The sequence below is a fragment of the Somniosus microcephalus genome, chromosome 10 (assembly GCF_052327205.1).
Source record: "Somniosus microcephalus isolate GS21.2 chromosome 10, FLI_Smic_1.0, whole genome shotgun sequence".
Classification (NCBI taxonomy): Eukaryota; Metazoa; Chordata; class Chondrichthyes; order Squaliformes; family Somniosidae; genus Somniosus; species Somniosus microcephalus.
This window is the reverse complement of record NC_140996.1, coordinates 90,312,793-90,456,971: the sequence shown is the minus strand read 5'-3', so window position 1 is coordinate 90,456,971 and position 144,179 is coordinate 90,312,793. Positions and strand designations below refer to the sequence as shown.

Here is a 144,179-nt window from a genome sequence, read left to right as displayed (position 1 = left end):
CGTTAGTGGGAGTGGTATATAGACCTCCAAACAGTAATGTGGAGGTTGGGGATGGCAGTAAAAGGGAAATTAGAGAAGCATTCATCATGGGTGACTTTAATCTACATATAGATTGGGCTAACCAAATTAGTAACAATACTGTGGAGGAGGAATTCCTGGAGTGTTTACGGGATGGTTACCTGGACCAATATGTCGAGGAACCAACCAGAGATCAGGCCATCTTAGACTGGGTATTATGTAACGAGAAAGGATTAATCAGCAATCTTGTTGTACGAGGCCCCTTGGGTCAGAGCGATCATAATATGATTGAATTCTTCATTAAGATGGAGAATGAAGTAGTTGACTCAGAGACTAGGGTCCTGAATTTAAATAAAGGACAATGGTCTGAGGCGCAAATTGGGTAGGATTGACTGGGGAATGTCACTCAAAGGGTTAACGGTGGATAGGCAATGGCAAACATTCAAAGACCGCATGGATGAACTACAGAATTTGTTCATCCCAGTTTGGCATAAAAATAAAACAAAAAAGGTAACTCAGTGAAATACATATTTTGGTTCTGTCTTCACAAAGGAGGACACAAATAACTTCCCAGAAATGTCGGGGAACATAGGGTCTGATGAAAGGGAGGAACTGAAAGAAATCAGTATTTGTAGGGAAATGGTGTTAGGGAAATTGATGGGATTGAAGGCCGATAAATCCCCAGGGCCTGATAATCTACATCCTAGGGTACTTAAGTAAGTGGCCCTAGAAATAGTAGATGCATTGCTGATCATCTTCCAACATTCGATGGAATCTGCAACAGTACCCATGGATTGGAGGGTAGCTAATTTTATCCCACTATTCAAAAAAGGTGGTAGAGAGAAAACGGAGAATTACAGACCGGTAAGCCTGACATCGGTAGTGGGGAAAATGCTAGAGTCCATTATAAAAGATGTAATAGCAGAGCACTTGGAAAACAGTGACAGGATCGGACAAAGTCAACACGGATTTACAAAAGGTAAATCGAGCTTGACCAATCTACTGGAATTTTTTGAGGATGTAACTAGTAAAATAGGTAAGGGAGAACCAGTGTATGTGGTGTATTTGAACTTTCAGAAGGCTTTCGATAAGGTCCCACATAAGAGATTAGCGTGTAAAGTTCAGGCACATGGGATTGGGGGCAAGGTATTGACTTGGATAGAGAACTGGTTGGCAGATAGAAAGCAAAGAGTTGGAATAAACGGGTCTTTTTTCGAGTGGCAGGCAGTGACTAGTGGGGTACCGCAGGGATCGGTCCTTGGACCCCAGCTATTCACAATATATATTAATGATCTAGACAAGGGACCTAGATGTAATATCTCCAAATTTGCAGACGACACAAAGCTGGGTGGGCGTGTGTGCAGTGAGGAGGATGCCGAGAAACTACAGGATGATTTGGACAGGTTGGGTGATTGGGCAGAAGCATGGCAGATGCAATATAACGTGGATAAATGTGAGGTTATCCACTTTGGTGGCAAAAACAGGAAGGCAGATTATTATCTGAATGGCAATAGATTGGGAGAAAGGGAAGTGCAACGAGACCTGGGTGTCCTTGTGCACCAGTCGCTGAAGGTATGCAAGCAGGTGCAGCAGGCGGTTAAAAAGGCAAATGGTATGTTGGCCTTCATAGCGAGAGAGTTTGAGTACAGGAACAAGGATGTCTTGCTGCAGTTGTACAGGGCCTTGGTGAGACCACATTGTAGTGTATGTACCCGTCTACCTTTAAGGGAACTATTGAATGTAACCGTTCACCTTTAAGAGGACTACTTTCGGTGTGGCACTATTTGTTTGGCTTCTGTATACTGTAATACCGATAGTGACCACACCAGTATATAAGTGTTGTGGCAGGATTGCTGGGACAGATTCGCCCGGACCTTCGAATAGTAAAGACCTGTTTGTTGTTACTTCTGAAGTCTGTGTATTTATTAACTGCACAACCCACAGACTTTACACACATCTTGAGTATTGTGTGCAGTTTTGGTCGCCTTATCTGAGGAAGGATATTCTTGCCATGGAAGGAGTTCAGAGAAGATTCACCAGGCTGATACCTGTGATGGCAGGAATGACGTATGAGGAGAGTTTGGGTTGATTGGGCTTGTACTCGCTGGAGTTTAGAAGAATGAGAGGGGATCTCATTGAAACTTATAAAATACTGGCAGGACTGGACAGACTAGATGCAGGGAGGATGTTCACGATGGTCGGGAAATCCAGATCCAGGGGTCACAGTCTATGGATAAGGGGTAGGCCTTTTAGGACAGAAATGAGGAGGAATTTCTTCACCCAGAGAGTGGTGAACCTGTGGAATTCTCTACCACAGAAGGCAGTAGAGGCTAATTCATTAAATATATTCAAGAAGGAGCTGGATATATTTCTTAAGGCTAAAGGGATCAAGGGGTATGGGGAGAAAGCAGGGACCGGGTACTGAACTTGGATGATCAGCCATGATCGCATTGAATGGCGGAGCAGGCTTGAGGGGCCGAATGGTCTACTCTTGCTCCTATCTTCTATGTTTCTATGTTATTGCCCATCCCTAATTGCCCTTGAGAAGGTGGGGGTGAGCTGCCTTCTTGAACCACTGCAGTCTGTGTGGTGAAGGTACTCCCACAGTGCTGTTAGGTAGGGAGTTCCAGGATTTTGACCAAGCGATGATGAAGCATCGGTGATATACTTCCAAGTCAGGATGGTGTGTGACTTGGAGGGGAACTTGGAGGTGGTGGTGTTCCCATGCACCTGCTGCCCTTGTCCTTCTAGGTGGAACAGGTTGCGGGTTTGGGAGGTGCTGCCGAAGAAGTAGATGGTACGCACTGCTGCCACGGTATGCCCTTGGTGGAGGGAGTGAATGTTTAAGGTGGTAGATGGGGTGTCAATCAAGCGAGCTGCTTTGTTCTTTATGGTCTCAAGCTTCTTGTGTCTTGTTGGAGCTGCACTCATCCAGGCAAGTGGAGAGTATTCCATCACACTCCTTGTAGATGGTAGAAAGGATTTGGGGAGTCAGGAGGTGAGACACTAGCCGCAGAATACCTAGCCTCTGATCTGCTCTTGTTGCCACAGTATTTATGTGGCTGGTCCAGTTAAGTTTCTGGTCAATGGTGACCCCAGGATGTTGATGGTGGGGGATTCGGTGATGGTAATGCCATTGAGTGTCAAGGGGCGGTGGTTAGACTCTCGCTTGTTGGAGATAGTCATTGCCTGGCACTTGTGTGGTGCGAATGTTACCTGCCACTTATCAGCCCAAGCCTGAATGTCGTCCAGGTCTTGTTGCATGCGGGCATGGACTGCTTCATTAACTGAGGAGTTGTGAATGGCACTGAATACTATGCATTCATCAGCGAACATCCCCATTTCTGACCTTATGTTGGGGGGTAAGTTCATTGATGAAGCAGCTGAAGATGGTTGGGTCTAGGACACTGCCCTGAGGAACTCCTGCAGCGATGTCCTGGGGCTGTGATGATTGACCTTCAATCACCACAACTATCTTCTTTTGTGCTAGGTATGACTCCAGCCAGTGGACAGTTTTCCCCCCGATTCCCATTGACTTCAGTTTTACTAGGGCTCCTTGATGCCACACTCGGTCAAATGCTGCCTTGATGTCAAGGGCAGTCACTCTCACCTCACCTCTGGAATTCAACTCCTTTGTCCCTGTTTGGACCAAGGCTGTAATGAGGTCGGGAGCCGAGTGGTCTTGGAGGAACCCAAACTGGGCATCAGTGCGCAGGTTATTGGTGAGTAAGTGCCGCTTGATAGCACTGTCGATGACACCTTCCATCACTTTGCTGATTGAGAGTACTGATGGGGCGGTAATTGGCCAGATTGGAGTTGTCCTGCTTCTTGTGGACAGGACATTCCTGGGCTGTTTTCCATATTGTCAGATAGATGACAGTGTTGTAGCTGTACTGGAACAGCTTGGCTAGAGGCACGGCTAGTTCTGGAGCACAAGTCTTCAGCATGATAGCTGGGATGTTGTAAGGGCCCATAGCCTTTGCTGTATCCAGTGCACCGACCTGTTTCTTGATATCAAGTGGAGTGAATCGAATTGGCTGAAGACTGGCTTCTGTGATGGTGGGGTCCTCAGGAGGAGGCCGATATGGATCATCCACTCGGCACTTCTGGCTGAAGATGGTTGCAAACTCTTCAGCCTTGTCTTTTGCACTGACGTGCTGGGCTCCACCATCATTGAGGATGAGGATATTCATGGAGCCTCCTCCTCCCCTTAGTTGTTTAATGGTCCACTACCATTCGCGACTGGATATGGCAGGACTGCAGAGCTTTGATCTGATCTGTTGATTGTGGGATCGCTTAGCCCTGTTTATATCATGCTGCTTCTGCTTTTTAGCATGCATATAGTCCTGTGTTGCAGCTTCCCCAGGTTTGCACCTCATTTTTAGGTATGCCTGGTGTTCTACACTCCTTATTGAACCAGGGTTGGTCCCCTGGCTTGATGGTAATGGTAGAGTGAGGGATATGCCAGGCCATGAGGTTACAGATTGTGGTGGAATACAATTCTGCTGGGGCAGATGGCCCACAGCGCCTTATGGGTGCCCAGTTTTGAGCTGCTAGATCTGTTCTGAATCTATCCCATTTAGCACAGTAGTAGTGCCACACAACACAATGGGGGGTGTCCTCAGTGTGAAGACCGGACTTTGTCTCCACAATGCCTTTGCGGTGGTCACTGCTACCAATACTGTCATGGACAGTTACATCTGCGACAAGTAGATTGGTGAGGATGAGGTCAAGTAGGCTTTTCCCTCGTGTTAGTTCTCTCACCACCTGTCGCAGGCCCAGACTGGCAGTTATGTCCTTTAGGACTTTACCAGCTCAGTCAGTAGTGGTGCTACCGGGCCACCCTTGGTGATGGACATTGAAGTCCCCCACCCAGAGTACATTCTGTGCCCTTGCTACTCTCAGTGCTTCTTCCAAGTGGTTGTTCAACATGGCAGAGTACTGATTCATCAGCTGAAGGAGGGCGGTAGGTGGTAACCAGCAGGAGGTTTCCTTGCCCATGTTTGACCTGAAGCCATGAGTGGGGGGGTCAATAACAAGGGGGCATAGATTCAGGGTAAGGGGCAGGAGATTTAGAGGGGATTTGAGGAGGAGCTTTTTCACCCAGAGGGTGGTTGGAATGTGGAACTCAATGCCTGAAAGGGTGGTAGAGGCAGGAACCCTCACAACATTCAAGAAGCATTTGGATGAGCACTTGAAATGCCATTGCATACAAGGCTATGGACCAAATGCTGGAAAATGGGATTAGACTGGACAGGGATGGATGGGCGGCGCAGACACGATGGGCCGAAGGGCCTCTTTCTGTGCTGTAAAACTCTATGACTCTATGACTCTATGACTTTATGGGGTCCAGAGTCAATTTTGAGGACTCCCAGGGCCACTTCTTCCCAACTGTATACCACGGTGCTGTCACCCCTGGTGGGTCTGTCCTGCCGGTGGGACAGGACATACCCAGGGATGGTGATGGAGGAGTCTGGGACGTTGGCTGAAAGATATGATTCTGTGAGTATGACTATGTCAGGCTTTTGCTTGACTAGTCTGTGGGACAGCTCTCCCAATTTTGGCACAAGTCCCCAGATGTTGGTGATGATGGCTGTGCAGGGTTGACTGGGCTGGGTGTGTCGTTACCGTGTCCAGGTCAATGCTGGGTGGTCTGTCCTGTTTCTTTCTTATTATTGTGTTTCCTAGTGGTTTTTTCAAACTGAGTGACTTGCTAGGCCATTTCCGAGGGCAGTTAAGAGTCAACCACATTGCTGTGGGTCTGGAGTCACATATAGGCCAGACCAGGTAAGGACGGCATATTTCCTTCCCTAAAGGACATTAGTGAACCAGGTGGGTTTTTATGACAATCCGATAGTTTCATGGTTACCATTACTGATACTACCTTTTTATTCCAGATTTATTAATTAACTGAATTTAAATTCCCCAGCTGCCGTGGTGGGATTCTGAACTGATGTCTCCGGATCATTAGTCCAGGCCTCTGGATTACTAGCCCAGTGACATTACCACTACGCTATCATTACCTATTACCACGGAGCACCTAATACGCCACTCACAGGAGCACATGTCTCTATGGAGAATGGATGGCTATCCATGGAGAATAGATGGCAGAGACTCATAGACCTCCTCTCTAGGAGGGATGTTAGCGTAGATGTGGGTCCTCGTGGCCCCACTAATGTGCAGCAAGGTGCTCTCCAGTTCCTTGGCAGCAGGGAGGTGAGCAGGCTGCCTCTACCTCTGCCACAGGGGTAACACCTCATAGAAGCACACCGAAGAGAAAGATGACATGCAAGTAGATTCACAAGGGTAGCCACTTGGGTGTTTTATCCAATGTTTATGTAAAGTTTCTGTTAATGTGCTGTCAAACATAAAAATCTTTATTTTCACCACTTTCCAGTCTTGGACAGATTTATGTGCACCTTTGGAAGTGGCTTAGTGAGTTGCAGTGAATGGTGAGACATAACGGTACCCCCCGCAATGGCAGTGAATGTGAAAGGAATGGCTTGGTCATTGTAAGGATGCTTTATGGTGTTGGTGTGGGGTGGTGCCAATCTGGCGCACCATGTGGCAGCCATATGGGTGTACAGCATAATGTTAACTAAATCTGGCCATGATGAGGCCATCCCTGGTCTCCTGGGAGGCAATGTGCTTGGGTGCTGATGCCCTCTTTCCTATTCAGTATCAGGTGGTTGAGGAGAAGGTTGGTATTGTTGTTCATGCAGCTGGTGTGCCTGGTACTGCTGGTTTTGGGGCCCATCGTGATCCGATTCTGAGGACCAAGGCAAGAGAGTATAAACAGCACCCATGTTGATGGAATACATGGCAGGTGAAGTAGAGATGACAGAAGCAATATGTCAATGGTAAGAGAGGTTCTTCCAGTGAAGTGACACTGGATGGAGACTTTGCTGAAAAGACAGAAAGCTCAATCTATGCTGGGAATGCAGTCAGTAACTGCTTCTGACTGAGGAAAATGATCAGTTGTCAGGTAGGAGCTTATTTTGCTACATTTGATGCTGTCAACTAATCAGTTGGATCAATGGCCAATCAACTCCTGGCTCAGATTGACAGACTTGGTTCCTGAGCAGCATGAGTCCCATGGTCAGCCAGTGAAATTGGAAAGGTAAGGCTAAAAAGACTCTTAAGGGTCTGACAACAAGCCAATAATCCTTTAAATTGGGTCGCCCACCTCTGCCGTTCGGGTCACTGCCGCGCTGGCAAACATGTCCGAGGGAAAGGCGCATGGGGGCGGGTTGACAGTGGATTCCTGACTCGCTCCAAGATATTTCAATTTTTCCACTCAACCCACCTCCATTCACACCCACACAGATCCCAGAAAATTGTGTACAAATCAGGAGGTCATAAGCCCTATACTCAGAGGAGTAGACCTTAATGCAGGTTATGAAAAGTAAGTGTGATGGAAGACAATTAATATCATGTAGAATGTCTCACTGAAAAAGAGTGACCTTGCCATACCACTGCATAGAGCATAACAACATAAGAATGAGCAGCAGGAGTAGGCCTGAGTGCAGCAGCACAGAGTAAACAACTGCGAGTTTGGTAAGTGTGGGAGTTTTAAGGGTTAATCTCTTTTAAAATCTAGTGTTAATTGCTAGTAGCTCTTAAGTAACATCAACTGTTTAAGTTAGAATGTATACTTTAAATTTTTAAGTTTCTTCAGGCTTAAGCAGAGACAAACAAGCATGATCTCCTGCTGGAGAGCTGCTGTAGTTAGTTAATTAGCTAACTGGATTATACTGGTTCCTGAAACAGTAGCAGAACAGTGCTGACTCATCTGAATCACAAACAGTATAAACACAGGGGCCTGTGAGTGCAGCGAGCACAAAGTGAACAACTGGGATTTCGGTAAATGTGGGAGTTTGGTGAAGTGGGGAAGGAGGTGCTTGCTTTTCTTAACTTCTCCTGCAGAGCGCCGGTGGACCTGAGCGGGAGCAGACTGAGGTCCGAGAGTGGGGATAAAAGCAGCAACAGACCTGCATCAACAAGAGAAAATGGCAGTGTGACATTACAGGTAACGCAGGTAAGTGATTAGTAGTGACTGTGGCCTAAGTTTTAAGTTAACATATAACATATAACTAAATTTTTAAAACTAAACTTAATTTAATTAATTTAATAAACTAAACGAGGTAAATAATTTGATTAATACTAAACTAATTAATTAAACAAATAAAATAATGGGAGAACAGGAGATGTGTTGCTGCTGCAATATGTGGGAGCCTGTGAACATTTTTGTTTAGGGTGACTACATCTGCAGTAAGTGTCTGCGGCTTGAGGAACATCAGCTCCGAGTTGAGGAGCTGGAGTCCGAGCTGCAGACATTGCGAGACATCAGGGAGGGAGAAAGTTACCTGGTCCTTTTGCTCCAGGAGGCAGGCATGCCATTAGATTAAATATTTTAGAATTGACACGCGGTCAGGGACAGGAGGGTGTGACTTTGAGCGAGGCAGGTACGGGGATCCAGGAAGTAGTATTGCAGGAGCCTCAGTCCCTGTATTTGTCCAATAGATTCGAGGTTCTTGCAACCCTTGTGGACCAGTGCGGGGACTTCCGGGAGGATGAGCAAACTGACCATGGCACCATGGTACAGGAAGCCGTTCAAGTGGGGGGAGTAAAAAGGAAGGTGGTTGTCGTAAATGACATTATAGTTAGGGGGATAGACAATGTTCTCTGCAGCCAAGAGCATGAGTCCCGAAGGTTATGTTGCCTACCCGGTGCCAGGGTAAAGGACATCTCCTCCGGGCTGGAGAAGAACTTGGAGTGGGAGGGGGAGGATCCAGTTGTTGTGGTCCACTTAGGTACCAATGACATAGGTAGGACAAAGAAAGAGGTTCTGCTGAGAGAGTTTGAGCAGCTAGGGACTAAATTAAAAAGCAGAACCACAAAGGTCATAATCTCTGGATTATTACCGGAGCCACGAGCAAATTGGCAAAGGGTCAATAGGATCAGGGAGATGAATGCGTGGCTCAAAGATTGGTGTGGCAGAAGTGGGTTTCAATTTGTGGGGCACGGGCACCAGTACTGGGGAAAGAGAGAGCTGTTCCATTGGGACGGACTATACCTGAACCAAGCTGGGATCAGATTTCTAGCAAATCAAATAACTAGGGATGGTCCCGGTGGAGAGAAATCTAGAATGCTAAAGAGAAAAGACAAGGAAGCAGTGCAGCAAAGTGATTGGGATAAGGATAACCAGATTGTGTCAGGAAGGGACAGAGCATACAAACAAAGGAGTGCACTAACAAATAGGGTCTGGGTAAGAAAAAATGGTAATAAGACAAATAGCGCCATAGTACAAAAAAATGTTAAGATGCCTAAAAATGTTAAAAAGACAAATCTAAAGGCACTGGGCTGGATTTTCATTCAGAAGTCGGGAAGGAGACGTGACTCCAACTTTCGGGTTGTAGTCCCGCCTCCATCGAGATGCGGCCAATCCACGCGATTTTCATTTGATTGACCTTGTTGAGCCCGCCCAGCGGGCTCAGCAGGCCAATTAAGGGCCACCCGGCAACAGACTGAAATTTCATCTGTCAACACGTGTTGACAGATGAAATATTAGTGTTTCACAGCTGTTTGAAGCTGTCAAACACTGACAGTCTTACTTCTAACCTGAGTCCTTCTACGCAGACTCAGTTAGAAATCTCGCCGGCACTGAAAGCTGCAGGCTGTCACTTTTGACAGTTCGCAGCCGTTCTGCTTTCTATGCTGGCTGAATGACGAACTCCCGACACCCAGAGGAAGGGAGGCTGTAAAGGTAAGTACAGGTAATTTAAACTTCTTTACACACTTTAGACACATCAAACACACTTACCTTTGCACTCATGCACCCATCACTCACCTGAACACCGACATCTCGACCCCTCCAAGTCCTTCAACCCGATGGCCCGACTCCTCTAACCTGGCGTGGTTTGGAGCCGTCGGGAATCCCACACGACAACCTTCAAAATAGGGATTAGGCTAAAAACTACCTGTTAACTATCTGTTAACAGGCAGTTAATTGGCACTAATCCCTTCCCACCTCGGGTCGGCAGGTCCCAGTGCGTGGCCGGTACCTGCCTCCTTTGAAACTTACATGGAGGCGGGTTTTGGGCGGGGTGGTGTCAGGACCCCCGAATTCAGGATTTTAGCCCCCCGCACGCCTAAAAGCCCGCCTCACGGCACACTGAAAATCAACCCCACTGTATCTGAATGCACGAAGCATTCATAATAAGGTAGACGAATTAACAGCACATATAGATGTAAATGGATACGATATAATTGCAATTACGGAGACATGGCTGCAGGGTGACCAAGGCTGGGAGCTGAATATGCAAGGATATTCGATATTTAGGAAGGACAGGTAAAAAGAAAAAGGAGGTGGGGTGGCCTTGTTAGTAAAGGATGAAATCGGAGCAATAGTGAGAAAGGATATTGGCTCAGAAAATAAAGATGTAGAATTAGTCTGGGTGGAGCTAAGAAGCACCAATGGGCAGAAAATATTGGTGGGAGTTGTCTATTGGCCTCCAAACAGTAGTGATAATGGAGGTGATGCCATCAAAGAGGAAATTAGATATGCATGTAACAAGGGTACTACAGTAATCATGGGTGACTTTAATCTACATATAGACTGGCCAAACCAAATTAGCAATAATACTGTGGAGGATGAATTCCTGGAGTGTGTACGAGATAGTTTTTTAGACCAGTACATTGAGGAGGCAACTAGGGAACAGGCAATCCTAGATTGGGTATTGTGCAATGAGAAGGGGTTAATTAATAATCTTGTTGTGAGGGGCCCTTTAGGGAAGAGTGACCATAACATGATAGAATTCTTCATTAAAATGGAAAGTGAAGAAGTCCAATCCGAAACTAGGGTCCTAAATCTAAACAAAGGAAACTACAATGGTATGAGGAGTGAGATGGCTATGATAGATTGGGAGCTTCATTAAAATGCATGATGGTGGATAGGCAATGGCTAACATTTAAGGAACAAATGCATGAATTGCAAGTTATACATTCCTTTCTGGCGCAAAAACACAAGGAAAAGCGGCCCAACCATGGTTAACAAAAGAAATTAAGGAAAGTATTAAATCCAAAGAGGAGTCATATAAAGTTGCCAGAAAAAGTAGCAAGCCTGAGGATTGGGAGCAGTTTGGAGTTCAGCAAAAAAGGGCCAAGAGATTGATTAAGATGGGAAAAATAGAGTATGAGAGTAAATTGCAGGGAACATAAAAGTGGATTGCAAAGGCTTCTACAAGTATGTAAAAAGAAAAAGATTAGTGAAGACAAATGTTGGTCCCTGACAGTCAGAAACGGGAGAATTTATAATGGGGAACAAGGAAATGGCTGAGCAATTAAACAAATACTTTGATTCTGTCTTCACGGAAGAGGACCCACAAATAACCTCCCAGAAATGCTAGGGAACCAAGGATCTAGTGAGAAGGAGGAATTAAAGGGAATTAGTATTTGTAAAAAGTAGTGCTGGAGAAATTAATGGAACTGAAAGCTGATAAATCCCCAGGGCCTGATAATCTGCAAACCCAGAGTACTAAAAGAGGTAGCCATGGAAATATTGGATGCATTGGTTGTCATCTTCCAAAATTCTATAGATTATGGAACAGTTCCTGCAGATTGGAGGGTGGCAAATGTAACCCCACTATTTAAAAAAGGAGGGAGAGAGAAAACGGAACTACAGACTGGTTAGCCTAACATCAGTAGTAGGGAAAATGCTAGAGTCTATTATAAAGGATGTGATAACAGGACACTTAGAAAATATCAATGGGATTAGACAAAGTTAACATTGATTTATGAAAGGGAAATCGTGTTTGACAAACCCACTGGAGTTTTTTGAGGATGTAACTGGTAGGATAAGGGAGAACCAGTGGATGTGGTGTATTTGGATTTTCAGAAGGCCTTTGATAAAGTCCCACATAAGAGGTTAGTGTGCAAAATTAAAGCACATGGGATTGGGGTCATTTACTGGCATGGATTGAAAATTGGTTAACAGACAGGAAACAGCGAGTAGGAATAAATGGGTCTTTTTTGGGGTGGCAGGCGGTGACTACTGGGGTACCGCAGGGATCAGTGCTTGGGCCCCAGTTATTCACAATATATATCAATGATTTGGATGAGGGAACCAAATGTAATATTTCCAAGTTTGCTGACAACATGAAACTAGGTGGGATTGTGAGTTGTGAGGAGGATGCAAAGAGCCTTCAAGGCGATTTAGAGAAGTTGAGTGAGTGGGCAAATACATGGCAGATGCAGTATAATGTGGATAAATGTGAAGTTATCCACTTCAGTAGGAAAAACAGAAAGGTAGAGTATTATTTAAATGGTGATAGATTGGGAAATGCTGATGTACAAAGGGACCTGGGTGTCCTTGTACACCAGTCACTGAAAGCAAACATGCAGGTGCAGCAAGCAGTTAGGAAGGCAAATGGTATGTTGGCCTTCATTGCAAGAGGATTTGAGTACAGGAGCAAGGATGTCCTACTACAGTTGTACAGGGCCTTGGTGAGACCACACCTGGAGTATTGTGTGCAGTTTTGGTCACCTTACCTAAGAAAGGATATACTTGCCATAGTGGGAGTGCAGCGAAGGTTCACCAGACTGATTCCTGGGATGGCAGGACTGTCTTATGAGGAGAGATTGGGTCGACTAGGCCTGTATTCACTAGAGTTTAGAAGAATGAGAGGGGATCTCATTGAAATGTATCAAATTCTGACAGGGCTAGACAGACTGGATGCAGGGAGGATGTTTCCCCTGGCTGGGGGGTCTAGAACGAGGGGTCACAGTCTCAGGATACGGGGTGGGACATTTAGGACTGAGATGAGGAGAAATTTCTTCACTCAGAGGGTGGTGAACCTGTGGAATTCTATACCACAGAAGGCTGTGGAGGCCAAGTCACTGAATATATTTAAGAAGGAGATAGATAGATTTCTAGACACAAAAGGCATCAAGGGGTATGGGGAGAGAGCGGGAATATGGTATTGAGATAGATTAGCCATGATCATATTGAATGGCGGAGCAGGCTCGAAGGGCTGAATGGCCTACTCCTGCTCCTATTTTCTACATTTCTAGGCCATAGGGCCCCTCGAGCCTGCTCTGCCATTCAATAAGATCATGGCTGATCTTCGGCCTCAATTCCACCTTTCTGCCCTATGTCCATAGCCCTTGATTCCGCTAGAGACAAAAATCTATCTCAGCCTTGAATATACTCAACGATTCAGCATCCATAGCACTTTGGGATAGAGAATTCTAAAGATTCACAATCTTCTGACTGAAGAAATTCCTCCTCATCTGTCTTAAATGGCCGACCCCTTATCCTCAGACTATGCCTCCTAGTCCTAGACTCTCCAGCCAGAGGAAACAAACTCTCAGCATCAACCCTGTCAATCCCCGACTGAATCTTATATGTTTCAATGAGATCATCTCTAATTCTTCTAAAATCCAGAGAGTTTAGGCCCAATCTACTCAATCTCTCCTCATAGGATAACCCTCTCATACCAGGGATCAATTTAATAAACCATTGTTGCATGGCCTCTAAGACATGTATATCCCTCCTCAGGTAAGGAGACCAAAACTGTGCACAGTACTCCAGGTGTGGTTGCACCAAAGCCCTGTACAATGGTAGTAAGATGCCCTTACTCTTGTATTCCAACCCCCTTGCAATAAAGGCCAACATGCCATTTGCAATCCTTATTGCTTGCTGTACCTGCATGCTAACTTTCTGTGCTTCCTGTACGAGGACACCTAAATCTCTCAGAACACCAACATTTAATAGTATCTCAAAATTTTAAAAATATTCTATTTTTCTATTCTTCCTACCAAAGTGAATAACCTCACATTGCCCCATATTATACTCCATCTGCCACCTTATTGCCCACTCACTTAACCTGTCTATATCTCTGTCTCTATCCTTAGGTCCTTCCTCAGGTAAGGAGACCAAAACTGTGCACAATACTGCAGGTGTGGTCTCACCAAAGCCCTGTACAATTGTAGTAAGATGTCTTTACTCTTGTACTCCAACCCCCTTGCAATAAAGGCCAAAATGCCATTTGCATTCCTAATTGCTTGCTGTACCTGCATGCTAACTTTCTGTGCTTCCTGTACGAGGTCACCTAAATCTCTCTGAACAACAACATTTGTGTCCTCCCCACAGTTTACTTTCCCACCTAGTTTTGTATCATCAACAAATGTGGATACATTGCACTTGGTCCCTGCATCTATGTCATTAATATAGATTGTAAATAGTTGAGGCCCAAACACTGATCCTTGCGGCACCCCACTAGTTGCAGCCTGCCAACTGAAAAATGACCCATTTATCCCTACTCTGTTTTCTCTCTGTTAACCAATCCTCTATCCATGCTAATATATTAACCCCAACCCCATGAACCCTTATCTTGCATAGCAAATTTTTATGTGGCACCTTATCGAATGCCTTTTGGAAATCCAAATATACTACATCCACTGGTTCCCCTTTATCTAACCTGCTAGTTACATCCTCAAAAAACTCTAATAAATTTGTTAAACACGATTTCCCTTTCATAAAACCATGTTGAATCTGCCTAATCATATTATGATTTTCTAAGTGCCCTGTTACCACTTCCTTAGCAATGGATTCCAGCATTTTGACGACTGATGTCAGACTAACTGGCCTGTAGTTCCCTGTTTTCTCTCTCCCTCCTTTCTTGAATAGAAAGGCTTCCTACATTAATACAGGACTGGTAAACATATTATTGAATAAATGAACATAAGAAACAGGAGCAGGAGTAGGCGATTTGGCCTTTTGCACCTGCTCCGCCATTCAATAAGATCATGGCTGATCTTGTACCTCATCTCCACTTTCCTGCTCCATCCCCATATCCCATGATTCCCTTAATATCCAAAAATCTATTGATCCCTGTCTTGAATAAACTCAACGACTGAGTCTCCACAGCCTTCTGGGGAAGAGAATTCCAAAGATTCACCAGACTCTGAAGAAATTTCTCCTAATCTCAGTCCTAAATGGCCAACCCCTTCTTCTGAGACTGTGACCCCTGGGTCTAGACTCCCCGTCCAGGGGAAACATCCTCCCTGCATCCACCCCATCAAGCCCTGTAAGAATTTTGTATGTTTCAATGAGATCACCTCTCATTCTTCTAAACTCTAGAGAATATAGGCCTAGTCTACTCAATCTCTCCTCATAGGACAATCCCCCCTATCCCAGGAACCAATCTGGTGAACCTTCGTTGCACTCCCTCTATGGCAATTATATCCTTCCTTAGGCAAGGAGACCAAAACTGTACACAATACTCCAGATGTGGTCTCACCAGGGCGCTTTCTAATTGCAGTAAGACGTCTTTACTCTTATACTCAAATCCTCTTGTAATAAAGGCCAACATACCATTTGCTTTCCTAATTGCTTGCTGTACCTGCAAGTTAAATTACAATGATTTGTATACAAGGACACCCAGGTCCCTCCGAACAATAACATTTCCCAATCTCTCACCATTTAAAAAATACTCTGCTTTTCTATTTTTCCTACCAAAGTGGATAACTTCACATTTCTCCACATTATATTCCATTTGCCATGTTCTTGTCCACTCACTTAGCCTGTCTATATCCCCTTGAAGCCTCCTTGCATCTTCCTCACAACTTACATTCCCACCCAGCTTTGTATCATCAGCAAACTTGGATATATTACATTTGGTCCCCTCTTCCAAATCATTGATGTAGATTGTGAATAGCTGAGGCCCAAGCACTGATCCGTGTGGTACCCCACTAGTTACAGCTTGCCAACCTGAAAATGACCTGTTTATTCCTACTCTGTTTTCTGTCCGGTAACCAATCCTCAATCCATGCTAGTATATTGCCCCCAATCCCATGAGCCCTAATTTTGTTTAATAACCTCTTTTGTGCCACCTTATCGAATGGCATCTGAAAATCCAAACACACCACATCCACTGGTTCCCCCTTATCTATTCTGCTAGTTACAACCTCAAAAAACTCTTAACAGGTTTGTCAAACATGATTTCCCTTTCATAAATCCGTGTTGACTCTGCCCAATCCTATTATTATTTTCTAAGTGCCCTGTTACCATGTCCTTAATAATAGATTCTAGCATTTTCCCTACTACTGATGTCAGGCTAACTGGTCTGTAGTTCCCCATTTTCTCTCTCCCTCCTTTCTTAAATAGTGGGGTTACATTTGCTACCTTCCAATCTGTAGGAACCATTCTAGAATCTATGGAATTTTGGAAAATGCCAATCAATGCATCCACTATCTCTATAGCCAACTCTTTCAAAACCCTAGGATGTAGGCCATCAGGTCCAGGGGATTTATTGGCTTTCAGTCCCATTAATTTCTCCAGTACTACTTTTTTACTAATACTAATATCTTTCAGTTGCTCATTCTCACTAAACCCTAGGATGTTCACTATTTCCGGGAAGTTTTTTGCATCTTCTTCTGTGAAGACAGACACTTGGGGCTCAATTTTAATAGCCCGGAGGAGGCGGGTTTGGAGGCGGGTCAGCTGCGAAAACTGGAAAAAATGGTTTCAGACACCCAACCCGCTTCCATCCCGCCCCCATGCGATTTTCGTGAGTGTCGGGTCAGCCGCTCCCAAACTGGCTTAGTAAAGTAATAAAGGATAGTATCCGACTGAAAACAAGGGCATATAAAGTAGCCAAATCTAGTGGGAGGATAGAAGATTGGGAAGCATTTAAAAGCCAGCAAACAATAACTAAAAGATTAATTAAGAAAGGGAAGATCGATTATGAAAGTAAACTAGCAAAAACTATAAAAACAGATAGCAAGAGTTTCTACAGCTATATAAAAAGAAAAAGGGTGGCTAAAGTGAACGTTGGTCCCTTAGAGGATGGGACCGGGAAACTAGTGGTGGGGAACATGGAGATGGCAAAGATGCTGAACAAATATTTTGTATCAGTCTTTACAGTAGAGGACACTAAAAATATCCCAACACTGGACAAACAGGGGGCAATGGGGGGGGGAGGGGGGGGAGCAGCTAAAGACGATTAAAATCACTAAGGAGATGGTACTCAGTAAAATAATGGGACTTAAGGCGGATAAATCCCACGGACCTGATGGCCTACATCCTAGGGTCTTGAGAGAAGTGGCAGTAGGGATTGTGGATGCATTGGTGATTATTTTCCAGAACTCCCTGGACTCAGGAAAGGTCCCGGCAGATTGGAAAACTGCTAATGTAACACCCTTATTTAAGAAGGGAAGTAGACAAAAAGCTGGAAACTATAGGCCAGTTAGCCTAACATCTGTGGTGGCAAAATGTTGGAGTCCATTATTAAGGAAACAGTAACAGAGCATTTGGATAAACATAATTTAATAGGACAGAGTCAGCATGGTTTTATGAAGGGGAAGTCATGTTTGACAAATTTGCTCAAATTCTTTGAGGATGTAACATACAGGGTGGATAAAGGGGAACCAGTGGATGTAGTGTATTTGGACTTACAAACGGCAGTTGACAAGGTTCAACACAAAAGATTACTGATCGAGATAAGAAATCACGGGATTGGGGGTAATATACTGGCATGGGTGGAATATTGGCTATCTAACAGAAAACAAAGAGTTGGGATAAATGGTTCATTCTCGGGCTGGCAATCAGTGACTAGTGGTGTTCTGCAGGGGTCAGTGCTGGGACCACAACTCTTTACAATCTATATTAACGATTTGGAGGAAGGGACAGAGTGCAACATATCCAAGTTTGCCGACGAAACAAAGATGGGAGGGAAAGCAATGAGTGAGGAGGACATAAAAAACCTGCAAAAGGACATAGACAGGCTAAGTGAGTGGGCAGAGATTTGGCAGATGCAATATAATGTTGGAAAGTGTGAGGTTATGCACTTTGGCAGAAAAAATCAAAGTGCAAGTTATTATCTAAATGGAGAGAAACTGCAAAGTGCTACAGTACAATGGGATCTGGGGGTCCTGGTGCATGAAACACAAAAAGTTAGTATGCAGGTGCAGCGGGTGATCAGGAAGGCCAATGGAATCTTGGCTTTTATTGCAAGGGGGATGGAGTATAAAAACAGGGAAGTCTTGCTGCAGTTATACAGGGTATTGGTGAGGCCACACCTGGAATACTGCGTGCAGTTTTGGTTTCCATATTTAAGAAAAGATATACTTGCTCTCGAGGCAGTTCAGAGAAGGTTCACTCGGTTGATTCCGGAGATGAGGGGGTTGACGTATGAGGAAAGGTTGAGTAGGTTGGGACTCTACTCATTGGAGTTCAGAAGAATGAGAGGCGATCTTATCGAAACATATAAGATTGTGAGGGGGCTTGATCGGGTGGATGCGGTGAGGATGTTTCCACTGATGGGTGAGACTAGAACTAGGGGGCATAATCTAAGAATAAGGGGCTGCCCTTTCAAAACTGAGATGAGGAGAAACTTCTTCACTCAGAGGGTAGTAAATCTATGGAATTTGCTACCCCAGAGAGCTGTGGAAGCTGCAACATTAAATACATTTAAAATGGAGATAGACAGTTTCCTAGCAGATAAGGGAATTAGGGGTTACGGGGAGAGGGCAGGGAAGTGGACGTGAGTCTAGATTCGGATCAGCCATGATCCTATTGCATGGCGGAGCAGGCCCGAGGGGCCGTATGGCCTACTCCTGCTCCTACTTCTTATGTTCTTATGTTCTTATGTTCTTGACCTGACTCCAACCGGTGGGACAGGTAGTTAAGGCAGTTAAGAGCCTGTTAACTGCCTTGATAATCCTATTTTGATAGAGGCTTCCCATTTCCATGCCTCTGGCTCCTGTTTCCTGTGTTGTCAGAAACAGTCCAGCTGCAAGGAGATGAGTTGGTGGAGGACATGATCTGTAGTCATTATTGGTGCAGAACTTTAAAAGCACTCCTGTAACATGGCTGGTATTCAAATGCAACAACTTTGTTGTTGGAGGTTTGGGATAAGATTTTGCAAATCTACTGACCTTGTGACTGGTCAAGCTGACACACATCTGCTGTTTGATCCGATTGGAATAATTTCAGGCCACTTTGAGTGTGCGCTTACAAGCTTCTTGCCTCAACTGAAATCTATAATAACGGGATGGGAACCATTTACATCCTCGCATCCTGGTCGTCAGATTCAGAGGAAGAGCAGCGCGGCTTAGTGCTGCCGGATGAACAAGTGGCTCAGCACACAGCCTCCTTGGAGGAAGCGGAAGAGGACGAGGAGGAGGATGAGTAGGAGTGATGCCTTGCGGGGCTGGATGTGGCCAATCCAGCAACAGGTGACCACATTGCTGGCCGTCAGGCAAGGGATGCAGTCAGCCATGCCAGATTCGCGTAATCTAATGCTTCAACCACAGGTGGCTGGCACATAGAGATGAATATAAGTCCGACAGTCTCAAACTCCAGGCATCATCTGTCCAATCAATGGTGGTTTGCACTCAGTGTCACCACCATCATTGTACATGGAAATCACCCTGAGCCCTCACTCTTGAACTTCCATTTCCCAGAACACAGAGGCCACACTTTAGGTGATCTCAGCAGATCATTAAACCTTTTTCGACACTAAACCCATGCGCGTCTGCACACAGATCTCGAGCTCACCTCCTCAGCAATTTGCAGCCTATCTGCCTTGGTTTGCTGAGGAGGCCTCCTCCTTCCATTTCCAGGGAAGAGGAGCTCATGACATCCTCTAACTCCCTCAACAAGAGCATGGAGAGAGCCCTCATTGAACCTGGCTACAGCCTTAGTTTTTGGGGCTACCATTCCTGCAGTTCCCAGCACCTTTAAGAGAAAAAAGCATTAATATTACTAAGCAATTATTTGGAACACATCTGGCATCTTTTTCATTTCATAGTCAGATAATAAAGTCATATATCAAAAAATCATGAATCTCTTTCTGGAATAATATGACCAGCAATATCATTCATTAAATTTTGCTCAGAACAGACACTATCAACTCCCCTTTCAAGATAATAAAGCACCAAGCCATCCTAATGACATTTGTATGCTAAGGGGACATAGCCCCTTTAAATTTTCAAACAAACAAGACGTCATCAGATGTGAGAAACTGACATCCTCCAAGCAATTGCCCGGAGGGACCCGCACATCAGCCGTAACAAGGCCAATGAAGCCAAAATTGGAAGTGCTGGGAAGCAGCAGCCGGGTGGGGGTCCGAAAGCTGCTGAGCAGCAGTCCCGCCCTCAACCCGCCTCCATTATCAAAATCAAGCCCAAAGTATTTGTTTAACTTCTCTGCCATTTCCTTATTCCCCATTATAATTTCTCCTGTCCCAACCTGTAAGGGACCCAAATTTACTTTCACGAATCTTTTCCTTTTTACATACCTATAGAAGCTTTTACAGTTTGTTTTTATGTCTCTCACTAGTTTACTCTCATATTCTATTTTCCCTTTCTTTATCAATTTCTTGATCCTCCTTTGATGAATTCTAAAATCCTCCCAATACTCAGGCTTACTATTCTTTTTGGCAGCATTATAAGCCTCTTCCTTTGATCTAATACTATCTTTAACTTCTCTTGTTAGCCACGGTTGGACCACTTTTCCTGTGGGGTTTTTGTGCCTTAAAAGAATGTATATTTGCTGTATATTATGTATTAATTATTTAAATGCTAGACATTGCTCATCCACTGTCATACCTTTTAATGTAGTTTCCCAATCTACCTTAGCCAACTTGCCCCTCATACCTACATAGTTTGCTTTGTTTAGATTTAAGACCCTAGTTTCGGCTTTAACTAAGTCACTTTCAAACTCAATATAAAATTCTAACATATTATGGTCACTCTTCCCTAAAGGCTCCTTTACTACAAGGTTATTAATTAGCCCTTTCTCGTTGCGCAATACTAGATCTAAAATATGTTAAACACTTTGCATTGCACTGTAATCACATGGTATTACAAATTTATTTTTTATCTTGTTGCCAATTTTCACCCATCCTGACTGAAGGCAGCTCCACAAATGGCAATCACCCTTCGCTTTTGCAACTGGCAACAGAAAAAAATCAAATAATGTAATGTTATTGCATCTCTCAGAGAAAATAGCTCCAAATCATGCTGTTATGTTCAAAGAACAGTTACTGTTCCACCAAGGATAGTGAAAACCACCCTGGTGAAGATCTGTTCTTGGTATAAGGGCGACACTGGTAAAGCTGCCTTTGTTACTCATCCCTAGTTGCCCTGAATAGGTGGTGGTGGGCTTTCATAGAATCATAGAAATTTACAGCACTGAAGGAGGCCATTTGGCTGATCTTGTACGTGCTGGCCGACAAAGAGCTATCCAGCCTAATCCCCCTTTCCAGCTCTTGGTCTGTATCCTTGAAGGTTACGGCACTTGAAGTGCATATCCAAGTACTTTTTAAATGTGATGAGGGTTTCTGCCTCTACCACATTTTCAGGCAGTGAGTTCCAGACCCCCACCACCCTCTGGGAGAAAAATAATTCTACTCAAATCCCCTCTAAACTTGAACTACATACATATGAACATACAAAAAATGACAGACAGGAAAACGCCTACTGGTCCATACAGCCTGGCCCATATAGTTGTGATTCCCTGTGCATCACAATACATACACTCTCCACTCCACCCAGAGTCATGCAATCTCCTGGTGGAGGTGAAAAACCCTCGCCAATCAACTCCCTTAGGCAATCAAAACTAGTCCAGGAGACCACTCTGGCCCTGATTAAAGTTATTAGGTACCTACCTCTTATGTGAGAAGATCTCCACCTCCAGCCAGAAAAACATTCAGCTCTCGCTTGATGGGATTCAGGGAATCAGCGTTCACCACGCGAGCCAGCAAACCTGTTCCACAGGTCCACTATTCTCCGAAAGAAGAACCCCCTAACATCTAACCTATTTCTGCCCTTACATAACTTGAGAGACAATTGCTGCACTCTTTATGCCTGAAATGTGCTCCTGTTGTGTGAAACTCCTGTTGCACGTGGGGATGGTGCTGCCACAATGGTGTTAGGCATTTATGAATTGGAATTTGAAAGACTGGCTTGGAGGCAGTAAAATAGACATAATTGAGAAGGATAAAGAAGTTACTTTGATAACAAAAAAATTGGGGCTAGATTTGGGCCAATTTTCATTAATAGCACAGACAGAGGTAGGTGGAACGATCGCACAGCAAGCCTTAAAGCACCGAACAAATAAGAAGGACCTTGCATTTATGTAGCACTTTTCACTAACTCAGGACATCCCAAAGGGCTTTACAACCAATTAAGTACTTTTTATTTTGACATGTAGTCACTGTTGTAATTTAGGGAACTAGCAAGAGGCCTGCACCATTTCAAGGACCCTTGGTTTGGCCACTCTACATCCAATACTAATGTGCGGCACACACTTCAGTACTTGAAAATTGTGTTGTCATCCTACAACTGGCGAAGGACACCAATTTAAATACTGGGCCACAATTTGCTGTGGTAAGGCATCTAACAGCGTCTGCTGCTAGTTAGACTTGCCCTTGAATGTTGGACTGGACAGACTAGATGCAGGAAGGATGTTCCCGATGGTCAGGGAGTCCAGAACCAGGGGTCGCAGTCTAAGGATAAGGGGTAAGCCATTTAGGACAGAGATGAGGAGGAATTTCTTCACCCAGAGAGTGGTGAACCTGTGGAATTATCTACCAAAGAAGGCAGTAGAGGCCAATTCATTAAATATATTCAAGAAGGAGTTGGATATATTTCTTAAGGCTAAAGGGATCAAGGGATATGGAGAGAAGGCAGGGACAGGGTACTGATTTTGGATGATCGGCCATGGTCTCGTTGAATGGTGGAGCAGGCTCGAGGGGCTGAATGGCCTACTCCTGCTCCTATCTTCTATGTTTAGGTTTTCTTAAATTTTTGCGTGGCAAGTTGCTGAAAGTGTGAGCTGCTAACGTTGCAACGAGGGAAACAAGGCATCTGGGGCCTGAGTGAACAGGGTAAGCAACTGTGTATCTCCTTAACCAATCAGATTGAAGGATTGTGAAATTAACAATGCAAGGACTGAGAAGGAAGTGTAACTTAGAATGGGTGATTCAATGTTAAATCAGCTACAAAAAAAAGAAATAAAGAGAGGGAGAGAAAGACTGGTTTAAGAAAGAGAGAAAAAAGAGACAGAAAGGAAAAGTTTAAAAAAATTACATTTTAAATTTGACATTTTTAAAATCTCCAACAATTAAAATCTGAAGGAATGAGACTCCATATGTAATAGTTAATTTTCAGTGTCAGAGAGGTTAATTGGCAGTAATTAAAACTTATCAGGTTGTGAAAAGGGTACTTAGACTGAAATGGACAAGACTTAACTTTCTGTGACGAGTTTAGTTCGTATCTACCGTGCCAATACAGGAATTTCACGCCATTCTATGCTTTTTCATATTGAGGCAGACAGCGTGATGCCATTTTTGCAAAGCTAACAGTGAGCAATGCATCTCAGACAGCAACTTTTGGATTTCCGCATTTAACTATGCACCTGCCCTTGCCTGAAGTTGCTGTACCATTTGCACATAAATAATGGTGAGAGCTGTTAGCTTCACCATTATTTTGACAGCAAATAAAGGGCCATTATAATAAGACGCCCATCTTTCTTGAGTGGGAGCACTGGCTGCCTATTTCAAAGCCCGCTCGAAAGGCGAGTGGCCAGTTGATGATAGTTTTTAAAAAAAAATTCCGTCTGCTTACCACCGTCTTTTGCAAAGAGAATGGGATGGTAGGGAAACATAAAAACAAATTCAATAGAAGAGTAATAAACAGTTGAGATATTTCTATTAAAATCTAAATTTAACAGATGATAGCTACAAAGTCAATATATTTCAGTGGAATGCCTTCAATAACTTTGTATTTCCATTGAAAACTGCTGTGCAAAAACATGTAAGAGATTAACTGCTAATTACATAGTAATAACCCTATGTCAATATATGAGATACACGTATTTGCTGAAGGCATGAAAACATGGTTTCCTTTCTGCTTTTTAAATGTATGGGAAGCTGGCTTTCACGCTTTGGGAGAATTCATCCAAAACAATACAATCTTTCAGTCTGCCCTCTCGGGTGGACGCAAAAGAGCCCATGGTGCTTTTTGAAGAAGAGCGAGGGAGTTTTCCCGATGTCCTGGCGAACATTAATCCCTCAACCAATATCAATAAAAAAACTGATTATCTGGTCATTAACACATTGCTGTTCGTGGGACCTTGCTGTGTGCAAATTGGCTCCTGTATTTCCCTACATTACAACAGTGACTACACTTCAGAAAGTGCTTAATTGGCTTTAAAGTGCTTTGGGACATCCTGAGGTCATGAAAGGCACTATATAAATGCAAGATCGACCTGTCCATCAGCAGACAATACACAAGATTTGCAAAATTGTTTTACGAGAATAAATAATTGCAGGTTGGAGAAAAATGGCCATCGCTGTCTCCCCGAGGCCAGTCTTTCTCTTTATCATCAGCAGTGTCTAATGTCACATTCACTTCTATTCATTAGAATTGATCAGCATATATTAGCGTACATAAAGTGGCTAGTTGGGACACTACAACAACAACAACTAGTATTTATATAGCGCCTTTAACATTATAAAACGTCCCAAGGCATTCACAGGAGTGTTATAAAACAAAATTTGGCACCGAGCCACATAAGGAGAAATTAGGGCAGGTGACCAAAAGCTTGGTCAAAGAGGTAGGTTTTAAGGAGCGTCTTAAAGGAGGAAAAAGAGGTAGAGAAACAGAAAGGTTTAGGGAGGGAATTCCAGAGCTTAGGGCCTAAGCAGCTGAAGGCATGGCCACCAATGGTTGAGCGATTAAAATCAGGGATGCTCATTACGCCCGAATTAGAGAAGTGCAGATATCTAGGGGGGTTGTGGGGCTGGAGGAGATTACAGAGATAGGGAGGGAGAAGGCCATGGAGGGATTTGAAAACAAGGATGAGAATTTTAAAAGTGAGGTTGTTGAGATACCGCGGCAAACATGGGAGTCGAGACCAGAGTTGATGGAACACAACTGCTTTAATTTACATCATGGCAAAACAAGTGAAGTTAAAAAGCCCGTGCAACCACTTAAATACTCCCCAGACAGGAAGTGCTCCCGGCAGCCTGTCCCTGCGGGAAACAAGTTGCCGGAGGAAAGGGCCCATGGCTGGGGGCGGCTGCTGCCGGCAGTGCACCTGCGTAAACTGTCCGTGCTGCCGTGAGCGGATTATGTCCAATGGTGGCGTGTTGCCACAGAGCTCCCCCCAGAATCCGCTTAGGAGGAGTGGACGAGTTGTGACGGTGGTCTAATGGTTCTGCCGGAGCGGCTCTGAGTGGCCGCCGGTCTAGTTGGTGGGGCCGGGCGGTTCACCGCCGGCTGTGCTGGCTTGCTGGCGGGACGGCCTCTAGTTGGAGGTCGGGCCACGGGGACCTGTTCCCCTGGTTCTGTGTGTGCTGGTTTGAGTCAGTCGATGGAGACCGTTTCGACCCTGTCGCCGAGTCGCAGCTTGAAGACCTTGTCCCCGGTTTGTAGTACCTCGTACGGTCCGCAGGGGTCCGCGGTGTGCGTCGTGTCACACGAAGACAAAGCGTGCCTGCTGTAAGTTTGGCGGGACGTGAGGTGCGTGTTCGCCGTGTCGGTTAACCGGAAGTGGGGCGAACTGTTGAGCGGAAGAGAAAGAGTTGAGCCGCTGCTGTTCGGCCGACCAAGGCATGGTAGCCTCTGGGAGGAATTCGCCTGGTACGCGCAGCGGTTGTCCGTAGACTAACTCCGCTGCTGAGGACTGGAGGTCTTCCTTGACCGCGGTGCGTAGGCCTAGTAGCACCCATGGTAGGCAGTCAGTCCAGGTACTGTCCTGCAGGCTGGCGTGGAGTGAGGGCTTGAGTGACCTGTGGAAGCGTTCACACAGCCCGTTGGCCTGCGGGTGGTACGCCGTGGTTCGGTGGAGCGTCACCCCGAGGTTGCGCGCTGTGGCCGTCCAGAGTTCGGAGGTGAACTGGGCGCCTCTGTCGGGGGTTATGTCGGCCGGTACGCCGAACCTCGCGACCCTGGTGTTAACGAACGCCCTGGCGATGTCGGCTGTGGTGGTGGAGGTCAGCGACACTGCCTCAGGCCAGCGTGTGTAGCGGTCGACCATCGTGAGGAGATAAGTTTGGCCTTGCGATGGCGGCAGAGGACCAACGATGTCGACGTGTACGTGGTCGAAGTGGCGGCTGGGTACCTCGAAGTCTCCCAGGGGTGCTTTTGTGTGCCGCTGCACCTTAGCCCATTGGCAGGCGAGGCAGGAGTTGGCCCAAGTCCGAACATCTTTGCTGAGGCCGCGCCAGACGAAGCGTTGGGAGAGGAGTTTGACGGATGCGCGGGAACCCGGATGGGAGAGCCCGTGGAGCACGTCGAAGATGCGGCGGCGCCAGGTTGCAGGGACAACCGGCCTGGGTTGGCCGAGTGAGACGTCGCAAGTGACTGCCGTGGCTTCGGGCCCATGCGCGACCTTGGCTAGGCATAGCCCTGGCAGGCTGGTAGCCGCTGAGAGGAGGACTGGGTCCGTGAGCTGGGCCACTGCTAGTTGCGCGTAGTCGACCGCTAGGTGATTCGCGCAGATGGCGGGACGGGAAAGGCAGTCGGCGACAACATTGTCTCTACCGGAGACGTGCTGGATGTCCGTAGTAAACTCGGACACGGCCGCGAGCTGGCGTTGCTGCCTAACGGACCAGGGGTCGGTGTTCTTGGCCATCGCATATGTGAGCGGCTTGTGGTCCACGTATGCGGTAAAGGGGCGGCCCTCCAGGAGGAACCTGAAATGGCGGACCGACAGGTGGAGCGCGAGGAGCTCGCGGTCGAAAGTAGAGTATTTGACCTCCGGGGGGCACAGTTGGCGGCTGTAGAAGGCAAGTGGCTGCCACGCGCCATTGACCCACTGCTCGAACACGGCTCCGACCGCATGGTCGGAGGCGTCGGTGGTGAGCGCGACCCGGGCATCGGCCCTCGGGTGCGCGAGCAGGGTGGTGTCGGCGAGTGCGTTTTTGGTGGCGTCGAAGGCGGCTGACGTGTCAGCGGTCCAGGCTACGGCCATCTTGCCAGATTTACCTCAGAGGGAGTCGTATAGGGGCTTCATGAGGGCTGCAGCTCTGGGGATGAACCTGTTGTAGAAGTTCACCATCCCGAGGAACTCCTGGAGGCCCTTGATGGTTTTGGGGCGGGGGAATTGCTGGACGGCCTGCACCTTGTTGGGCAGGGGGACGGCCCCAGCAGGGGTGATGTGGTGGCCGAGAAAGTCGATCTCAGCTAGGCCGAATTGGCACTTCGCCGGGCTGAGGATGAGCCTGTGTTGGGCTAGGCGCCCGAACAGGATGCGAAGGTGTTCGAGGTGTTCCTGTTTGGAGGAGCTGGCCACGAGAATGTCGTCTAAATAGACGAATAGGAAGTTCAAGTCCCGGAGGACTGAGTCCATAAGGCGCTGGAAAGCCTGGGCTGCATTCTTGAGGCCGAATGGCATCCTCAGGAACTCGAACAGGCCGAATGGGGTGATGACGGCCGTTTTGGGGATGTCCGCGGGGTGTACGGGGACTTGGTGGCAACCGCGCACCAGGTCGACCTTGGAGAAGACGGTTCGTCCGGCCAGTCGGGCCGAGAAGTCCTAGATGTGCGGCACCGGGTATCGGTCGGGGGTGGTGGCGTCGTTGAGGCGGCGGTAGTCCCCGCAGGGGCGCCAGCCTCCGCCGGGCTTGGGGGCGATGTGGAGGGGCGAGGCCCAAGGGCTGCTGGAGTGGCGGATGATGCCGAGTTGCTCCATGGTGGTGAACTCGGCCCGCGCGATTTCCAGCTTGGCCGGGTCGAGTCTGCGGGCGTGGGCAGAGACCGGGGGGCCGGTGGTGGGGATATAGTGCTCCACACCGTGTTTGGCGGCTTTGGCCGAAAAGGTCGGGTTAGTGAGGGCGGGAAACTCGGCTAGTAGTGCCGAGTAGTCGTCCGTGGCTCTGGCGAGGCAGTAGGTCGTCAGGCTGGCCGAACGGGCCGGGGTGAATGTGCTAGGGATGGGGGCCATAGTGTTGATGTCGATGAGGCGGTGCCTCAGAATGTCGACAAGGAGGCCGTGGGCGCATAGGAAGTCGGCGCCGATGAGTGGGCAGAGGACCTTGGCTGTGAGGAACTCCCAGCGGTAGCGGCGGCCTGCGAGGTCGAGCGTGACCATGCGGGTGCCGTATGTGCGGATGTCAGAGCCATTGGCTGCGGCCAGCGTGATACCCCGTGCGCCGCGTTGGATTTCGAGGGCGGAGGCGGGAGTGATGCTGTGCTGGGCTCCTGTGTCGCACAGAAATCGGCGGTTGGTGCTGTCGTCGGTGACGTACAGTAGGGGCCCCTTTTGCCCCACGGCCATCGTGGGGGCCGGTGCGGGGGGGTGGTTTGAAAGTGCACGGCGGCGTGCAGCGTTGGGCCCTAGTGCCAAAACGGGTGTGGTAGTAGCAGTGACCCGGAGTGGAAGGGCGGTCGGGCCTAGTGGGCCGGGGGGTCCGCGTGGTCGTTGCCGTGAGATCGGGTGCGACGTCGCGGGCGGTCTGCGCAGAGAGCAGCCGGTCGGCCTTTTCGGCTATCTCGTTCAGGTCCATGGAGCCAGACTCCACAATGAGCGGGCGGATGTTGGCGGGGAGCAGCCGAATGAAAAGCGTGCGAAAGAGGGCGCCGGGTTTTTTGTCGTCCGAGAGGGACAGCATGTGGGAAAGCAGGTCTGATGGCGAAGCGTCACCAAGGCCTGGGAGGTCGAGGAGTTGGCAGTTGCGCTGGTAGGAGGACGCCTGAAATTTTTTAAGGAGCGCGGCCTTCAGATGTTCGTACTTGCCTTCCTCTGGTGGATCCTGCAGCGCTGCCCAAACCTTGGGGACTGTGGCGCAGGTGAGAGAGGCGATGAGGTAGTCGTACTTCGTGGCGTCGACTGTAATGCTTCTCAGCTGGAATCTGGACTCGGCTTGAACAAACCAGGCCTCGACCAGGTTCTCCCAAAAGTCCGGTAGTTTAACCGTGACTGCGTTTGTATCCGCCATGCTAGCTTAGGATTCGTCCTGAGCATCGGGGTCACCAGTGTTGAGATACCGCGGCAAACGTGGGAGTCGAGACCAGAGTTGATGGAACACAACTGCTTTAATTTACATCATGGCAAAACAAGTGAAGTTAAAAAGCCCGCGTAACCACTTAAATACTCCCCAGACAGGAAGTGCTCCCGGCAGCCTGTCCCTGCGGAAAACAAGTTGCCGGAGGAAAGGGCCCATGGCTGGGGGCGGCTGCTGCCGGCAGTGCGCCTGCGTAAACTGTCCGTGCCGCCGTGAGCGGATTATGTCCAATGATGGCGTGTCACCACAAGGTATTGCTTAACCGGGAGCCAATGTAGGTCAACGAGCACAGGGCTGATGGGTGAACGGGTCTTGGTGCAAGTTAGGACACAGGCAGCTCAGTTTTGGATGACCTCAAATTTACATAGGGTAGAACGTGGGAGGCCAGCCAGGAGTGCATTGGAATAGTCAAGTCTAGAGTTAACAAAGGCATGGATGAGGGTTTCAGCAGCAGATGAGTTGAGGCAGGGGTGGAGATGGGTGATGTTACGGAGGTCGAAATAGGCGATCTTAGTTATGGTGCGGAAGCTCATTTCAGAGTCAAACATGACACCAAGGTTGCAAACAGTCTGGTTCAGTCTCAGACAGATGCTAGGGAAAGGGATGGAGTCAGTGGCTAGAGAATGGGATTTGTGGTGGGGAGCAAAGACAATGGCTTCAGTCTTCCCAATATTTCGTTGGAGGAAATTTATGCTCATCCAGAACTGGATGTCGGACAAGCAGTCTGACAATTTAGAGACAGTGGAGAGGTCGAGAGACGTGTTGGTGAGGTAGAGCTGGGTGTCGTCAGTGTGGAAACTGATGCTGTGTTTTCGGATGATGTCGCCGAGGGGCAGCATGTAGATGAGAAATACGAGGGGGCCAAGGATAGATCCTTGGGGGACACCAAAGTCAACTAAACTTAAATAACAGCAACTAACTTCCTGTGTGTCTTACTGCCAGTAGATGGTCCAATTGGTATTTATTGGAAACCGCACCGCTCCCAATTGGGTAGCAAATGAAGGCATTTAAAGCTATATAACTCCCTAAATGACCTTCATTCCCAGAGGTTAGAAACTTACCTCCAGTATGTTATTAGGATAACATAAATTATGCTAATTATTCTAATTTCATAAGGCAGATTGGGTTAATTACTAAATACCTTCTTCCTGTAACAAAGGGTAAGGTTTTCTCTTTATGACGGTTCAAGGGTATGATTATTGTGGTATGATGAAGGATAATAAAATCAAAAATAAAATTAATTAGCCTAATGTACATATATAAATTGTGTCCCTTTGTTATGCTTTCTCCTAAAATTCAAAAATCATAAGGCCCAGTTTTATGCTAAATTTGCAGTCTATGTCAATTTTTCTATCAGTTACTGCATCATTGAGTTGCACTAATTAAATTAAATTTACACATGCTGAGTCTTCCTATGGCTGAAAGAGCCATAAGTGCCTATTCTGCAACAGAATTAATGTTATGTTACTATATTGTAAAAGGCATCCACTTTTAAAATAGTCGCAAAGATTTTTTCTCAACAGCAGCTAATCATAAACATCAGTCATTAACATTAGATTTTTCTATCAGATTCTTTGTCTCCCTCCACCTCCTTGCTTCTTCAAGACACGCCTGATAAAGTCCTTTAGCTCTCGGCTTAAATACATTGTTGCTCTGGGAACGGAGGCTGCCTAATTAGAGGAAACTGGGATTGCTGATCTATAAATATCTATATAATTAAAAGCCATGCATCTAGCATGCATCCTTCACATTGCATCTTTCAATAGTATCATGCATCGTACGTATTACTCTATAGACCATCACACCTCAAAGCATCACACATCATTAGGGCAAAAATAAGTGATTGGCTAAAATAAGCTCATATGTTAAATTACCAATCAAATATCTGATTGACGAAATGTGAACAAATTAAAAAGTAGTAAAAAAGGTCCAAAGAGGAACAAGTAATTAGCAAAAAAATGTTTAATTAAATTCCTCATTTTTTTCAAAGCTACCATCCATAAGCTAGCAAAACCAACAAATCATATCATCCAAATCATTTCTGCACAATTTCAAGCTGCTTTCTTCACTCAGGTGAATATATACATCAGATAACATGATGGGAAAATTTACATCATTCTGGAAAACATCTTTACGCTTTCCTAGAAAATTGCTTTCAATGTTAAAAATGCCTACAATAAATTTCACACAAATAGACCTGATGTGACACAAATGTGGTCTTTGTGTTTCGTTTTGATCTGGTAGCTGTGCCTTTAAATCCAGTTCACAGAACATAAGCAGTTTGAAAAAATCTGCAGTTCATAACCAAAAGTTTCCTGTACCTAAAGTATTTTGATATGATATTGCAAGGTTTGTTGGTTGCAGGCTGTTGAGAAAAATAATTCAAACTTAATGCTGTCTGATTGATTCAGTTGATATATTCTTTTGTATGGTTCCTTTTTGAATCTGAACAGTGGGATTTTCAAAATCTAAGAAGTCCCAGGATATATAAAGGAACCAGCAGATTCTAATGAATGAGTCTGCTTGAGGAGTCAGTTTGAAACTTCTGAGACAGATATAAAAAAAATTATTGTGTTTCCAAGAAACAATGTAAATTAAACAAGACTCCCACAGTGTAATAAATTGAAGGAAAAGAATGACTGTATTATTTAAATTATTTACAAAGAGCTTAGTTTTTAGAGTTGTGATCTCCTTTAATATTTTGCTTACTTGAGGAATTAGATCAAAATTGTTATTGTAAACATATAACTATAGAGTCATAGAAATTTGCGGCACAGAAGAAGGACATTCGACCCATCCTGTCCATGCCAGCCAAAAAAGAGCTATCCAGTCTAATCCCACTTTCCAGCTCTTGAGCCATAGCCTTGTAGGTTACAGCACTTCAAGTGCATATCCAAATACTTTTTAAATGTGATGAGGGTTTCTGCCTCTACCACCCTTTCAGGCAGTGTGTTCCAGACATCACCACCCTCTGGGTGAAAAAAGTTCTCCTCAACTCCCCTATAATCCTTCTACCAATTACTTTAAATCTATGCCCCCTGATTATTGACCTGTCTGCTAGGGAAAATAGGTCCTTCCTGTTATGTTCATAAATAAATAGACGTTTTCATTATGAACAGCTAGCTTGAGCTAGTCATTTATTCAGCCATGTGGACTAGTGTACAGGCATCCATCTTGACTACTGCCTTGTGGGTAGCCCACTACTAAACATACAGCTCCACCTAGTGTACCATTCTAGAATGACATGTTACTGATCATTACATCCCCCTTCCTTAGAGGTTAAACAAAATCAATATCAATCAATCATAATGACATAAACATCTTCACAACAGTCAACACATTTTCAAAGCTTTACTTTATGAACTCTTAAGCTTTTCATTCTTTTATTATATTTTTCTTTGTACTCAAAGATTAAGTCTATCAGGCTTTTTTACTTCACGTGTGGATCTTCTCAGCACAGGTAAGTCTGATGTGTTTTCATGAGAGCCTGTATGTGTGTTTGTGTTAGATTGTTCTGGTGGTGAGTGACAAGATTCAGTTGTGGCATTGTCATCGATTTGCTCTTGGATAGTTTCTTGTGTTTTCAGGAGGGAACGGCGGTTCCTCCTGAGAATCTGTCCTTCCTCAGTTCTAAAAGTGTATGACCTTGGTCCTACTTCCTCAACAACTGTAGCTTTCCTGTTCCATGTATCTGGATCCTCAATCCTGACAACATCATCCCTTGTCAATGGTTTAAGAGTTTTGGATGACTTGTCATAGTGTGATTTCTGTTTCAGCTTTGACAGTTGAAGTCTCTGTCTCAGTTCCTTACTCTGCTTTTCTTTTGCACAGCAGGGTAGTGTGGTGCGCAACTTGTGACCCATTAGGAGTTCAGCAGGTGAAGAACCACAGTCTAAAGTTGAGGCTCGGTAGCTCAGCAGGGCGAGATAAGGATCAGACTTGCTTTCTGTTGCTTTCTTCAGTAGCTGTTTGAGAACTTGAACACCTTTCTCTGCCTTACCATTCGACTGAGCATGCAGAGGACTGGATGTGATGTGTTGAAAGTCATAATGTGCTGCAAACTGTTACCACTCCTTACAGTTGAAGCACGGACCATTGTCGCTAACGGCAATCCTGGGAATTCCATGTCTCGCGAAGATGGATTTAACATGCATTATAACACTGCTTGCTGATGTGCTTGAGAGCAGCGCCATCTCCGGATAGTTAGAATAGTAGTCAATCACTATTAGATAGTCTTTACCATTCAAATGAAAGAGGTCCATACCAACCTTTTGCCATGGTGCTGTTGGTAAGTCAGCTACTATCATTGGTTCCTTTGCTTGTTTGTTTTGGTGTTTCTGACATGTCTCACATATGCCTATCATGTTCTCAATGTCCTTATTTATGCCAGGCCAATAAACAGTGTCTCTTGCTCTCCTTTTGCATTTTTCAATTCCGAGGTCTCCCTCATGAATCCTTTTGAGCATGTCTTGACATAGAGCCTGTGGAATGACTATTCTGTTCTGTTTTAGTAATAGTCCACTTGCGACACTTAACTCTGACCTGATGTGATAGTACTTTGGACAGGAACCTTTTGGCCAACCATGATGAATGTCCTCTATTACTGTTTGTAACACTGTATGTTTTACTGTTTCTTCTGCTATTTGCTTTGATTTTGTGTCTGACACAGGCAGCGCAGCAGTGACCATACTCACATGAACATCCACGTCTTCCTCAGTAGAACTCACATGACTCATTGTGGGTGCTCGGGATAGTGCATCTGCTAACACTATGTGTTTGCCTGGTGTGTAGATCAGTTCAAAGTCATATCTTTGCAGCTTCATCATGAGTCGTTGAATCCTTGGAGACATCTCATTCAGATTTTTTTTAATGATGGCAACCAGTGGGCAGTGGTCTGTCTCAACTGTGAAGGTGGGAAGTCCATATATGTAGCCATGGAACTTTTCTAGTCCAACTACCAAGCCTAGACATTCCTTTTCAATCTGGGCGTATCGACACTCAGAATCAGTCATAGACCTGGAGGCATAGGCAACAGGCTTCCAATCTTCACCCTCTGCTTGTAGCAAGACCGCGCCTAGGCCATCTTTTGATGCATCCGTTGACACTTTGATTCACTTTGTTGGGTCAAAGAAGGTGAGTACAGGTGTGGTTGTCAGCACTGTTTTGAGGTTCATCCACTCTTGTTCATGTCTTTCTGTCCATGCAAACTCATTTGCTTTATGTAGCAGGTCTCGCAGACAGGCTGTCTTGGCTGACAAGTTAGGAATGAACTTTCCAATGAAGTTTATCATCCTCATGATGCGTAGCACTCCTTTTTTGTCAGTGGGTCGGGGCATTTTGAGTATGGCGCTTATTTTTTCCAGATCTGGCTCTATTCCTTTACCAGATAGATTATCTCCTAGGAAAGTGACTTCCTGGACGCGAAACTGACACTTGGCTTTGTTGAGCTTCAGTCCATTCCAGCGTATGCTCTGTAGCACTTTAGTCAGTCTCTCATTGTGTTCTTTCAGTGTGGAGCCCCAGATGATGATGTCATCAACATAGACCCGAACTCCTTCCAGACCTTCAATTATGTGTTCAATCGCTCTGTGAAAGATTTCAGATGCAGATATTATCCCGAAAGGCATTCTGAGGAAACAATACCTGCCAAATTGTGTGTTGAAGGTACAGTATTTGGTGCTCTCTTCATCCAGTTTTAGTTGCCAAAATCCTTGTGAGGCATCGAGCTTTGTGAAGTATCTGGCACCTGACATTTCACTGGTGATTTCTTCTCGCTTGGGAATCTGGTAGTGTTCACGTTTTATGTTTACATTTAAGTCCTTTGGATCCAAGCATACTCTTAGATCATTGTTCTTTTTCTTTACACATACCATGGAGTTAACCCAGTCTGTTGGCTCTTTGACTTTCCTGATGACTCCTAGTGTGGTCATTCTGTCCAGTTCTTTCTTGAGCCGGTCACGCAGGGGTGCTGGAACTCTCTGTGGAGCATGTACCACTGGCTGAGCATCCTCCGTTAGCTGGATCTTGTAAGTGAATGGTAGAACTCCAAATCCATTGAACACATCCTGGAAATTACTCACTACAGAATCCACTGAGTCATCTGGTCTGCTTATGGCACAGTTTATACGGTAGACTCTCTTGACCAGTTCTAAGTCCTCACAACCTTTGTCACCTAATAGTGAATCAAGTCCTTCAGCCACAATAGAAAACATGAGATGATGCACTTTGTCTTTGACTGTCTCTTTAAGTCTGCATACAACTAAGCTATTTATTTTCTGTCCATTATAGTTCTTCAGTAGTACTGACTTTTTCTGTATTTTGGGCTTTTCTTTCATATTTTTAATGTCACTCATACTGATTAAGTTTGCTTTTGCCCCAGTGTCTAGTTTCAATGTAACTAATGCTCCATTTACCTGCAGTGACATCATCCATTTGTCCTCTTTTACTGCATTAACTTTATGTTCACCATTGTCCATTCCTGAGGGCTGCACATTTTCTGTATCCTTTTCTACATTGTCACATGACACCATTCCTACAAAAATGTCTCACTTAAATCAGTGTCCTCAATCACATTGACTTGTTGCCCTTTCTTTGTTTTTACTTTTGAAAAGCATTGTTTGGCAAAGTGATTCTTTCCATTACATTTTGTGCACATTTTTCCAAATGCTGGGCATTGTCTTGGCTGGTGCTGGTAACCACAGCGTTTACAATTAAAAATTCCATCCTCCAATTGCTTTGCATTTCTGTTCTGCCCATGTTTCTTCCCCTCATAGGACACAGCACCAACAGCAGCACAGTCACTCATTACAGTCGCATCATTATTAATTTCACTGAAAGTCTTTGCATGCTGCCGAGCTAGCTCACTGGCATGGCATATTTTCACAGCATCCTCCAATGTTAGTTCGGTTTCTCTCAACAAACGTTCCCTGACCTTTTTATCATGAATACCAAACACAATCTGGTCACGAATCATGGATGATTTCAGTTCAGAGAAATTACATGTCTGTGCTTTCAGTTTCAGATCGGTCACAAAGCTATCAAAAGTCTCATTTTGCTGCTGTGTCCGTGAACGGAACACGTACCTCTCATAGGTCTCGTTCTTTTTGGGAGAACAATGTGTATCAAACTTCTTTAGCACATCGTCCATTTTTTTTCTGTCCTCCTCTTGATCAAATACAAACATATTAAATACCTCTATCGCCTGCGGGCCTGCAACCGTGAGCAGCAACGCTATTTTCCTTGCGTCTGGCATCGTACCGAACCCGATGGCAGCAATGTAGAGTTTGAATTGTTGTCTGAAAGTCCGCCAATTGCAGTCGACATTCCCCGTGAGTTTCACACCCTCCGGTGGCTTCAAATTCTCCATGTCGCGTTTCACAATATTTAGCAGATATTACCAATCCTGGTACCATGTTATGTTCATAAATAAATAGACGTTTTCATTATGAACAACTAGCTTGAGCTAGTCATTTATTCAGCCATGTGGACTAGTGTACAGGCATCCATCTTGACTGCTGCCTTGTGGGTAGCCCACTACTAAACATACAGCTCCACCTAGTGTACCATTCTAGAATGACATGTTACTGATCATTACACTTCCTATCCATTCTATCTAGGCCCCTCATAATTTTATGCACCTCAATCAAGTCTCCCTTCAGCCTCTGTTCCAAAGAAAACAACCCCAGCCTATCCAATCTCTCCTCATAACTAAAATTCTCCAGTCCTGGCAACATCCTCGTAAATCTCCTCTGTACCCTCTCTAGTGCAATCAATCTTTCCTGTAATGTGGTGATCAAAGCTATACGCAGTACTCTAGCTGTGGCCTAATTAGTGTTTTATACAGTTCAAGCATAATCTCCCTGCTTTTATATTCTATGCCTTGGCTAAGAAAGGAAATTATCCCGTATGCCTTCTTAACCACCTTATCTACCTGTCCTGCTACCTTCAGGGATCTGTGGACATGCACTCCAAGGTCCCTCTGATCCTCTGTATTTCTCAGTATCCTACCATTTATTGTGTATTCCCTTGACTTGTTAGCCCTCCCCAAATGCAGTACCTCACACTTCTCTGGATGGAACTCCATTTGCCACTTTTCTGCCCACCTGACCAATCCATTGATATCTTCCTCTAGTCTACAGCTTTCTTTATCACTATCAACCACACGGCCAATTTTTGTATCATCTGCAAACTTCAGATCATGCCCCCTACATTGAAGTCTAAATAATTGATATATACCACAAAAAGAAAGGGACCTAGTACTGAACCCTGTGGAACGCCACTGGAAAAAGTTTTCCAGTCACAAAAACAACCTGTCGATCATTACCCTTTGTTTCCTGTGCCCTCTATACCTTTAACACTGATTCTATCCAAGTTGATGTTAGTGTAGTTGAAATCCCCTACTATTACTGCCCTATTGCTTTTGCACTTCTCAGAAATTTGTCTATACATTTGCTCTTTTATCTCCCTCTGACTATTTGGGGGTCTATTGTACACTCCCAGCAGTGGAATTGCCCCTCTTTTGTTCTTCAGTTCAACTCATATGGCCTCATTTGAAGATGCTTCTATCATATCATCCCTCCTCACAGCTGGAATTGATTCTTTAACCAATATTGCAATCCCTCTTCCTTTTGTTATACCCCTCTCAATCCCATCTGAAAACTCTATAACCTGGAATGTTCAGCTGCCATTCCTGCCCTATATTATAATGCTATTGCTTATGTGCTTGTTTATCTTTTGTAAAATTCATTTGCTTGATATTTTCAAGTTGAAACAAAAGTCTGATGTGATGTTTTACCACTTTACAAGGCAGTCATGAGATTTAATAGAGGCATTAAGAAGCTAAAAGCAATTACCAGATAAAGTCTGCTGTCCATTTCTTGGGTGCATTACTGAGAATTTGAATTCAGTTATATAAAAACTAAATACATTTGGAATACAAAGCTGGTATCAATAAAATGACCATGAAGCTGTTGCATTGTTGTAATAAACCAACTGTTTCACCAATGTAATTTAGGGAAGGAAGCCTAGCAATCTACCTGTCGCAGATGTATCTGTCCATGACAGCAGCGGTAGCAGTGACCACCGCACATTCAATGTGGAGACGAAGTCTCGTTTTCATACTGAGGACACCCTCTACCGTGTTGTGTGGCACTACCACCGTGATAAATGGGATAGATTCAGAACAGATCTAGCAGCTCAAAACTGGGCATCCATGAGGCACTGTGGGCCATCAGCAGCAGCAGAATTGTATTCCGCCACAATCTGTATCCTCATGGCCTGGCATATCCCTCACTCTACCATTACCATCAAGCCAGGGGACTAACCCTGGTTCAATAAGGAGTGTAGAAGGGCATACCAGGAGCAGCACCAGGCATACCTAAAAATGAGGTGCAAACCTGGGGAAGCTGCAATGCAGCACTCCATGCATGCCAAAATTTGGAAGCAGCATACTATAGACAGGGCTAAGCGATCCCACAATCAACAGATCAGATCAAAGCTCTGCAGTCCTGCCACATCCAGTCGTGAATGGTGGTGGACCATTAAACAACTAAAGGAGGAGGCTCTATGAATATCCCTTACATAAGAAAACTACTAGGCACTTGGTCTAAGCGTTAAACAAAGCTTTAATCAACTGTTTTACAACATGGAGGTCTAGTTGGGTTCTTCACTAGTTCCTGTTAAGAATGTCCTGTGCAAGCTGGGCCCATGCCCAAGTATTTATACTCTCCCTGGACAGAGCCACCCGCAGGCCCCTCAGTATTGTTTCATAAGTCTTTCTTTCATAGAAACATAGAAACATAGAAGATAGGAGCCTGCTCCGCCATTCAATGAGATCATAGCTGATCATCCAAACTCAGTACCCTGTCACTGCCTTCTCCCCATATCCCTTGATCTCTTTAGCCTTAAGAAATATATAAGAACATAAGAAATAGGAGCAGGAGTAGGCCAATCGGCCCCTCGAGCCTGCTCCACCATTCAATAAGATCATGGCTGATCTGATCCTAACCTCATATCTACTATCACTCTACATCCCTCCCGAACACATGTGATCTCCTGGGAGAGGCGAAAAACCAGATAAAAAACCCAATGGCCAATTTGGGAGAAAAAAATCTGGGAAATTCCTCTCCGACCCATCTTAGGCGATCAAAACTTGTCCAGTAGATCACTGTCCCTATATTTTCTACAGTACTTACCTTCTGTAAAAGGTGATCTCCACCCCAACCAGGAACAGGAATAGAACCATCTCCTGAAATCTAACACATAATTAGAACACAAGAAGTAGGAGCAGAACCAGGCTACACGGCCCCTGGGCCCGCTCCGTTACCCACAGGGCCATGACTGTTCCGAACATAGACTCATGTCCAATTTCCTGCCCGCTCCCCGTAACCCCTAATTCCCTTTACTTCTTAGAAACTGTCTATTTCTGTTTTAAATTTATTTAATGATGTAGCTTCCACAGCTTTCTGGGGCAGCAAATTCCACAGACCTACTACCCTCTGAGTGAAGAAGTTTCTCCTCATCTCAGTTTTGAAAGAGCAGCCTCTTATTCTAAGATTATGCCCCCTAGTTCTAGTTTCACCCATCATTGGGAACATCTTCACCACATCCACCCGATCAAGTCCCTTCACAATCTTATATGTTTCAATAAGATCGCCTCTCATTCTTCTGAACTCCAATGAGTAGAGTCCCAATCTACTCAACCTCTCCTCATATGACCACCCCCTCATCCCCGGGATTAACCGAGTGAACCTTCTTTGTACTGACTCGAGAGCAAGTATATCTTGTCTTAAGTATGGACACCAAAACTGTATGCAGTATTCCAGGTGCGGTCTCAACAATACCTTGTACAACTGCAACAATATCTCCCTGTTTATATATTCTATCCCCCTAGCAATAAAAGCCAACATTCCATTGGCCTTCTTGATCACTTGCTGCACCTGCATACTAACTTTTTGAGTTTTGTGCACCAGGACACCCAGATCCCTTTGTACTACAATACTTTCCATTTTCTTGCCATTAAGATAATAACTTGCTCTATGATTTTTCCTGCCAAAGTGTTGTATTGTATTCCATCTGCCAAATCTCTGCCCACTTACTTAGCCTGTCTATGTTCCTTTGCAGGTTTTTTATGTCCTCCTCACTCACTACTTTCCTTCCCATCTTTGTATCATCTGCAAACTTTGATATGTTACACTCGGTCCCCTCCTCCAAATCATTAATATAGATTGTAAAGAGTTGGGGACCCAGTACTGACCCCTGTGGAACACCACTAGTTACTGATTGCCAGTCTGAGAACGAACCATTTATCCCAACTCTCTGCTTTCTGTTAGATAGCCAATCCTCCACCGATGCCAGAATATTACCCCCAATCCCATGATTTTTTATCTTGAGCAATAATCTTTTGTGTGGCACCTTGTCAAATGCCTTTTGGAAGTCTAAATACACTACGTCCACTGGTTCCCCTTTATCCACCGTGTATGTTACTTCCTCAAAGAGCTCAAGCAAATTTGTCAAACATGACTTCCCCTTCATAAAACCATGCTGACTTTGTCCTATTAAATTATGTTTATCCAAATGTCCCGTTACTGTCTCCTTAATAATGGACTCTAAAATTTTACCAACTACAGATGTTAGGCTAACAGGTCTATAGTTTCCAGCCTTCTGCCTACTACCCTTTTTAAATAAGAGTGTTACATCAGCAGTTTTCCAATCCACCGGGACCTTTGCTGAGTCCAGGGAGTTTTGGAAAATTATTACCAATGCATCCACAATCCCTACCACCACTTCCCTCAAGACCTTAGGATGTAAGCCATCACATCCAGGGGATTTATCTGCCTTGAGTCCCATTATTTTACCAAGTACCACTTCCTTAGTGATTTTAATCATATTTAGCTCCTCCCCCCCAGAGCCCCCTGTTTGTCCAGTGTTGGGATATTCTTAGTGTCCTCTACCGTAAAGACTGATACAAAATAATTGTTCAGCGTTTTTGCCATCTCCATGTTTCCCACCATTAATTTCCCTGTCTCATCCTCTAAGGGACCAACATTTACTTTAGCCACCCTTTTTCTTTTTATATAACTATAGAAACTTTTGCTATCTGTTTTTTATATTTTTTGCTAATTTACTTTCATAATCTATCTTCCCTTTCTTAATCAATCTTTTAGTTATTTTTTGCTGTCTTTTAAAGACTTCCCAATCTTCTATCCTCCCACTAGATTTGGCTACCTTATATGCCCTTGTTTTTAGTCGGATACTATCCTTAATTATTTTACTTAGCCACGGATGGCTATCTTTTCTTTTACACCCTTTTTTCCTCAGTGGAATATATATTTTTGGAAGTTGTAAAATAACTCCTTAAATGTACACCACTGATCATGTACCGTCTTACCGTTTAATCTATTTTCCCAGTCCACTCTAATCAATTCCGCTCTCATACCTTCATAGTCTCCTTTATTCAAGCTCAGCATGCTTGTTTGAGATCCAACCTTCTCACCCTCTAATTGAATATGGAATTCAACCATGTTATGGTCACTCATTCCAAGGGGATCCTTTACTATCTAACTCCTTCTTGAATATATTTAATGAATTGGCCTCAACTGCCTTCTGTGGTAGAGAATTCCACAGGTTCACAACTCTCTGGGTGAAGAAATTCCTCCTCATCTCTGTCCTAAATGGCTTACCCCTTATCTTTAGACTATGACCCCCTGGTTCTGGACTCCCCCGCCATCGGGAACACCCTTCCTGCATCTAGTCTGTCTAGTCCTGTTAGAATTTTATAAGTTTCAATGAGATCCCCTCTCATTCTTCTAATCTCCAGCAAGTATAAGCCCAATCGACCCAATCTCTCCTCATACGCCATTCCTGCCACCCCAGGTATCAGTCTGGTGAATCTTCGCTGCACTCCCTCCATGGCAAGAACATCCTTCCTCAGATAAGGCAACCAAAACTGCACACAATACTCAAGGTGTGGTCTCACCAAGGCCGTGTACAACTGCAGCAAGACATCCTTGTTCCTGTACTCAAACCCTCTCGCTACGAAGGCCAACATACCATTTGCCTTCTTAACCACCTGCTGCACCTGCATGCTTACTTTCAGCGACTAGTGCACAAGGACACCCAGGTCTCATTGCATTTCCCCTTCTCCCAATCTATTGCCATTCAGATAATAATCTGCCTTCCTGTTTTTGCCACCAAAGTGGATAACCTCGCATTTATTCACATTATACTGCATCTGCCATGCATTTGCCCAATCACCCAACCTGTCCAAATCATACTGGAGTTTCTCGGCATCCTCCTCACAGCCACGGTTGAGTCACCATTTTTGTTTTATTTTTATGCCATACAGGGATGAACAAATTCTGTAGTTCATCCATGCGATCTTTGAATATTTGCCATTGCCTATCCACCATCAACACTTTGAGTAGTATTCCCCAGTCAATCCTACCCAACCCATGCCTCATACCATCGTAGTTTCCTTTATTTAAATTCAGGATCCTAGTCTCTGAGTCAACTACTTCACTCTCCTTCTTAATGGAGAATTCGATCATATTATGATCACTCCGCCCCAAGGGGCCTCGCACAACAAGTTTGCTAATTAATCCTTTCTCATTACATAATACCCAGTCTAAGATGGCCTGGTCTCTACTTGGTTCCTCGACATATTGGTCCAGGAAACCATCCCGTATACACTCCAGGAATTCCTCCTCCACAATATTATTACTAATTTGGTTAGCCCAATTTATATGTAGATTAAAGTCACCCATGATAACTGCTGTGCACTTATTGCACGCGTCTCTAATTTCCTGTTTAATGCCATCCCCAACCTCCGCATTACTGTTTGGGGGTCTGTATACAACTCCCAATAATGTTTTCTGCCCCTTGGTATTTCTCATTCTACCCATACAGATTCCACATCATCAGAGCTAATATCCTTCCTTACAATTGTGTTAATCCCCTTTTTAACTAGCAATGCTACCCCACCTCCTTTTCCTTTTTGCCTGTCTTTCCTGAATATTGAATACCCCTGGATGTTGATTTCCCAGCCTTGGTCACCCTGGAGCTATGTTTCCGTAATCCCAATCATATCATATCCGTTTACCTCTATTTGCGCAGCTAATTCATCCACCTTATTACGAATGCTCCTCGCATTAAGACACAAAGCCTTCAGGCTTGTTTTTTTAACACTCTTAGACCTTTTAGAATTATTATTTACTGTGGCCATGTTTGATTTAAACCCTTGGGCCTAGAAATTGGGTATAGCCCCGCTTGAGGCGTTAGAACTGGCGCTGTGCAAAGTTTATAGCCAGACGAAACTTATCGCCGCCTGGCGCGATATTGGGTTGCATCGCCCCTAAAGGGGATTGAGCCGCGAATTCAGGCATTACATGGGACTCCTAAGGCGCTAATTTTCTGGCGCAACCCAATATCGGAGTGGACGGGCACAGCGCAGGTGCTCTCTATTACTGATGACCACGAGACTTCCAGGCGCCGGCCAGCTCTTAAAGGGGTGGGTCAGTCAGCTTCAGCATGCACACTCTTCACCTTGCAGGCCTCAGAATCAGCGCAGGCCCTTCTCTGGTGCTAAAAACTTGGACCAGATGGGGAAGGTGAGACAGAGAGCAGAGCGCTTCACCAATGAGGCTCTGGAGCAATTGGTGGCCGCAGTGGAGCGCCGGTGAGATGTTCTCTACCCAGACAATGGCACGAGGCCAAATCATAAGGACTACCGATGAGCTTGGAGGGATGTATGCCAGAGGGTCAACTCCAGCAGCATGGTGACCAGGAGCCCTGTCCAATGCAGAAAGAAATTCAACGACCTCACTCGGGTCGTGAGGGTGAGTGTTGTTTCTGCAAACTTCTGCATCCCTTCATTTGCACCTGACTTTATGGCTACAGGGTGGGCTGTGCCCCATTGGCCATCTGCCAGCAAGCACCCATGGCCCTTTCTGGGCACACACATGCACATTTGACTCAGGGCGTCATGTAAGGGCTCTTGCACCATGGGGGGCATGAGATGATCACTCAGGGCATCATGTAAGGGCTCTTGCACCATGGGGGGCATGAGATGATCACTCAGGGCATCATGTAAGGGCTCTTCCACCATGGGGGGCATGAGATGATCACTCAGGGCATCATGTAACATAACTTCCCCTCCTTTCCCCTGCAGTCCAAGCTGGCGAGGATTGGCAAAGACCAGCTTCGCACCGGTGGAGGACCTCCACCAGTGGTCATTCTCACGGATCTCGAGGAGAGAGTCCACCAGATTCTTGGAGGACGTCTGAGTGGTCCTGTAACCACTGCAGCTGCCGACCCCATTGTCGACAGCGATGGTAATTTTCTCACCTTTTACAACTGTCTCCTTACACTTGTTCCCCCCGCCAGCATGCTTTCTCACTGTGGACCCATGTCATAGCCTTGCCGCAATCTGGCATCCCTTGCTGCCAAGCTGTCCTTTTGCTAAAGCCACTCTTCCACCTCCCTGCTTTCAGATGCTGCATCACCAGCTCGGGAGCTGGGCCCTCAAGCTGCCAGTGCCAGTGTCTCCGAAGGCTCAATGAGAAAATTACTGTCCTACAGAAGGTCAGCAACTCTCTCCAGCAACGATCAGAATGGCCAGCCCAAATGGCTGTAGCTTTTATACTAGTGCTGTCCCCTTTAAATAGCGTCCCCCCCGAGTCCGAGAAGGGCCTGGAAACGCTCCATCCAACTGTCACTAATAGCGCCAGGCGAAAAGGTTGCGGGTGCCACCGAATATCCGGTCCGGGGCGTCAAAAAGGCGTTGCACACTGAAATGACGTCATGATCTGCCTGCGCCCGCGGGCGAGCGAAAAGAGTTAGCGCCGGCGCTAAAAGGATGCTCAATATGGGAGGTGGCGCTATATTCACTGCGCCCGCCTGAAAATTGGGTAATGCCCCAATTCTCGGGCTCTTTAGGCGTTAATCGCTGGCGCTACCAACCGAATTTCTAGGCCTTGATTTCTCTGACCGCCACCTTTGCTTTTCTCCTCCCTGTCATTTTGTTACCTATGTCGTTGGTACCTATATGCACCACGACAACTGGCTGTTCACCCTCCCCTTCCAAAATGCTCTGCAGCCGCTCTGAGACATTCTTGACCCTTGCACCAGTGAGGCAACATACCATCCTGGAGTCTTGTTTGCAGCTGCAGAAATGCCTATCTATTCCCCTTACAATAGAATCCCCTATTACTATAGCTCTACCCCTCTTTTTCCTCCCGTCCTGTGCAGCAGAACCACCCATGGTGCCAGGAAGTTGGCTGCTGCTGCCTTCCCCCAATAAGCCATCCTCCCCAACAATATCCAAAGCAGTATATCTGTTTGAGAGGGGGATGGTCACAGGGGACCCCTGCACTACCTGCCTGTGCCTACTACTCTGCCTGGCGGTCACCCATTCCCTTCCTGCCTGTGCAGCCTTTACCTGTGGTGTGACCAACTCATTAAACGTGCTTTCCATGATGTCCTCAGCATTGTGAATGCTCCAGTGTGTATCCATTCACAGCTCCAGCACCGCAATGCGGTCTGCCAGTAGCTGCAGCTGGATACAGTTCCCGCACACATAGTTGTCAGGGACGCAGGAAGTGTCCCTGATTTCCCACATAGTGCAGCAGGAGCATACCACGGCACCAAGCTGTACTGCCATGACTTACACTTTAATTAATTCAAATTAAATTAAATCAATCCCACCAATTACACTATAATTAAATTATATACTCAAGGGTCCTTGTTTACCAGCAGTCCCCGCTACACAACAGAGACCTTAGAAACTATAAACCACAACATTTAAGTTTGGATAAAAGCGAGAAAGAGAGAAATGTTCACAAACCAATCACTTACCTGCTTTCTGGTGACATCACACTTCGATTACTTTTTACTTCTCTCTCTCCTCTCACAGGTCTGCCTCTCCCGCTCTCGGAGCTCGGTTTAAATCAGCCTCTCCCGCCTCTCCTCTCGCAGGTCCATCTCTCCCGCTCTCGGAGCTCGATTTAAATCAGCCTCTCCTGCCTCTCCTCTCGCAGGTCCGCCTCTCCCGCTCTCGGAGCTCAGTTTAAATCAGCTTCTCCCGCCTCTCCTCTTGCAGGATTCATGTCAATCCCCATCCTCAATGATGGTGGAGCCCAGCACGTGAGTGCAAAAGACAAGGCTGAAGCATTTGCAACCATCTTCAGCCAGAAGTGCCGAGTGGATAATCCATATTGGCCTTCTCCTGAGGTCCCCACCATCACAGAAGCCAGTCTTCAGCTAATTCGATTCACTCCATGCGATATCAAGAAACGGCTGAGCACACTGGATACAGCAAAGGCTATGGGCCCCAACAACATCCCGGCTATCGTGCTGAAGACTTGTACTCCAGAACTAGCTGCACCTCTAGCCAAGCTGTTCCAGTACAGCTACAACACTGGCATCTATCTGACAATGTGGAAAACTGCCCAGGTATGTCCTGTCCACAAAAAGCTGGACAAATCCATTCCGGCCAGTTACTGCCCTATCAGTCTAATCTCAATCATCAGCAAAGTGATGGAAGGTGTCATCGACAGTGCTATCTAGCAGCACTTACTCACCAATAAGCTGCTCACTGATGCCCAATTTGCATTTCGCCAAGACCGCTCAGCTCCCGACCTCATTACAGCCTTGGTCCAAACATGGACAAAGGAGCTGAATTCCAGAGGTGAGGTGAAAGTGACTGCCCTTGACATCAAGGCAGCATTTGACCGAGTCTGGCATCAAGGAGCCCGAGTAAAACTGAAGTCAATGGGAATCGGGGGATGGGGGGAAACACTCCATTGGCTAGAGTCATACCTAGATGGTTGTGGTTATTGAAGGTCAATCATCACAGCTGCAGGACATCGCTGCAGGAGTTCCTCAGGGCAGTGTCCTAGGCCCAACCATCTTTAGCTGCTTCATCAATGACCTTCCTCCAACATAAGGTCAGAAATGGGGATGTTTGCTGATGACTGCAGAGTGTTCAGCGCCATTCACAACTCCTCAGATAATGAAGTAGTCTATGCCCGCATGCAACAAGACCTGGATGAAGTTCAGGCTTGGGCTGATAAGTGGCAGGTAACATTTGCGCCACACAAGTGCCAGGCAATGACTATCTCCAACAAGCGAGACTCTAACCACCACCCCTTGACATTCAACGGCATTACCATCGCTGAATCCCCCAACATCAACATCCTGGGGGTCACCATTAACCAGAAACTTAACTGGACCAGACACATAAATACTTTGGCAACAAAAGCAGGTCAGAGGCTGGGTATTCTGCAGCGAGTGTCTCACCTTCTGAATCCCCAAAGCCTTTCCACCATCTACAAGGCACAAGTAAGGAGTGTGATGGAATACTCTCCACTTGCCTGGATGAGTGCAGCTCTAACAACACTTAAGAAGCTCGACACCATCTAGGACAAAGCAGCCCCTTGATTGGCACCTCATCCACCACCTTAAACATTCACTCCCTCCGCCACCGGTGTAGCGTGGCTGCAGTGTGTATCATCTACAAGATGCACTGTAGCAACTCGCCAAGGCTCCTTCGGCAGCACCTCCCAAACCCACGACCCCTTCCACCTCGAAGGACAAGGGCAGCAGGCGCATGGGAACACCACCACCTCCAAGTTCCCTCCAAGTCACACATCATCCTGACTTAGAAGTATATCGCTGATCCTTCATCATCGTTGGGTCAAAATCCTGGAACTCCCTATCTAACAGCACTGTGGGAGTACCATCACCACACGGAATGCAGCGGTTCAAGAAGGCAGCTCACCCCCACCTTCTCAAGGGCAACTAGGGATGGTCAATAAATTCTGGCCTTGCCCGCGATGCCCACATCCCATAAATTAATTTTTTAAGTCCCACGCCAATGTGGTTGACGCTTAACTGCCCTCTGCAATGGCCTAGCAATCCATTCATTTGCATAAGCCCTCTACAAAAAGGAATAAAACTGGATGCTCCACTCGGCTTTAGCCGAGGCATTGCATTGGACAGGACAAATGCACACTAAGCCTAGTCGACACTGCAAAGTCCTCCTCACTAACATCTGGGGACTGCTGCAAACGTTGGCAGAGCTGTCCAACAGACTAATCAAGCAACATAGTCATACTCACTGAATCATCCTATCAATCAACTTCCCAGACTCCTCCATCAACATCCCTGGGTATGTCTTGTCCCACCAGCAGGACAGACCCAAAGAGGTAGGGGCACAGTGGTATACAGTTGGGTGGAAGAGCCCTGGGTGTCCTTAACATTGATTCCAGACCCCATGAAGTCTCATAGCATCAGGTCAAAAATGGGCAAGGAATTGTCCTGCTGATTACCACCTACTTTCTTCCCTCAGCCGATGAATCAGTACTCCTCCATGATGAGCAACACTTGTATGAAGCATTGAGGGTAGCAAGGGCACAGAATATACTCCGGGGCCTAGAAATTCAGTTGTTAGCGCCAGCCGCTAGCGCCTTAGAAGGAGGAGAAGTGGGGCGCGAAGCGGCTAGCGCCCGGGCGCGGCACGGTCTGCACCTCTCGCGAACTTCAGTCAAGATTTAGCGGTGGCGCAAAACCGTAGCGCCCGCTCAGCTGTGCGCACAGATCCTGACGTCATTTCATGGTGCAACGCCCTTGATGCACCCCGAACCGGAACTTCAGTGGCGCCCCCCTTCTGTGTGCCTGGCGCCCCCAGCAACTGGTTGAGTGGAATGGTTCCCAGTCGCTGCGGGGCACGGGGGGCGCTATTTAAAGGGGACTCTTCCTCCATTCTTTGTGGCAGCCATTTTGTTCCATTCCTTCTGTGTGAGAGAGAGATATTTGGAGAGAGACAAAGGGAGAGAGCTTTCTGCTTTGACTCAGTGCTCGCACAGGTACTTCTGGCTTCAGGCCAGAGCTTTGCAGTTGGATTTAACTTTCAGGCCTAGAAATTGGGTTGGGGCACCAAAGTGGCGCAAAAGTCACCTGAGCGCAGGATTTAGCGCAGCGTTCGAGGGTTTAGCGATCACCAGATATTCAGTTTCATTGCTCCTCGAGGGACACGGGGCGAGGCTCGAGGCGCTCCGCGTCCCTCTTAGGGCGCTGAAACTGAATATCGCAGCGCAACGTGCTGCAGCGCCACACGCTGCAGCACGGCACGCTGCAGTACTGCAGGCCTTCCTCCCACTGTTAAGGGGGAGGTGCCTGCAACAGCGCGAGCCCCGATCGCGAGTGCCGGCAAATGAGCCCGGCACCAAGGAGAAGTGCCGGGCTCTCGGGAAACAGCCGGCAATGCCACGGGGGGGTGGTTAGGAGGTCGGGGACGGAGGTGCTGGCAGGCGGCCGGCGAAAAGGCGGCTGCCCCGCACCTCCACCTTAACTTGCGCCGCTGCCGGCACAGTAAGGCCCCGTGAACCGGGCGCGGGTAGCGAGCGGCGCAAATGCGGCGTTTGTTACCAAATATCGTGAACGGGGCACGAATGGGGCGCTGCGCACACCAATGATGTCATTGGTGGCGGCGCAGCGCAAATGCCTAACGCCACCATTAGCGCCCCTACTGAATATCGCGGAAGGCGCAGCCAGTGGCACTACAGCCACTGACTGCCTCTTTAGGCGCTAACAGGTGGCGCTACTCACCCAATTTCTCCCCCTCATTGCCATAGCCTTGAGTCGCCACATATAATGGGGGCTGCAATGGGTGGAAACGTTGGCTTTCTGCATTGCATTCAAAGGGCTCAGAGATGCCGAGAGAGAGTGCCAGTCATGGCCAGACGGAGAAGGGCCAACAGGCGTCGGCACAGGAGGCCTTACCCACCCAGGGTATACTGCCAGCAGTTCTCATATCTGAACATGTCTGAGGAGCAGTGTGTTCAGAAGCTGTGATTCAGAAGGGAGGTGGTCACAGAGATCTGCCACCTGCTTCAGAGAGATCTGCAGCCACAGCTGAGGAGCAGGACGTCTCTGTCGGTAGCAGTGAAGGTGACGGCGGCTCTCAACTTCTATGCCACCGGCTCCTTCCAATCCGCTACTGGGGACATTGCCAATATCTCCCAGTTCGCAGTACATTGCTGCATCCGCCAGGTGACGAATGCCCTCTTCAGAAGGAGACGTCAGTACATCTCCTTCCCCATGACCCTGGACAAGCAGCAAGAGTGTGCAATGGGATTTGCAAGAATAGTGGGCTTCCCCATGGTCCAGGGTGCCATTGACTTCACGCATGTGGCTTTGCGGGCACCACTGGAGAATGCCGAGGATTACCGCAACCAGAAGGGCTACCATTCGCTCAACGTCCAGTTGGTGTGTGACCACAGGCAGCTCATACTAGCTGTCAATGCCTGCTTTCCAGGCAGCAGCCACAATGCCTACATCCTGTGCCAGACTTCTGTGGCAAACATTTTCAAAGCTCCGGCTCACCCAGGAGGCTGGCTTCTCAGGGACAAGGGCTATCCTTTGTGCACCTGGCTGATGACCCCGCTCCGTGCGCCTAGCACCCCTGCTGAAGAACGATACAATGACAGCCATCAAGCTACCAGGAACATCATTGAGCACACAATCGGCGTGCTCAAGCAACGGTTCTGCTGTCTGGACCGTTCCGGAGGAGCACTACAGTACTCGCCTGAGTGAGTCTCCCATTTCGTTGTAGTGTGCTGCATGCTGCACAACCTGGCTATCCTCAGGGCTCAGCTACCACCAGCAGACATTGGAGGACCACCGGAGGAGGAGGAGGAGGAGGAGGAGCACCAAGACGGGAGGGAGGCACAAAATGCAAGGGCTGTCCGTCGGCGGATTCACAGAAATCACAGAAATCACAGAAACCTCACAGTGCAGATAGAGGCCATTTCGGCCCATCGAGCCTGCACCGACACATATCCCACCCCCGATCCCCGTAACCCCTACACCAACACATATCCCACCCTATCCCCGTAACCCCACGTATTTAATCCCCCTAACACTAAGGGTCAATTTATCATAGCCAATCAACCTAACCTGCACATCTTTGGACTGTGGGAGGAAACCGGAGCACCCGGAGAAAACCCACGCAAACACGGGGAGAATGTGCAAACTCCACACAGACAGTCACCCGAGGCCGGATTCGAACCCGGGTCCCTGGAGCTGTGAGGCAACAGTGCTAACCACTATGCCACCGTGATTATTGCAACTCGGTTCTAGGCCCCCTCTCAGGGAATGGCTTGTGCCAATGAAAGAATATGAATGGAACTGCTCTGCAAACCTCAGCCAGTCAAGGCAACAAATAGTTCAAAGTGTAAACATGGACAATTTGAATAAAGAAATTTTTTTATTTTACAAACTCTGTGCCCTTCCCGCATGACAAACAAATTCAGAGAAACCCCCCAAAGAACAGTCAGACACATAACTGGCTCTCACAACATTGAGAAAATGAAAAAAAGTTAAACAAAAATGACCATGATTCTCGGCCTTCATATAAAAAACAAACACAACATTCTCGGCCTTCATATAAAAAAAACATTTTGCCACACCTTCTACTTTTTCGCCTGCGAGGGTGATCCGCCTCGCTTCTGCGATTGGCCCCTTCCCGCCCTGCAGCTCCTCCTCAATGGGACCCCAGTGGCTGCAGTAAGGCTGGGGGAAGGCTGCTGAGGGTCAGATGGTGAGACGGCAGATGCCCTTGGGGGACGGCCTGGACCAACTCTGGGCCTGGAGGGCCCAGCTTCTGACTGCTCCAACTCTGCTTGGGCGGCAGCAGTCTGTCCTACGGGTGGTGGCAGCTGCAGTGGAGGAGTGACAGTGTTGGCTGCAGGAATGCTGCCAACCTGACTGAGCACAGGCACTCCCTGGTCGGCCGAGACACTGGCAGTCACACGGGCCAGCACTGAAGCATGCGCAGCAATCTGCTGAAGCACAGACTGCTGGGCTGTTGCGACGTGGCGAGGGCCCCGTTGATGCCTGGCCGATCCAGTGAGGGTGGCAGCAGTTAGTGCCCGTGTGGCCCTGGTCTGTGTCTGCATCACACCAGCCAGTGAATGCACGGCACGACTGAGCACTTGGCTGGAAGCCGCCTGTGCTGCCCCGAATTCCTGAACACTCCTTGCCAGTGACGCTATGGAGTCAGGCATCCTTGCCACTGCAGCCATGAGCTCAGTGTTCCTGCACTCAGCCTGGGCGCCCATTTCACCAAGGAGCCGCACCTCCTCTGCGTTCACCGTAGCAGGACTGGAGGCCGCACTCACCCTCCGGGGAGAAGGCCGCCGAGCTTCCCCACCCCTCCCGCGTTGCTGCAGTCCGCTGGGCACCGGAGCTTCACCATCATCAGACCCTTCCCCCCTGCTCTCCTCCAGGGAAGACGTGTCCCCATCATGGCCATGGGCTGCGTCGGCTGAGGGTGGCACTGATGGGCCGGCTTCCTCTTCCTCCTCCTCGAATTCAGAATCAGACACAGTGCCAGCTTGAGGGCCCACCTCCTCACTTGGCGAATCAGCATCTGAAAGCAGGGAGGCACAAGAGTTGCTTTAGAGTGAGGACAGGGCAGCAGCGAGGGAGGCATGAGTGCTGCTATGCACTGCATTGGTTTGAGAGTGGCAAAGGATGCTGGTGTGAGGCACAAGTGGAAAGAGAGAGGTCAAAAAGGTGATGACCTTACCATTGCTGTCCAGAACGGGGTCGGCATCTCCAGTGGCGACGGGGCCAATCAGCCGGCCTCCCATAATCTGCTCCACTCGCTGCTCCAGGTCGCTGAGCTCTTTAAGGTCAGGACGGCCTCCCCCAGTCCATCGCTGCTGCCTGCGATTGTGGGCCAGCTTGCCCTGCAAGAGAAAGGATGGACTCTAAGTACAGTGTCAAGCCCTGATCTTGCCTGCACTGCCTCCCATGGTGGAATAGCCCTGACAGTGTCAAGCCCTGATCTTGCCTGCACTGCCTCCCATGGTGGAATTGCCCTGACAGTGTCAAGCCCTGATCTTGCCTGCACTACCTCCCATGGTAGAATAGCCCTGACAGTGTCAAGCCCTGATCTTGCCTGCACTGCCTCCCATGGTGGAATAGCCCTGACAGTGTCAAGCCCTCATCTTGCCTGCACTGCCTCCCATGGTGGAATAGCCCTGACAGTGTCAAGCCCTGATCTTGCCTGCACTACCTCCCATGGTGGAATAGCCCTGACAGTGTCAAGCCCTCATCTTGCCTGCATTGCCTCCCATGGTGGAATAGCCCTGACAGTGTCAAGCCCTCATCTTGCCTGCACTGCCTCCCATGGTGGAATAGCCCTCACAGTGTCAAGCCCTCATCTTGCCTGCACTGCCTCCCATGGTGGAATAGCCCTCACAGTGTCAAGCCCTCATCTTGCCTGCACTGCCTTCCATGGTGGAATAGCCCTGAGAGTGTCAAGCCCTCATCTTGCCTGCACTGCCTCCCATGGTGGAATAGCCCTGACAGTGTGTAAAGTGCTGAATGTGCAAGTGATTTTCATGAGAGTCCCATAGCTGTTGGATGAGGGCTGGGCATTGGGGCTTTCAGGTCCCTTTGGCCATAAAGTGAGGTGCACATGCAGGGATGAAGAAGATACTGGAAAGGGTACTCACCCTGACAACCCGAGTGAGGTCGTTGAACTTTTTTCTGCATTGCACAGGAGTCCTGGCAACCATGCTGTTGGAGGTCACCCTGTTTGCCACCTCCCTCCAGGCTTTTCTATACTCGCTGGGCAGCGGCCTCCTGCCACTATCAGGGAAGAGGACAGGTCGCCTGCGCTCCACTGCGCCAACCAGTAGCTTCAGGACACCCTCGCTGAAGCGCTGCGCTCGCTCCCTAGCCTTCTCCATAGTCCTGGGCATTGAACTGGTGAAGCAGTTATGTTCAGGCCTTGATTCAGGGCTGCAGTATGCAGGGCGTCGCAGCAAAACAAATCGACCCTCCCCCTTTAAGAGCTGACCGGCGCCAGTGTGTCTGCTTTCAATCAGCAACTCGCCGCACCTGCCCTCGGTGGTAGCGCCCCGGCTCGCCGGTTTAGCACCTTATGATAGTCATGCACCGCAGCAGCAACCTCTTGGGGCGATGCAACTCAATTTCGGCGTAAGTGGCGCTAAGTTGCGCCAGTCGCTAAATTTAGCGATTGCCTGGCTGCAGCACCCCAAACATGGCGATACTGAATTTCTAGGCCTGGGTGAGGGACATCAATATCCATCACCAAGAGTGGCTCGGTAGTACCACCACTGACTTACCTGGCTCAGTCCTGAAGGAAATAACTGCCAGACTGGGCTTATGGCAGGTGGTGCGAGAACCAACTCGAGGGAATAACTTACTTGACCTCGTCCTCACCAATCTACCTGTCGCTGATACATCTGTCCATGACAGTTTTTGTAAGAATGACCACCGCACAGTCCTTGTGGAGATAAAGTCCTGTCTTCACACTGAGGACACCCTCCATCGTGTTGTGTGGCACTACCATTGTACTAAGTGGGATAGACTAAGAACAGACCTAGCAGCTCAAAACTGGGCATCTATGAGATACAGTGGGCCATCAGCAGCAGCAGAATTGTATTCACCACAATCTGTAACCTCATGGCTCAGCAAATCCCTCACTCCTCCATCACCATGACCAAATGACCAGATGATGCTAGTTCAATGAGGAGTGTAGAAGAGCATGCCAGGATTAGCACCATGTGTACCTGAAAATTAGGTACACGCTAAACAGTGGAACCAGCATACTCTAAACAGAGCTGAGTGATCCCACAATCAACGGAGCAGATGAAAGCTCTGCAGTCCTGCCACATCCAGTCGTGAATGATGGTGGACAATTAAACAACTAACGGGAGGAAGAGGCTCCATGAACATCCCCATCCTCAATGATGGTGGAGTGCAGCATGTAAGTGCAAAAGACAAGGCTGAAGTGTTCACAACCATCTTCATCTAGAGGTGCCGCGTGCATGATCCTTCTCGGCCTCCTCCTCAGATCCCCACCATCACATATGCAATTCTTCAACATGATATCAAGAAACAGCTGAGTGCACTGGATACAGCAAAGGCTACGGGACCCGACAACATCCTAGCTGTAGTGCTGAAGCCCCATGCTGCAGAGCAAGCTGCACCTCTAGCCAAGCCATTCCAGCATAGCTACAACATTGCTATTTAATCGACTATGTGGAAAATTGCCCAAGTATGTCCTGACCATAAAAAACAGGGCAATTTCAACCCAGCCAATTACCATCCTACAAGCCTACTCTCAATCATCAGCAAAGTGATAGAACGTGTCACTGACAGTGCTATCAAATGGCACTTACTCACCAAAAAACTGCTCACCAATGCTCAGTTTCGGTTCAGCCAGGACCACTCAGCTCCAAATCTCATTACAGCCTTGGTCCAAACATGGACAAAAGACCTAAATTCCACATGTGAGGTGGAGTGACTGCCCTTGCCATCGAGTCAGCATTTGAGCTAGTGTGACACAAGGAGCCTTAGCAAAACTGATTCAATGGGGTCTAGGGGAAAACTTTCCAGTGGCTGAGTCATACCTAGCACAAAGGAAGATGGTTGCGGTTGTTGGAGGCCAATCATCTCAGCCCCAGAACATTGCTGCAAGAGTTCCTTAAGGCAGCGCCGTAGGCCCAACTTTCTACAACAGTTTCATCAATGACCTTCTCTCCATCATAAGTGGGGCTGTTCACTGATGATTGCACAATGTTCAGCTCTATTTGCAATTCCTTAGATAATGAAGCAATCCATGCTCACACGCAGCAAGACCTGGACAACACCAGACTTGGGCTGAAGAGTAGCAAGTAATATTTGTGCCAAGTGCCAGGCAATGACCATCTCCAACAAGAGTGAGTCTAACCACCTCCCCTTGATATTAAATGGAATTACCATCACCGAAGCCTCTACCATCAACATCCTGGGGGGTCACCATTGACCAGAATCTCAACTGGACTAGCCACATAAATGCTGTGGCTACAAGAACAGGTCAAAGGCTGGGTATTCTGTGGTGAGTGTCTCACCTCACAACTCCCCAAAGCCTCACCACCATCTACAAGACACAAGTCAGGAGTGTAATGGAATACCCTCCACTTGCCTGGATGGAAGCAGCTGCAACAACACTCAAGAAGCTTGATGCCATTCAGGATAAAGCAGTCCATTTGATTGGCTGCCCATCCAACATCTAAAACATCCGCTCCCTTCACCAGCACACCATAGCTTATCCAGAGCAACTTGCCAAGGCTTATTTGGCAGCACCTACTAAACCCACGACCTCTACCGCCTAGAAGGGCAAGGGCAGCAGGTGCACGGGAGCACAATCACCTCCAAGTTCCCCTTCAAGTCACACACCATCCTAACTTGAACTTCTTTCATTATTGCCGGGTCAAAATCCTGGAACTCCCTAACTAACAGCACTGTGAGAGTACCTTCACCACACCGACTGCAATGGTTCAAGAAGGCTCATCAACACTTTCTCAAGGACAAATAGGGATGGGAAATAAATGCTGGCCTTGCTAGTGACACCCACATCCTGAGAATTAATTAAAATGTACATTATTATATATTATATATATATATATATGTATATAGCTAGATAGATATGTGAGAGAGATGCCTCATGGGAGTTGTTGTTTCCATCCTACTTCTGTGGAAATACAAGACCGTTATGTACTGTAACAATTTGGTATGAGCGGTGGAAGAAATTAAAAATAAAATGATCCCCAAGTAATGCTACACTGAAAGCAAAAACCATAGATCCTTTGTGTGGGGTATAGCAAAAGAAAATAATGTAAATAACTGGGAATAAAAGATTTAGGAGCGTCCTGGAATAAAGTTATTTGCATCAGAAGCAAATTTTGTAAAATTGTAGGTAAATGTTATTACAGTTATGATTGTGAGGCCTTTATTTTTCAGCATTAGTAAGGTATCATATATTTTTACTTTGTGTTCTGTCATGTCATGTGTCATCCTGACGAACTGTATCACAGTATGGTATGGCAGCTGTAGCTCCTATGACCGGAAAGCCCTGCAGCGGGTAGTCAAAACTGCCCAACGTATTACCGGCACCCGGCTACCGACCATAGAGCACATATACCAGAAATGCTGTTTACGGAGGTCACTGGCCATCATCAAAAACCCTACCCACCCCAGCCACAGTCTGTTCGCCCCCCTGCCATCTGGGAGATGCTACAGATGCATTCGCACCCGAACGACCAGATTTAGGAACAGCTTCTTTCCCAGGGCTGTCATCCTACTGAACTCCACAAATAAACTCTAAAGCCTGCACATCTGCCAATGCACTTTATTATGTTTATGTTAATGTATTACAAGCCAAATGAATGTTGAATGTTTAAATGTCTTAATCTAAATGTACACTCTCGGGAGCCGCAAGCCTACATTTCGTTGTACTGCACTTGTGCACTAACAATGACAATAAAGTTGATTATGATTATGATTATGATGTGATATATGGCTTCAGCAAATTCACTGCATTACTGTGATGAGCAAAGCATTGTCATGCTTGGACTGAAGCGGATCATAGTAAACTTCAGATACTTCACTTCAGGTCCTGGACTACCCATGAGCAACAGCACAACAGGTCTACTAGTTTGTAGAAGCACACAAGAGGTAGCTGTAATGCTTGAGTGGTGGACTGCCAACTAGAACACCTGAGTTTGTATACCAGTTTTGACAGATTCACACTAAAAGGATGAGCTTGTTGGTATTCTGATGAAAGGTCATCGACCTGAAACGTTAACTCTGTTCTCTCTCTACAGATGCTGCCTGACCTGCTGAGTATTTCCAGCATTTTGTTTTTATTTCAGATTTTCAGCATCTGCAGTATTTTGCTTTTGTAGATTGTTGGTATTACCTGACTTGTCCAGGGAAGAAGAGAAAACTGGTTTGGCAGGGATTGTCCCCTTCATATGCCTCCTAGTATGTCAACAAAATAATAGTGTGGATAGCAGTCGCAGAGATATTTAAGGTTTGCATGTGCCCAACCTCCAGACTAAACATTGTATGGCAAATTTAGAGGCTGGGAAAGAAAAGAAATCAGACTTTAAAATACATACATTGAAGTATTTAATAAAATAAATTCTAATCCCTGTGTCTCACAGTTTGAAGACCATAAGGTATACTTACTGACCTTCCCATGGGAGGCATGACAGCTTGTACTCTTTTGCTGTTATATTTCACACTTGGGTTGCAGCACACAACAGGCTTCAGCAGTTGTTTATTGATTGTGACAGCCAAGCATCTGACCACGTATTCAGTAAGGACTCTCACAATTTAGAGAAGGAACTTGCTTCTTCTTAGAGAGATGAGCGCTTTCTATTGTTTTAATCTCAATGGGAAGGGCGAGGGTAGTAAAAGAAGATCCACCGAATGGAATTTGGTTGGTATTAATTGGTCATCCTAGATTATTGATTTATTTTTGCACTCCATTGAAACTACTGGCCAGATGTGATACAAATATTAACTCTTAGATTGCCAGCAGCCCCAGGGAATCATGTGTTCCCAGAGTCAGCTATTTCTTTCTGAGATTACAGTCCACACACTGTAGTACTGAGAAGTTCCTTGGTGCTGCAGTATACACATATTACTATTATGTTGCTTAGTAGCTTTCTTACTGTAACACTGATGTTATAGCAATGGAATATGCCCTTTAAAACAATTCTAAGTAAAAACTAAAATGTTTTAATAACTTTTTGTTTGCCTCCCTTTTTCACTGTTTCCTCTTGCTTCTTCTTCTTTCTTCCATATCTACTTTTTAAAGTTAGCTGATCCTAGTCAAGGTGGCAAGAAGGGCACCGCAATTGTCTTCAGCCTCCCTGTACTGGAGCGGGAGGAAATAAGCCAGAGTTGTTATTCCATTATGTGATGACTTTAGCTAGAAAGTGGGTGTGCATGTTAGTTGAGGATGGGATTGGGATCAGTCGTGATGACCCCCATGGTCAAATAGACTGTCTCGGCTCACACATGAAGAATGACCACTTGGGTTAGGTACTTTTCATCAAGCCAGCACCTTCAGAAGAGGAGAAAAACATTGGAGGGACTGAAACGACCTGTTAGAATAGAATGATACAGCATAGGCCCAGCAGCGCCTATATTTCTTGAGGAGGCTGAAGGGATGTAATCTGTCACCCCCGATCCTCTCTACCTTCTACCGCTGCACTATAGAGAGCATCCTGACAAACTGTATCACGGTATGGTACGGCGGCTGTAGCTCCCATGACCGGAAAGCCCTGCAGCGGGTAGTCAAAACTGCCCAACGCATTACCGGCACCCGGCTACCGACCATAGAACATATATATCAGAAACGCTGCCTACGGAGGGCACGGACCATCATCAAAGACCCTACCCACCCCAGCCACAGTCTGTTCGCCCTCCTACCATCTGGAAGACGCTACAGATGCATTCGCACCCGTACGACCAGATTTAGGGACAGCTTCTTTCCCAGGGCTGTCATCCTACTGAACTCCACAAATAAACACTAAAGCCTGCACATCTGCCGATGCACTTTATTCACTTTATTATGGTCATATTTATGCTAATATACATGTACAAATGTATGTTGAAATGTCCTAATCCAAATTGTACACTCTCGGGAGCCGCAAGCCTACATTTCGTTGTACTGCACTTGTGCACTAACAATGACAATAAAAGTTGATTTGATTTGATTTGATTTGATTTGATTGATTAGGAGGCCATTTGGCCCATTGTACCTATGCCAGCTCTTTGAAAGAGCTATCTAATTAGCCAACTCACCTGCCCTTTCACCATAGCCCTGCAAATTTTTCTCCTTCAAGTATTTATCCATTTCCCTTTTGAAAGTTATTATTGAATCTACTTCTACCACCCTTTCAGGCAGTGCATTCCAGATCATAACCATTCGTTGCATAAAAATATTTCTCCTCTGGTTCTTTTGCCAACCTTTCTGCCACTGTAAACAGTTTCCCATTATTTACTCTATCAAAACCCTTCATGATTTTAAACAACTCGATTAAATCTGCCCTTATCCTTCTCTGCTCTAAGGAGAACAACCCCAGCTTCTCTAGTCTCTCCAGGTAATGGAAGTCCCACATCCCTGGTACTATTCTAGTAAATCTGCTTTGCACCCTCTCTAAGGCCTTGACATCCTTCCTAAAGTGCGGTGCCCAGAATTGGACACAATACTCCACTGGGGCCAACCAATGATTTATAATGGTTTAGTGTAGTTGCCAGGTTTATCCCTCTCCCCTTTTTTGAACAGGGGTGTAATATTTGCAATCCTCCAGTCCTCTGACACCACTACCATATCTAAGGAGGACTGGAAGATTGTGGCCAGAGCCTTTACTATCTTCACCCTAACCTAGGATGCATCCCAGCCAGACCAGGTGACTTTTCTACTTTGAGTGATGCCAATCTTTTAAGTACCTACTCTTTATCTATTTTTTTCCTATCCCATTTATCTACCTCCTCCTTTACTGTGACATTGGCAGCATCCTCTTCTTTAGTGAAGACAGATGTAAAGTATTCATTTACTACCTCAGCCATGCCCTCTGCCTCCACAAGAAGATCTTCTTTTTGGTCGATAATCGGCCCCACCCTTGCTTTGACTAACCGTTAACTATTTATGTTTATAAAAGACTTTTGAGTTCCCTTTTATGTTAGCTGTTAATCTATTCTCATACACTCTCTTTGCCCCTTGTATTTCCTTTTTCAGTTCTCCTCTGTACTTTCTGTATTCAGCTTGGTTCTTTACTGAATTATGAGCCTGTCATTTATCATAAGCCTCCTTTTCTGTTTCATTGTAATCTCTATATTTTTAGTCATCCAGGGAACTCTAGCTTTGGATGCCCTTCCTTTCCCCCTCAAGGGAATGTGCCTAGTCTGTACCCAAACTATCTCCTCTTTGAAGGCCTCCCATTCACATTTACTGTTTTTCCATGCTACCACCATTCTGCCATTCACTTTGAAAATCTATCAATGACTGGCCAAGAATTGGCACCAATTCAGACAGTGAGGAGAATGAATATGAAATGTTTTGACATGGTTGTCTGTACCACAGCATGAGTGTGCGCCACTAGGGGAGGACAGGGGAACTTGTTAAACATTTGGCCTGGTCACGTGGTTGAAGCCACCATGTGAAACATGTTATTTTAGGCTGGAATTCAGAAGTCTGAAGCAACCATAAAGATAATTTGGCTTGATGTGGCAAGCTTGCTAAAACATGACGCTATTATTTTCTGGAACAAAACATGCAGCGATTATATCACAAGCATTAATATTTCAGTGTGGTTATCTTTGTACATTAGCAACATAGTATGTGCTCGCCATTCTTATTTGCCATACACACGGCTACCAACAAACCAATGGATGCAAAACTGATTCAGACACCCCCATAGCTTTTCAACTTGTTATGAAAGAAAGGCATACAGATGTATATATCCTGAAATGATCTGGTTGTAAAAACTCGCTGAGCTTCAAGCTTGTATTTTGTTGCATTTGATGAGGTATTTGCTATAAAATATATATTGACTATTGCATGGTCTGGTAGCCTAATGTCAATCATCAGTTGATAAACATGCAGTCATTAAAGCTTTAGTTGGAACATCAACCTGAATTAACTGCATAGTGAGTAATAATGCTGATGATGTTTGCCAGGACAGCAATAGTCAAAATAAAACCACCCCACCAATTCCAGGGGATAAAGATAAATACATGGGAGCAATTTCATGCAAAAGTTATAAACAGTTTTTATTTCGTTCTCACGGTTTATGATGCTATCAGAACCTCAATATTATATTGTTCCAGGCAGTCGCCCTCATGTATACATTTTCTATGTAACAGAAGCTCGCACCTTCTCATTGCAGGACACCTACTAATGGTTGTGGCCTATATATCTCGGTTTTCGAAGCTCGAAAGCACCAGTTATTAACATTTCAGGTGAGCCAACAAGTGACCTCCGTGCCTTAGGAAAAGGGGTCGTGTTTTAGTCATAAAAGCAACAACAGGACGTATCGGAAATAACAAGGCGGCTGTAAGGTGAGATAATGACAACGTTTAAAACGAGCTTAATGGACTGTAATAGATTTCAAGTCTAGAAAGTATCCAAGACATGAATGCTTTGAAATACTGGTCTCTCAAAGTGGAGCCTTTCTTTCTGTCCGGGTCTGCTGCCTGCGTCTGTCGCCTGCTCTTCCGTCAGATTACCATTCGCTCGCTTTGATGACCTCCACGAAACTGGATAAGCCGCCCTCTGAAAATTATTGCGAAAAGACTATCATCATTGTTATGAAGTTGTGTGTAATTATTGTATAAATCTATGAAATACCTGAACCTTTCATAAGATCACACGAAGGCGAGATTTTTTTCTGTAAACGCTAAAATCTTGGAGTGTAAACAGAATCGCCAGCATTTCCGGGTTAGCTTTTACTGGATTGCTGCTTCTTGTCATTTCACTGGGTTCACTGAACCGGAAATCTACCTATGTAGTTTTCCAAAAGCTGGTTCATAGAGGCTTGCCTCACCTGTCCATAGTTGAACTAAACTTACTCAGCCATTCTCCGATCGTAAGTCTTTCCATTCGCTCTCTGCTTTTTCCCTCTCCCTATCTCCCTCTCTCCCATATATACATATCTCATTAAATCTCAATGCTTTCCCTCAAAGACTGCAGTGAGTTTTTGCGCTGGAATTAGATCACGGTTAAATAACATCACTGAGGAAACATTTGAATCATTTTAGAAGACAAGTGCGAATCTTGTAAACAGGTTTCATAAAACTGCATGTTCTTAAAAATTAGATGTATAGCTGAAATGGAAACAAAATGCAGGGCTGTAGAGAAAGAGCAGGGGAGTGGGACTAACTCTCTCAAAGAGCCAGCATAGGACCGATGGGCCGAATGGCCTCCTTCTGTGCTGTAAGATTCTATGAATTCACCTTACCATCCATCCAGTTATAAAACATTTTAAGTAATCCAGTTATAATACATCTTAAATAATGGTGTACATGAAACTCTGGCAATATAGAAAGAAAGACTTACATTTATACAGCGACTTTCACGACCACCGGACGTCTCAAAGCGCTTTACAGCCAATGATGTACTTTTGAAGTGGAGTCACTGTTGTAATGTGGGAAAGGGCGTGTTTTCTTTTATTTCACACTGTATCACTGAAACGGGCTTGTTAAGAAAGTTTCCATCTGACCAGCCCACAGGTCTCGGCGTTATTAATAAAGATTGTAGGCTGTCAAAAATCATCTTTCAATTTAGCTGGAGACTTCGATTCTGTGCGAACAGGCTCGTTTCAGTTGCGCCTCCTTTTGATTCCTGAGCCATCTATAGCAACTTTATTTGAAGAAATCCAAGTTGGCATTGCATTTCGGCACCGCATCTTCACAATCGCTACTACGTGTATTGATTTTATCAAAACATATTTAGGATGAATACAATACACAGCTAAATTATGGAATTACTGTCCTTATTAGCAGAACATAGAACAACCGTTTATACACACACCAGCGTATTTTGTCATAATCACTGGGAAATAAAACTAATTTTGAATTGTACTCTAGTACTATGTGCAATTACATTGAAACAGTAACCCTCATGATCAAAGCGCACCAAAACCTAACAATTCACCAGTATATCACAAACCTTTTGTTAACTGTCTGCTTTGATTTTTGATCTATCTCTGTATCAATCTGTCACCGATTTTCAAGAAAAAGTATATTGATTATATTGACCAGCCAAAGAAATAATTGAATTGGGGACAACATTTGACCAAAATTAAATAACAATATCACACACTGAATCAACATTTGGCTAATCTGAATTGTAAAAAGTGTTATTGTGTACATAGAAATGCAATATCTTACCAACAAAATGCTATCCAACGGTTTGGGACGGCCCAGTGTTATTCTGACGGGTGATAAATATTAATTTATAGTCCCCCACTTTGCATAACGAATGCATTGCGGGACATTGTAGGAAAATGGCGAATTGCCATTTAATGGGTTTATGAGTTTGCTTTGAAATAGACTTTTGGATCTTGCGCGATATGTAACCGATACTATTCCGGTATCTCACGGAGCAGTTACATTGTAGATCGGACGCAGTGGTGGTATTTCCTATGTCTTTGGTTACGCAGTGCTGCCAATTCTTCTCGTTTTGTGGGTCATAGTGAAAGGGAAAGATCAGACACTGAGCAAATCTACTATTTCCTGTACGTTTGAGGCTAAAACCTAAACGGTAGCCGGAAAACAGATAAAAGTAACACTTCTGCTGATCTACATCAGAAAAAGAAATCATTTAGCTTTTCGCCTATTTGTTGTGTTTTGAAAATTTAACAACCAAATTCGATAATAAAGAAAGCATCAACGGACGTGAATTTGTGTTAACTAATTTCACCCCACGCGTCCTTTGCCACGGTCTCAATATGGCACATATATTAATACGGTTCTCACTTGTCCGGGTTTTGGATCAAGTTGCAGCCCGTATGTCGCACACGCTGGAGAAACAACAGGAAATTCAGTGTAGACAAGTTTTTGCAAACACATTTCGACTGCTGTTGGAACTGAATTTATTCAAACTAACGTGAATGCTGCAAGATAACGGGTTATCCTAGTTGATGGACCTGCAAACAAACACGCCGGTCTTTACTTCGATTTGCATTTGTTGCATTCGCGTAACTGGAGAACCTAACCGCTTCTGAAAGCGCATTTCCCCTCCCGCCGATCTATGTTATTAATTACCAAAGGGCAGAAACGTTTCACCGACTTGATGATCACCGTGGAAATTGCCACATAAAATTCTGCAGTAAACGTGTCGACAGCTGTAGTCGTTAGGGGTGATGTTGAAAGGGTTTACGATCGTTTCTAATGCTTTGCTGTTGTTGGGAGACACGCGTGACGATTTCTGTTTAACTCATTTATTCTCAGTTCGGTGGGCGGGATAAGCAAACGCCCAGAATATAACTAAAAGTCTATGCTGTTGTAATTTTAATTTATCGATAAATGGAGTATGATCTTGATACTTTGAAGGAAAATGTGGGCATGTTATCCATCCATTCATTTATCTATCACCCCACTTGGTAATAGAATGTTGCTACTTCTAAACTATTTTTGTGTTTAAATTGACCTCTCCCCATTAAAAATACTGAAACCAACATGGAAATAGGGTTAAAGCGACACTCTAGATAGAAAAGCATGCATGGAGGGACAATAAAAATGAACACAAATTGGCGTCTGTTGAGGGGTCTGACAAATCCTGGCTCTTTGCTTTCTATATAATCGCCTTAAATATGCGAAAACTGGGGATATTTTCACAAGTGTCGATTCAATCTGCTGAGGGTTAATAAGGATAAACCAGGATTCACGATGGATTTATTTAAAAAGCATGTCTTACCTTCAATTCATTATTAAAAGTTATTTATTGTCATTATACAGTTTAGAATTGTTTTTATCGTACTCTGTAGCTACTTTTTATGCGAGTTTATTATTTTTTATTTGGAGGTGAGAGGAGAATTCAAATTTGGGCAATGCACCTGAAAACAAACAGGAATGTTGTCCCGTATGCTTGCTGAGAATTTGTCGCCGTTTGAGATGATTCAATCACTTGTACAATATATAAACTAGCTCATTCTGATCAGATTGGACACTTCATTTTTTGTTGCTTGATTTCCTTAGTACGAAGTTCATTTAATGTCACAATCGAGATTCACCATTAAACTCCAAACCCGTTTAAAATAAATTGGATTAATCGCTAAGGGTTCCGGACACTCGGGTCACGTAGCTGTAAATTAGATTATGTCTGGCGTCTTCAAAATTTGTTTGATTTATAAAACTAACACGCTATTAGCACCTTTTTAGTCTTTGAGATTTAGATACAGACCATCCGTATGGAGCATATATTATTTGGGACCTTTGTCCAGCATGTCTATACTTGCATTTTCCACCAATTGTATACTTACACTTTTCCATTAATTGTGCACTTACATTTCCACTAATTGCACACTATATTTTCCATTAATTGTACACTCATATTTTTCCATTAATTGCACACTTACCCTTTTCCATTTACTCAAAATGTCGTATTAGTATAGAGATTTGGAAGAATTATTACTGCATTAGAGCAATTGTGCAAGGGCTTTGTGGCAGAAACTGATGAAATGGCCGTACCATCAGCTTTTTCTAAATCTGCTGTTCATTGTTGGATGCCTATTTTAATGTTCCATGGTAAATAAACCGAACAAACAAACTTATTTCAAAGACAATGTTGCCCCTTAAGAAAATATTGTCCTAAACTCAATGTATTCAGGGCTCTGATCTCTTACAGGAATAATTTAAATATTGCACGTAGAAATTGCTTCAAAGTCTGGATTTCAGTTTTTGCTGACGATTAGTCTCCACGAACTTCAAAAGTTACAATACTAAATCATCTCAGTGGGGTTAAATTACCCCAAGAAGCTAAATGTGTCGATCAAGTCAAGACAGTCTTCATAACATTTCAATGATAGGTGTAAGAATCGAAAAAAAACACGTTTACCGTGACAGTGAATTCGCCGCGAGAGTGCCTCAGGACTTGCAAGGCGGTAAGACCCAGAGTCATCGCGGGGATATCTGGTGAACATTTCAGATTTAATCTCTAGTGGGCGCTGTTGATCCATGAAAAAGACTAAAGTCAGTCGGATCCTGGCTGGTGCCTCACAATATCATACCTTGACATCACGGCATCTAATGCCCAGCCCAGCCCCAGCCGTTTCATTCCTTAAACACAACACGACTGCATGGAATTGCAGCAAGTCAACGGATGGTGCATAATTGATTACTTCTAGAGTTAGATGCAATAGTTATTTAACTCTAAAGTGAATGTTTCTCAAGAATTAGACTTTTCCCCTTCATTTAATTCGTGCATATATGAAACCTTGCATCTGCAGTCGGTGCCTTTTTCCCCTCCCCCAATGCAATGTTACAGATTTGGACAGTTAGAGAACATTTGTCAGGGAATCATGTTGAACTTTATTGCAAAGTGCAAACTTTATCAGTTTATTGAAGTGATGGTGAGTGCAGTGGACTGCGGGTATTCTCCCCGCCTCCCATCACCACCTAAAATCAGACGATAATGAGATTTGTGCTAAAACGCATTCCTTCCCATTATCAAGTGCAAATGAAATAGTGTGAGGGTTTACACAGAAACGCTGCAGTTATGTTTATTTGCTCTGTTTTATTTGGTTACCTGTGCTGTTCGACTGGCTGCTAACAATCTCGCTCAGCTCAGCCTTAATCGGATGAAACAATAACAATGGAGGGGGAAGGCGTTGATTGACGGCTCCTGCGACCAATGAGAGCGCGACTTTGCCTGTCAGTCAGGTGGAGCGGCGGCTGCAGGTGGCCGGATGGACCAATGAACGGGGGCTCGCTCTCACGGTGGGTTGTTGGGAGGTATATAGCTTTCTTGCAAAGAGCTGGCTCATCACGTCCTGGATCGTGAAAGTGACCAAGTGGAGCGCAGACCGAGACAGGAATACACACACACATAAAACACACACAGACAGAGCGCGCTTGTATGCACATCGCTCCGTACTTCTGTTAACCTATCGGGCAGATTTGGAAATCGCAAACAGCAAAGATTAATTAGACAGAGAGAGAAAAAAAGGTTTGCAGCTGAAAATTTTGGCTCATTCTGCTGTTGCAATGCAAGCAAGTGCCTAGATGCAAAAAGAGTTGCAGCGATTTACAGTAACACGGGGGGAATGAGGAGGGCAAGCGGCCGAGTGTGAGACCGAGTGCCCCGCTCTGCAAACAACTCCACTGGATCAGCAGCGACTGGAACGCGAGAGTCCATTTCAAGTTTCGGCGAGGCAGAGGCTCGGATCAAAAGTGTGCTTTTGGGAAAGGGATACCGTCCAGACATTTGAGAGGAGACGCACCCAGGACGAAGACACGCGATAATATTTATACCTATATTGTCGGAGGACGAAGTGAACGGTGATGATGGCAATAAGGAACTCGCTTTGGAAATACTATTTGGGAGTTGTGTTCGTTTTATGCAGGCTGGCTATATCAAACTGTGAAATTTTGGCACCTATATATTGGAATTCCTCAAATCCCAAGTAAGTGAAACAACTGATGGTCTTGGTCAGGCTCAACACCTGCAACTTTGATATTTTATTTCTCATGTTCTAGATACACACAGCACGGTACAAGGTGGAATTGACTTGATCGCAGCCCCCGTCCCGATCTCAGTGTTATTGTAATCACAGAGGTGTAATAATCGACACACTCGTGCGATAAATTCTATTTAACTAGGTCCTCCTGTAACTGTCGGAGAGACTTGAGCAGTTCCTGAGGATTCAGCCGCGGTTGTTTGTTTGTACAGAAGCCGGACCGAGACCGCGATCAGCGGGGATCTCGGGGACTCAGTTGCGAATTGCTGGCCGCCGGTCTAATGTAGACGCAGGTTTTTGTAATATTACAGCCTTTGATATATTGAAGGTGTTTTTATGTGGTGGGTGGTAGAGACGGATTTTACGAGCGGTGCGAAATTAAAATACCCCGGTGTCTATATGGACTCAGCCTCTCTGGGTGACCTCGGCTGGGAGAACAGGAATGGGGAGGTGGCGAGATAGAACCAGGAGACACTCGGGTCGCAACAGAGACCGTGTCGAGCTTTTGGGGGGAAAAAATCCACACTCAACAGACGTGCATCTTAACCCCAGAGCGATTTATATTCTAAGCAGCAGCCGAATAGACAAGGAAGCAGGTGGCGTTAGTATAGGGTTCGGTGCTAATGTTCGGGAGGAAGCGCTTCTACCTGTCAGTGTGTTGGATGAGACTCTGCAGCCAACAATAAGCCTGCATTCGAGGCTTTGCCGAAGTTTTTACTGCAAGGCGAGTCTCTCCAGGAAATCTAATCAGTTATACAGGTTTTATTTCCTGAATTATCCCAAACCCAAGTTATAGTTGGTATAGAAAAGCAAGTGCGGGGAAATCGCCCCGATAATTTCTGCATTGAGACACACGCGCTATTAAATGAACACTGTATTTAAAGCCAAAAATAAAAATGGCTATCCCCCCACCCCAAACACCTCCTTTGTTCTGTTTCAGAAATTATAATTTGAAACTCATTGCTCCGAGTGCAACTGGTGCTCGTGCTAAAATAAAAAGAAAGCAAAATTTTAAAAATATATAAAAACTATGAATTGTAATTTACCCCAACATAAGCCTGTACCGCTGTCAACCCACCCCCCTCGAGATGAATGATCCTTTCAGGATTCTGTTCGCAGTCTATCACTTTAACGTAAAGGAAAAGCACACACACAGTTAAAACTGTGTTCGCCCGTGAAGTGTGTTGTCTATGAATCAGCTTCTTATCGGAGTTGTGTTAAACCTTTCGTTTGGAACTCAATAAGCAAATGTTTGTTTAAAGTGTTAGAGTAAATGGAGTGTCCCAGCTACCAAAAACTGGTCAAGATAAGAAACTTGATGACCAATGTAAATCTGCTCAGCTTTGCTCCTTTTTTTAATTACTCAGACCTTTCCTGCCACATCCCTGAAAAGTTTAGTTCACGATCAGCCTCACTCAGGCAGGATTTAAAGTTGCTAGGGAATCTTCCTGGGCAATTTTGCACCGGTTTATAAATTATAGCACATTTAAAAAAGTGTGTACGAACATTTTTTAATCATATATTTGAATTTTAACATAATTACTTAAATTCTAAAGCACCACGCTGCAAGATGCAGTGCAACTTTTAATGCTGCCTGTTTGGTCAAGGCTGATACACGTTCGCTTACAAAGGCAAAGTGAAAAAATAAATATTTCCGCGCTACAAATGGCGGGATATCCAAATTGCCTGTAAGAGTGCGAAATGTAACTTTGTTTGCTTCTGGGCTCTGTCTCTTTGTCAAGAGCAGACTCTGGAGGTTATTATGTGTTTTCTTTATATAAAAAAAACATTCACACCACATAAAACTGCGAGTTAGTGACGGAGGAGGTGCCGCTGGAAAAGGCTGCTTGTTCCTGTAAATCAGGGATCGATGGAGTTTAAACCAGGTTTGGATTAGATTTAGGGACAGAATAAAAAACTGGAAAATTGATTGAGAAATCACATTACAGCCTCGCCATTTATCTTCAGCCAAGTGACACTTTCGTTCAATAAAAGTTACGTCAATTTTCTTCCGCACGTTGGAAAGAAAAAGTTGTGGAAACTTGCTTTTAACGCACCACATGTTCCAAATAAAAAGTTCATAAAATCCAGAGGACGGGCTTATTCCCTGGCCCCAGACTTTATAGAACGTGATCTCATCTTAATTTAGGAGTCGGCCGGCAGGTGTGAACCTTTTGCTCAGTGCTTGGGTGGGAGAAGATAGTCAATTTAAAACTTAAGAACATATTGCAAGTGTTCGAGTGATCGCCAATGGAGAATCTATTTCTCAAGGAAGGGAAACATTTCTCGCTCTTAGCACAGCAGCCGTCCAGCCGCTCTCCGACACGTTCAGCTATCTCCTCGGCTATTTACCGGAGTCTTACTTCAACAACTCGACTTAGAATGGGTTGCAGAAGTATCCCAGTCAGCAACCACTAAAAGGGATAAAAAAGTTGCGAGGAGATTTTAGATGAATCATTCTCCAGTCTCCTCCAAGCGAGCACCGTCATCCCATCCACCGCTTCCTTTGGGACAACAGCAACAGGTTAATAACTATACTCAATGGTTAAAGATACATAATCACCAAATAGAGAAAAATACAACTTCTGGTGCAGAAAATGCTTGAATCAGTCGAGCATTGTATCCAGTTGTTCGGTTCTGGGGCATCCTGTGCGAATTAAAACATTTGGTTACAGTGCGCTCTTGAAAGATTTTAGATCTTAAAATGATCATCATAGCCAGCCGTGCAAACCTGACGGATCAAGTTGGTGCTTGCGGTAAACCTGATAATATTCTCAAATTCTCTCCTAAAAAAACTGACACACATCCTTTAACTCGGGTTTTTTCTGACCGATAGGTAATCAGATCTTGTATGGCATTACGTTTGCGAAATTTAAAGTTTGCCCAGCATTGGTATTTTGCGGTTAAATATTAATTTTGCGGCATAGCGCTTGAGCGGGTCTGAATATTTGTCCATTTAAACAAGCTGTAATGTTTAATATATCGTTCAACTTAGATATACAGTATTGTTAATGTATCGGTGGCAGTGTTCATATCGATCTACAAAATAAAAATACCAAACTTGGAGCACAACAAACTAAATTGGCAGTGTTTTCTAATAGCTGTAGTCAAGAGGGAAACAAAATAGTAGAATATTGCTGAATTAGAAATTCTGGGGCTAGTTATTAAATAATGAAAAAAAAATGGAAGACTTCTAATGAAAAGCGAAGGGAAATTTCAGTCAGATGATCGAGGTTTATTTCTGAAGTGCAGCTCTTTAGCTCACTACAGGGGAGAGATGCAAATCTCGGCAATAGTACAATCCTACAGAGGTCACTCTTCAGATGCTGAAAGCAGCCAACCCCTTCAACAGGAGTTCGGACTCAATAGCTGTCTAGCCATTTTTCCTTGTGGGTTATTGATATTTTCTCCGTTTCGAAAATTTTATTTCCTACAAGTCGGGGTGAAAAAGGAATTTGTATTCTGTAATCGTTGCCAGATTGTGCAAGCATTCTGGGACAATTTAACAATCTGAATGGAGTAATCCCATCAGAATAATTGGAATATTGCACCTGATGGTACATTACCAGTATTCTTGTTTTCAGGTGAGAGACTTTGAGTGGTTTATTGCATTGATCAAAGCACCACCATTACTAACCAACTACCTTTAATATATGCAGGAGACATAGGGTGCCAACCTCCCAGGATTGCCCCCAAGTCTCCAGGAATTAAAGATGAATCTCCTGGACACTGCTGCCAGCAACCCAGGAGAAAAATCACAGGGGCATAAAAAATGTGTGTTTTTCTCTTTTTCTTTGAGCACTTGCGTTAATTAGTTATTAAAATATTGGAGATGGGGAGAAACGGCTGTTTGACCGGGTGGGGTGGTTAGAGGTGGGAAGTCATCTCACCAAACCTCCAGGAATACATCCAAACCAAAGTTAGCAAACCTAAGGAGACAAAACTTTGCTTAGAAGTTACTGCATTTTCGCTATGCTGTGCATCTGTTTACAAGGGCCTGCTTCAAGGTGGCCCTTAAACTGCCTGACAAGGGCGGGCTTGTCAGATCTGCGCAGTCTGCTTTGCGATGTGTCAGAAAGTGTCTTCATGCATTTCAGGGAACTGATCCTTTTCTACAGCTCATTGGTTTGATGCAATAAAATCTCACCAGAGAATGTCCATGTAGTATGTTGAGATTAATGAGCATCCTGTTCATAGACAGGAGCATTTGCTGAAGTATAGGTTCATTGCCTGTTTGCTCACAGTGAGGAGAGAAGGGAGCATTTTTGCTAGCTTGCTGTAATGTTACTCAAATGCTTTTACTGTATTTACAGGAAGCATAGATCAATCATTGTTAAATTCACTAATGCATGTAACTTATGTTATGTGCTCCTTTTTATCCCTATATACTAGACTATCTTGCTAGATTGTTAGCTCTGTAACTCTTGGAACTCAAAGGGATGGAAGTAGAATTCATATTTTCAATCAGTGATAAGATCAGGTGATTTATTCCATAAAATAGTAGGACAATGTGTATAAAATTAATTTTAACAAATCTCTCCCCTTCCAAAAAAATCTGTCATGAAATGGTTTTTAATTTTACTTATGAGGGTTTACAGCAAATTATTTATCACTTTGTCCCCGGGTTATATTCTTTCCCTTCAGTTCTATCTCATCATAAACTTAATTGCCTTATCACAGTAACAAAGGTGCAGTCTTATGCTTATTCATGAGCACTGGTAATATTATGCAGTCAATGACAATTAGAAACTAAAGAATTGTTGTTGGCATTTTGGTGAGCACTGCACTGGGGGCTGTACTTACACAGTGGTCTTGCGCACATTTACTGCCCTCCAATTGATGCTGCTTGCTCATTTTTGCAACAAATCTCTGTTGCAGTAAAACCTCAGGATATGGGCAGAAATTTCATAAATAATTGGAACTGTTTGACAATTAACATTTTCCAGATATACAAGAGTACAAAAAAGTTAATTTTCAAATAACATATATACAAAGAAACATATTTATTTGGTGAGGAGTTGTTGCCCATAAATAACCATAGAAAGATCTGAATTTTTCATTCGCCTTTTCATCACTACTTGAAAGCAAATGATGCAAGTCTCAACAGTATAGCTAGTTATTCCATTTACTTGTGTTCATAATGTACTGAAATAGACCATATTATTGTATTGATTATAGAACCATGTAAATTACAGCACATATGGAGGCCACTCGGCCCATTGAGTCTGTGCTAGCTGTTCAACTGGATCTATCCTAATCTAATTTCCCTATCCTTTTCTCATTTCCGTAAAAATTCTTTCTTTTCAAATGCTTGTCCAATTCCCTTATAAATAATGCTAGAATCTCTATCTCAATAGTTACTCATGCTAAGGCATTCCATGTTCTAATGACCATCTGTTAATACATATTCACTACTTACCTTTTTTGTTTCTTTATTGATAATCTCGAGTCTGTTCCTCTTTATCCATTCGCCAGTTAGTGAAAAGTGTCTTTTTATTACTCACCCCTTCCCAAAACCCTTCATAATTCTGAAAATCTCTGTTAGATCCCCCTTTTAATCTTTTTTGTACCAGTGAAAAAAGCCTCAATTTTTCATTCTCATTCCTAGTATCATTCTTCACTGCACGTTTTCTGTGGCTCTAATATCCTTCCTGTCATGGGGGAATGATAATAAAGATGCAGCTCTTATGATCAGGAATTATTCTTTTGTATTTCCCTTGTTGATAGAAGTTTTTCCTGACAAAATATATTTCTATTGAAATTCTGTGGGCTACCAGGAAGTAGATTAACAAAGAAAACTCAGTGACAAAATCATTCTGTTCTGACCAAACAAGAGGACTGTTTTGTTATATGTGGTAAACTATAATTATTCATAATTTCAGAAAATAATAATAAATGCTAAATCATTGGAGTCTTTAGGAACGATAGCGTGCTTTTAAGGTGAGAGTTTTGTGAGAGGTCTGTACAGATACCATTACTGGTATTGCTTCTGAATCTGGTTTGATTGCTTAAGTTAGCAGTAAAATGTGTTTCTTTTTCTAATTCCTGTCATGAGTAGTGTGTTTAGAGGATGCTGTGAAATTTGTTGGGAAAGGTTGTTGTTTGCTCTGTTCAATCTCAGTGCCACAATTCTCTGTCTGAAAGAAATTCAGAGATGAGAGTAAAATATAATTTCTACCAATTTCTGTGCACAGCACATTTTACCACAGCCTGTTTGTTTAGTTCAAATCATCAAAGGTAGAGGCAACACCCTTGATACTCCTCGATAAAAGCATAATAAACCTAACCGCAAAGGAAAAAGACTAGTCATTATGTTAGACAAAATATCCCAGCTATTAGTCTCCTTGGAGGCTGGGGACCGTGAACAGACAGTAGCAGCTCATGGCACACAGAGCATGAGGAATGGAAATGTCGACACTGGTGCTGAGCAGAAAGACTGTGCTTTATGCTCACATACCCAGAATGGCCAGGCAATGGATTTAACTTCATTAAAAAGCATGTCACTTTTCAGAGAGAGGACAGCTCTCAGATGACAAGTTATTCCATTTGCATTTTGAAGACACATCAGCATCTGCGTTATTGAGGCTTTCAAAATTCATAGGCATAATTTAAACAAGAGTGTGCTGTGCACTGATGTGACTATTTGATGGCAGAATGAAATACTGAGATTTGATTTTAGGTCAATGAACATATTCTCAGTTCACGGCCAGCCACCTCAAATAGCTCAAATGATTCATTCCTGGCAGTTGTATGTTTACTGTTAAAACAGAGACAGTTTTCCTACTATGCAGTAGAATGTTTATTAATATTATTGCATTGTCAGGCTCCTTTGATGGCTTGGTTCAGTAGGTAAATTCAGCACACAGTGTGATATAGAGTCAACTGATGTCACCTGGGATGGCAGTGGGGGTGCTACAGTTAGTTTTTGTGCCCCTAAGCTGGGGAGGAGAAACAGCCAGGGTCCAACTACTGATGGCCCCCGTTGGAAAGTGCGTGTGGGAGGTGAGCAAAGATCAGATTGTCCAGGTTTCCACTTGAAGAAAGGTTATTTCAGTATGTCACCAACTTTAATGACCACATCCTATCCACAACAAACTACAGGTAGCCTCTTTTCTGTGGGTGGAGATGTGTAAATTCACTTTCGTAAATATTATAAAGTTCTGCAGATATATAATTATTTAAAACATTTAAAAAATGTCAGGTGGTTTAAGGATCTTTAGAGCCAAACCTGGTTTGAAAATGTACTGCACACTTGTTTCTAGTTACTTGAGAAAGATCCTTTCTTTGCCATCTTGATTAAATAAAAGTTCCAGTTCCGACTGCACCCAATCTTTTCTCTTAATTGAATTTAGATATGTTGCTTCATTAATAAGTTGCTTAAAGTCCAAGGGTGTTGCTGGACACGGAACACATTGATATAATCAGATTTCAAGAACAGAAAGACTCAACTTCTGCATCGTGACAACTGCAAACATAAATTATATAAGCCTGGGAATTAAATTGTGCAATATTATCATATGAACACTTAATGGCTTAACATGCTTGTAACAAATTTATCTGTCTGCAATATTAAGGGTGACATTAAACTGTATAAAATAAGCAGGTTAATGCCTTTGTTAAAATAGGAATTTGATATGATTATGTTGCACATTCATAGAGCAATATCTCAGGAGAGAATTTATAGGGTCCTGTTACTAAGTTTGGGGAAACCTCTATTAGTTAGCCCCAAGGATTAACCTTATGCGTCAGCGCAGTTTTAAATTAAATAGGACTGATGAGCCCTTTCAAGCATAATAACAAAAGAAAATGCTGGAAAAACTCAGCAAGTCAGGCAACATCCGTGGAGAGAAATTTGAGTTGACGTTTCGGGTTTGACCCTTCTTCAAAACTGGAGAGAAAAGGAACTAGGGCCCTTTCAAGCAGATCATTCAGTGCTACAAACTGGTCTCATTGTATTAAACATTCCTTTATTTGTAGGTAAACAGGTACATATTGACTGCATTTTGAGTAGGCCCTAGAATTAAGCACTGCATTTATATCTGGGCACATCTTGTTTTAGTATTTGGGAAGAGGAAAAAGGAAGAAAGATCTTGCATAAGTACAAATGCCTTATGTGTGCACTTCCACAAAATTCTATTAAACAAATTGAATATCTATGGATAAATTGAACCAATAGAAGTAAGAGCCTTGTTTTTTTTTAAATTGAGAAGGCTTTAGTTGTGTTCCAGCAGGAACCACCATTAACCAGGAAACGCGGCTTATGCATAATGGTGCAATTTTGCCCCCTCCTTCTGGTGTCACAACAGCATGTGATAGGATGGGTATGTGATTAGACTTAAAACAGTACATAATTGTCTTGATGTCTTTAATGCTCTTAAACTGAATGACAGGTCTCCAATTCCATGACGATTTGTGTCTGCTTTTAGAAAGTACTGCTATGCTTATTAAAACAAGGCTGATATTTTATTGTCAGGAGAATTTTAAGTTGTTACATTCCTATGAAGAAATCAATAATTTGATAAAAATAGATTGCTACAAAGTACTGTACATGGGAATCAGCAGGGAATGTTAAGAGAAGTCGTAAATACCAATTAAAGGAGTATGACAAAACAAACCTGTACTTGCTAACAGCAGTGGCATTGTTGTGGTATGTGTCCCATGTCCTTGCCTGTAAAATTGCATGATAATGTAGAAGGTTCAGCTGCCTTAAAGCAAAAAAAAATCAAGCGAAGCCTGTCTCCAGACTTTACTCCCCCACTCTCATGCTTAACCCCTGAGGAATTTTAATTTTGGCAAATATGCAAACCTATTTCTCAATCCTATCTACCTCCAGATCAATTGTGGGAAAGGTAGTGCACCCAATTGCTTATTGTCCCGTAAGGCAGATCTGTATACATTAAGGGACGAAAATATGTCCAGTTGCGCCGTTTGACTGTTGAGCTCTCATCGGAAAGGAGATTATTTTGTCCTCTTTTATCTTGAGGGATTTCCATATAATTTATGTATCAAATTGTTGATTAAAATTATGCAATATTAAAGGAATCTAGACATTATGGTGTTTGTGTGGGTGCGGATCATCTTATAATTTGTTTTAGCTTACAAAGGAGAAAAGTAACAAAGAAAAATGCAACTTCTGTGGCTTCATTGCAGAAGTTAGGCCAGGCAAAAACTGTATTTTTGATGTTGGATAATTTTGTGCATAAGTAGTGCCAGAAAAACATAGGTAATGACAATAAAGTCGAGGTTTTTCCTCATAAACTGGTCTACCATGATGTACTGTGTGTATCACAAGCCTTTTGTTGCGGTTTTATATTTCAAAGTTCAACACACTCAAAGCTGGATATTTATGTGCAAAACCTGCAGAGCGGAAGAGTTGACAAACAGGTTCCCCGAACCACTGAGAGTTAAGTAATAATCTCCCTTGGATGTGTTTTCTCCCCTGAATATCCTTACAGACCCAAGCTACAATAAGTCAATTAAATGCATTCTTTTTTTCTGTAATTAAACTTCAAGTAGGATTGAGAAATGTTTATATATTTTCCAAAAGTAAAACTGCACCCAGTTTCCCTAACACAAAAGCAAAATACTGCGGATGCTGGAAATCTGAAATAAAAACAGAAAATGCTGGAAATACTCAGCAGGTCAGGCAGCGTCAGTGGAGAGAGAGAAACAGAGTTAATGTTTCAGGTTGATGACCTTTCATCCACTGCATCCAGTTTCCCTATGTTGATGTGCATATTTTTTGATATGGATTTGACTTGTTTGACACATTCAATATTTTTTGTAGATGCATCCATGTGTTTTCTTCAGAGAGACCTCTTTCAAGTGTGGAATATAAAATTAAGAGAAAGCCATAACACAATCTTCTTTAAAAGGAAATCAGCCTTCAAGTTATTGACAATAAAAGGATTACACTGCAGATCAGAGCAGTAATGTAAATCAAGGGACTGAATAGAAAGAGCCGGATCTAGCACGATTGAAATAAACAGACACAAAGAAATCAGCTGTAGTAATCCGATCGTTTCTAAAGGAAACCACCGGTCTATTCCTTTCTGATAAATAGTACAGCAAATGCACCTATTTTATATACAAAATATAAGCAGGAACCAGGGGTTACCAAGGCAACATATAGATTTTGTTCATGTCCAAACTGACACATCTATCATTGTAATTTGAAAAGGAAAGGAGGGAAGCAGTGTTCAGAGCTATTGAGCATTTTACTATATAAGAGCAGGTTAGGATTAGGATATATAAAAGGCCTGTATTTTTTGGCTTGGGATGGAGGATGGTAAAGAAAAGTTGCTCAGTTCTTGTTCATTCATTGTGTGTAATATGAAAAAGGTAGATTTAATTTGGGGCTTTATTGAAGTCCTGTATGCCTAAAGCCCCAGATTGTACCATGGGTTAGTTCGGAGGCTTTTTTAAAAACTCCTGGCCCAGCAGCAGCTATTCGGTCGGATTAAGCTCACTTTGAGATTGTTTCTTTCATCTATTTGTGCCACAGACAGGAACATGCTGAGTAGCAACAGAACGCAGGAGGATTGGTGGGGTGAGGTTATCTGAAAGGAAAACAGAGCGCTTTTGATGCAGCCATCTTTCAGGCACAGGCTTTGGTCTCACACTCCATGAGAGAGGCAAAGATAAACAAGCCACATTGTTCCTGTACTGCTCTGTTAACTATGTTCCTCCGAGTGCTGCTTCTTACCCAGCAGAACTAGCCTGATCTTCAGTATCCAAGCCAGCCATTTCCCACCATGATCCCAATAAGTATATCCAGCTGGCCTTCTCTCAGTCTCAGGAAATCAGGAGAAAGACTAAATGAAGTATCAAATGACAAATGCACAATCTTTCATAAAAGGAATTTAAATTCTGTACAGAGGAGATTGTGGAGATGGGAGAACGCTAGAAATCCCTGCATGAGCAAGATGGTTTCTTAATTTTTTTGCTTTTCAAGAGCCAGTTGTATTTGGAAAAGGGTTAAATTTTGAACCTGTGCTCAATCCTGAAAAGGCTTTGGCATAAAAGGGCAAGTGGAGCCGAGCTTTGGGAGTACCTTGGGGTCTCTCCAGGTGCAAGCAAGTGACAACTGTTTTATTGGCTGCTAGTTAGTTTATCAGCAGGACAGATCCATTCTGTGCCATTTGGAAGGAGGTTTTCAGATTTGGACTTTTAAATGATAACAGAAGTGATTTTCTTGAAGAAGATTCATTTTTACAATCAGGTTTCAAATAGCTTCTGTTAGTGAGAGTCTTAATGAGGTTCTGATGAGTTTTCAAGGTTTCTGTGTCACTCTGCACATGCAAAAAAAGGTCGAGAAAAATTGGGCACATTTTGTTTTGCCAATAATCTTCACCAGTTTTTTCCACTGCCTCCCTGTCACTCCTCTCCTGAAGGCATTGACTCCTTCTAGAATTCAGTGCTGTTCACCCTCCAGTATCTCACTCAAGTGGCTATTATTCACCTGTGAGCCTTGTCAGTGAGTAGCCAAGCTTGATTTGTCCTGACCCAATGTCCACTCAGGCAGGGGAGGGGGGGGGGTGTCAATGGATGGTGATTTGAAGCTGGCTGATTTTTTTCCCCCTCCCGAACCCAGAGACACCGAAACCAATTGCAGCACCCTTAACTGCACTACAACTGGGATCAGCAAACTCAGCACAGGCTGAGGATCAAAGTTGGGATCCTCTTGTTCTGTATGTCCCAGCTACTCGTCGAACAAACTCACTAAGTCAATGTCAGAGCTTCAAATGTTTTTACCTGAAGGCAAAACAATCTCAAGAAGACATGTAACCTTAATGCCACTCTGTTAATTACAAATATGGATAGAGCAAGCTGTTTAGAATATTCTGATTTGCTCATGGAGAGAGATGGTAGTATAACTGTAGTTCAAAATGAAAATTAATACAAAACAATTTGTGTAAACATTTTGCCAGATTGCAAACTGAGAGGCTGAAATTCTTCCATTTGGTCAATGTATTCAAATTTAGAGGTTCGTGAACAATGGTGGAATCTGGGGCGGAAACGCTAACAGATAATTTGTCTGTGTTTAGCACTTCTGACGATTCCTAGCATTCCAAAAATGGATCAATGAACCTTAGCAAAAAGGTAGGTGGAAAAGCATTTTGTGCTTGTGAAGTACGTTATTGGAGAAATCACTCAGTCTTCTACTTCTGTGCAGAAAAATCAAAAAAGGGAGTATTTTATTTGATATCTTTGAGCTGAACAGAGGGGGCATATTTCATCAAAGATTTGCTGATGAATTATCATCAAAGATGCAGGTGGAGGCATAGTTATAGATTTAGTCTGTTAGCTAGAAATGAGACATTTCACATACTCTGGGGGAAGAGAGGAAATTAAACAAAAGAAAACTTCCAAAAAATGTTGATAAGCCAGTTAGCAAATTGCTGCTTGCTGATTCAATGTTGAAGGCAACTTTCCTCAGTGGCAGATAGAGATTTCTGAAGGTGGTGGTGGGGGGTGGGGGTGGGGGGTGCAGGGGTAGGGGGTGTGAGGGATTAAAATGAGGTTTCTTTTCTAGGAAGGCTTGAGGTATAACTTCCCTCTCCCTCTCCCCAGAAAATTATGACGTGTGTTGACACTTTATTTGCTGCATTTTCTAGCATTTTAGAACTCAAAGCAATTGTATTTTCTCACAATTCATAAACTATTACCTTCCAAGTCTACAGCAACTCCGATAAGTTAATTTGCACCATTATATAGAAATTTAAACCCCTCACATCATTTAACATCAGTTAATTTTTAATATATTTCTCAATGTGCTTTTCTCATAACAAAACACACTGTAATTGTCTAGTGATACATTAATTCCATCCAGCAGCTTCTGAATTATTTCTTCTGCATCACTTACTCTCTTGATTGCATTTGTTCTGATGAGTCCCTAGTATAGCCAGGTTTCAAAGCTGTAGCTTAAAACCTTGGCATCTAAACACCAAATGTAACTTATTCAGTTTGTGAGACTGGGACCTTATTGCAAATAATTAATTTTATATATCCAGACACATGGCTAAAAATATTTATTTATACAAGTTAGTTATGCAAATACATTTTCATTTACAGGGGAAGGAAGATCCAGGGAAAATAGAAAGCAGATTCAGTTTCTTACCAGCATGGAGACCTTTAAGCCAGGTCTCCCTCTCTGCTAGGGCACTAAAAGGACAGTAAAGGGTTCAGCTCTAAATGCACCTCCAGTGAAGTTATGCAATACGGCGGGATAAGATCTGAGGACATTTCTGGCCTTGTGTCTTAAAGTTGCATTACTGAATATACAAAATGTGTATGAAGGTTTAAATTGCACTTTTGCTGAAAAATGAATTATGCCACTTAAAATATTAAAATTCAAAAAGGCAGTTATCTAGAATCAGTTACCAGAGTCAAAAATGGATGATTTTTGGATAAAAATTCTGATGTGACCACTCCTGGCCCACAACAGGAGTGCACATCTTAAACTTGCACACTTCCAGGCCAGGATGCTGCACTAAAATGAATGGATGGAACATCACAGGCCTTGAATGTACAATTTTGTGATATGAGCTCCCTGGCATGTCTCAGGAGTGGCTGAATTGGAATTTTTTATCTCCTTATATCTACCGCATGTGAGTATTGACAAGAGGAATGGGAAGCTAAGCACAAGCAGTGTCTAATGGGTAGATCAGTATTTTCATTGCTGGCCTTCAGCCCTTTTCTACTATGTTTACACACTCCATAGCAGGATGAACAAACTTTGCTCACATTTATGTTGATTCAGTGGCGCATGAGAAATGATGAATAATCATTGTTGGGTGTGGATTGTAAGTAGCTGATTACTGCTACTTTTCATCTTCAACCTTGCAGGCAGAGTCTTGTGTGCTGAGGGGGCTCATATCGGGAACCCGGGCATTGGTCCGCCAATGGATGGAAAGTCATGGGCACTGTGCTTAATGACTCAATCTGTGCTCCTGGTGGGTGAGTCTCGGTGAGGGGAATGTTAAAGCTGAAAATTAGCCCCTTGACTTTAACCCCCCAGAGTATCAATGCAAGGTGAAAATGCAATCTTCTTTGTCTAAGTAGCACCTGGACTGTAACTGTTTGCCTTTCTCTGTTAAACAAAAATAAAGACATTTAAAACCATGAAAGTTAAAATTGTGAAGTTCCAGAGAAATGCATTTCTTGACTGGTTGGATGAATTCTTCCTGCACTAACTCACCATCCACTGTGGAACCTCTTTCCGAAGTCCTCTTTAATCTTCACTCATCAATATCAAAGGTTCCTTTTCCCAGTATGATGCTTGAAAACATTGTAACACCTATCCTTTCTCTTTTGAGCAAATCACATCCTTTGCATTAACCTTATTGACTGTGTTTGGTCAGGGGCAGCTCACAAGGTATTTGCTTTATAACAGGGAGCAAGCCACGATAAGTATCAAAGCCAGTCCTTCTTGAAATCCATGTATGTGCCTATTATTAGCAGGCCAACTTGAAATTGCCATAATCTTGGAACAGCCTTGGAGCAAAGGTTACAATGATCACCAACAGAATAACCCCAAAGCTCTGTTTGATTATCCTCATCAAATATATCATTCCACACAATTGCTCCATGGTCTTGTCAAGGAAACAACAGAGATAAAATTATGTTTGTGGCAATGCTATCAGTGATGGTCCTTTTTTTTAGCCCAAAATGGGTGATTTGAGTGTGATACCTGTATAGTTTGGGTTGTTGATAGCATCTGCATGTTATCAGTTACAAAGAGCTGTTTAAACTTGGCATTTACAGTATCCAAAATCTCCAGTCACCTTTCAGTAAAACAGTTTACATGTTATTCTGGCAAGTGATCTGATATGAAACAATTCAGTACAGTACATTTTTAAATCATCCACATAGAGTATATAAAATTCTTACTGTTATTTGTACCAAGAACAATGTTATAAATCTTTAAAAACTGTGGCTTAGCTCATGTCTAATTTACTCTTGTATTTAAAGCAGAAATGATCATTCATGTTTTAAAGCTGGGTTTCTCAGTGTTGAAGGCAGCATCAAGTAAAAGTGGTACTGAGAATACCCTGCCCACTTTAAGTATTACCCTGCCATTCAAAGACTTTAATGTAAAATGCAAATGGTTTCAAACATTAATCTCAGAGAACCAAAACCCTCAGTGAGTATCTAGCTTCAAGCATTTGGTCTTTATTAAGCAGATAAACACACCAAAATAAACAGTTTGGTTTAGTAGAGCAATTTAAGAAAGTGTCTTGTGGGATTTTAGGAGGAGTAATGTCTGTGTTTATCTAGGAGCATTTAATAGTTTAACTTCTTTAGCCACATTAATTGATTTTTGTCTTGCTGAATAATCCTTGTTGCAATATTAATTTGTATAAATGATTTATATAAGTACATTCTTTTGGATTTTGAGGTCTCTTTGTCTCGCCACTGGAAATTAATTTGTATCCTAACCGTTGGCAGTCGATGTATGGAGTAATTGTATCGTAACTCAACAAGGTAAACACAGAGCCATTTCACTCGCTACCACTTTACAGTGTAGGACTTGGGACCTGTGCCAGACTGCAGCTTGTAGGAGCTGAGAGTGCTGGAATCATGTCCAGACCCATTTCCCCATCAGAGCAGGAGGCTGGTTCCATGCCTGTGTGATGCTTTCATTAAGATCCATCTGGCTTTCTTTGCCCTAGAATGTTTAGGCACTTTGCTTAAGGAAGGCACATTGAAGCCCATGCGGAGTTGTTTGCCCCTCTACACAGTTCATCAGAAGGCAGCTTTCACTTCTAGTTATGATCTGTTTATATTTTATAAGAGCCTAGCATCTGCTGCCTTTCTGTACAAACTGCAGTTGGTCTACCTGACTGGATCAGAGCCTCGGTTCCGAATGTCCAGCATCTCCTCAGAAGTCCTGTACTCTTATCACAAACCCACAGCAATCCATTAACGTTCTGGTTCCATGACAGTTGGGTAGGTGTCTCTCCAGATTCAATTGCTTCATGTTATTTCACCTTTGCCAACCCACAGTTCTTTCAAACTAGAGAAAAGAGGAACCATAACTGGGAACCATAGCTAGCCAATAAAAGTTCTGATTTTTTTTTTATATAAGGACTATAAATCTTCGACATCAAAGTGGCATTTTTGATGAAAGCTCCAAATATACTTGTTGGAATCTTTTTTCATGATAGGTGAAGCAATCCAGCTGCTTTTTCTCATAAAAAAGAGTGCTACTCTGCCCCTTTCTAATTACTTTTGGCGAAAAGGATACCTGAGAACATGACTATACAAGTGAGAGAATATTGCAGCAGAGAGTATTTCTTTATCTCTTTATCTGCTTTCTTCATACTGGTTTTGACAAGATTTTTATTTATAATAGAGGTGACATAAACAGTGCTTTATTGTTCCACTCATTTTGTTATCATTCCAATTCTCACCATTTTATGTGCGATTTAAAAGAAAAAGTATTTTCAAGAGTTTACAGTCACACATATATTTCACGAAGCCATTTTACAATTTAATTATACAGTGAATGTAGGAAGAGTGCATTGATATATTAACATTGCTTGGAAAGGTTTTGTTCCATACCTTTTATAACTAGGTCCAACCATACCTGCAAAGGTTTGCTGCTGTTTCCTCACATAGTTATGGGTTCCATTTAATCTCTCAGCGATGTAGGTTAGAAATGTAATATCAACATGACTTGTAAATCTAAATTTAATAGAAATAAATGGATTAAAAATATGTTCGTAAGTCAGTGTAAACAGCACAGCCTTGAGTTTGCCAAGCCGAAATGGGACCCTCTGGCTTTGAATTTTGTGAATAACTAATTTGCTTGGTTTGAGATTTACGGCCTATGGTTTGCCGACAATGATTTGAGTTGCGAGCGCCTCAGTCATTCCAGGACTTGTGTGCAGCTTGCGATGGGATCTTGTATTTATTACGGCCTGGAGTTTCCTGGATCAGTGCAAATCAAAAGATATGCTGCAAAAGACGCCGATTTCTACGTCAATCTTGCCAATTAGTACTTACGCCAAATTACCCCTGTCTCATTAGCATACACTGGATCGTAAAAACCAACATAAACCAAGCAAAATCAGTGTAAGCAGTCGGGGCCTGAGGAAAGTGCAGAACTAATGCAATATTCTTTCATTAAGTTCCTCCTTATCTATGAAAATTGAAGTTTGAAGCCATCAAACCATTATTTATGTACATCAGACGTTCAAAAAAAATAAAATTGTGGAAGCTTTTCAATTTTTAACGTAACATTTTATGATGCCATGAAAAAGCATTCAAAGATATAGAACAGTACAGATTGAAGTAAGATTTTTTTTTTTAATTGTAAAACTCCCTAAATAGTGACTTTGGCCCTTGCTGCATCTGAATGTTTTTGGCTTAAATCTACGCCTGCAAAAAACAGTGTAAACGCAGGAAATTTGCGCAAGTTGGTGTTTTGTGTGGGGGCGGAGCTATGTTAATAAGGGCAGATGTTTCATGGAATCTGCGCAAAACATCGAGGCAACGCGGGCGTAGTTTAAAAACCGATGTATAATCTTCGAATTTCCTCGATCTTTTGTGCTAAACTTGAGCATTACGCCGATGTTTTGGTGCAAGCTTGCAGGAAACTCCGGCCATTATCTTTGGGGGTTTATTTCTATTAAAAATCATTTGCTTTCATGCCAAATGACTGCCCACTACAAGTACACTGCTCACAAACCTGCATGAAAAAAAAATTGAACCGCTTACAGAGCTAGCTAATCTTCTGCCGTGCTGCTTTCTTGTCTGTAATAAGAACCATGCAAACTCTATCTCCTAGGATCAGTGCTGAAGTATTTATTGGCTATGCTGAAGAGAGGGCACCTGACCCTATGAATGCAAATGCAGAATAACTCAGTAAGGCTTCAGGAAGGATATTGCACATTTTTCTGGCATCTCTTCAATGCTCCACATTTGAAGCTCGACTATATTCTGGTAATTGTGGATCTAGGCTAATTTTCTGCAAAGAGAAACTTCCAAAATTGGCCACTAGCAGTTTTCGAAGCCAATTATACAATAAAATGTCATTCCTTAAAGCTACCAAAGATTGTCCCCCAAGCAGTAAGGATTTTTGTGATAGATTAATTTATCAATCTATCATCTTGATTAAACCAACTAAAGAAATAAATTGCTATATTCAGACTAAATTGTTTAACACTTTAGAAAATGAAGTGGCAGTCTATATTACAGTTACTGAAAATTTGAAGGGTAACTAGGAAGAAAAAAGATGATTGCAGATTTTTTTTTCCAGAATATAGCCCCTAAGGAGGAGTGATCCATGATCCTTGGTTAGGCTGCCACTAGCAAGCTCTAAAAATAGGATCGGCTTCTTACATAGAGTCCCATTTCATTCCTGATGCCCTAACTATAAAAGATGATGATGATCCAAATACCAACGGTAATTGTTCAAGTGCAAATCAGATGCTGATAGGTAGCTGATCACAGACAGGCCACATTCACATAATGGCCTATGTTAAATATCTACGGAGACAATCACGTTCAGTGATCAATAATCAGTAATCATTTGCTACAGTCAGAAAACTCAGAGCTAGATTTTCACAAGGATTTGATCTTCACAGTTTATGCAGAACTTCTGCTATAGGGATAGAAATAGTCTCCTCCGAGCCTTCTGTCTAAATGATGTCATTAAGCTATTTAATACTGTAATACAGTCTAACATGCTAAAGGCATCTAGTGGGAGTTAAAGGGACTGTGCTGACTATATTTTATTTAAAATTAAACCTCTAATAGGCTACTGGTCATACATTAGTGTTGTTATATTGTGTTAGTGCAAATTCAGTATAACAGTGCCAGATTTAAAATCACCAAACTAGCGTTGTTACTCGTCAAACCTATGGAAAGTGGTAGTCTGACAACAAATTCAAGCGTAGCAGCTGGAGCTGAGGCAACAGATCAGGAACATAGAAAGAGATCTGTTCACTGGCCCAGGTCCAAACACTCTTACAGTTGCACTGGTAAGTTGATTTCAGAAGAGTCCATTGAACTCAGATAAAATCTAATCCCATTTAGGATCAAATATAATCTATCCAGAAAATCATTTCCATTTACAATGATATCATAGAATGTTCCAGCACAGAACAGGCCCGTGTCATTCAGCTCATCAAGACTGAACCGATGTTGTTCTCCACATAAGCCACCTCATCTAATCCCACCCTCCTGCTCAATTCCGATACCCTTTCCAACCAACAAAATCACGTTTTAAAGAATGTATGGGGGTAGATTTTGACTTTGTGCGATAGTGTAAAATGGGTAATAATGAATCGGCAGCCCGTTTTACATCTGTCAGGATTTTTATTTCCATTGAGGTCACTATTGTATAAAGTCAAAATCTATGCCATGGACTCTGCTTCAACAACAGGTTGGTAGCCGAGAATTCCACATTCTTACCACCCTCCATCTAAAGGTTTTTTTTCTAACTTCCCCTTTAATTCTTATTGTGATTATCCTAAGTTTGTGCCATTTAGTTGCTGTCTTGCCAACCAGTGGAATCTGACCCCAGGATCTGTTGTCAGGTGAAGTAAGCTGCAGGCACTGAACATTCCAGTTCCCTTTGGCAGGCATAGCCGTTTTGGCACAAGTTGGGTGGCATTGTTCAACTAGTACCGGAGCCCACTGTGCCAGTGTTACAGGTATATCAGTATAAAATTTTAACCCTCCACCAACCTTTATAATAGTCACTGTTTATATTATACTGCTCAAGGTGAGGAATGTTAGGGGGGAAATCGGGGTAAAAGAGTCATGGAGATGAGCAGCCATGACGCCACTCTAAAATGGATAGGGCATATTCGAGTGTGCAGTGCATTCTGGGTACAGAAATCTGCCCTTGGGGCCCAGATTTGCGGAACGGATCCTTTTAAAATCGGGCCGGGGAGAATCGCTTTTGCGGATTGATAACTTGAATTAAGTATTACATACTTTGTGTTCCTTGGCTGCAGTTCGGATCGGTCTCTGAACCACGAGAAGTGAAAGTGGATAGACTAATGCGCAGCTCAAGTTCTGGCTCACGTTCTATCTCTGTCCCATCCAGCAGGCCAGATAGAATGACTTGGCGGGCCATATTTTGTCCACCACTGTATTCGAGAGCAGTCTGTAAATGTTTTCTGGACCTTAACCACGCCCCCACACCCCCACCACCCCTGATTAGATTACTGCTTTGAATGGCAGATTAGATCATTATGAACTAGATGGGCTGATTGGTACTTTCTTGTTCTGCCTTCTTATGCTGTCACTTCCCAGAATCCTTTTTGCTTGTGAGTTTCTTTGAGCAATGATTATGGCAGTGAAGGTGGATAGGGGGTGCAAACCCAGATTTTCTGATTGGCATTATTTTGATAACTGGTGTTAATCCATTTAATTTAAATGGGTTAGTTCTGGTAATAAAATAATGTTGATTGGGCAATGGAGGGTTCTATCTTCTATAGTACAGTGATGCTTACAAGTGGGTGTTAATCTCTCATGATGCTATCAGTAACAATTTTTATTTTGCATGTAATTATGAGAATTAACAATCTTCAGTAAACGTTATTGAAACAATTGGATTGTTAGAGATTTAATCAACACACGATTGTGCATTGGGATGGTGAGCAGGCAGTTTGATTTAATTGTACAAAATGATGTAACCGTAAACCAATTATAACAATGGATAAGAGTAATGTAATCTATGTGAGACCACTGATTTTTCCAAGAGCTAACGGTTTGTATAGATGAATGTGACACTGCCTTCCCCTAGTCTCCATATTTCTGATCAAGGTGGGGTAGGTACTTTAATATAGATTGTGCTGTTACACAGCCATATTTTTTTATGTCTCGCACATTGATCAGTCCCTGACCACATGATATCATAATATCAGAAGCTGACTTGGAGCAGAGCAGATTAATTCCTTCATTTAAAAAAGAACTCAGTGTAAGATTATATCAGGCTATAATACTAATTAAAAATTATAGAGCATAACATTAATGATATAAGGAATCCTCCCATGTACTTGGCAATAAGTGCCTCCCATGTGATATGAAATTACTGTGATTCAGCATGTTTCTCAGTGCACTGGTATAGTTTAATCCTTTTATCAATTCAGGGACACCTCTTTTTCGCTTAAATCAAATTAGTCTTGAATATGTTGATTCTAAGCAGGATTTTACCTTGCAGAACTGTTACACTCCAGTTATGGTAATGACTTTGTTCACATTTGTTTGATCATAATATCTTAAAATGATTCCACTTTAGTTCCAAAGTGATAAAAGAATCCCTAAAATAAAGTTGCTCCCTTTGATAATTTCATGAACAAAGACATTGGAGGGAGTTTTAACCTAAAAAAAACAGGTGGGTTGGGGGCGTGTGGGTAGTTAAAGTGTTAAAAATCTGAATCCCGACCTGAACCCGCCTTCAACCTGCCCACTTGCGGTTTTAATAGAGGCAGGGCGGGCGACCAATCCGCTGCCAGGAGGCGGGTTGTCTATTTAGATTTTATAGTGAGGGTGGAAACCTCTGCTTTAACCTCCATTTTGAATGTAACTTTAGTTGGTTGGGTTTTGCATGTCTCGTGAAACCCGCCAGCTAAAGTAAGGTGAGAACTGCTGGATCCAGGAGGTAAGTGCCTTTACACTTACCTCCAGGATCCAGGCTCACTATCTAACCCACCCCTCATGATCGGAGACCCTCCACGAGACCTCCGATCACCCCCCAGACCTTCGATTTCCCCCCCCCTCCCACATCCCACTCCGGCCTCTGATTTTCCCCCCAGATCTCCAAATGTTCCCCCGAGACCTCCAATCCCCCCAGGCCCAACCCCACCCCCACCGCTCCTCTGGCCCTTCCCAAACTGCTCCGAGCCCACGATCCCTTCAGACCCCCACTCTGCTGCTGCTGCTGCAGCTGCCCTGCGCCCCCAATCCTCCTCGGACCCCCCACCTCTGCTGCAGCTGCCCCTTGCTCCGATCCTCCTTTAATCCCCCCCCCCCCCCCCCCCGCTGCTGCTGCGGCTGCCACTCGGCCCCCACGCAATCCCTCCCTCCCTCTTCCGTGCAGCCTAGTGCCGCAGGCCTATCCTTTCGGAGCCAGCCAGCCTCTCAATCTGGTTGGCTGCGGGTAGGAAACAAAGGCTTACCTATCAAATAAGGCCCTGCCCTTAAATTCGACAGGTCCTGCTGGAAACCCGTTCTTCCGGGTTCACGACTGTCTCGGAGCCCCTCCCCCCCCACCCCCCAACCCACCTTCCCCATTAAAATTCAGCCCATTGCTATTTGCGAGTTTTTATTGCAATGCGTGGTTATTGCAGCCTTAACCAGCAGCCTAAAACAAAAATAGAATGGGATAGGTTAAACTGAAGTATATCAATGATGTAAACATCATTGCATATTTTTTAGTGATTAACGCAGACCAGCATGGAACATCTATAGTTTTTTAGGATTTTAAATGGTTAGATTCCGAAACAATATGCCAATGATAGACAAATAGGTTTTACATGGACAGAAAGCATGTCCCCATGGCTTGTGCTTCTCAAAGTAACTTACATTAAGATAAGGCTGTATTTGCTGGCAATCATGTTTTGACTAGTATACAGCTGTACAGACAACACAGGGTAGTGGGCGATGTAATTGGAAAACACTCATCCAGCATTATAAGAACATAAGAAATAGTAGCAGGAATAGGCCACTTGGTCCCTCAAGCCTGCTTCGCCATTCAATAAGATTATGGCTGATCGGGGGGTGGGGGGATTCTGCCTAGAATGTGTAATTGAGTGGCAGTCAGGCTGTAGACAAGCTCTTTACATTCCTGAGTTGAGACAATGCACGGTCCTAACAACAACTTGCATTTATATAGAACCTTTAATGTAGCAAAACATCCCATGGCGCTTTATAGGAGCATTATCAGACAAATTTTGACACTGAGCCACATAAAGAGATATTAGGAAAGATTGGTTAAAGAGATAGGTTTTAAGGAGTACCTTAAAGGAGGAGAGTGAGGTAGAGAGGCAGATAGATTTAGGGAGGGAATTCCAGAACTTGGGGCCTGGGCAGCTGAAAGCACGGTCGCCAATTGTGAGGCGATGGAAATCGGGGATGCGCAAGAGGCCAGAATTGGAGGAGTGCAGGGATCTCGGAGTATTGTAGGGCTGGAGGAAGTTACAGAGATAGGGACACTCCTGAGTTTAGACAACACACAGTTGTGATGTCATCTGGTGGCCTGGTGCATGCACAGAAGGATGACACGATCAGGTCATCTTGAAAACCGCAAGTTCCCACACAGTGTCACCAAACATTGCGTAAGATAAATGGTATGGAAAACAACAAACACTTAACCCACCTTACATCATGTGGTGAATCTCAATGCTATTCACTCCTGTTGAGTTCCATTCTATAAAGCAGAATACAATTAAACTGGAGGAGATGAATCCCTTGAGGTGTCACTCAGAATCCTTAGTATGCAAATAAACTTACAGGAGAGATCGACTAACTGACACACGTGCTGCATAATGGGTAAAATGCTGCTTCGTGTTGCAATGTTTGGCAAGCTCTGTAGTTTTGGTCTTGTGCAGCTGTGGTTAGATTCTGTGTAAAAGTGAATCAGCTTCATGGGGCAAAGGCACTTTGCCCTGGGCCTTGGGGATATTGAATCAGCAGCTGCAAGTTTAAGGAGCTGCTTCCAAGTATTAACTGGAGCAAACACATCTAAAGGCAAGGATTAGTGACAGTGTACAGATATGAGTGCACCAAGTGCAACTTATGAGCATATATCCCCAAGACAAGTCAGCCTATATACCAGGATGCACTTTCACGAATAAAACAAATTGTGCAACAACAAGCCCTTTATTGCAATTTATAAAGTCCTTTTGGGTGGAACCTTTTTATGGAATGGAACTGTTGCAAAAAGTGCTTTCAAATTCTATTCTAACCTAAGATATCTGGCCAAAAATGTACATTAACGCTTGTCTTGTGTGGTGCAAGGATCTGTTTTCATCTCCTTACTTCTGTGCCATGGCAGCCTGTAAAATTATAATGCTGAACATCACAAGAAAAATAAAAATTACTTTTCAAATTTTATTTTGAATTGTTCAACAAACAGCAATATTCTCTTGTTTATAATACAGTTAATAATGTGACAAGCAAGCTTAAAATATAGGAATAGAAGTCATTTGTTAGTCTTTTGATAGTTAACTTTTTGGAGTGGGGCAGTGGGACGGGCAGGATTAAAAGGGAGACTGTCCGACAAATAGAGCTGAATGGAATATTTTTTCCTTTGCTTTCATTTAATAACCCATCCTCATGTACTTTGTTATTGCAGCCAGTCACTTATCAAGTTCCAGCTTCCTGCAAAAACCTGGAAAAAAGAAACTTGTGAAACAGAATATTTCTTTGTGTTCTTTGGCAAGCAACAACACATTTATTTATGTGTTCCTCTCTTGTGTTTTTATTTTCAGGTTCCTACCAAGTAAAGGACTGGTGATGTACCCGCAGATAGGAGACAAACTGGACATTATCTGTCCCAAGGTGGACTCCAAGATTACTGGACAGTATGAGTACTTTAAGCTGTACATGGTGTCGAAAGACCAAGCTGACAGCTGCAATGCTGTGCCTAGCCCCACACCATTACTCAATTGCAACAAGCCAGATCAAGATGTCAAGTTTACTATCAAGTTTCAGGAATTCAGCCCTAACCTCTGGGGACTAGAATTCAAAAAAGATAACGACTATTTCATTATTTGTAAGTATTAACAATTTTTGTATCTTGACTTGCCTTACCAGCTTTGAATTAATTACAAGCACTTAAAAAGTCAAAAAGAAAGTCTTGAAAGAACTTGCATTCATATAGCACCTTTCCTGACCTTGGGACATGCCAAAGTGCTTTACAGCCAATGAAGTTCCTTTGAAGTGTAGTTACTGTTGTAATGTAGGAAATGTGGCAGCCAATTTGCACACAACAAGGCCTCACAAACATCAATGAAATAAATGACTAGCAAATCTGTTTTTTAGTGGTGTTGGTTGAGAGATAAATATTGGCCAGGACTCTGAGGAAAACTCACCTGCTCTTCTTCAGAGGTATTGTTTCAACTAAATAAGGAGTCTTTGAGGTTTCTGATATATTTGTTTTTAGTATGTTCTCAGTTTTGTATCCGACCCCATTTATTTGAACCCTTCTGTCTCCGTCAATTCCCGCTCTTGCAGTATTGTTGTAAATCATTGTGTACATGCAGCTCATTTGTAGGATCAGATGGTATTTTCCTTCTGCAATCCACATTGAGTTAACAGCTCTCTTCGTTTATATAAACTTGGAAAATAAAAAGGGTCATTTCCTTGTACCCAAATGTGCTAAGGGAATAAAACAGGCACAGAGAGCCAAGATGGATGGCAGCTTATTCCTCACGTTAATCACTTAAGGTGTAAACGGAAGTCTCGCCTGGAAAATGCTGCATGTTAAATTTCAATCCTCCTTTAAATGTGAACAGAATTTTCTTCTGTCTGCAATTCAGTTACTAATTGTAAAGGAAAAGTCTAATTATTGCCTTAGGTCTTGGCAATTAAAAAAAATGTGAACGGAGACTGAGTACAAAGAGAATTAACATTCTGACACAAGAAATCTGTAACCAAAAAGCAACTTACTGTAAAAAAACATGGAATATGTATATAACAATACATGAATGAAATAAGTCCTAATGTCAATTGACTGTATGAGCTTCTCTTTCTGTTTTTAAAAATGCTTCATTCTAGTGCTTTAAGGTTTGGGGTCACTGGGGTTAACTATTTCAACACACGATAACTTTATAAATAAGCTAAGCCATATGCTAAAACAATGCTACAATTTGTAAAGCAAGTCAAAAGCAATGCATTTCTCACCTTGGAAAGTAATTGACAAGTGTTCCTCAGATCCTTCTATGAGGTCTTGTCAGAGGATCAACTTGAAGATGACATTTGAACCCCAAATGCTAAGAATATTAGAAAGCAGGGAACAAAAAGTCAATCCAGACATTTCCTTCCATTAAATATGCATTATCTACATTATCATTGACTCTACCCGACCCATTTGATCTCCCTGAGGGAAAACGCTGCATAGAAACTTTATGATGCTCATTAATTAAATAATACAGCAACAATAACTTGCACTTATATAGCACCTTTAACATAGAAAAACATCGCAAGAAGCTTTACATAAGTGTTATTAGACAAAAATGGACACTGAGCCAAAGAAGGAGATATTAGGAGGGGTGAGCAAAACTTGATTAAAGAGGTGGATTTTAAGGAGGGTCTGAAAGGAGGTGAGCGAGGTAGAGGGGCTTTGAGATGGAATGTTAGAGTATGGGCCCAGATGGTTGAAGGCATGGTCACCAATAGTAGAGTGCAGGGAGGAGAGAAGCACAAGAGGCCAGAGTCGGAGGAATTGAGAGTTCTGGGAGGAGGGGTTATGGGCTGGAGGTGAGTATAGAGATAAGGAGGTGCAATTTTCCAGAATATCTGTCCATTGCATATCTTCATTATCCAACCATGGCCGACTGCCCTCCACAAATCAGAGACTGCCAGTTCCCAACCAACAGCCCCTTCTCCTCCTCTCCCCTGTGACTTAGTGGTAGCATTCTCGCCTTGGAGTCAGAAGGTCCTGTGTTCAAGTCGCACTCCAGAGACTTGAGCACATAATATGGGCTGATACTTCAGTGTAGTAATGAGGGAGTGCTGCTCTCTTGGAGGTGCTACCTTTTGGATAAGTTGTTAAAACAAGGCCCTGCCTGCCCTCTTGGGTATAAGGTCCCAATGGGCTATTCAAGGAAGAGCAGGGGAGTTCGCCCTGGTGTCCTGGTCAACATTTATCCTTCAACCAACATTACTAAAATGGATGATCTGGTCATTTATCTGATTGCTGTTTGTGGGACCTTGCTGTGCACAAATTGGCTCCTGTCTTTCCATATATTACAACAGTGACTACACTTCAGAAGTATTTAATTGGCTGTAAAGCACGTTGGGATGTCCTGAGGGCATGAAAGGCTCTATATAAATGTAAGCTCTTTCATTCTTTGACCCTAACAACTATTTTGTCCCATGGAGTAATATATGATCCCAACCTATACTTATCCCTGCAACCTTTAATCTGAAGGATTTATTTACGGCTGCTACATAACAGTCCATTTAGTTATTTAAAAAATAAGACTATGAGAACTCAGTCAAAAAGTTAGGTGTTCATTTGAGGATATAGAATGTGTTTGATTTTGAAATGTCAGGCAAGTTAAAAAAAATGGTAAGATGGTGTTTAAAATTTACATATCGAAATTTCTTTATTTCAAGGTGTAAAGTTCAGATCCTCTTACATTTCTTTTAATGAGCAGCTACATTCATGATAGTATATTAAGTGTGTGACTATACAGCTTTAATTAGAATAGAGCAATGAAGAGTTGGAGATGAGTAAACTTCACAACATTTTGCTTGTACTGCATGTCTATTAATAGTCTATAAGCAATGCTTCTCACACTCCTACTGTAGCTGAATGTTGTGCATTGTATAAATTCCCATGCTAGTGAGTTGTCTGGTTTTCTAATCAGTCCTAAATTTATATATGAAACAACCTTATCACAATCTGGATTTAACTAGCTGAGTCCTGGCTTGTCTTCGGTTCACAAATCACCAGGGCTGCAAAATTGGCCATTTGAGTTTCCCCCAGCCTTGCTCAATCTCCAGTTACAGCACCTTCATTAATTTACAGTCCTTTCATTGCTCTAGTAGGACACATTTCTGACTTAGGGACTAGAAATGAGGAAGCGCGCAAATGCTTTGGGTCAGCAAGTAGACCTCATTTTGAAGAAGGGTTCGACCCAAAACGTCAACTCAAATTTCTGTCCACGGATGTTGCCTGACCTGCTGAGTTTTTCCAGCATTTTCTGTTGTTATTTTAGTAGACCTCATTAGTTCAGCTTACAGTTGGATGATGATTACTTGCTATAACAGTGTTCACGACATGTAACATTTTGAGGTGTTGTCTGTAAATTGGTTGTCTGATGGTGTCTGACTTAATTAATGGACCCTAGTGGCTGAACAAAACTAAGCCCGAGAGCTAAACCCCATCCTAAAATTTGGAGTCTGTGGTGAAGACCTTTTGTCTGGTGATAGATCCTGGCAGAAACAGACCGTCCAAAACAATGCCAATAATTATGAAAGAAAATCCTGGCATTGGCTTAAAGCAAAAGGCACTTAACACTCAGCTTATAATAAGACTTGAAGCTGTCATCTTATACAAGACATTTAAGTGCCATAGTTCTGGGAAGCACAGTGACAAGGGGTGGCCTTTACATGATGTGTGGACCTGTAGTTATTTCCTATGAGAAATTAGCAACAGGAAATTTTATTAGGCATGGATAGAAAGCTTTAAGTAGAAACTGCTGTACTAATGTAAAGTTCATGAAGAACTGATAATGAAAACAATGTGGGTAACATTTGAAGCATAAAATTACTTCTCGTAAGTACATTCTAATGTAACTGGCTACACTCTAAATTCAGTGGTATCAGTTAGGTTAATGACTACTAGTGTACATGAAAAACAAGTACATGAAAAATTGTATATAGGAAGAAAGAGCTTGTATTTATATAGCGCCTTTCACTACCTCAGGATGTCCCAAAGTGCTTTACAGCCAATGAAATGTAGTCACTGTTTTAATATAGGAAATGCGACAGCCAATTTGTACAAGCAAAGTCCCACAAAGCGAAATGAGATAATGATCAGATAATCTGTTTTTTTAGTGATGTTGGTTGAGGAATAAGTATTGGCCAGGACACTGGGGAGAACTCCCCTGCTCTTCTTCGAATAGTGTCATGGGATATTTTACATCCACCTGAGAGAGCAGACAGTATGTCAGTTTAATGTCTCATCCCAAAAACGGCACCTCCGACATTGCAGCACTCCCTCAGTACTGGATTGGAGTGCCAGTCTGGATTACGCGCTCAAGTCTCTAGAGTGGAACTCCAACCCACAGCCTCTGACTCAAGGGTGAGAGTGCTACCACTGAGCAACGGTTGACATATAATGTGGCAACAAATAAAAACCTGAAGACCCTCATGTCTGATACCATTGGAGATCTACAAGATTTATTGGAATTATTGTGTAATAGAAATCAATCATTTGAAATTCGTAAGATAGTGGTATTTTTTGACCTGAAACATGCTAATTGGGGGATGACTTTAACTCCACCCCCCCCACCCCCAAACACATGGCAGAAACCAGGCAGTTAAAATAAACTGGGCGACTTATCCACTCCATTCCTGCCCAGATCTGGCTGACTGTAATTTTAAATTTTAGCCGGCAAGGAACCCAGCCCAAGCTGGCGGGTACCTCCTTATATAGGTAGCCAGCCAGGGCCAGAAGATGCTCAGCAAGGTAAGTTTTATTACTTTTTTTGTTATTTTCCTTGTGGCTTAGAAGGAGCAGAAGTGTTCCTCTGGGACTCACAAGGAAACCGTAAGCCTCCCTTGCCTTGGGCTTCCCACCCTCTCCCAACCGGGATTCCCCTCCCAGAGCACTTACCTTGTGCCAAGGACCATTCGTCTGGGTCCTTGACGGTGGCCTCCTGATCCTCAACTTTAACTGGCGGGTAGCTGATTCCCGCTGACTTCCTGTCCGCACTGTTCGGGAAATCGGCAAGCGGCACGTTAATCAGGACCTGCCGTTAAAATCGGCCGAGCGTTCCTGCTGCTGATCCTTGCCGCTTGCTTTTCCACGTACCCGCCCGGAAGGTAAAATTGAGCCACATTCTCTTTTAGACCATTCCGACATACTGCTGCAGGAAATATGTAGAGTCCCACTGAAAGTGCAGCATTGACCTGTCTTATGGTGAGATTGATAAATCGCCTGGTGGGAAACTGACACATTCACGGTAAGTAAAATTGGGGGGGGGGCATGTAAAATGGTCGGCCAATCAGATAACGTCAGTTTGTCACCAGGTGACTTAGGTTAAAATTACCCTCACCTGTGGTTGGTTGATGATGTTATTAATTATTATTAATGATGTGCCTGATGGTACGCACAATATGTGAACTGTCAAGAAACTTAAACTGGAGACGTCAAATAAATTTCTTCTTGAAGAAAATGGTTGCAAAAGAGAATTGGAGCAATGCTCTGCTTTCCTCCCATCCCCATTTCATATCTTTGCAATATCATTAGTTTTGTTCAGTTTGACATGAATGTTGGATTTTGTTGGTTTTGAAGCATAGGCAATACATTTAGGACAACAGCTCTACACCGTATAGAGTTTCTAGCTTTGGATAATGAAAGAGGTGTCAAACTCAGCCGTCCCTAGTGTCACAATATGTATGGAAATACCCCATGTTTAATTATTGAATCCCACAACCTTAATTGCTAGCCATGCATCTTGATCAAAAACTTTTGCCTCACTGCTGTAACTTTGCCCCAGTGCCAAGACATTTAAAGGTGTTCTTCCAAAAAAATCGGAGCTCTCAGTATTTGAAGAAATGTTCCCGAGATGTGGTGAGAGTTGATTCATTCATCCACTGAAGATGAAATACAAAATTCTGATAGATGCAAACATAATCCTGTTAAATACAACGTAACGGCAGCTACATGATATCAATGACAGTTTGTGTTTTACAAACATTATATTGCTGTCTTTGATCTAAAAACACATGACAAACGCATGTTTTATTGAAGCAGACAAGTAGAAAATTGCTCTAGATTCCTACCGAGTAAAGATTCTTCTTGTAAAGCAGTAAGGTTCATCAGTGGGGCACAACCTGACTGTGGGACTTTATTAAGTTTACTGGAGGACTGTTTGTAGTCAAAGCAAATAGCTCCATGTACATCATGGTTTAAAAACCAGCTATTGTGCTGGAGAGTGGTGTGTTTTCTCATTAGTTATGTTGTATTCCAAACTGTCAGTTGGCATTAACTCAGTGAATGTAGACATCGACTAACCAAGGGATGACCTTCTGCTTAAAACGGTACATTCTGCCTGACTGGAGCCTACAAGGCAATCATTGGGTCATTAATATCATTGCTTGTGTTTGCGATTGGACAGTTTTCAAAAGCGAAAACCATTGGATTGAAATGGGTTGATTTTAATGCTTCTGAATTATTTTCCAATTAACCCTTTGAGGACCGACCTCTCTGTCATTTCTAACCCAGAATTTCAAAGTGATTATCGGATTGCAATATTACTTATTCCAATGGTCCTACAGCGTTGAGTGTACAAGTACCCACTGGCTTTGCCTAATATAATTTGAGCTTTCGCTGTCTACAGTTTTCCAACCATTCATGTTAGTGGTTGTGGAAATTATGGGTAAGGAGATCCCAAATTTTCCGATTTGCATTGTTTCATAATGAATTTGGGCATCTATTTTTATAAATGATAATGCGCATATTTGTTTTCAAAACAGCAAAAGTCTTCAGAGGATAAATACTTGGATACTGATATTGCACCATGTGACACAAACACACAGATGTTAAACATAATCATCAAAACAAACCTGTCTGCTATTTAAACATTAATCCATTTGTTTTAAACATATTAATGCCTCTACCGAAAACAACAGAGAGGGATTAAACACTTATTTATTAGTATCCTGCAGTGTAATTTCAGGGTCATTATTTTCAAGAGAGATGATGCATTTCAATAGTTAACTCGTAAAACATAACCTTCTGCTCAACTTTATATAACTTCTTACTATTGGCCATCAATATTTAAGAAAACACTCAATCAGGAGAATCATTCAAAAGAGAATTGGATCAATCTCTGACTCAGCATGAAGTGGAGGATTATAGATGACTTGGTCCTATAAGAGGAAGTGGATGGGCCAAATAGATTTTCTTGGTCTTAAGTCTTAATTTTCTTTCTGTTATATCTGCATCATAGTTCTGATGAACAAACTAGGTGCAATTTGAGATTGTGCACTCTGGTCCATTTACACTTACAAATTGGATTTTCAGAACATAGCATTTAAATAGACAGAACCGGCTTCTGTCCCTACACATCCCCTTACTGTGCACACTGAGCCTAGACAGCTAGGCTGTGATGCACCTAAGCTTAGCATGGGCTCCTACTAATTAGAAAAATGTTCTCTGAGGCTTGGAATCAAACAGGAAATGCTGAATTTGACTACCGGCTTGTGCTAACACAGTTTACACGGCTGTTACAATGACCAGCGTCACATCAACGCTGTCACATTCTAATGGATTCCTGTTGCAATGTTACATGAGTTAGAGATGACAGTGATGGAGAATGCAGTAACCTTTTCAATCGACAAATGTGCTGCTGAATAAATTGATTGCACCATAATTAGTATCGCACACTTTAGAATTTGCCTGTTGGTGCGTCTAACCGCAGTGCTCCGCTTACATTTTGATGGCTGTTGGCTCTCCTCCCTTATGCATCCTCCTCCACCACTGACAATGTGGAGCAGCTCAAGCCATGGAATTCTGTATTTGCCGTGCTAATGTGGTCTGTAGTCAGCCAGCAGGAGGTGTGGTTGGAGCAGGATAAATGACCACTGTCAGCCCTTCCTCCCATCAAGGCGTGACTGTTTCTGTGAAGCGTTTCATTTAGCAGCCCAACCGAGAACTCAACTGAATTCAACCCAAATGCTGGGTGGCAGATTTGAATGGGAGGCACTCCTGACTGGAGTTACGATTGATGACCATTTGGCAGAGAAGGAATGTAAGTATCTGGGGGTGAAACTTACACCAACTGTCTGCTGATACGAATCTAAAGTAAAACTCAAATCAGACCCATTGTGTGAAAGGAGCAATTATTGTATTTTGTCCTTTTAGCCTAAAATCTAACCGTAACATTCAAAGGAAGACATTTTAAATGCACAGCATCTCTTTCCTGTTCAGCCATCAGCCAAGATAATTTGAACTGTATTGTCTAAAGAACAAGAGCCTAGAAACTCTGGCACCTTTTGGGCACAGCAATTTGGGTGGGGGGAGGAATTTGGGATGAAACACGTTTCCACCCCTTTCTGGCCACGTTCCGAAATTCGGGTTGAGAAGGGAATCCAAACGCTTTTTCCGCATTTCACCCCTCTCACAGGCGTGATGTCACAGACTGGCAGGGTAATAATCTCAGCCCAAAAACCCGTTGGCTCCACCCTGCCTACAGCCAATAGTAAGTACTCCTGCGCAAGGTAGGCATACTTCCCATACAAATGCCATAAAGTGGGCCCCCAGTGCCTACTGGCACTTGATCTCAGAGAAAAGCAAATTGAAATTTGTATCTTCTGCCACCCCTCTCTGCCAGGGTGCCAATTTAAAATTCCTTTGCTCCCACTTAGCAGACTACTAGGGAGCCCTGCAAATGGTACAGGTGCCCGCCCCCCTCATGCAAATTACCCTGCCCCCCTGCATTTTGGGATGAGATCATCATCAGGGTTAATTTCACTCCTCCATTTTGAAGTTTTGATGGAGAAGATTAAATAAGAAATTGAAAATGACCAAGTGCTCTCTGTTCTTTTATTTTTGTGGCACTTACTTTACACTCGCTACTTTTGTAAAAGATGATTGCTTTCTAGGGCTTCTTGTCGCTCATCCAGGAAGGCAGTACTATTTATAAACCAACAAAACAGAAAAAGGAAGAAACAAAACAATGCTTTTGAGCTCTGAAGTACCATTACTTTTTAATTTCAAAAGTCCAAACACCTTTGCCACAGTGAAAGTACTGTCAATTTGTAACTGCTAGTCGAATTTGATCCTTCCTGAGAGCTATAGCAGATACAGGGATGTTGTAACAGGCATGGGAAGTGGCTGGTGATCTTCTCACACACTTTCTCTTTGCCACGGGCAACGTTTGAAGCTCGCATTTTGGAAGACAATCATGGCCCCTAGAATCTGTGCTCATTAAATCGAGACACTCGAGTTTAAAGAATTCATTGTCGTCCTTGAAGGACCTGGGCATAATGCGAGACAATTACTGCGGAGCTTGTTGCTTCCATTTCAGATAAGTGGCCTTATTGATGAAGGGGGTGGGGGAGGTGAATACTATATTCTCATGCTTACCAATAGAAGGTTAGTCTTTGTGAGCTGATTTAAAAAAAAACTTGCCAGCATTAGGAATATTCATAGGCACCCACCATGCTTTTGTTTAACAGTAAAGGGAAATCCCCCAGATGGAGAAAGACGACTGCATAAAACTTGACATGGCAGTGACCTTTCCTGTTAGCTAGACAAATCAAGTAACCCCCGTCAAGCGACCCACTGCGTTAAAGGCACTGTGGTGTCTCCTAAAATAACGACACATACAAGAGTTGGAAAATCTTCAATCCATTTAGTTTCCTTATTCATTTTTATTTGACTGGAGGCAGTTTTTCATATCTAATGAAGGTGTTGACGCAGTACCCCTTTAACATTCTGACAATTTTCCCTTTGTTACCCTATGTTCAGAGAATGTATAAGAATTTATTTTAAAGGCAAAATATTGGATCAATGCCAGTGCATTTTATGCAATTATTAAATGTCATAATGCAAGGAGGCACATAAAAAGTACTCTTGACACTTGAATGTAGCATAATTAATTTGGCTGCAAAAAAAACATTAGATCTACTGCTGGTCGATGTTTTATTGGGTGCAGGCTAATTAGCAGAAAGCATTAAACTAGAATGGGCCCTCATTTCTGTCTTCCACAGTCTCAAAGATAGAAAATGGGAGCCTGGTCCTTTTGCCGCCAACAGAGTTCAGATTCCTTTAGCATTCTTCAGCAGTGTGTTCTATTCAGCAATTCATCAGCAGCGTGTAATCCAGTTACTGCACGTCTAGTCCCAGTCCCTATAAAATTATTTTTACATCATCTCGGACCAAATAGAAGTGCATTTTGTGGAACACATAGAGAAAAAGAAACGTGTTTTCTTTTATTCATCATAAAAATGTGAAAAGGGATTACAAGTGGTGCAGTTCAATGGGGCCTTTTTCCACAGTCTGCTTTACAAAGGACCGATTTTTAGGGGAGGAGCCCTTGTCGTTCCTGCTCCTTGTTGCAGCGAGCTTAAATGTTACATTCGATTTATTTCCACCTTTTGTGTGGACATTGCTGTCTGTTTAAAAGCTGGAGTATTGTCCTTGAGATGTCATGAGCAGCTGATGTTAGATAAATAAATGTCGTTTTACCAAAGCTACATTTGATCTGTGATCCATAAGTCAATTTGATAAATTCAAAAACCCATCAAGCGCTGATCTGTGTCTTGATGTTGATTTACGAACAGGACTGGTGATTACTGGAATACTTACTACAAAGTACAGAAATTTAAACAAGAGATGAGCTTTTCTTTTTCTAGATTTTTATGTTGGTGAGTAAATGAATATTGTAGCTTTAATAGAGAATTTTATCCTTTGGGCTGTTTTCGAACTAAATTAAACATGAAAATAATTAGTTGATGTTTTGCTCTTTTCTTAACCAACAGCAGCACAGTACTATTTATAAAGTAACTTTTTCCTATATTTCATTCCCATGCTTCTGTATGAGCTGCTTTGACACCACTAGCGTTTTGTGTTCCAAGTACTGGGCTAGTTGCTACGAGGAAAGATGTGTTGTGCCAGGTCCTGTATGGAAAGGGGACACATAACATTTTCATGATGCGCTGTGACCTAGTGTCTCGGTCAAGTGTGCTGGATGCAGTGCAGAGACTTGAACCAACTCTCAACTATGGTTGACAAGTGAGCATCTTAACTGGTATTCTACTGTTCTGGCTTTGCTGCTATTATGTCTTATCAGAAGAGCCAACAATAGAAAATAGCCTCTGGGTCTTGTTCAGAGGTTCAAGAACTAATGGACATGTATGTGTGATATGGAATGTTTTGCCAAATCGAGGATAGATGGGACTGTTGGAAAGTAAAACTGAAGACCAAAATTCAGTCTGTTCTCAGTTTGGTAGCAGAATAGCACAGAGAATTCGACCCAACACAATTGTCACTAAACAAAAGGAAAAATACCTGTCATATTGGGCAGAAACAACAAAAACCCAAAGCAAACTCAATTGCTACTTGGCCCTAAACAGACAATACAACATGGCTGAGTACCTGACCATGGTAAAGGATAACAAACTGAGAAAAACCTTGACAAGGTACAGACTTAGCGAACATAGCCTAGCGATCGAAAAAGGCAGACACAGGCAGACCAGGCTGCCAAGAGAGGACAGGATATGCTCTCACTGCAGTCAGGGAGTAGTGGAGACAGAGATGCACTTCCTCACAGCCTGTGGAAAATATCAGGGCATCAGGGAGAATTTCTACCAAAAATTCTCACAAATATGCCCTGAATTCAGAAATTTGAATGGCGACCAAAAACTCCCATACCTACTGGGGGAGGAGAGAAGCTGTGTAGCACTGGCGGCACACTATGTTACAGCTTGCCATGAACAGCGGGACAACCAGTAAACCTAAGAAAAGAGTAAATATAAATAATGCGAATGTATATTTATACACTCAGGGATATACCTGTTTATACACTGTATGAATAGAACTGCGTTTATGTGTTCAACCATAAATGTATTTTGATGCTTTGGCAACATAAGATGTACCTTATCATGCCAATAAAGCGATTTGAATTGAATTGAATTGAATTGAATGTGCAATCTCCTGCTGAAAGGTTTTTTAGATTGCAATTTATTATGTTTCTTGCTTTCAAATAAGGGCTAAAAATTCGGTGGGACACAGCCGGCACTGCCCGGGGGGGGGGATCAAGAGGCCGGGGAGGGCAGTGCGAGGAGGTGCTGGCAGGCGGCCACCGAAAAAAATGGCCGCCCCACACCTCCATCTTAATTTGCGCCACTACCGCCACAGGTAAGCCCCGTGAACCGGTCGCGATTTGTGACCGGCGTTACGGGGGGGGGCGCGACCCAATATCGCATTCGGGGCGGTAGTGGGGCGCTGCGCACACTGATGACATCATCGGTGGTGGCGCAGCGCTACAGGCCAACGCCACCATTAGTGCCCCGCTAAATTTCGCGGGAGGCGTGGCCAGTGGCGCTAAAGCCACTGAGTGCCCTCTTTAGGCGCTACCTGGTGGCGCAGCCCACCGAATTTCTAGGCCTTAATGTTTAACGTGATTCAAGTACAACTCTCCCCATGGGCTCAAAGTTACATCCAATGAAGATCAGTTCAACCAATTGATTCACTAGTTTGAATTGGCATCTGTTAGGATCTGAAGCAACACTACCTGTTGTTAAATCCAACTAGATGTGGCACTGCCATGTTAACACATTCAAAGAACCTCAACAGGTTCAGTTACATTTGGTTAACAGCTGAAGAGGTATTCCAGCTAATCAGTGTCCAGCATTCAGTTGGGATGTGATTTAATATTGGCAAATGCCTATTGATGCATTTATCCAAGGTAGAAATAAATCCTGTCATACCCTTGAGCCATAAAGCAGCCGGGGAGGGGAGGGGGGATATGTGAAAGAAAGAAATAACTTTCATTTATATAGTGCCTTTCACAACCTCAGGACATCCTAAAGCACTTTACAGCCAATGAAGTACTTTTTTTGGAAGTGAAGTCACTGTTGTAATGTAGGAAATCCAGCAGCCAATTTGCACACAGCTAAGTCCCACAAACAGCAATGAGATAATGACCAGATAGTCTGTTAATAGAGGGATAAATATTGGAGAACTCCCCTGCTCTTCTTCAAACTAGTGCCATTCAATCTTTTCCATCCACCTGAGAGAGCAGACAGGGCCTCAGTTTAATGTCGTATCTGAAAGATAGCACCTCTGTCGATTTAGCACCCCTTCAGTACTGGTGGGTCAGCCTAGATTTTGTGCTCAAGTTTCTGGAGTGGGACTTGAACTCATACGACTTGTGAGGCGAGAGCGCTACCAACTGAGCCACGGCTGACACCTTAGGTTGACTTCAACCATCTGATCTGACTGTTGTGTACTTGTCCAGTGGATTTTCTTTTAAAGGCTAGAGACACCTGCTCCATAACACTGTACGGAGACAATTGAGCAAACGCTGGCTTCAGCTGGCCAAAATGCAGTCGAGATTTTTGGAATGTCAGAGTACAAGGCATTCACCTTTCTGATAAAGTGTCAATGTTACACAGATTCTCTCAGCTCATTTCCACGTGTATGTCATCAGGGAATCGATTTGAGAAAATGAGTTAAAAATAGAAAAAAATTGACACAGGCTGACTCTAGTTGCAAATTTAACTCTGTTAGAAACAATAAGCCTTTTTAATGCAAACTATTTCCATTGAACTTAATCTTCCTTTTCTCCATTTTTAATTTGCCTGTTGTGAATGGTGTTAACTGGCTCAAGCTACTGATTACCTTTGGAAAGAAAGTAATCGCTCTCTTGCGATTGTTTTTAGGGGAGAGTGAGAACCTCTTCGCTGCATTCCAGCCAGATCGTTTAAAAATGGTTTTGAAATCTCTGCATTCTGGCCTTTTATAATTGGCAGGACCTATGCTGAATTCACAAAATTCACCTGAAATTGACAAGCAAGTTGTTGGGAAATGGAGGCGAGTTTTAAGGCTGCAATTTGGGTGAACTATAAGCAGCAGATGGAACATCCTGGCTAATCTGAGTCAACCAGAAAAAGTCAAAGCATCAATTGCTTCTCTCTTCTATTGACGGGGTATTGGAGGATGAAGCAGCACTGAATCTGTTGTTACTCTTCGAGCTCCTCTGATCACTGGCAGTGAAAGCGATGGTATAGGCACAAATCCAACAGCTTAATTCATCATGTGATTAACGCAATGTGACTGACCTGATAGACCAGAGATAGCCAAGACACATGCTGTATATGAAGCACAGTCAGTCCCTGGAGAAGCAGCGTAATAATGATCAAATGAAGACATATTAAAATGTAATATTACTTCCCTTCCGTTGGGGATTGGAAAAATATCAAATCCAGAAAAGGCACTTGTGTTAGCGCATTCCTCTTCTACTCATTAATTCATATCATCAACCTATTTTAAAATTGTGCACAATTTTGATGAGAACCTTGCAACAGCGGCTATAGTTCTTGCTATTTCTGACAGGTGCAACGGCTAGATAAACATTACGAAGCCAGTGGTGACATTGTTCTCCTTGGAATTGTGATGTAAATCACGTCCTTCTCCACCCGCCCCCCCCCCCCATGCCCCCCAAACAGAATAAAAATTTCCATCCGTTCCTTCAAACCACTTCATTGTTATTAGGTTCCTTATGTGGGCTAGCATCGCCATCACAGAGACATAAAAGTGAACACAGCGCACACGAGCAAAAAACAGAAATAGCTGTTATCGGTTGAGGTTACTTGGAGCAAGCCTTGCAGCAGCACATTAGTCTGATACTTTTTTGTGTTGGTTTTAATGTAGTCATGACTCAGACTGAACGATGCTGTTGTGGGTCTGATCTATTGACTGTCAGATTACCTTCATTCAATGTTGCAAGCTATTGTCATTCAATGTTTTTCTCCGCTAAACTAACACGGCCAGATTTTGATGTATTGATTAAAAAACCCACATAGAGCAGACAGTAACCCGCACTGCAACTATAGCATATCTAACCCCGAAGCACCATTTCCCCCACAAGAAGCTATTGGGATATAGTCGGATGAGTGGGCTAAGCCCTCAACCTGAAAATCTTGCATTCAGCTATTTTTGTTTTGAACACTGTATTGCAGAAACAATGGGACATTATTTTGGGATTTCATTATTACTGCTAGTTGGCATTCAGCTGTCATTTGCAACTGACGGATGGAGCTCAAGTTTCCCATAATCCTACACAAAGCACTCATGGAATTAGGCAGTTCCAGGATTTACCATCAAATACTGGTTTCAGTTTATTTTGACTGCAAGAATGTGTGGTGCTGCTCCCCAGACTGTGAAATATGGATTCACCTTGAAAAGCCGATGAATTTTTCCAAGACTGTCCGGTGCAACGTTTTACCTTGTAAAATAGGACTTGATGGACACACCGGGGTTTAAAACCCAAACCACAGAGGGTTAATTCACGCTATTTGTTTTCAAAGCTCGTTCCAAACAACATGGTGTGTTAAACAGTTGAGGTGGGAGTCAGTTTGCAGTTGAAAGGTATTCTCAAGTAGGGAAGCAAAACTTCAAAAAAGGGGGTCGCAGCTGATATTTGCTTCGTGATCAGTCTCTTACACAGCTGCAGTCTGTCGGGAATACTTTGCACTTGCTCCCGTGTTTGACTTACACACATAGCTTTCAACAGGTACTAATGGCACAAAGCTCTGGTATCCTGAGCATCACCAGCTGATTTGTCTCTTTTAGCAAACGTAGAGCACAGCTTTGCAGTGGGAAGCTTTGCTTATAGCTTGACCCCGTGCAGCTGGATGTGTGAGGCGATAGCTTGACAACCCCTATGAATTTTTCAAATAATTTCCTCAAGCATCTTTGCTAATTGTCAGATTAATTATGTGGGCAGGCTTGTGATGTGGCTCCAGTTAAGACGGTCAGATTACCTTCTCCCAACAGTCTATTATTCTTTGTCCAATGTGGGGTTTAAATAAAAAAAAACCCACCCCAGAAATTTCATGGGGAAAAGGATTGAGAAACTGGACACCATCTGACGCAAACTTAAAGGATCCTTTGAAATTGTTGGTAGTAGAATTGCTAATTTCATTGTTACTTGACCTCAAAAACCTGCCAAATTATACAACACTTTATTATACCAATATTTCTTTTATACATTTTGAATGGAGTGCACTCAAGCTATCTTGCCAAGATGGGCACTTTGCACACTGGCAGACTGAACGGACCACAGCTGTATGTCTCTGGCTGATCCCATTTCACAGCCGGAACATAGTACACTGATGGAGACACAGATTTCTGATTGTGTCTGTGCCACCAGCTAGGATGGAGGGAGGTGGAACAGGCTAGATTAAAGGATCAGAACTTCCCAATTGTAGAGACGTGGGGAGGGAGGGCGGGGGAGAGGAGCAAAACTATGGCCCTGAAATTAAATTGTTTGCTAACAACCTATAGGCACTTAAATACGTTTGTCTGAAATTTGGTGGAAGTGGTAACAATTTAACTTGGTGAATGCCTACACTAAAAGGAATTTCAGACAGATGTGTTGAGTGTTTGCATGCAAGTATCCCGAGATGTAATTTGAGGGATGATATATTTAAAATAAGAAGTAGCCACATGAAGGATACATCAAAGCCCTATTTAAAATAAGTAATCACTGCAGCTGCTTTTAATTTTTTTTCTCTTTTTTATATGCTTTTGTTAATTAGTTCTGTACTGAGCTGCAAGGTCATCTGTCATAACTGATGGCCTTTGCATTCTTCTGTTCTGCTACAGGGGCTCCCTTTTGTCCCAGTCTATGGGAGAACCGTAAGTTTCCATCGTTAATTTTTAATTGAGCTTTTCCTGGTCACATGCTTACAGGTGCCCTTGAGTGGCTCAGTTCATTAATCAACCTATCACAACTGGTCTCAGTTAAGAACTTTCCCTTTTCAACCTGCCATGCAAGCCTCAGTACCTCTGCATTAAATTTATTTTAATGCCGCTTTTACGCAGTAGTTGCCTCATGGGCTGCAATGATGGGAATTATTGGTGTCAGCCAGTGGCTCAGTTGGTAGCACCCTTGACTCTGAGTCATGAGGGTTGTGGGTTCAAGTCTTCAACTCCAGTAACTTGACCATATAAACCTAGGCTGACACTCCAGTGCAGTATTGAAGGAGTGCTGCACTGTCAGAGGTGCCGTCTTTTGGATGAGATGTGAAACTGAGGCCCTGTCTGCGCTTTCAGGTGGATGTAAAAGATTCTATGCCACTATTTTGAAGAAGAGCAGCAGAGTTATCCCTGGTGTCCTGGGCAATATTTATCCATCAATCAACATAAAAAGACAGATTATCTGGTCATTATTACATTGCTATTTGTGGGAGCTTGCTGTGCACAAATTAGCTGCTACGTTTCCTACATTACAACCGTGACTACACTTCAAAAAAGTACTTCATTGGCTGTAAAGTGGGTTGGGACGTCCGGTGGTCGTGAAAGGCGTGATATAAATGCAAGTCTTTCTTTTATTAGGGACGTTCAAGCTTTCATCTACACATAGGAATTGGCATTAGTGCCTCTCCATCTTTTATCAGTTTTTCTTCAGCAACAGATCTGGCCTAACTACAGGGCCTCAGCTGGCTGTAGGTCTGGGTGTGCAATGACCCCATCACACGCGCATATCCAATTTGGCAACTGTAGGCAATGTTCGCGGATGAACCCTTAGCCAATTTGTGAAATTTCTTTGTCCGCTAGTAAATAGGCTGACAACTGTGTTAAGGTAACATAGTATCATAATTGTACGCTAAGCCTAGCAGTATCACCAATGGGAATTTCTAGGCTGTAGAATGAATTGAGTGTTTTAATAAAGTCTGTGAATGCATGATTTGCGTGTATGCATGTGTGCGTACTCAAAGAGGAACTAAATCTCCACTCATAATCTAAAATAAAAAGAATTCTACTTCATTTGGGGTTTTTTGGATTTTTTTTGCTTAAACAGTGAGCAGTCATGACATGGTGCCTTGGAGGAGTTACTGTATTGGAAGAGAAAGTAATTAACATAAGTAGATATATTTATTAACCCCAGGTGGTTCAGCAAGCTTGTAATTTCAACTGCATGCATTAATTCAGCAAAATCACACTGTCAGGCCCACTAACACCCTTCTCTCCACTGCAGCCTCAATCGTCTCTTCGGTACTCATTGCTATTAAAAATAAGTTAAACCGAGGTTCCGTCTGCCCTCTCAGGTGGACGTAAAAGATCCTACGGCACTATTTGTAGAAGAGCAGGGGAGTTCTCCTCAATGTCCTGGCCAACATTTATCTCTGAAACGATGGACCTGAAATTGGGGTCAGAGGCTTCCTGTGGGCGAATACCTCCGATCCGCAAGAAAAGTATGCACCTACCTGGTGACTCCATATCTTCGGATTCTTCGGGTCCTGGGCCTGCAGGTGTACGCCTGCGTAAACACCCATGTATCCCAGGGGCGCATGCAGTTCGCAAGCGTCCCTGGGATCACGTGGGCCGGCCCAATAATCAAAAAGGGGGATTCTCATTATGCTTATGGGAATTTCATTTATGTACGGAATCTCCTTAAGCATAATAGGAATGACATAAAAAACACACTTTCACACAACCTAAATAAAAATAAATCATCATGTTTAAAAGTAATTAAAATACAATTTAATTAAACATTTAAACCTAAATATACATTTTTTTGAAAAATAAATTTAAACATTTTTAAAAGGGCCAAAGATAACCTAAACTAATTTGAAAGGTTTTTGAATGTTTAAATAATTTTAAAAGTTTTATTTTGATATTTATTTAAACCCTTATGCTGGTAAAAGAAGGCCTTGCTCCTGCTTTTACCAGGCGTAAGAGTTTTGTGGGCATTCGCCGGCAGTAGTCTCCACCAGCGAATGTCCATTTCCTTCGGATTCGTACGATCTGTCAAGCTGAATCTTGACAGATCGCAAGTTTTGGCTTTTCATGCATACGTATCGCAACCGGAAACCCGGAACTTGCGGGGCACGTATTACCGTGTCATAGGCCTCAGAAAATCCAGGCCCATACCACTAAAAACAGATGATCTGGTAATTTATTTCATTGCTCTTTGTGGGAGCTTACTGTGCACAAATTGACTACCATATTTCCTACATTACAAAAAGTCTCTACAGTTCAAAAGTACTTCATTGGTTGTAAAGCACATTGGGACATTCTGAGGTTGTGAAAGGCGCAATATAAATGCAAGTTCCTTCTGTTATCCTATGTTGAAAAAAATGAACATGGGGAAAACACAAAGTCAAAATCTTTAACTTTAGTTTTTTCAAAGCAGTACTGATGGTATGGAAGGACTTTGTTTCAGGATTACTAATACATTGTGTAGTGTTTTGCATTAGTTATTCAGCCTTTGCAGTATTTGTTCTGCCCTTCCTTGTTGCCATTTTCAAAAGTGTCTGGATGTTAAACTAAAGTCTGATCCTGTCTGGAAAGACACACGGTTTCCCAGGCCCCTAAATAGATTGATTTATTAACATATTTTAATGGTCAAAGTGCTGAACCGATCGCATTGCAATAAACAATTACTTTGGTACCTGAATGCTTTTCTAAGAGTTAATAGTGTTTGGAATTAGTTTCATAGCTTGATTTCACCTGCTAAGCTATTAGTAAGTGTACACCTGTAACCAAATGACCAGGTGGAGTGATGAAGATAACCATCTTTATTAGCCATTCCAGAGCCCCCAGTGCTTGGGTGCTGTTTTAACAGTGATGTCCTTGCTGTTGTCATCTAATAGGTCATAAAAAACCTCTACCAATATTGACGAGCATGATTTACACACAAAATTGCTTCATGTTATTGATTTTCCCGTCTAAAAACTATAGTCTCCACAGTACTCCAAATCTTTTGATGTGGTGCCACATTATAGGCCTATTCTTAACTATCTTCTAGAAGATTAGATTTCAGTAGCTGATAGAGTACCATGTTACCTTAAGTGAATGGGGGAGGGGGAGGAAATGAAGCTATTGGATAAAATGTTTTAGTGTTCAGGTTTGTTGATGTATAACTGTAATATGTTTATTTAGTGACTTTGTTAAAGGTAATACACATTTTCTACAGATGACACTGGATTGAATTTTGATGATTACACTTTCTTTTTCTATTTTCCCAGCAACATCAAATGGTACTTTGGAAGGGCTGGAAAACCGGGAAGGAGGGGTGTGCCAAACCAAAGGCATGAAGCTTATAATGAAAGTTGGACAAGGTAAGAGTATTTCTGGGAGACACGAGCAATCATCTCTTTTTCCCACTTTATAAACTGCTCCTAATCATTATGACAATTAGAGACACAATGCAGTCTCTTCATTACTGTGAAAATCAGCAGGTTCTCTGCAGGCATCAGAACTGAAGAGCATCCAATACTTCATCATTGTTCTGTAACTTTTCTGGAGTTTCTGAATCACTGTCTCTGTTATATAAAAGGATTAGAAGTGACCTAAAAGCTTGTCCTAAATTTTGATCACATGGTTGCAGTGTAAAATGAAATAAAACAATCTGTCTGTGGCCCTTCCTTAAGGTCAGTGAGACCAAGGCATCAACTTGAGGCTGTTATATTTTTAATTTCTGGAAAAAAGCACTTTGCATTTTTCTGTTACCTCAAGATTTGAAAAAATCAATTAGCGTTTTTAAATTTATAAAACAGTAATTATACAATGCAGACTTGTGCTTATCTTTGTTTTTAAGCCATTAATATGAAGTAGATTTTGCTAGAATCTGGAGGCTTATTGGGTTAAATGTTTCGAATGTAACTTATTAAATAAGAAAGCCTTCAATAGATTACACCTTCCTTGTAATATCATTAGTTGATGGTAAATAGAGATTAATTCTGTTTCATTTAACAATTTCAATTTTGAAATACAATCTGTGTTGACATTAGAAATCTCTTTAACATCTCTAGAATTTGCAAAGCGAAAACTTGTTTCATACACATTCTCTGTTGGCATAGTGTTCATTTAGCATTCTGTCAGCATCCTCTATTCAATCGAACTATCATCTACAAAGCCTTTGCCTGCTATTGGTAGGCTTCTCTATGGCTGTTGTAGATGGTGTTTTAGTGGTCAGCATCTCCACCAAGGGTGTACATATAATGGCAACTCAAAAACCTGGTAAACCAAGCAGAGCAGTGCCACTGTAAAAGTGAAAGTTTTAAATCACATTGTTACCAGACAAAGTACCTGTGCGTTGAAATGAATTGCTTATCACCTCAGATTTTGACAGGACAGAAAATACACTAACACTTTAGTTATAAATAGAACTTCTGCTGGTTCATTTTGTTAAGTCATAACTAAAGATTTTTTAAAGAACATTGCTGCTCATCAAAGTGACTTCCACAGTGTTAAGCCAATAAAGTTAAAAGCAAACAGACTTCACTCCAATCATGGCACTTGGAGTCTGCAATGGCCTCAGTGTGTTGCTCGTGAAGCAAAACATCAGTGTTGAGGGATGTGCCCCTTTGTCTGACTGATGAAGGTATCAGCGTTACGGTTTGTAACTGAAACAACCTTTTTAAAAACTTTTTAGATGCAAATTCTGTGGGAGGAAATGAAAAACCAACCAGAGCTCCTGGAAAAGAACGGGATGGCACCACAACCAAGCCCACCCAAAAGACCGAGAATGAAGGTAACCATCTAGTAGAAGCTGATTATAATGAAGATACCTCACCTGTGAGCTGGAGTTGTGGAGCTTCTTTCATCTGCCTGAAAGGCCCATGTCATGTGCAAGTTAAACAGGAGGGTCATTGGCAAGAGTGAACAAATGGCAGGAACTCTTTGTCTTTGGGGTGATTCTGTGAGGAGCGCTACTTCCATTTGAGACTTAAGAATGTCTATATGAGCCACAACCATTCACTACTTAGTTTGGCTCAGTTTTGCATGTATATGAAGTGCTGATCAAATGGGAAGCTTGCACTTAGAATCATAGAATCATAGAGCACAGAAGGAGGCCATTCGGCACATTGTGCCTGTGCTGGTTCATTGAACAAACTATGCAATCAGTCCCACTCCCTTGCTTTTTCCCCATACGTCTGCAAGTGTTTCCATTTCAAGTATATATCCAATTCCCTTTTGAAGGTTACTATTGAATCTGCTTCCACCACCCTTTCAGGCAGTGCATTCTAGATCATAACAACTCTCTGCCTTAAAAAAATTCTCATCTACCCTCTGGTTCCTTTGGCTATGATCTTAAATCTGTGCCCTCTGGTTACCGACCCTCCTGCCAGTGGAAACAGTTTCTCCTTATTTACTCTATTAAATCCCCTCATAATTTTGAACACCTCTATTAAATCTCCCTTTAACTTTCTCAGCTCTAAGAAGAACAATCCCAGCTTCTCCAGTCTCTCCAGATAACTGAAGTCCCTCATGGTATAATTCTGTTAATTCTCCTCAGCACCCTCTTCAAGGCCTTGATATCCTTCCTAGTGCGGTGCCCAGAATTTGACACTATACTCCAGCTGAGGCTTAACCAGTGATTTATAAAGGTTTAGCATAATTTCCTTACTTTTGTACTCAAAGCCAAGGATCCTGTATGCTTTCTTAACAGTTTTATCAACTTATCCTGCCACCTTCAAAGAGTTGTGTACATGAACCCCTAGGACAATTTGTTCCTGCAGCCCCTTTAAAATTGTACCATTTAGTTAATATTGCCTCTCCTCATCTTCCTCCCAAAATGTATCACTTCACACTTCTCTGCATTAAATTTCACCTGTCGTGTGTCTGCCCATTTCACCAGTCTGTTTATGTCCTCCTGAAGTCTGTTACTATCTTGCTCATTGTTTACTACATTTCTGAGTTTTGTGCCATCTGCAATCTTTGAAATTATACCCCCTATACCCAAGTTCAGGTCATTAATATATAAAAAAGAGCAGCAGTCCCAATATTGACCCATGGGGGACACCACTGGACACTTCCCTCCAGTCTGAAAAACAAATGTTCACCACTACTCTCTGCTTTCTGCCTCTTAACCAATTTCATATCCATGCTGCCACTGTCCCTTTAATCCCACAGGTTTCAATTTTGCTAATAAGTCTATTATGTGGCACTTTATCAAACAGCTTTTGAAAGTCCATATAAATAACATCAACTGCACTACCTTCATCACCCCTCCTTTATTTCATTGAAGAACTCAATCAAGTTTGTCAGACACAATTTGTCTTTAATAAATCCGTGTTGGCTGTCATTTATTAACCCGTGTTTCTCCAAGTGGCAATTAATTTTGTCCACTTGCAATATAATAAGAGTTTCATACCCACATGGGTTATGTGGGTCAATAACTGACCCATTCACAATAGGTCAGCTGCACTCCCATTCCTGCTCAAATAGAAGGAAGGCTGCTAGGCTGAGCTGCTTGGCCACTTGCTAGCTGGTCTCAGAATCTCCTAAGGTACTAATTATACTTTTTCAAAATCTATTTAAACAACATTAGAACAAAGTTAAACCATCAAGAAGGAAATATTTTATACAGTCTGTTACATCATCAACTGTCTGTGATAGTGACCCAGATGTTGAGTTATACGAGGTGGCTGTTAGTGGTCAATCCAAAAAGCTCCTTACTAAAAGCCACCAGGCCCCTTTAAAACGCACAACTTCAGTGAAGTGAGGGAGGTAACATTTGCACTTCACAAAACGTACAGGAGATCTGAAGTATAAAATGAACCATCTGTGTCACTGTGCAATGTGCATTAAACCAGCAGAAACTTTAGCATTTTTCAGTATTTGTTCTTTAACAATCCTAAACTAGGACTATGAAAAGCAACAGGAGTTCTCCACTTTCACAAGATAGCTGTAGAGAGAGCCAATCTTAAACCGTAGCAGGGCGATGCTTTCACAGCACCTAGAACTCTGTCAGGATTAGTACAGTTTTCTGCACTTGGATTGTTTGTATCTGCTACAGTTATTTCCTTCCTATTGCCGAAATCTTGACAAGCTCCTTTACTCCTAATCCTTTTAGACTTTCTCTCTGTCTTTCCATTTTGTTGAAAAGTGAGCAGCAATGTGGATTTGCGATATAGCCAGATTAAAAGTAGAGAATGTAATATTCTAATTTTCTTCCTAGGGAGTTTGGGTTGTGAGCAATTCCAGATGTTTGACAGATAATGAGAGCTTCTATGTACTGTGCTTTCAAGAGAGGAAAGCCTTTAATTTCTTCCTGTGCTTCTTCCTCACTGTGTCAGGCTGGCACTCAGCTACAGCTTACAAGAATCAGTTTAATGTAAATGTGATTGATTCCATCATCTTACTAGCGCGCCTTACTTTGCCTCAGCTTCGGGAGACTGTTATAGGCCTGCTAAGCAGAATTTTTTCAGCAAGGTTCATGTTGCTGTCTCTGGTTGTCAATTCTTTAAGCAGCAAAAGGAAGGGCTAAGACTGTATATTACATTTTCTCAAAGCCGTGACTCACCACGGGGATCTGTTTATTATTTCAAGGATTTAAATCCATGTTTCAAACCCATGAGCTTGCTTTACATTAATGTGTCAGTAAATAAATCATCTGCCCTTTTAAATAAACTACCACCCTACATTTCTGTGAACGACTAGAATCTAGGCAGATTGCTGGAAATTTAGGGGGAAAAAGTAGCGCCCTGAAAAAGCTAGCATCCTCACGCCCGAAATTCAATGGTAGCGCCCCAAGCAGGAGGCGGGGCGCCACTGGAAGCGCTCCCCCTCCCTCTTGGGGCGCTCCCATTGAATATTGTGGCGGTACGTGCAGCAGCGCCGCGGTACTGCAGGCCTCCCTCCCCCGATTAAAGGGGAGGGGCCTAGCGCAGCACACACCGGGGCCCTGCTGGACCACCGGGGAGCAGGGTGCTGGCAGAAGAGCCCGGCACTCAAGAGGAGTGCCGGGCTGACCGATCGTGGTCGGCACCCCACAGGAGGAGGCAGGAGGGGGCAGGAGCTGGCAGGCGGCCCCCAAAAAAATGGTCGCCCAGCACCTGCCCTTTAATTTGCGCCGCCATGGCTGCAAACACGGCACCCTGAGTCTGTTGGATGTAGCGTCTGGTGGTAGGTCAGGGGGTGCAAGCCAAGTTTGCGGCCAGGGCGCTGCACATAGCGATGATGTCATCACCAGAGGCGCAGCGCCGCGGGGTGCTACTGCCGCTGCTAACCTCCCGCTGAATTTCACGGGAGGTGTTAGCGGTGCCACGCCCGGGCGCTAGGTGCTTTGCACCCCATTAGCGCTTTCTCAGGGCGCTAACAGGAGGCACAAAGCAACCAAATTTTCCCCCTTAGTATCTATATAATAGTTTTATTTTTATTGTAGATATAAAGTGGTCAAATACATGTGGGATCACGTCTCAGTGTATAACTCTACCTTAGCAGGACAGTAGAACTCTATTTCTCAGGCCTGTATCTCAGCAAATTAGATCAGTTGTGTGGAAATTGCATCATTCCAGCAAAACAATTTTCTACTGGTAGCAGCTTTTGCTGTTACCTCAGTAACTGTGCTGCCTCTATGTGAGAAGGCTCATGACATGATGTCACCAGTTATTAATCCACAAGAACAATTGGATGTAAACAGTTGCTTTAGGTTCTACAAAAATACAAAAACAAAATACTGCGGATGCTGGAAATCTGAAATAAAAACAGAAAATACTCAGCAGGTCAGGCAGCATCTGTGGAGAGAAAAACAAAGTTATCATTCAGTTCGATGACCTTTCTAGTAGGTTCATTAGGTTCTAGTAGTCTGTTAATTTATTGAACTATTACCATTTTGCACACTAAGTTACACGAAACATCTCTCTACCCTCTCTGTCTCTCCATCTCTATTTTATTAACACTGTAGTGGTCATCGCTGTTCTAAACTTCTCAGTCTTGAAGGCTGCAATTAACCCAGCATCCAGTCTTTTGGGGAATAGAATTGCAGATTTCTACTATGCTTTGTGTGAAGAAGTGATTTCACTCCTGAATGGGCTAGCTCTAATTTTAAGATTATGCCCCCTTATTCTGGACTCTTCTACCAGAGGAAATAGTTCCTCTGTATCTATCGCATTGAATCCTTTCATCATTTGAAACACCTCGATCAGATCACCCTCAATCTTCTATACTCAAGGGAATACAATCATTTCCTGTGGGACTCCTTCTTCCTCTCAGTCTTTCTTTACTCTTACAATCTTCTGGATTTTAAAAGATTTACATTGACTTCTATCCTGCTCTTTTCAGTTAGGCACTTCAACTAGTTTTTTAAAAATAAAATAAAAACTGTGGAATGGTGTCGTGTGGATTTGCAACTGCAGCTCTCCACACAGAATGTTTCCCGTGTCAATTAAGCCATTGGGGAAGTGCAGCAGATGTAAACCTCTGCGAGAAGGTCACCTGGTTGCCATCACAACCCACTTAATGGCGCCAAGCACCAGGATACCTAAAGGATGGGAAGTGGAGATATTTACTTGTAAAAAAACTCCCACTAAAGTAGAGATCCAGCCTGGGGGGAAAGAAAATACCAGACAAGTGGATTTACAAAGATGGAACATCATTGTTGGTTATAAAGTTTTGATTCACAAAGGAGAAATTGCCATGTAAATTAATTTTATGGTCAGTCGGATATGAAATTGTAAGCTGGATAAATACAACATGCCTTCTGAGTAAAAAGAAAGCTCAGATGCACAGTCTAATTTCTGAGTGAATAGACTGGCTTGTTTCTCGGCATATGGAATGACTAATACATCCAGCACCAACAGCAAAGGGGCTGCAGCTAGTCAGACAGTATGACTAGGGACAATTGTCTTAAACATTTACATTTTTTTTACTCTTCCCCCATGCTGCCTCAGGCAAGCCTGCATCTGTTTTAAGTGAAGCTGTCAGCTCCATTCTTTGCTAGTGACTGGCGAAGATTTATTAATAAAAAAATAGTCCAGGGATAACATGTAAGCATATGTCATTTTAAATATTCACTGCTGACCACTAGTGCCAATAAATAATCTCATTTGTTTTTATTGAAGACCAAGGCCTAGAAATTTGGTGGGCTGCGCCACCAGTTAGCGCCTAAAGAGGGCACTCAGTGGCTTTAGCACCACTGGCCATGCCTCCCGCGAAATTTAGCGGGGCGCTAATGGCGGCATTAGCCTGTAGCGCTGCGTTGCCACCGATGACATCATTGGTGTGCGCAGCACCCCGCTACCGCCCTGAACGTGATATTGGGTCGCGCCCCCCCCCTGTAGCGCCGGTCGCAAATCGCGACCGGTTCACGGGGGCCTACCTGTGGCGGTAGTGGTGCAAATTAAAGGGGAGGTGTGGGGCGGCCATTTTTTTCGGTGGCCGCCTGCCAGCACCTCCTCGCGCCGGCCTCCTGATCCCCCCACCCCGGGTAGTGCCGGCTGTGTCCCGAGAGCCCGGCACTTCTCCTCGGTGCCGGGCTCTTTTGCCGGCACTCGCGATCGGTGATCGCGCTGGTGCAGGCCCCTCCCCTTTAAGAAGGGGAGGAAGGCCTGTAGTACCACAGCGCGCCGTGCCGCAGCGTGTGGCGCTGCGGCACGTTGCGCTGCGATATTCCATTTCAGCGCCCCAAGAGAGATGCGGGGCACCTCAAGCAGCGCCCCGCATCCCTCTTGGGGCGCTCAACCTGAATATCGGGCTGGCGCTCCGGGTCCTTCCGGGGCGGGACTTCTGGTGCCCAGGTGAGCCTGGTGCCCAGGCGAGCTTGGCGCCCCAAACGCGGCACCACCGAATTTTTAGCCCCAAGTCGCTTCATTTTGATGGTCTATTCAAAGTCAATTGGTGTGTTAAAAGAAGTATATTATGTATTATTTTAGCGGTTATTTAACGTTAATTTATTTCCTTTGCAAGCTCTTCCTTCAGCGACGTGTTTAATGGCGGAATCACTAAATCTGCCTCACCATACAGAGATGGCTGGTTGGTTGATTCAAAGTATATCAAAATGGATGCCCTAAAATATCACCAGTGATTCCTTGGAAACACACTGACTGCATCTTCAATCATTTTTCAATACAGAGGTTTTATTTAACAACATTTAATCCTAGGAGTGAAATAATATTCTGAGAGATGATTTTAAAGGGCATTTTGTCGAGAGCCAAGTTATTCAAACAGTTCTTCTTTGTTTTCAGGAGGGACACGCTCATTGAGTGGTGACAATAAACCTTCGACTGCACCCAGGGACTCAGACAAGGGCAGATTCCTCAGTTCTGACGTGGCCTTATTTGCAGGCATTGGATCGGGCTGTGTGATCTTCATCATCATCATCATCATGTTGGTGGTCCTGCTGCTGAAGTACAAGAGACGACACAGAAAGCACTCCCCGCAGCACACCACCACTCTGTCCCTCAGCACGCTGGCCACCCCCAAACGGGGAGGCAACAACAACGGCTCCGAACCCAGTGACATTATCATTCCGTTAAGGACTGCAGACAACGCCTTCTGCCCGCATTATGAAAAAGTCAGCGGAGACTATGGACATCCTGTGTATATAGTCCAGGAGATGCCACCACAGAGCCCAGCGAATATATACTACAAAGTCTGAGATGAGAGAACTGAGGCTAGTTTGGGATCCCGAAAAAAATTCTTGGCCTGTTGCATACCTGGGTCTTCTGCTGAAATTAGTGGTGACTCTTTTTTTTTGCACCAGGATTGACTTAAAATGTGTAGGAGATTTAAAGGGGAAAATGGAAGCTTGGCAGGAAATTCAGCTGAAGAGAGAGTTGGTTAGTGTGTATGGTCTGTGTAGGAATCTGCTTACAGTAAAATAACAGGAGCGGCAAGCCGGAGGACAGTTGAGTCAGGACTCAACTAAACTGTTCCACATTTTATTCTCACCATTAATTTCTGGACCATATGTTACAAACATACCAGGAAGCAAGAAGCAAAGGGATGTTTGAACTATCTAACACTGTATTTATAACCAGTAACGTTTTACGCTTTGGATATTCAGCAATAGAAAATAGTCAGTCTCCACTTTCCCTGGACTGTTATCTTTTATATTAACCGGATTTCATAAATCCGCCTCTGTCTTTGTTCTTGTGCTTTTGATTTTTATTCCCTCTTATTGTTTTCCTGTTACCAGTATTACTTGTTAACCCGAAGGCCACTTTGCCTTTGAACACAATCACTGTAACTTCAGGAACTTTCTAGAATGTGCCACGACATTAAACTTAATCAAACATCCCAGTCACCAGTGGTAGTATTCGCACAGCAGCCACACTTTAATCAGTCATACAGAAAGTGATAAACCATGTCCACAGATATGCAGGGCTCCCTCCAGCCAGATGTGGGACACATTGTTAATGAGCAGGAGACCAGGAGTTCACCTGTGAAATTTAACTGCAATTGCAGTTGTATGCTGCTGCCTTTTTGAATCTGAAAAGGAAGTGTAGAGATAGATTATTTAGGGAGCGCTTTGGTACTAAAAGTTCCAAGATGTAGGCTGGTAGACATAGTGACAAGCACAGTGCTGTAGGGCTGCACTTTAAATGAACTAAAATAATTATTTTGAGCAAAATTGAACTAGAGAGAGAAAATGAAAGGCCTCCATCTGCATGGTGCTTTATTGAGGTATTAAAGGGAAGGGCACACATCAGTGATAAAAGGCACCAGTGGGGCTAGTGATAATGCTCTTTAAGAACAGAGCAACAGTGGTATAGACCACTGAGGAAATATACTGCTTACGGTTTGAATCCTCTAATGCTTTGTATGAATAGACTGTGGAGCAGTCTCCGTATTACATGGTACAGCTTCTCTTACTGTGGCTGGCATACCACTGCAGCTTCAATGACCTTTAAGGCATTACCCTTGAAGTACTCATGAGACAGAAAAAATGAAATACTCTACATAAAACGGACAAGGGAGAAAAAGGAACTAAGTGATCAAATGGAAGACTTGAGGAGCAGATTATTATGGGTCAATTTTTGTAGTCAGAATTGCTCTAAGTATGCACAGTGGGCAAATGAAGATCATTTGAACATGTGACTATCTGGATGGTCATAGCACAGCCATAAAATGTTTGGACATTTGCCTCTGAGAATGGAATCTTGTTTCCATAAATAACAAATACAAAAATAGAGTCCTCATAAGACTTCTTAAGTAACAAAAGCTGGGAAATCAGTCCTACTTCATATTTGCAAGAACTAAAGGGCTTTTTAGCCTTGATCCATTTAGTTTACATATGGGCCTAATTTTTAGAAAATACTTTTTTAAAATTAATATTAAACAGTAGTAGCCTGGCACTGGGAATGTCTGCTCCAAAATTGTCTTCACTCCTGGGGTGACTTGCAGTGCAAACTGTGTTATTAGTTACTGCGTGGCACTGTGCAAATTGTGATACATTGTAGTTTAAAATTCAAAGAACGTGCAGCAATAGCCGTGTGAAAAGACTGGGCTCAGGAATCCCAAAGGGGAACCCGCAAAATGGCTGCCCATCCTAATCCTTGAACCTGAAAATTACGTTGGCGACAAAAGTGAGACACTTTGCATATACTTAGGTCGTTGCTACGGCGATGGAGTACATTACATGTGCATCTGATTTTCTACCGTTTCCATGCAAAGTGTTGTTTTTGTGGGCCTTCAGGATAAGAGACATATTAGCAGAGACTCTCTTCATTATACAAGATCTTGTTTGTTCTTTATGAAGTACTTTATGGATTATCTGTGCCCGGCTGTGTTGTCGTTTTAAACCACACTGTGAAAACAGCAGGTGAATTTCCAATTGGAAAAAAAAATCTAATATGGGGGTCGATGGGTTTTCTGGTTTATAAAACGTGCAGTGGTTGTGTGTCTGATGTAGAGTAAGGCACTTTAAACTGATCCCTTATAATTTGTCTTACTCGCCTCCCACCACCCCCCCCCCCCCAAGAATGTCACTGTAACCACCTTGCAGATGCAATCATCCCTATCACCTGGTTTTAGAATTTGTACCACACAGTAAACTGATGCTAGTTGTGAAGAAGCTGTAAATATGTGGAATATTTTAATGTATAAGAATTTGGGCAGGGAGGGAGGGGAGAGTTAAAATAGCCTTATTCACCTTTTTAGTAACAGAAGTTCACAGCAGAGCATGACTTAATTTTCCTTAAAGTAAAATGTTTTGTGTAAATAGAAGATTTTTTTTAAACAAATTCTAAGGAGGATGTTTTGTATAAAATCTGAATTTTTTGCAATGTATTTTTAGCTATAGCTTGTTTTCAAGGCAGTGTCATTCCCCTTTGCACTGTTTAAAAATGGAGAAAAAGAAAATTGGTAAGGTTACCAAATTGACCGCTGCATATTTGTGCCATGAATATTTATTTAATTGTTTCTTTGTCCAGTTTGTACACACAGTATTATGCTTGCTTTATAAATATTGAATGTTGCTTTCTCCTCATTTTCCCCCTTTTTTGTCTGCTCTTTCAATCATGGTTTTTTTTCTGAAGCAGGTTTAATTTTCACCTTCACTCCCCTGCAGTCCAAGGATAAACAAATAAAATTAAAATCACATTCCATAAGTCTGTTACAAACTGAAATTGTTTTTAAATAAAAGACTTTTTTTCCTATGGAAACTTGCCTGGGGTTCATTTTTTTGCTTCCTTTCTTATACTTCCTGAAATCTGGCAAAAACAAAGGTCTTTTAAAATAGCTTGCTACGTTTCGAATAAAATGCAGGAGATTCAATTATGAAGTTGTGTTTTCAGTGCCCCTGGGTTAGGGAGAGGGAAAAGCCAGCCAGTGCTCCCATTTCTGATTAGTATCATGCTGGAAAGTATACTTATATATGTCAGGTGAGGAGAGGATTGGGCTTGGCTGTAACAGCCCCTCCCCACCAAGGTCAAATAACCTGGTGACACTCGCTGTCAAGGTTCATGCATAAATAACAGCAACTTGCATTTATATAGCACCTTTAATGTAGAAAAATGTGCTTGACAGAGATCTAATCAGAAAAAAATGGACACTGAGCCAAAGAAAGGAGGGGGTGACCAAAAGCTTGGTCGAAGAGGTGGGCTTTTAGGAAGGTCTTAAAGGAGGAGAGGGGGCAGTGAGGTGGAAAGGTTTCGGGAAGGAATTCCAGAGTGTGGGGCCTAAAAGAATGGAAAACTGATCCGTGTACCAGAAGGTAACTAATAACTGGAACATACTCCAGCATGAGAGTAAGTGGAGTAAATTCTTTAGTCTTCCTGACACTGTTCTGCATCCATAGGGGCGATTTTGCCAGCCCTGGGGAGGCAGGAATAGAGGCTGGACAGCCGGGAAAGTGGCAGAATCTGGGAGCGGGTACCCATCCCACCCCCAACCCACCTCCATGCCATTTTCCCAGGAGGTGGATACCCAACCCGCGCCAGGCCCCATCTGCTCGAGGCGGGAAGGGGATTAGTGCCAATTAACTGCCTGTTAACAGGTAGTTAACAGGCAGTTTTTTGGCTAATCCCTAGTTTGAGCCCTAAAGTGTGGGCTTCCCGATGGCTCCGAACCTCGCCAGGGTCAACGAGGCAAGCCGTGGGTCTGCGGGGGTCAGAGGGGCCGAAATGTCTGGTGTGCAGGTGAGTGATGAGTGCAAGTGTGGACAGGTAAGTGTGTGAGGTGACTCTAAAGTGTTTTAATAAAATGACTTACCTTTGCTTCTTCCTCCAGGCTTCGTCCCTTTAGGCTGCGGAGCTGCCTCATCTCACCGGCAGAGAAAGCAGAATGGCCGCTGCCTTCTGCTTTCTGCTCAGGAAAGCTTTCTAAATGAGTCTTCAGTATAGGACTCAACTTAGAAGACAGATTGTCAGTGTTTGACAGCTTCACAGAGCTGTCAAATGATGACAATTCATCTATCAAAAAATCTTGATAGATTAAACGTCATACGCTGATGTTCTCTGTCACCGGCTTTCCCTTAATTGGCCTGCTAAGCCTGCTGGGCGGGCTTAACATGGTCAATCAAGGGAAAATAGTGCGGCTTGGCCAGACGTCGATGGAGACGGGACTAAAACCCGACAAGCAGCAGTCCCGCCTCCATCACGTCCCGATTGATAAAATCACCCCCATATATCGGGAATTTTGTGTGGGCAGTCCCAATTTCCCATCTATTAAAATGAATGGATACAAATTGCTGGCAGCACACCCAAATCCATCATATAATTTCCCAGCACGTGATGTTCTAAAGAAGGACATTAATCTGGAGAAGCGGGGTAAAAACAGATTGTGCTTGTGCAGGTCTTCACTAAAATGTCCTTCACTTCTACCTTCTGGCTGGGAGAATGTGACTTGTGTACTGTTCCAGAACAATGCTAATACACCTTTACCATGAGTGAGCAGGAGGTACCATAACTGTGAGTGGTTGGGGGGGAGACTGGAATGCCTCTGCTTTCTGTATGGAAGGCCTTCCTACGTGGCTTGGTAGTCCAATTGAGGACTGCTTAACTTCACACACCCAAAACAAGATAGTCTGATTGATTGGTAGCCCTGAAACTTGAACTTTTGGTCTCATGACTGAAGTGACCAAGTCTTGGCTTTAGTCACTACTTTGAAACTCACCCCCAAAGTGTTTTTTTTTCAGAAATCGGGTTGGAGGCGGGACTACAACTTTCGGGGTTGTAGTCCCGTCTCCATCGAGATACGGCCAATCTACGCGATTTTAACTTGATTGACCTTGTTGAGCCCGCCCAGCGGGCTCAGCAGGCCAATTAGGGGCCACCTGGCAACAGGTGACGTCACAGACTGAAATTTCATCTGTCAAGACGTTTTGACAGATGAAATATCAGCGTTTCACAGCTGTTTGAAGCTGTGAAACACTGACAGTCTTACTTCTAACCTGAGTCCTTCTACACAGACTCAGTTAGAAATCTCTCCGGCACAGAAAGCTGCAGGCTGTCACTTTTGACAGTTCGCAGCCGTTCTGCTTTCTGTGCCAGTTAGATGATGGACTCCCGAAACCTAGAGGAAGGAAGGCTAAAAAGGTATGTACAGGTAATTTAAACTTCTTTACACACTTTAGACACACCAAACACACTTAGCTTTGCACTCATGCACCCATCACTCACCTGAACACCGACATCTCGACCCCTCCAAGTCCTTCAACCCGACGGCCCGACTCCTCTAACTTGGCGTGGTTTGGAGCCATCGGGAATCCCACACTTCAACCTTAAAAATAGGGATTCGGCTAAAAACTGCCTGTTAACTACCTGTTAACAGGCAGTTAATTGGCACTAATCCCTTCCCGCCTCAGGTAGGCGAGTCCCAGTGCAGGGTGGGTACCCGCAGGAAGGGATTAGTGTGTATCAGCTCCCCTGAGAGTTAATCCAGTCAGTACCTATGCAGACTAGGAAGGATCCAAAGTCTGTTCTCAGTTTGCAGTTCTCAGCTTGGCAGCACTAAGGGTGGTATAATTGGCCTCAGTATGACTGAGCTAAGGAGGGCATAATCAGGCAGCATTCCCGCTCCGGATTGCTATCCAGTAAATCCTGCTGAAAGGCTGTGTGTTTGGATCTTGCGTGACTATAGCTTGACTGTGATACCCTCCATGGGTAAAAAGCCTGTCAGTTTCAAGGCTCACACAATAATAATGGCTACCCGGGTAAGCTATAGAAGGAGCATGGTGCATGTGTGTTGCCAGGTATGAGTCAGTGTCTTCAGGAGAAAAATAGAAAGGGGTCGATTTTCTTACATGGAGGTGGGTTGGGGGCGGGATGGTGTCGGGACCCCCGAATTCGGGGCTTTAACCCCCCGCACGCTGCCAAGGTGAGATCCGCAAACTGAGAACAGACTTTGGATCCTTCCTAGTCTGCATAGGTACTGACTGGATTAACTCTCAGGGGAGCTGATACACACATATAATAAATGAATCAATCTAAGAACAATTCTACAGCACTGCCAAAAATAATCGGAGCTGGGAATTTTCTACATTCTTCAAAGTGCTCTGAAAATAGGCCTACTCTATGCATGCTCCACTGCAAGCTGCATTCTTTCATAAATAAGGTTCCCAGACACTTAAATTGCTACCATAGCAATTTGGAAGGAAATCTCCAGGATAATTTTGCAGTGTCATTCTCACTGCAACAACTGCTACATTTGTGCAAAATACACGAATAGAAACACAGTGCTCCTCACATGATGCCGACAATTCATTAAATGTCGAGTTTGGTCAGTGGCGGGAATGTGGGGGGCAGGGGGCGGTGGCATTGTGAGACAGCGCACGTTTTAACCATTATGTAATTTTCAATTTGAGGTCAAGAGTCAAAAGAAAACATGTAGACAGATTGTTATTAATCAGGGGTTAGAGATATGCTATGCTAACAAAAATGTGTATCATATGTTTGTTTTTTGAGTAATTAAAGCATGTTTAAGTCTTTATTCAGGGTCAGTGACTGATTTCCATGGGTTAAGAATATTATGCATTATGCTTTACTTTCTCAGCTTCTTTAAATGCCTCTTCATTCTGTAACATTTAATACACCTCAAATCATCCTCATTACAACATATACTGTCCCTGTTTTAAAGGGCATCATTGCTCTGTAAGCTTATAAGAATATTTGCACCCCCCACACCCCTGCCATTTACAGCGATGCTGGAGGACTGACAGTAGCTACGGAACTGCACTCCAGCATAATTGCCATCAAGAATGGTGTGCAGAAGAAAAAGGAGATAAGAAAATGTTAGCTTTTACATTTTGTTTATGAACACGCACTCACAGTTCAATGACATCACCAAAACATTTACATTGCAAATATGGCCCTGTGCTGCTTTGAGTGTTGTCATGGTAACGGCAGTGACACTTGACAAGGGACAAACAACTCCAAATCTCTAGCTTGCAGGAATATCGCCCTAAGACACCAGAGTTGGTGCTCTGAACCTTTTTTTTCTCCCAGCGCCCGAAATATACAAAAACAAAGGACAGGAGAAGACCAGTTGGTCCATCGAGCCTGTCCTATACTGTCCTGGTGCCATTTCTACACACCATCATTCCCCTCCCTCTCCCCTGCCCCCACCCCACCATCACCACCAGCAGCCACACATCACATGGAGGAGGCAAAAACAAAACCTTCTGCCAGTGTCAGAAAAGTTCTCGGAGATCCTTCTCTGACCCACAAAGAGAGGAGCCCACAGTCACTGGGAAACACATCCTCCAATGCTCGCCGATCTACATGTAGGTATGGAACTCAGGAAGTTGTCCAGCTCCCATATGCATTTTATGCCAAGTTGCCAAATATTTGTCTCCCAAGCGGCAAATTATAAAGGGGAATGTCTTCTAGTTAAAAGAGAAAGGCCTAAAGGTTGTGTAGTGGGTCCAAAATGGTGTCCGATCAGTGCCGGTTGTGATGAAATATACCATTCATCACTGCCTGTGACTGTGGTTGGTTTCAGGTTTCCCCTCACCATTGTATTGCCTGTGACTGTGGTTGGTTTCAGGTTTCTCCTCACCATTGTATTGTATATTGGAATGTATGGAATGTGTTGTGTGTAGGGCTCCGCCCATACCTGGCCTCTATGTAAGCTAGCTCAGTCTGGCCTCATATCCAGTACTGCAGAGCCCCAGATGGAAGATACCTCTCTCCACTGCATGTTATCTTCTAAGTTAATAAAAGCCTTGTTTTGTTTCGCTAACATCGAGTCTCGGGATTATTGAGGCACATCAATTTTATTAACTTATTTTTCAACACGATGGATCAACTCCTGAAACCCGAACGTTTGGATTTGGATCAGCATGCTCCAGACGCATCAGCACGCTTCGGACACTGGTTTATGTGTATGGAATTCTTCCTGGACAATTCCGCAGCCGTCAAAGATGCTACGGACGCTGCGAGTATGAAACTCGGAATTCTGCGGAATTGGGTAAGCCACCGGGTTTACCCCCTCATCCAAGACGCCGACATGTACCTGGCCGCCTGCGACATCTTAAAGGCGCATTACCAGCAGCCTACGAATGAGGTGTATGCTAGGCATCTGCTTGCCACTCGCGCACAGCGACCTGGGGTATCGGTGGAGGAGTTCCTAGGCACCCTGAAAATGCTTGGCAAAGACTGCAAGTGCCGAGATGTAAAAGCCGCAGTGTACACCGACGAGCTTGTTCGCGATGCCTTTATCACAGGCCTCAGCTCCACTTACATCCGGCAAAGACTGCTGGAAAAAACGGGATTGGACCTGAAACAGGCTGCGGACACCGCGCGATCCCTGGATGTGGCCCAGAGAAACTCGGACGCCTACTCTTCAGCCCGCGCCGTCCACGCCGCCACGTGTGCACCAAGGGCGCCGCCATCTTGGAAGGCATCTTCCCCGCCCGGCAGCCCGACACCGTCGGGGCCCCGCTCTCCCCCCAGAAGCCCTACGACAGCCGCGACGTGTTGGGGACCCAACTGCTACTTCTGCGGGCAGCCAAAGCACACCAGAAACCTGTGCCCGGCGAAAGGCACCACCTGCTTTAAGTGCGGTAAGAAGGGGCACTTCGGGAAGGTGTGCAGAGGGAACCCCGCCGGAAAACCAAAACCCGCCACCACCGCGTGTGCGCCGTGGGAGCGGCCATCTTGGACGCCATCTTGCCCGACCTCGTGGGGTCCGCCATCTTGTGAGCAGACAGCGTGGACGCCATCTTGTCTCGATCAGGGCCCTACAGTGGCATCGGTCACAGTGGACCAGACCAGGCCCCACCCGCTATCCAAATCAATGGTGGACATTGAGGTAAACGGGTGCCGGGTTAAATGTTTAATTGACAGTGGAAGCACGGAGAGTTTTATCCACCCTGAACTGGCACAACAACTCTCCCTAAAGGTGGTCCCTACTCGGGGTACCATCTCTATGGCTGATAAAACCCAGACATCGACCATTCTGGGTTACTGCACGGTACAATTCTCCGTTAACGGGACTGTATACGATAATTTTAAAGTATTAATCATGAAAAATCTATGCGCGAGCGTGATCTTGGGCCTGGATTTCCAGTGCAACCACCAAAGCATCACGCTCAAGTACGGTGGGTCCCAGCCGCCCCTCACAGTGTGCGGCCTGGCTACCCTGAAGGTAAAGCCGCCTTCGCTATTCGCGAACCTTACCCCTAACTGCCGGCCAATAGCGACCAAAAGCAGGAGGTACAGCTGGGAGGACAGGCGGTTTACCGCGACCGAGGTAGACAGGCTCCTGAAAGAGCGCATTATTGAATGCAGCAATAGCCCGTGGCGCGCCCAAGTGGTGGTGGTAAGGGGTAGCGAGAAGAAACGGATGGTGATCGACTATAGCCAAACGATCAACAGGTACACCCAACTAGACGCCTACCCGCTACCCCGCATATCAGAAATGGTGAACCAAATCGCCCAATACCGGGTGTTCTCCACCATCGACCTCAAGTCAGCGTACCACCAGCTCCCTATCAGACCAGAGGACCGCCCGTACACCGCCTTCGAGGCGAACGGACGCCTCTACCAATTCCTCAGAGTCCCCTTTGGGGTGACAAATGGGGTCTCGGTCTTCCAGAGGGAGATGGATCGCATGGTCGATGACCACCACTTGCAGGCAACCTTCCCCTACCTCGACAACGTCACCACCTGCGGTCACAACCAGCAGGATCACGACTCGAACCTCGAGAGGTTCCTGAAAACCGCACAAAAACTCAACCTCACCTACAACGAGGACAAGTGCGTTTTCAACACCACGCGCCTCTGCATACTAGGCAGCGTGGTGGAGAATGGGGAAATCGGACCAGACCCCGACCGATTGCGCCCCCTACGGGAGCTGCCCCTGCCCAACACTCCCAAAGCCCTGAAAAGGTGCCTGGGGTTATTTTCTTATTATTCCCAATGGGTCCCCAACTACTCCGACAAAGCCCGCCCCCTCTTGAAAGCATCCTCTTTCCCGCTCTCTGCTGAGGCCCACGCCGCCTTCAAAAGCATTAAGCAGGATATTGAGCGGGCCACGCTACAGGCAGTGGACGAGAACACTCCATTTCAAGTGGAAAGTGATGCATCTGACTTCGCCTTGGCGGCCACCCTCAACCAGGCGGGGCGGCCCGTAGCTTTCTTCTCGAGGACCCTCCAAGGGCCCGAGATCAGACACTCCTCCGCGGAAAAGGAGGCCCAAGCCATCGTGGAGGCAGTGCGCCACTGGCGCCACTACCTAGCCGGCAAACGCTTCACCCTACTTACCGACCAGCGGTCGGTAGCGTTTATGTTCAATAATAAACAGAGGGGGAAGATCAAAAATGATAAGATTCTTAGGTGGCGGATCGAGCTCTCCACCTTCGAGTATGACATCATCTACCGGCCAGGGGCCCTTAACGAATCCCCAGATGCCCTCTCACGAGGGATGTGTGCCAGCGCCACCGGGGATCGGCTACAGACCCTCCACAACGACCTCTGCCACCCAGGGGTCACGCAGCTGTTCCACTTCATAAAGTCCCGCAACTTACCCTACTCGATTGAGGAAGTTCGGTCTCTGACCAGGAACTGCCGCACTTGCGCTGAGTGCAAGCCTCGGTTCTACCACCCTGATAGAGCCCACTTAATCAAAGCTACACGGCCCTTTGAGCGGCTCAGCTTAGATTTCAAGGGCCCCCTCCCGTCCGTCGACCGCAATGTTTACTTCCTGAACATTGTGGACGAATACTCCCAGTTCCCATTCGCCTTCCCCTGCCCAGACATGACCAGCGCCACGGTCATTAAATGCCTCAACAGCCTGTTCTGCCTGTTCGGTATGCCGAGCTACATCCACACGGATAGGGGGGCGTCCTTCATGAGTGAAGAGCTACGCCAGTACATGCTGTCCAGGGGTATCGCCACGAGCCGTACCACCAGCTACAACCCCCGGGGTAACGGTCAAGTGGAGCGAGAGAACGGGACAGTATGGAAAGCAGTCACTCTAGCTCTAAGGACCAAGGGCCTCCCTATCTCCCGCTGGCAGGAAGTCCTCTCAGATGTGCTCCATTCGATACGGTCGCTATTGTGTACTGCCCCTAATGCCACGCCCCATGAACGAATGTTTAGCTTTCCCCGGAAATCCACCTCAGGCGTATCCATTCCGTCATGGCTCTCCACCCGAGGTCCGGTATTCGTGCGAAGGCATGTGAGGGGCCATAAGACGGACCCTCTCGTGGAGCCAGTGCACCTACTCCACGCCAACCCCCAATATGCGTATGTCCGGCACGCCGATGGAAGGGAGGACACCGTGTCAATAAAAGACGTCGCCCCAGCCGGTAACGACAACAAAACTCTTACCCACCCACTACTCTTTCATCACCCCCGGAAGAACATCGACCAACGGCACCCCCACCAACTACCCCTTCAACAACCCTGGCGGCACCCCCGGCAGAGACCCAGGAGGCCACCGGGGACACCCAGCCGACACCCGCGATACCACAACAGCCACGTCGGTCGCAGAGGACTACCAAACCCCCGAACAGACTAAATCTATAGAAGGGGTGAATGTGATGAAATATACCATTCATCACTGCCTGTGACTGTTGTTGGTTTCAGGTTTCCCCTCACCATTGTATTGCCTGTGACTGTGGTTGGTTTCAGGTTTCTCCTCACCATTGTATTGTATATTGGAATGTATGGAATGTGTTGTGTGTAGGGCTCCGCCCATACCTGGCCTCTATGTAAGCCAGCTCAGTCTGGCCTCATATCCAGTACTGCAGAGCCCCAGATGGAAGATACCTCTCTCCACTGCGTGTTATCTTCTAAGTTAATAAAAGCCTTGTTTTGTTTCGCTAACATCGAGTCTCGGGATTATTGAGGCACATCACCGGTCACCACCTTGGTGAGGGTGGGAGGGCAGCCATTAGTAGCATGCTCTGGAAATATGGTTAAGTAGGCAGCTTGTGACATCAATCAGCTTTGTTGTCTTCTCGCTGGCCAGAATAGCGGACTTCCCCATGGTCCAGGGCACTATCGACTGCACGCACGTGTCTTTGGGGGCATCATATATAAATGCTGAGATGTACTGCAACCACAAAGTTTACCACTCACTGAATGTGCCGTTTGAGTGCGACCATGTTCAGCACATCATGATGGTGAATGCCCAGTATCCAGGCAGCAATCATGATGCTTTTATTCTACACCAGTCTGCTGTCCTCAGTCTTTGTGCCACCAAGACAAACCAGAAGGGCACTGGTGGAGTGGCAGGGGTGGGAGTATGAATGCTGTCACCTGAGACGGCCTCCATGGATTCATTGCCACTCCCCCGGGGCAGCGCTTCAACAATCCTAGTTACCTTAGCGGACCAACCCTGGTTCAATAAGGAGTGTAGAAGAGCATACCAGGAACAGCACCAGGCATACCTAAAAATGAGGTGCAAACCTAGGGAAGCTGCAACACAGGATTACATGCATGCTAAAAAACAGAAGCAGCATGCTATAGACAGGGCCAAGTGATCCCACAATCAACGGATCAGATCAAAGCTCTGCAGACCTGCCACATCCAGTCATGAATGGTGGTGGACCATTAAGCAACTAAGCTCCATGAATATCCCCATCCTCAATGATGGTGGAGCCCAGCACATGAGGGCAAAAGACAAGGCTGAAGCGTTTGCAACCATCTTCAGCCAGAAGTACCGAGTGGATGATCCATATCGGCCTACTCCTGAGGTCCCCACCATCACAGAAGCCAGTCTTCAGCCAATTCGATTCACTCCACTTGATATCAAGAAACGGCCGAACGCACTGGATACAGTTTGGGTTTCGCCAAGACCACACTGCTCCCGACTTCATTACAGTGTTGGTCCAAGCATAGACAAAGGAGCTGAATTCCAGAGGTGAGGTGAGAGTGACTGCCCTTGACATCAAGGCAGCATTTGACCGAGTCTGGCATCAAGGGGCCCTAGTAAAACTGAAGTCAATGGGAATCGGGGGGAAAACACTCCACTGGCTGGAGTCATATCTAGAACAAAGGAAGATGTTTGTGGTGGTTGAAGGTCAATCATCATAGCCCCAGGACATCACTGTAGGAGTTCCTCAGGGCAGTGTCCTAGGCCCAACCATCTTCAGCTGCTTCATCAATGACCTTCCCTCCAACATAAGGTCAGAAATGGGGATGTTGGCTGATGACTGCACAGTGTTCAGTGCCATTCGCAACTCCTCAAATAATTAAGCAGTTCAGGCTTGGGCTGATAAGTGGCAGGTAACATTCGCGCCACACAAGTGCCAGGCAATGACTATCTCGAACAAGCGAGAGTCTAACCACCTCCCCTTGACATTCAACAGCATTACCATCACCAAATCCCCCACCATCAACATCCTGGGGGCCACCATTGACCAGAAACTTAACTGGACCAGACACATAAATACTGTGGCAACAAGAGTAGGTCAGAGGCTAGGTATTCTGCGACAAGTGTCTCACCTCTTGACTCCCCAAAGCCTTTCCACCATCTACAATGTACAAGTAAGGAGTGTGATAGAGGACTCTCCACTTGCCTGGATGATTGCAGCTCCAACAACACTGAAGAAGCTTGACACCATCCAAGACAAAGCAGCCCGCTTGACTGGCACCCCATCCACCACCTTAAACATTCACTCCCTCCACCACCAGCGTACTGTGGCCGCAGTGTGTACCATCTACAAGATGCACTGCAGCAACTCACCAAGGCTTCTTTGGCAGCAACTCCCAAACCTGCGACCTCTTCCACCTAGAAGGACAAGGGCAGCAGGCGCATGGGAACACCACCACCTCCAATTTCCCCTCCAAGTCACACACCATCCTGACTTAGAAGTATTTCGCCGATCCTTCATCGTTGCTGGGTCAAAATCCTGGAACTCCCTCCCTAACAGCACTGTGGGAGTACCATCACCACACGGACAGCAGCAGTTCAAGAAGGTGGCTCACCACCACCTTCTCAAGGGAAATTAGGGATGGGCAATAAATGCTGGCATTGCCAGCGATGCCCACATCCCATAAACACGTAAAAAAAAAACCGTGCCATTGCCAAGAATGGCCAGTACAGTCCCCTCCAAGGTGGTGATGTCATGCAGGTGAGCCTGTCACCTGCCAGTTAATATCTGCTGGCACCGGTTATGCACCACTTTTTCCTGCAAGAGAAAGGGAAGTGTGTCAGTGAGTGTGGTGTAATGTGTTTGGGTGATGTGGCTGTCATGATTGAATAGATGACACTGTTTTCAAGCTGTGAGATGTGGGTGTGAAGCTTGCAGCAGTGGTAAGTGTATGCGGGTAAGGTGAAGCTCATGTGATGTGTGAGTTATGTTTGGTAGAGATTGGTGGTAGATGAGCGAGGCTGGTGTGGTGCATTGAGAATTATCTGAGGCTAGTGGTGCAGATGGTGAGATATGGCATTTGAAGAGGAATTCACTGATCTTGACCACTCATGTGAGGTCATTAAACATCTTCCTGCAGAGTCCAGGACCTCAGGCCTAAACTGCTGGCATTTACCACAGTGGCTATGAGCTCCCACTGTAGTCTGGTCTGTTGCCTGGAGGGCCTCCTGGACCCTGTGGATAGATGACCTCTCTCCTAGAGTTGACCTCCTGGATCAAGGCCTCCAGTGCTGCATCCGAGAACCTTAGAGCCCTTTCTCTGACCTGTTGAGCCATTATTCAGTCTTCTTCTTTCTGACCCTTGCCTCCACAACCAGTTCCAGCAGCTGCTGCAGGCAGAATGCAACTCCCCTTTAAGAGGTGCAGACTACCTTTAAGAAGTGGAGGCTAGCTTTAATTGGAGCTAGCCTCACACAAACTTGGGCCCACTGCTGAGCTTTCAGCCACTCAGAAGCACGTTCAGTGCTGGGCTGAACGCTACAATCATGTAAATTATCAGGCAGCACGAGGTTTGCGTGCTGCCTGCAGTCTACCGAACGGGTGTGGGTTGATCACGCATTGTGATCCCCGCGCCCGTTTATGCGCCTTATCCAATTTAATGGATGCTTAAAAGCTACTTCAGGCCTTAAAGTGTTATTAAAATGTACAAATGTACAAAAATGATGAAAGGAATCAATACATCAACAGCAGGGTGGAAATACATAAACATTACCTGAACACTGAATGACATGACAAACTTTCAAGGTATTGAATAGCTTCAGAGTGATCTATCCAAAGCATTTAATTTTACTTCCTAAACCAGTCCTGTACATTTGTTAATTTGGAGAAGAATAGTTTGAGTCAGTAGTGGGAAAAAGACATCAGGGATAAAGACTCAGGGTCCGTGCGAGTGCGATCGGAGGTGGGTAGGATGGGAAAGTTGACATTTCTTGGAGCGGGTCGGGAACCCACCATCATCCCACCCCTATGTGCCTTTCCCTTGGGTGTGTCTGTCAGCATGGCAGTGACCCAACTGGCAGAGGCGGGCGACCAAATTTAAAGGATTGTTAGTTTGTTCTCAGACACTTAGGAATCTTTTTAACCTTACCTTTCCAATTTCATTGGATACCCACGGGACTAATGCTGCTCGGGAACCATGTCTGTCAACCTGAGCCAGGACTTCAGTGGCCATTAATCCAGCTGATTAGTTGACAGCATTAAATGTAGTATAAAAGCTCCCACCTTACAGCTGATCACTTTCCTCAGACAGAAGCTGTTGCTGACTGTATTCCCAGCACAGATTGAGCATTCTGCAGGCTGCAAGTCTTTCCAGCAAAGTCTCCATCCAGTGTCACCTCATTGGAAGAACTCTCTCACCATTGACAGGTTGCTTCTGTCATCTCTACTTGACCTGCCATCTATTCCATCAGCATGGGTGCCGTTTATACTGTATCATATCGGTCTTTAGAATCGGACCATGATGAGCCCCAACACCAGAAACACCAGGCACACCAGCAGCACCAACAACAGCATCACCAACCTTCTCCTCAATGCACTGATCCTCTACAGGACAGAGGGCAACAGCGCAGGGCTGCACCATGCCGAAGGCGTTACCCGCAACACAGGGTATACAGGAAGAGGATGAGCTTCCTTAACATGACGGAGCAGCAGTGCCAAAGGAAAAGAAAGAAAAACTTGCATTTATATAGCGCTTTCCATGACCACCAGATGTCTCAAAGCGCTTTACAGCCAATTAAGTACTTTTGAAGTGGAGTCACTGTTGTAATGTAGGAAACGCAGCAGCCAATTTTCACACAGCAAGGTCCTCAAAAAGCAATGTGATAATGACCAAATAATCTGTTGGTCAGGATACTGGGGATAACTCCCCTGCTCTTCTTCGAAATAGTGCCATGGGATCTTTTATGTCCACCTGAAAGAGCAGGCGGGGCCTTGGTTTAATGTCTCATCCAAAAGATAGCACCTCCGACGATGCAGCACTCCCTCAGCACTACACTGGAGTGTCAGCATAGCTTTATGTACTCAAATCCCTGGAGTGGGACTTGAACCCACAACCTTCTGACTCAGAGGCAAGTGTGCTACCAATTGAGCCAGCTGACAGGAGGCGCAGGCTAGTGCGCCAGGTCATCACAGATATTTGCACATTGCCGGAGCAAGACCTGTAGCTCAGAGGATCAGGTGGACATGCCCTGCCATTGGCTGTCAAAGTCACCAGCGCCCTCAACTTCTTCGCCTCAGGCTCCTTCCAGGGATCTGCAGCAGACATTTGAGGCATCTCGCAGTCGGCCGCCCACAGATGCATCACACAGGTCACTGATGCCATGTTTGACAAGTCAGCCAATTATATCAAATTTGCCACTTATGAAGCCAGTGTTACTGAGCGGGCACTCGGCTTTGCCACTCTGGTTGAATTCCCATGGGTGCAGGGCATCATCGACTGCACACATGTGGCCATCAGGACACCCCATCATAACTCAGGGGTGTTTGTCAACCGCAAGGGCTTCCACTCCCTCAATGTGCAGTTTGTCTGCAACTATAGGAAGATGGAAGATGCATGTGTGTGCCAAATTCCATGGCAGCTGTCATGACTCTTTCTCATGCGCCAGTCCAGCCTCCCTCAGCTCTTTGCACCTCCAAACAGACTTTCCAGCTGGCTGCTTGGAGACAAGGGCTATCCACTGAAGATGTGGTTCATGACACCCTTGAGGAGGCCAAGTACTGAGGCCTAGGAGAGATATAATGAAAGCCACATATCCACAGATATGTCATAAAGCAGGCAATAGGCGTGATCAAAATGCACTTCAGATGCCTTGACAGATCTGGAGGAGCCCTTCGGTACCCACCAGCCAGAGTCTCCAGAATTGTCATGGTCTGCTGTGCCCTGCACAACATAGCGCAGCAGCGAGGATTAGCGCTGCATGAGGAGCAAGGCACTGAGCGCACAACCTCTTCAGAGGAGAAGGAGCAGGAGGAACCCGTGGGCCAAATCCCACCAGCACCTGAGCACATTGCTGCCTGGAAGGCCAGGGATAGCCTCATCATTGCCAGATTTACTTAACTTTCCGCAGTATACCCATATGGCTGCTACATACTTTGCCAGGTTGGCAACACCCCACAGCCGCAACATAAAGTATCCCTACAATGAGCAAGCCATTCCTTTCACAGTTACCACCATTGCTGGAGGTAACGTTATGGCTCACCATTCACTCCAACTCACTAAGCCACTTCTAAAGGTGCACACAAATTTGTCCAAGACCGGAAAGTTTTGAAAATAAAGAAATTTATGGTTCACATGACATTAACTGAAACTTCACATTAACATTGAATAAAACACCCAAGTGGCTACCCTTGTGAATCTACTTGTGTGGCATCTTTCTCTTCCACATGCTTCTACGTGGTGCTACCCCGTGGCTTCAGCAGAGGTGGAAGCAGTCTGCTCACTTCCTTGCTGTGACTGCTTAGACACTTTTGGCAGTCGACCTCTGGGTTTTGGAGCCTGCGATGGCCCCTCCAAAGTCTGCTCCTCCTGCGACTGTACATGGGCAGATTCGGACATCGCTGTCTGGGGAGGCATCTGGGACTCTGACTGAGGGAGTGGCAACAGGGGAGAAGTGTGAGCACTTTGAGAGGAGCCCCCACTTCCATGACCCCTCTCATCATCATCCCTCTCATGGGCCACCCGCAATTCCCTGCTAGCAAGGAGCTGGAGAGCACCTTGCTGCACATAAGTGGAGCCATGACGACCCACGTCTACGCTGACATCCCTCCTAGAGAGGAGGTCTATGAGCCTCTGCCATCTATCCTCCGTAGAGACCATGTGCTGCTATGAGTGGCGCATTAGCTGCTCCATGCAGGTGGCCATCCTTTCCATGGAAGAGCCTACAGTTGTCATCGCCTGCAACACGGTGGTGCTCATGTGGAGATGGACTCCTCCATTCTCTGCACATTTGCTGACATCGCGCTCGCAAAACCTGTCAGAGCCTCCTGCACTTCTTCCTACACCTCCAGGATCACCCTCTTTCTGGGTTGCTCCCGAGGCTCAGCGTCTGCATGCAGCTGAGCAGAGCTGGGAACATCCTGCGCCCTCTGGCGAGGACTCTCCACTGCTGTCCCTGTCTTCACCATCTGCTCTTGCTCAGTTGTGATTTGTGCCACACCAGGTGACAACACTACTTTATCTCGCGAGGAACCCACTGAGGTGTGCATCTCTGCACTGGTGCTGGGTGTGCTTATGTCTGGTGATGCTACGCCCTCAGAGGCTGGAGGCTCCTCTGAGGAGTCATCTTCCTCCTCCTCCTGGACAGTGTTGGGGGTGGGTGTTGATGGACCTGTGGGGGAGTAAAGAGATGAGTTAGGTAGGCCATATGATGAATGGGTGTACATACCATTATGCACATGATGCTGAGTTGTCTCCCTCTCTTTGTCTCCCACCTCCAGGTGGTCGGCAACTCCAGACGTCTCTAATACAGCCTCCTCTGCTGTTGTGAGGGTATCCATTGATGGTGTTCCACCACCAGTTCTCTCCCTCTCCCTCTTATTGTGGGCTGTCTTTTCCTGCATGGAGGGAAAGAAGAGAAGGTTGAGTGAGAGTGATGGAATGAGTATAAGGAATGGATGGGGGATGCCTGTAGAGGGTAACTATGAGGGATTGGAGTGGCAATTCCAAGGGGCCGCCTTGTGTGTTGTTAGTTGGTATGATTGCACTAGGATGAGGGTGAGTGTGAGGGGTGGTTAGTGAGATGGGAATGTGATAATGTAGATAAGAGCGAGAGGGATGGGTGGAGGTGCACGGTAAGTTGATGTGAGTAATGATGTGTAGGAGTAGGGTTGGGAAGGCAGAGTGATGGGGATGTAATGCGAGGCACAGCAGGATGAATGTGATTGCGGCTTTGGACTCACCTTTCCTGATCTAACAAGATGATTGAAATGTTTGCGGCACCTCACCCAGGTCCTCCTGACGACATCCCTGCTATTGACCTCCTCTGCAATTTGGAGCCATGCTGTCTTGGTCTCCTGGGGAGGTCTCTTCCAGCCATCAGCAGGGAAGAGGACCTCCCTGCTTGCTCTGACTCCCTCCACAAGCATATTGAGCGAGTCATTGGAGAACCTAGGTGCAGCCCTCTACCTCTGTGCAGTCAAGATTGCTGTTCTGGGCAGCAGTTGCATTGTGCAGTGCAGTGACTGCACTATCCCAGATGAATCTTCAAATGCAATGTGGTCATGGCTCCTTTAATTATCCCGGCTGAAAACGCGTCATCGATGATGTCACTAGACCCGCAGCATTTAATTGGGCCGGGTAACACACAGGGTGGGCTTAATAGGCCCTATTGACGTAAAGTCATTTGTTGGAGTGGGATGGAACTAGAAATGGGCTCGCGATCTGCCATGGCGACCGCCCGCACCGGACCCGCCCAAGTTGGGTAAATTCCAGCCCAATCACGATTTGGTGAATATCATCAATGGCAGATTTTACAAAGATGCAACCAGTTCCAGCTGTATTGGCTTTTAACGGCAGATGCTTTATGGTAATTACAGATTAAGTAAAGAGGGAATCCTGATCATGGTCTCTTGTTTTTGGTAAGGTTGACATTGAGGCCTAGAAATTGGACCATGCCCAAATTAGGGCACCAACCAGGTTCAGCACACACAACTAGTGAAGCTGATGGCAAGACTATGGAAAATTAGTCTGCTGGCCTCATTATTATAGTACCAGTAAGCTGTGGGCACTGGTCACGGATCAGAGGCAGATCCCCGGTCATTGGGAAGGTGGTCAATGGTGGCCATCAGAAACCTGTAATTTTAATGAGGAACCGGGATAGGCACTCCACATTAAGGTAAGTTTTTTTTTGAAAACTTTCCTTTTTGGTGGCAGGCTCCAGTGATCCCTTCAAGGACCACTAGTTAGCCTGCATGTAGACCAGATAATCCTGAATGCAGCAGGCCCAATGTCTGCTTAGTTCAGGACAAACCAATTTCCAGTTTGGGTCCTAAAATAGGTGTTAGGCTCCCTCTAATTTTATTTCTTGTGCGCGGACCCTTTAAATTTTCTGAAAGGCCACGTGTAGTGTATGTAACCTGTACTACCTTAAGAGGATACCTTAAGGTGATGGACTACTTTTTGATGGCTCCTGTACATTGTAGTACCGGTGGTGACCACACCGGTATATAAACCCTGCGGAGCAAAGTGTACCTCAGTTCCACCCTGACCCTCAATCACTAAAGACCTGTTTACTTACTTCTGTAGTCTGTGTCCTGTTATTCAGTATAACTGCATTTGTAAACACAGACTCAACAGTGGCGACGAGTCTGATCTTACCTAGCGGCAGTTTTGCATCCAAGGAAGCTTCATCCTCAGAAACGGGCGTCGAAAAAGGGCATCCGCCCTCAACATCCTGCTGAGCACCGCATCGCATGGGAGGCCATCGGGAACCCGGGTTGGTTTTCTGGCCACGAAGTCCAACATCAGTGATCATCCCTTCTACGACAGCGGCGGGTAAGCCCGATCGAGCGGCACGGGGGGGAAGTCGGCCGAGTTGTCAGTGGGAGAAGGGGAGGGAAAACAACGAAAAGGGCGGAGAACATGACCGCAGCCGGTGTCAGGGGCCGGACTGCAATCGGGGCAGAGACGCGCAGCAGCCAGAAAAGCGTTTATGGCCACAAGGACCGCGGGAGCGGCGGGGCAACAAGAGCAGCAGCGCAAGGAAAATAAAGGACTGCTGGGAGGCGTGGATGGCAACAGCGCGGGAATCGCCATCTTGAGTCGGCAGGGGAAGAAGACAAGTGCGGGAAAAGCCGCCAAGCGCGGGAAAAGCCGCCATCTTAAAAAAAAAGTCATCATATTAAATAATATCCGAAGGGAAAGGAGAAACTCAGCAAGGATGCCAAAAACGGGTAACATCACTGCTTTTGATAATGATGTGGAAGATTGGGCCACTTATGTGGAACGCATCAAAGTTTACTGTACAACGAATGAGGTACTGGATGATAAGAAAGCACTAACCCTATTAAACTCGATGGGTGCGAAGACGTACGGGTTATTAAGGAACCTTGTAACCCCAGACAAACCGGTAGGGAAGAGTTTCGCGGATATTGTTACTATCCTGCAAGAGCATTTAAACCCCACACTGCTGCTGATAGCGGAACGATATAAATTTTACAAAAGAATTCAACTTAAAGAAGAAAGCAACGCTGAATTCCTAACAGAACTGCGCAAGTTATCAAAGTACTGCCAGTTCGGAACAGGACTAGCAGACGCACTGAGAGATAAATTTGTGTGTGGGCTCCTAAGGGAAGGAACCCAGAAGCGACTGCTAGAGGAAAAGGATCTTACGCTGGACAAAGCTTTCAGCATTGCAGCATCCCACGAGGCAGCAGCACGGGGCACTGCAGAGATACAGCAAAGGCCACTGGAATTCAGCACCAATGAAATGGCATTGGGCGCAATAAAGTGCTATCGTTGCGGAAGGACAACGCATGACCAGAACCAGTGCTGGTTCAAAGACAAAGGATGCAGGCAATGTGGCAAACTTGGTCACATAGCGAGAGTATGCCGGTCAGGAAAGAAGACCAGCAGCAAAAAGTCACCGCAGGAGAAGTACAAAAAAGTACACAAGGTGACAGAGAACAGTTCGGATGAATAGAAGATGGATTCAGACTCCAGCAGTAAGGAACTGGGTTGTCTGAAAATACATAATGTGGGTAACACAGCAGACCACCAAACTATCTGGGTCATGCTCCGGATAGCAGGAGTCCAAGTGAAGATGGAATTGGACACAGGGTCGGCATTAACGGTCATGAATAAGCAAGATTACAAAAGGTTATTCTCGCACATTCCCCTGAGGGATATGGAGATTGTATTGAAAACATACACGGGGCAAATAGTATACCCCAAAGGAAAGATAAAAGTAAATGTGGTCTACAATGGTAAAGAAAGTCAGAAAATGTACTTGTATGTGTTACCTGATGGAGGTCCGCCACTACTGGGATGGGAATGGATCCGGAGAATAAATGTGGACTGGCATTCCATACAAGCACTGACTGTGGATGCCTGTAAGGAGGATGACGTCAAACCTAAACGACTGTCCAAAATCTTAGACAATGCTAAGGAGGTGTTCCAACAGGGACTTGGAACACTGAAAGGAATTACGGCAACCATCAAGGTTGAAGAACATGCAAACCCAAAATTTTTCAAAGCCAGACCGGTGCCTTATGCAATACGACCTGCTGTGGAAGCAGAGCTGGAAGGGCTAGAACGTTCAGGGGTACTGTCCAAGGTGGACTGGAGCGAATGGGCTACACCCATTGTTCCTGTCATGAAGCGTTCGTTGAGCAACAAGCCGGGGGAAACTGGGAAGGTTCGCATCTGTGGCGATTTCAAGATCACTGTTAATCCAGTTCTTCACACGGTGCAATATCCGCTTCCGCGGATTGAAGATATCTTCGCT

The 144,179-nt window shown here is 44.4% G+C and overlaps 1 protein-coding gene across 2 annotated transcripts; it reads left to right on the top strand.

Annotated features, from left to right (window-relative positions):
• Positions 1–67,390: 67,390 nt before the first annotated feature.
• Positions 67,391–124,078, top strand: LOC147111570 (ephrin-B2-like). Of its 2 annotated transcripts, XM_085998636.1 has the most exons (5): positions 67,391–68,035; positions 92,542–92,825; positions 112,715–112,807; positions 114,124–114,222; positions 120,659–124,078. In XM_085998636.1, exons 1-5 carry the CDS (start codon positions 67,914–67,916, stop codon positions 121,069–121,071), a joined length of 1,011 nt encoding a protein of 336 aa, XP_085854762.1. In that variant the 5' UTR covers positions 67,391–67,913; the 3' UTR covers positions 121,072–124,078. The 2 variants fall into 2 exon arrangements, with proteins under 2 accessions (XP_085854762.1, XP_085854763.1); XM_085998637.1 differs by lacking the exon at positions 114,124–114,222.
• Positions 124,079–144,179: the final 20,101 nt, after the last annotated feature.

What these genes read in the sequence shown, in the direction of transcription:
- LOC147111570 (XM_085998636.1), top strand. Translation starts at nt 67,914, where the DNA reads ATGATGGCAATAAGGAACTCGCTTTGGAAATACTATTTGGGAGTTGTG. An exon ending in TAACGACTATTTCATTATTT is followed by an intron (nt 92,826 to 112,714) that starts GTAAGTATTAAC and finishes CTATTTTCCCAG; the next exon opens with CAACATCAAATGGTACTTTG. An exon ending in TATAATGAAAGTTGGACAAG is followed by an intron (nt 112,808 to 114,123) that starts GTAAGAGTATTT and finishes AAAACTTTTTAG; the next exon opens with ATGCAAATTCTGTGGGAGGA.